Source organism: Muntiacus reevesi, chromosome 17, assembly GCF_963930625.1.
Source record: "Muntiacus reevesi chromosome 17, mMunRee1.1, whole genome shotgun sequence".
Lineage (NCBI taxonomy): Eukaryota > Metazoa > Chordata > Mammalia > Artiodactyla > Cervidae > Muntiacus > Muntiacus reevesi.
Window position 1 is genome coordinate 19,013,514 of NC_089265.1, and position 144,179 is coordinate 19,157,692.

General features: G+C 40.3%; 1 protein-coding gene across 4 annotated transcripts; it reads left to right on the top strand.

The window, feature by feature from the left end:
* The first annotated feature begins 30,748 nt into the window (after positions 1-30,748).
* On the top strand, positions 30,749-110,306 carry ELAVL2 (ELAV like RNA binding protein 2). 4 transcript variants are annotated; one of them, XM_065907839.1, is made up of 7 exons: positions 30,749-30,820; positions 33,571-33,814; positions 66,855-66,958; positions 96,367-96,520; positions 99,692-99,917; positions 106,964-107,002; positions 107,546-110,306. In XM_065907839.1, exons 1-7 carry the CDS (start codon positions 30,749-30,751, stop codon positions 107,871-107,873), a joined length of 1,167 nt encoding a protein of 388 aa, XP_065763911.1. In that variant the 3' UTR covers positions 107,874-110,306. The 4 variants fall into 4 exon arrangements, with proteins under 4 accessions (XP_065763911.1, XP_065763912.1, XP_065763910.1 ...); XM_065907840.1 differs by having other exon boundaries at positions 33,574-33,814; XM_065907838.1 differs by lacking the exon at positions 106,964-107,002.
* Positions 110,307-144,179: the final 33,873 nt, after the last annotated feature.

The window sequence follows — 144,179 nt, forward strand, 5'->3', positions numbered from 1 at the left end:
ATATTCCACAATGTGGTGGGGAAAAATATTGAGATCAAGTCAGTCGGTTAAGCATCCATTTAAGCATTTCCTTCAGTTTATAAGGAGGTGGTGGTGCCACAGAGCAGGTTGTGAAGAGGAGTCAGTATTGAAAACTATCACTTAGCTCTTGGAACTCCTTCCTTGGAGTAAATCAGCTTTCAGGGAGGAGACACATTGGCATTAAATGTCTTATTTTTGTGTAAGCTTTGTAATGAACAAAGGGATGTTTTTTCTTAAATACGTGGAATCTTGATATTTTAAATGCCTTCCTAATACTGGCAATTGGAAATTTCTGCTCTGTGTAAGATGTTCTTTATTTTATACATGTCCCATTCTCTTTGGGGTAATTTTATATGTTGTTAAAGACTATGAACTTTTTATTGTTCTATACTTAAAATTCTGTCTTCTCAGTGTTTTAAGTAGTCACTGGTAGGATAGGATCTTGGACTCTGGGAATCTTTATATAAAATGTAAACAAATAAATTACACACTTAATCACGAGCCTATTACTCTTCTGGTGTATGAAGGTAGGGGCTTAATTTGATTTTCAAGGTGGTTGGGTTTGAAGATACTGCTTAGAAATGTGTTTTAATGTCTAAAGACTGATAGTGTTATTTTATTCCTGTAGTTTATTTTGATAGTTTATTGATAGGTAGGGTGTGTGTGTGTGCGCACATGCGTGTACTTTCTGTGTGTCTAAAAATAAGAGAAAATTTAATTCAAGAGAACTGTTGGCCATTTTAACTTTCAATAAGTATTATTTTTCTAGGAGCTATGTGTACCTACCAGTATACTCCTGACTCCACTTATCATTGTAACAGTAGAAGGTGGAGATTTTAATACTTACTTTGCCTTGTTTTACCTATATTTCATTGGTCAGGGATTGTCCCTGGATTTTTGATAGCAGTGCCAAGTGGTTCATGTGCTGGCACTGAAAAGATTAGGTAGCTTTAACCACATGAGTTTTGAAATGATTTCCCTAAACACTAAGGATTGATTGTACAAGCTTTGTGTAATTTTAATAGCCTGGTTTGACAAATGTATTTCTTTGATCTGAAGAGGATTGGTATTTTGGAAGTCTCAAATTGTAGGAGTTTTTACAACAGAAAGATAGCTTATTAATCTTATTATCTTCTGATTTGAGAAAGGGTGCTGTCTATCCAGTATGGTATGATATATATCTTGTCACCTCTTTAAAAAAGAAAAGTGTTGTCCTCAGGAGCCTTTAAGATCTCTGGCAGGACAGCTTGCCTCTTCTCCTTTGAGAGGCCTGCTGTACATGTCTTGAACAGTCCGTCTGTCTTAGAAAGTGGGTGGTTCTTTCCCCCGTCAGTGGGAAGCTGATGGCCCAGCCCTGGGCACTCGGTGTTCCAGGAAAGGAGGAAGCCTGAAACAGTCCCTGAAGTCTCTGAATGCTATCCTGTCCATTTGCTTCTGATTCTGGAGCCAGACTGTAGATCTGCTTGGTATCATTTCTCTGTCCTTTCACTCCCAGTTAACATGGGAAAGATAGGGTCCTCAGGCAGCTTGAGTGCCCCTGGTGTCTAACGAGGGGCCCCGGAGTGTGGGTACTGCTGACGGTGGGGTGCTTTGATTTGGGATGGAGCAACAGACCTTAGTTTCTTCTGCTTTACGGTTCTTCTCTGGTTAGGTTTCTACATAAAAACTACCACTTACAAGTGAAGTTACTGTTGGGCTCTTAAAAGGGTCTGTATGATGGTGCATGCTAAGTTAACAGGGTAATTTTTAAGGAGAAGGAGGGATTTGAAGGTGCATGAAGTTTTTCTAGTGAGGAGCTTGCGTGTGTGAAAAAGTGGAGAAAATAACAGTTACGAGAGTATGGAAGAGAAGGTCCAGTGAGTGGGACGGAGGCTATTTTGGTGCATGTAAAATTACAAGCCAGGCATTCACTTTGTGTAAATCTTGGTATATTACTGTTTTTATCACGCACATGATAAAAATCAATAAGATATAATAATGTAGGTTATGGAGCTCAGTTATATCCTCAGGAAAAGAGGGTTGATGAGGCCTGGGAAGTTCTTTGAAGAGTCGATAGGGGAAGGGATCATTGAAAATCAGGAAGATCTGACAGAGACTATTGATGAGAATTTTCATTGCTGGCATATAGGTGGAAATGAAACTGGGAAAAAAAAGAGTGGGTTTGAGAGGGGAACTAGTTCAACTTGGAGATCAGGTTCGTGGGTGCCTCATGGTCTCCACAGACCTTATGCGATGCTTACTTGGATGGTAAGATATAGGGGGAGATAAAAGCCTTTGGAAACTTTCTGAATTTAATATGTATGGTCTCACCCATTTCCTGTTTATACGGAGCTGAAATTTTTATGTTGGGAAAGTTAAGCATCATTGACTTTAAGTAGAGCATGTAGTCTCTTTTCAAATGCCTGTTTTCAAGGGCCAGTTAAAACCTCATGGGTTTTCTCCTCCCTACTCCCAAACCAGAAATAGTTGGGATATATCGTTAAATGGATGGACATGATGTGGAATTTGTGATACCACATTTGATTATTTCTCTTCTATTGGTTGGTACTGTCTTTCAGATCCTGTGAAAGACCTTGGCATGATGCCTTGGTAGGGCTAAAAGCCTATTAGAGTAAAAATAAATGGAGCAGCATTTTGGGGCGGAAGGTTTTGCCATAGCCCCTTCTATAATTTTCTTCAGTAACTTCTCTTCCAGCCACCATTAAGAAGGAGGAGGTAGAGCAGAGAGGACAGTGTAATTTGTGACAACAACAACAAAAAAAAGAAATGGGAAAATTGAAGAGAGATTCACAGGATGGTGCCGGCTCATTTTGACCTTGTGCAGGGTTTTTGCATGAGAAATTGGAAGGAAACATTCGGGCAGGTAAGTTGTTATGAAGTTAGAGAGGTCCTTGAATGCAGGCGTGTATGTATGTGATTGATGCTGTTTCAGCAGGTGATAGAGGGAGATGTTCGTGGGAAGTTGAAGTTAGCTGCATTGGGATGAAATACAGGTGATGAGGGGAGACAAAACAGTGAGCAGTATATATGGTGATAAGACTTGCCCTTGCATTTTGGGAATTTGAAGACAGAAGGGTGGATGTCATAGTGAGGGGAAAATTAATGGTTGTAAATTCAAAAGTAAGGAGGTATTGTTTAGTGGAGACATTCAGATGTACACATACATATACACCCACGGTTCAGATGCCAAGAGTCCATAAAGGTTGGGCATCAGCATTAGGAAGAAAAAGATAATGGAGAGGATGAATTAGCTGAGGGGTTGCATCAGTCTACTTGGGCTGCCGTAACAGAATAAATGCCACAAACTGGGTTGCTGAAACTAAAGAAATGTATTTTCTCATATTTTGGGAGGCTAGAAATCCAAGATGAAGGTGATGGCAGGGTTGGTTTCTGGTAAGGCTTTGCTTCTTAGCTTGTAGAGGGCTGTCTTCTGCTGTCCCCTCACACGATGTTAACTTGTGTATGCTGCTGGTGAGTCTTCTTCCTCTTACAGGGGCAGCGGTGCTGTTGGATTGCAGCCCTCCCTTACGACTGCATTAACCTTTATTACCTACACAAGGGCTCTGTCTCTCCATGTGCAGTCACATTGGGGGTCAGGACTTTGACATGAATTTTAGGAGAGAGGGGTAAAGGTATTTAATTCCTCCAAGGATGAAGAGAAATTAGGTTTTTTTTCCCTTGCATTTCTGATCTATACTTTGCTTTTTTTTCATTGCAGTAGAGAAATACTTTCTGATCTTTACAACTAGTCAAGGACATCTTTTCTTGCTCCTACCCAAGGGATTGGGCATTTCCAGTGTGAAGTTTCTCTCCCCTTGCACCCTCTACCGCAGTTTCTGACCAGATTTACCTTTTAAATTTTGTTTTTAACAGTTGATATACAATTGATTTCTTATCTCTTCAACTTTATAGTCTTGACTTCTTACGAAACTGTTTTTAAAGGCATGGTGCTTACGCTTTAAAAGCCACTTAACTAGCACATGTATTTAAAAGAGACACGTTGCTTTTGCCGCAGGTGTCAAGAGAGTCTTGGCGGTGTTTTCCCTGAACGTCTGCTGAAGTGTGTGTGCAGCTCCGAGACCCTCTGGGCCCCCTTCACTTGTGAAACATCAAGAGGTCAAGTGTTTACTGTGGAACTTGTGGTATTTTTGTTGGAAATGTTAAGAGATGTGAGGTTTGGGTGCCTTCTCTTTTGTGTACTCACACAGGGCACACATCTGCAAGTGACAGCTTCTTAGTGAGACACAGGTTTTCAAACTTACAGACAGAATGAGCACCGGAACCCTGTTACAGAACAATAAAATCAAAGCTCCGGAATAAATGACTAGCGCCTTTTTACACGGATAGCTAGCCAGGTGGTGGTTATGGGCTCTGACCTAACCTGACTGTTGCTTTCCTGTCTCTTCAGGGCAACTAGGAGAGGGCCGTACCTTTAACTCCCTCCTCTTGGGGGAACACAGTAAGGTTGCTGGCTTTCTTTGCGCTGAGGTTTATAGGTGTTAGCGAGATTGAGTTGTGACACAGGATGGTGCCTTAGATGGATATCACCCCATTTCCATCAGTCAGGTTTCTAGTGTGGCCTTGTTTTATTTGAAAGTAAACTCTCAGGGCAGCTGATATGCCTGAAATTAATCCTAGGTAGAAAATGCATTCCAAAACCAGAACTCTTGTTGCCTTACCTGTGTAGACACATGTGGGTCTCTGAGAATGTGGGTGCAAATGATTTGGTGAAACTCTCCATTGTCCTTTCATCCAAGCAGGCCTTTCAGTGTCTGTGTTTTTCTCTACTCCTTTCACCACAAAACGTCAATTTCAGGATTCCCTCTCTGATCTCTCCTGGTATTCATTATACCTGTTAGCGCTCTTTTGTTTCCAGTGCAAAACAGGAGAACAGCAGTAGGACTCTTCGCCTCTCTTAGAGTGGTTCTCTAGCCGAAGCATGATTTAGGAGAAAAAGTCTCATTTGCTGAAAGGTCTTTTTCCTTCTTCCAGAAACTACCATTTTATTTGTGTCTTAGAGTTACCCAGGGTGTTACAGTGTTTCTCTGTGAGAACTGGTTTCAGAAATGGGAAATTAATGTAGTAATTACTTCACTCTAGAAACATGCATTCCTTGAGTTGCCCTGTGTCTCTACACTGGAGAGGGTTAAAAGAACACAGCTCTTTAAAAAACACCTTCAAATACCTTTTTAAGAATAATTTTTAAACTATACTTAGTAGACTTGAACAGTAGAAGTTAGCCCTTTTTATATCTATACTCTTTTTTCCTCATGTTGAGTCCTCTCATTTTTAAAAAATTTATTTTTATTTTTAATTGGAGGATAATTATAGTATTGTGTTGGTTTCTGCCATTCAAAAGCATAAATCAGCCATGGGTATACATATGTTCTTTCCTTCTTGAACCTTCTCCTCCCCTCCCCTCCCCTCCCCTCTTATTAAGAATATTTATTTTCTTGGAGAAGGAACCCAAGTTCCTTTCTAGTTACCTATTTAGGTTTCTATCATAATGACCGTGTGTGATAGCTTTTATAATATAACAGATTATTAAAGAAACAATATCTTGCCTTTCAGAGTGTGGGTTTAAAGGTCACTTAGCTAAAGGATTACCCACTAAGTGTAGAAAATCATCTTAAGACATAATAAGGTATATGAAAACAAAAGTTAAATGAGAAATCTTACAGACTACCAAGCTTTATCTTGTATGGGCTATTTTGATTAATAATTGAAAGTTTTAACCAACTCTTATTACTGGATTTGTTTCCTGAATATTTGTCTCTAAGAATCCAGTTGAGGACATACAGAGTATATTTTAATACATAATTTATGCAAAGTTAGTATATCACTTAATATGTAAATTCACTAACCATCTGTAAAATGACAGTCATTTTACAGGTGGTGGGGTACATTCCACCTTACCATTAAGGAAAATTTTCCATATTTAAATGGCTACATCTTAGCTTCCTGGGTATTTGCCTGGACTGATAAAGAGAATAACTGAAAATAGAAAGGAAGCAGGCAGGCCAAGCTTCTATTCTACATTTATAAGTCTTTAAAGTTATCAAGGCCATCTAAAAATGTGTACTGGTAAGAAGGAAAAAAATTGGGGTACTATTTTCTTATACTCCTGGAATATGGCCGCTCCAAGTCTATTTTATTTGGATTATCTTCTCATTTATTCTTTCCAGTAAGTGGACAAGATGACATGATTATTTTCTCCATGTTCTAAATGAGGAAATCGAGGCTTAGATGGTGAATGCTAGAAAAGATCACTGCAGAGCTTGTGGTTACAACCACTGTGCTGCATCTGATTGCTCAGCAAGCCCTGCTCATTATCTGTCCCTTCCTGTACTTTGTATCTCTGCCCATTTACTTTAGATTAGTCAGCTCTTACTTCTTACCTTCCTCACGTTCATAGCCCTTTGTCACATTAGCTGTAAAAATCACCCTGCGCCCCTTTCCTGTTGCAGGCGTCTGAGCACACCTCCCTGGCCTGTCCCTCGCTTGCGCTGTCAGCAGACAGGCTCCCGTCGGCTGCCCGGCCGTGTAGTCACTGCCCTGCGGAGACTCCCTGAGTGACCTCTGGCCTGGCTCTGCCTCCAGCTTCACTGATGCTCACGGTCCTGTGTTCCGCTAAAAGTTGGACGCCTTTCCCTTCTCTGCTTGTTTGAGTCTTACCTGTTCTGCACGTCCCAGCTGCTAGTCCACTTGTTTTATGAAGGTCTTTGCAGTGGCTCTTAACTTTGGCTTCATGTTACAATCAAATGAGGTGCTTTTGAAAGTCCCAGTGTCGTGGGTCCTTATGGGAGAGATTCTTATTTCATTGGTGGAGTGAAGCCAGGCATTGGATGTTTTAACTGCTTTACTGAAGTGGCTCAAAGAGCATGTGCTTTACAGTCTGATAGACCTGGATTTGCAAGTTTTGTAGTTCAGGGCAAGTTAATCTTTTCTAAACCCATTTCCTCATCTGAAAAATAGGGATAAAATGACCTATTTCCTTAGGCTGTTAGGATTGCATGAGGATAGTGCCCCTGAAAAGGATTTTTAGTGCACTGCGTGATACATCCCAAGTTAAACGAACAACCGCCGGTGTCTTTCTCACCCCATCCAGCAGTATTGTCTTCCTTCTCTAAATACCTATACTCTTTGTCACATTTGCCATTTATATATCTGCCTTTCCGCCATGTTCATATTTTTCTTGCCCATTAAAATTTGTTTATGGGTCCAAGGTCGTCCTCAGTGATGTTTTATTCCATTGTGTGCTTAAGTAAAAGCATACCTTTAAACTCTTAAAATATATTGGACATGAGAATCTTTCAAAGAAAAATAGCTACACAGCATCAAAATTCTTTGACTAGAAAAGTAAACTGGGTCATGTGGGTGTCATTTTAAATTTTCACTGGCTTAGATTTTTATTTATTTATTTATTTTTGGCTTAGATTTTTAAAAGGCTTTCTTTTCTTTTCCTCTTGTCACTAAAGGCTGTTACTGAATCCACTGCCAGTTTCCTGCTAATACACTTTTTGAACACTTAACGTCTTACTTTTTTGTCTTAATAGGCTCCCAGTCCTGTCCTTACCTGGAGTTTAAATTTTTTTTCCCCCTAAGCTTCTTAGCTTCAGGGTGACTTTCTGAGTGATATATTCTATCTCTAGTGATAAAGGGGAGATCAACATGAGTTGAAAAGGATAACTGTCTTTCTATTTTTAAAAGATGGGTTTTTATTGAACTGTACTTTTATTTTTTTTGAGAGTCAAAGATTTCTTCAAAACTCCCATTGTTATTTTTCTGATATGTCAGTAGTCAACCTTTGGGTTGTCACCATTTTAGTTGCTCAGAGTCCATGTATATTCCTAAATCATTCATGTTTTATAAATCTCAGTATGAAATAAGCATCCATCTGAGTTCCTTGCCTAAAATAGTCTGAGCTATGTAGTTATGTAGTATATAATAAATTATATCTTTATTTCTTGCATTATTTTTATAAAATTGGTTATCAAGATTTTTAATTTTAATAGTTCACCTTGACTTGCCTTATATATAATGGAAGAGTGTTTTTAAACTACTGTTCTATGTTACTTTATTTTTTTTTTAGTGCACATGATGTGGGCTTTCAAGGCAATTTTTCGGAAGGTGACTTTTCTTCAGTAACAGAGATAAATGCTCTGTTACAGACAAAAATGTTTCTGATGTCCTTGAAAGATTTAGAAATCTCTCAAGTTCAGCTAGCTGAGACAGTGTTCAAGCTAGAGCATAGCATCAGTGAAGACCAGCCAGGCTGTTCTTTGCAGTAGATCAGCCCACATTCTCTTCAGGGTGGCCTTAACTGGTGACCTGCAGGGCACCGAATTCTTACTTAGGTCACTGCTTTCCCTTTGGGGCTGTGAATTAATGTGAAAAGGTGGAGAGAAACCGCCTTTAACAGGGATCCTGTATCTTGCCAGTGCAGAATGCTGTAAACCGATTACTTTTTTCCCGTTATCTCTTCACTTTTAACCTCCTACTCGTCTCAGGCTAAACCTGGTTGCACACTTTAGAAATGTCTGTTTGGAAGTTGACCTGGACTTGAACAGCAGCTAAGCGGCAAAATAGGTCCAAACTTCTGTTTTAGGTCTGGCTGTGCATGTGCTGGGAGTTTTGGGTTAACTAGAGGTGAGACGCTGAGGGGTGAGTTGTAGCAGCTCAATCCAAAGGGCATCTCTCCCCACGTTATTTTTGTTCCTGTGTGATCCTTAAAGTATAATGTCAGAATGGAAAAACAGGTGATTGAAATGTAATGTTTCCTTTTTGACTATATGTGACTTCTAAAGACAGTTGTAATAACTTAAAAGGTTATAAATCCCTTTGTCAAATAGGACACAGAAATTGATCAAAGTTCTCAGTTGGTAATACACTTTCATCTGTGCATGGGCCTTCTTATTTCACTGCTGAATAATACTCAGATGTGTGAATGTAAGCGACCATTTATTTATCTTCATGTCTTCCTGGTTATTTCCTTGAAAAGTACTGGGATTATTTTCATTTTTTTGCTTTAATGAACTTTCCTCTTAGTGGCTCCATTCTCTCTATTCTCTGTAACAGTTGTTTCTCATAAAAAAGAAGTGTGTGGAGGGAAGGGGACTGATCGATTTGCCAACTCTTTTTGCCTGGGAAAGGCTTTGAAACAAATCTGACAGAATCACTATTATCATTTCCTGGATGCTTAGATACCCAAAAGTAGAATGCATATAACTTCAGAAGAGAAAATGAATACATTTCACTTTATGAAAAGCTGGCTCTGTTTTTTGATTTTGTTCTGATGAGGAAAGATGATTCCACAATGACCTGTTAGGTGTGTGGATCGGAGTCTCCTTGTTTTCCCTGCAGATATTAAGCTTTCCTTGTACAGTATCAATTCACTGAACTCTGATTGTCCATATGAGTTTTCTGATAAAAAATCTAATGGCCAGTGCCAAGTAATGACAGTTAAGAGATTACTGTCCCCACTTCTGCCCCTGCCTCGTTCAGGAACAGTCCTTGAGACAATCTCTGGGCTTCATTTCCTTCATTAGAAAGAAAAAAGAAAGGGTTACGCTGAGTGGGTTTCAGGATCTGCCCAGGTCCTTAAGCTTCCATCCTGGTAAAATTCAGTTTACTGGGCTTCTCCATCCAGCATGTGCATGCTTCCCTAGGAAGAGATTGCTCAGGGTGCAGGTTGTATCTTATTCAGCATTCCTTCCATATCCCCAGCACCTGACATGTGGCCTGGCTCCATCCCCTCCCTTCGAAGAGATGAGTATTAATACATCTAAACATGTCCCTTATCTTTAAGGTCTCAGTTTAAATGTCACTTCTCTAGAGACATTTCCTGACCACCCTTCCTATTTTATTTACGTGGATGCTTTTTTTTCCCCTGGGCATAGGTTGCAGTTTTAAACAATAGTTTATCCCTTTTCTTGTTTGATCTCTCTCCCACCAAGTTCCCCAAGTGCCTGTCGTGTGGGCTGTCATAGTAGGCATTTGTTAAATGGCTGAATCCATGCATGTCTCATCCCCTAACACATGACAATGGATAGCTTAGTGCATGTGTCCTTTTTGTTTTCTCAATCTCTCTGATTTTTTTTTTCCTGTCATCAAGAAATAATCCCTGCTCCCCACACATATCAGATTGTGTCCTCTGTTGTGGTTCTTCACTAGACAGAGTGGGAACTGATCTGAGCCATCTGAGCTATCTTGAGTATCCAGCACAGGACGCTGCATGTTACAGGATTTGCATATTAGAATGAATGTGAATGTCTTTGTCCTTCACATATGTTTATTTGAGGCATATCTATTTTTTCTGTGTCCTTTTGGTTGTGACTCAAGCCTCATTCGAAAGCTCCATCTCAAAGGATCCCTGGTGCCTTTTCTTATGTAATAAAACCTCCTGCTTTGCAGGCTGGTTGTAATGCATGGCCACTTGGTAGTTGTCCAGTCCTATGCTGTCAGCAGTGATGTGTATTTCTTCAGTTTCACTTTGGTTTTGCTTGCCGTCATTCCATTTAAGTGCTCCTGGATCGTAAGCGGAGATCTTGCTGTTTTCTATCCTTGGCCCTTTAAGCATTTCCTTTTACGTTCACTTTAGCCATATTCTTTTGAGCAGTAAAGGTTAACGGATGAGGTAAAGATAGTTCTGCCCAATGGGTCCTCTGGGAATGGATGAGGGCATTCTCCAGGGAGTTTGGCTGTCTTTCACAAGTACTGGAATACATTTAGAGGTATTTCCTGGTTTTTGAGGTATGGGTTTGTTGGATGAGGAGAAAATGCATTTACTTCTCTCAAGCCAGATATGTACCAGTTAGTAACTTGGGGGTACTTGGGGACCCAGCTGAGCTGTCAAATGGGAAAGGGGATAAGGGCTCATTGAGCAGCAGAGATGAAAAGCTGGGAGGGAAGAGAAGAGGGTTGGTCAGATAAGTGCAAGACTGTCAAAGAGATTTGGCTCTCTTCCTGCTCTTCTTCCTACCCCACCTCCCCCCCCGCCCCCCCCCACTTCACCCCTTGTTTCAGTGCTCTGGGGTTTCCATCTTCAGTTATGCTTTTCCCTTATGCCTAAATGTTTGTTAGGCTCGTGAGTAGTTTCTTTATCAGTTATTCGGGTAGGATTGCCTCATCAGCAGATTGTACCAGAAAGTATTTGGCCGTGTAAAGTGGTTTTCTTGACGTGGTATGGTACATGCTAAGCATCTTTAGGCTTAATTTTAGTTCATAATTATAGCTCTCTTAAATGGCCTAATCTTTTACATTTTAAAGAATAGTAAGCATTAAACATTAACTACCAGTAACTGTCGATTTGCTAACCATACTAAGACCCTATGTCTCTGCTCAGCTCTGAGCAGATGCCTGCCATGTACTTCAGTTATTAATTATCACAGGATGTCTGCAGTACATGGTCCCTAACTTAGCATCTGAACATCTCCATCAGCTGTTTAGCAGGAAAGTGTTTTAACTCGGTGTGTTTAAGCATTCTTATGTTAAACTTTATTCAGATAGTCTGTTCTGTCTTCTGTTGGTAGTTTAAATATTTGGTACTTGAAACTTACTATACAAGAGTTCCTGGTCTGCTTGCAGGTAGATTTAAGGTAGAAACTGGCCTTTTTCTTTTTTTTTTTTTTTTTTCCTTTTAAGCAAACCCAGCCTGGTCCATATGCAGACCTTTGTTAATTTGAATTTCCCGAGTTACAGTGATTGTGACAGCTTGACCTTAGCACAGATTAGAAGTGGCAGAAAATAGTTCTCTAGAAGGTTAGTGTCTAAAGAGCAATACTCTACATAGTATTTTACAATTTTTATAAACTTTTCTAAAATTTTTATCAAAGAATTTAAAGAACAACCTGTATATAAGTAGGTATTAAAAGTGTGGTGAAAACAATAGAAGAATACATGTTGTGTGCTAAGCCGCTTTCAGTTGTGTCTGATTCTTGGTAGCCCGCCAGGCTCCTCTGACCATGGGATTCTCCAGGCAAGAATACTGGAGTGGGTTGCCATTCCCTTCTCAAGCTGTTGTCTCTGATTACATCAGGTGAGGTGGCAGAGGGGGGTGCTGGTTTTAGAGGAAGATTTGGGAGAGAGATTTAAATTTGAATGTATAAGCTATTCTTTTATCCAGTAACTTATAAAAGCCCTGTTTGCTGGGCATAGTGGGAAAAATCTATAGTTTAAAGATGAGGAAAGTTATTTCCTAAGGTTAAAAATTTTTCAAAGGTCACAAACTATGAAGAAATACTGTTAGGACTTGGCAGCAGCCGGCTGCATTACTTCAAACGGGCTTTTACTTTTATTCTTCACTGTTTCCTTATCCCAATTAGTTGTCTGTTAGACTTGAACCTAGAAATCAGATATATGTTCCCCTAATCAATTCCTAGCCCTCACTTTGTTTGATGGCAAAAACTTAAATTCCAGAGTTCTCTCTAATGCTACGTAGAACCAAGACTTGTCTTTTCTTGACCTTACTTTACCTGGCTATCTCTTAACTCTTCTGAAGAGCTAAACTGAAACTTTTATTTTAATACAAATGAATGCAATTTTTTTCTGATATTTTAGGTCTGGAAAATAATAGCTATACTGGGAGTTACTGTGTTTTATAATTGATTTGAGTACAGACTGATCACTGCACTAATTTCTGTAACGCTGGCCCTTAATGAAGAATATAGTAAGAATCATGGTGGGGGCCAGCATAGCTAATGTGAGCCCAAGGAGTGTAACTCTTGTCTGCAATTGACGTAATCTAGAGTTTAGCTTTTATAAGGTTATATTAAATTGAACAAAAATATAGTGAGTAAGCGACTAGACAAAGACCCATAAGGAGTCAGTATTTAAAAAACTTTGTCAAGTTGGAGGTTATTTAGTACATAGTAAATAATTTTCCCAAGTTTCTTAGGCCGAAAGCATACTTTAAGAGTTAATACCAACCAGGTGCCAAGGGGAGAACATAAATACTTGTTTAAATGTGAGAATTTCAGATTCTGTTCAGTAAGTTCTCCATTGTTTGAATGCTTTCTTGTTTTGAAATCTCATACTGGACTAGTAAACAAATAAATATTTAATGCCAAATGTTGATCTGTTCCCATTTTATGTTTTATAATACAATCCTGGAAAGAAGAGAGTCAACCTAAGTTACACACCTTAGGTTTTGGGGCTTCCCAGGTGGCGCAGTGATAAAGAATCCATCTGCCAGTGCAGGAGATGCAAGAGACACGGGTTCAGTCCTTGGGTTGGGAAGATTCCCTGAAAAAGGAAATGTCAACCTGCTCCAGGATTCCTGCCTGGGAAATCGGTTCTGTTAGACAGGAGCCTGGCAGACTACAGTCCATGGGGTTGTAAAGAGTGGGCATGTGACTGAGCAACTGAACACATACATACACATCTGAGGCTTATCACAGTGGGCACTGTACTTTGCACATTTAGGAATTCATACCTCTTGACCTTATTACAAAGATTGGACTGGAAGTTCATGAGGTTTCTTTTTTTTTTTTTTAAGGCAAGTTACCATGGATTTTGGGGGAAAACAATAGCATTAAAGTAATACTCTGTAACCTTAAATATTGGCAGTTGATAAAGCATGATTTAATGTGTCCTATAAGACCCTCAGGTTTTAGTTCCTCTGGCATTTATAGTGTGGCATTTAGTTAAGGAGAGGAGGTGAAAACTAGTTTTCTCTCTCTCTCTGTCTGAAATTACTGAAACATGCTCGGTTCAGGAGATCTTGGGGGAGACCATTATTAGGTATTGGGTGGTGCTATCTTTTGCTTTGTTCAGTCTTCTATTTCTAGAGTGTTCTTTATTTCTGGAGAATTGGAAAGAATGGTGAGTCAATTACTTAGGATTTTAACTAAATTGTAATTGTTGTGAAATTGCCAAATGGGCCTAGGGACAGTTTTGCAGTTCTTTGAAAACATAGTGGAAACAAAATAGCAGTTTCAGGCCCTAGAAGAATGCATTCAGCCTACCCCCAGCGGTTCATTCCTTCAGCCACCGCCCAAGGGGGGGCATTCACCCCCTGGGAAAGTGGCAAGTCCTAGGCAGGCTTTCTGTAGGCCCTGGATTGCTTTTTTCCCACTGCCTGCCCACTCTGCAGAGTTGAAACAGGTTTTCATGGGAATCTTTTTAGGTAAACTGAAGGCAACGGGGAAAGTGTGAAGTAAGACCTCTTTGCACTTCTGTTCTGTCCCTACCTACCCTCTATTCTGCTTCCAAAATATAAATGGTGGTAAGTCATGAGATAGTGTTTAGAGACGATGACCTTGAAATTTGCTTATATTCTTGCAAGGGCTTCTGGTAAAATGCAAGGTAATTTTTATCTTTTTCTGTGTGGATCACCCCATCTGCCCCACATCCTGGGGATAAAGCAGTTAATATGTCCCTTCCATTCTTTATGGTCTCAAAATATTTAATTAGATCTAACTTTTTCCTTAGTCTCTAGAAAGGACAGGATATACTTAGTTCTGTATGGACAAGATGATTTTCAGTTAGTCCTAATCGGGGAGTATAACATGCCAAAATAAATCTCCTTTTAAGAGTGCTCTGAATGTAAGTGGCAGTCTTAATTAGGATGTATAAATACACAGAATTGGAACCTTTTCTTGGGCTGCGGCAATGTAGAATCTTAGTTCCCCAACCAGGGGTCAAATGCATGCCCCATGCGCTGGAATGCCAGTAAAGCTTCAGTCCTTTTTATGCTTGGTCCTTGGAATATTTCATAGATAATTAGGTCCAAGGTTAAGAATCCTGAGTTTTGAGGAACATGATTTATCAAAAGCAGTTAGGATGAATTCATTCCACTCAGGCCCATCCTTGTTGCATCTCTGTGTAGTACCTACAGTGACATTTCCACACGTTTCATACTAGGGATATTCTTGTCATTTCTGTTCTCCCACCCACTTGCCAATATTCTGGTCTTCTGACCCTCTCTGTCACCATAGTAGAAAAGCTCTGCACCCTTCAGTAAGTTTGACCTTGAAGCTGTGATGTTCCAGCCCTTGCAGGCCAAAGAGAAGAGCTGGTACTGGGAGAGGACAGTGGAGAACATGGTCCATTTGAAGGGCAGCCTGCTGACTCATAGCTCTGTGGGAATATGGCCTCTGTTGCCACCTGTTTATTTTTTTTTTTAAAGAGAAGCTGGGGATCTATTAAATAATGTGAAATTGCTAAAATGGTGAAGTTTTATATGTTGAACACTACTAGTTAAAAAAAAGACATAAACAAAATAACATATATTTGCAGGTTAAGTCCACCCGCTGGTGTTCAGTTGTGACTCTGACCTCAAGATCTTGAGCCTGACTACTTGTTTCCATCTATCTCTTGACTTTCCTCTGAGAGGCATATGCATGATTGTATGTGGTTGTTAATGAATATTTTTTTGGGTCCCTTGCCTAACAACTTTTAGATGTGATCCTATAACCTGTTAATAACTTTGTATATGAATTAACCCTATATTTTTCATTTTATTTACTCTGATCATCTGACTCAGCCAGGTGAGAATTTGCGTAATACCTTAATTAGGAAAATTTTTGTCTGCCTATCTCAGTTTTTCTTCCTGCTGGTCACAAACCACTGTTAGTTATTGTTTGCCATGCCGCTGGTGTATGATGAAATGCAGACCACAAAGAATGTTAAAAGTGCCCTCCCCCCGGCTGTTGTCATTTCTGTTAGCTCTGTTGATTAGATCTTAGTTCATGTGTAGCCAGTTTTGACAGATAAACAAGAGGATTCATTTGTTTGCATTTTGGTCAGTTCCTAATGTAGGAGACCAGTCATTTTTAGTCTCAGCAATCAAGATATGGGTCATTTTCAGTCAGAACAGAGAGTACTACTGGTGAAATTGTGTTGGTGAAATACTGCTGTGTCTTGGCCAGTGATGCATAGTAATTGTTCTTGCTTGACCTGATGGCAGTGAAACTCACTCTAATGAGTGTTCCAGCGCAGGGAAAGTTTTGTCCAGTCTTAATTTACTACTACTGCTTCTACTTCAATGATTCCCTTCCTCTGTCCTTGCTCTTCTTGAAGTATAGAATGAAGAGTATCCTTTTTCCTCAACACACTTCTAAGGCCTGCAGCCTTTTTCATGAATCCTGGCCTTCAGCCTGAGACAGGATGGCTTTAAAAAACATGCTTGAGTATAGAAAATCACATTTTGAAGTCATTCTACTTCCCTTATATTGATGATTCTCAACCAGAGATTGGCAATCAGAATCAAGTTAAGAAACTCTTTAAAATTTGTCTAAGAGTGTACTTGAGTAGATCTCCACTCTATTTACAGAATGAGTGAATTCAAATTTGGGTTTGGGGTTACAGTCTCAAGGATGGTTTGAGGATTTTGTTTGTTTGTTTGGCTTGAGGATTTTGTTTGTTTTTAATCTATCTGTGAATAAAATAGTAGCTGATGGTAAAAAATCTGTTTCCTTTTAGGCTGATCTGAAATAGATTGCAGTCATGATTGCTCTGGACTGGTATGTTACTTGTTACATAGTAGGTACTTTCTGAAAGTCTTGTCTGAGGTAAAATGCTGTGCATTTACTGCCAAGTAATTTAAGTGTTCAGTCTGCTACAGTGAGAAAATTGTTGTAAAGAAACTTGCTCTTTATATGGGATAAAAGTATGACAGGAAGTGGGTACCAGGAAACTCTTAGTGGTCCTAAATCAGGAAAACTTTTCAGCTTGTGCTTCTTTGTAATTTCATATTTTTCTAATGAGGCAGAAATCCAGTTTAATGTTTAATTGGGAAAGCTGTGTATAATCTGCTGTTATCCTTTAGCATTTTAAACACCGGGAAGCAAGATGCTTCATTTCTGCTCAAATATATGTCAGGCTCAGATGTTTAAGTTAGCAGTGGTAGTTTCCATGGCAGCAGTGACTCTGCCCTTTTATCTTTTTCTTAGCACAATATTTAGCATAGGTTGTCCAGAGAGATGATTATTCCTGGCCGTGGGTTCTTAGAGACTTCTTGCGGAGCCTTTGACATCTCTGGGTGAAGGTGTGGTCCAGAGAAGCTCCCCGCGGGGTGGGATGTGAGTCTGTTTTGTGTGCCCTTGTTCTCATAGCATCTTGCGCAGTGTACCTGTCACATCTGGTGAGTAAGGGAGGTTGCTTTTCTGCCCTGGTGGCTTCTGTACTCCCAGCTTCCTGAGACCTTGGCTGGGCTGGAAGAGAGGTATTAGCTCTCGATGTGGTTTTGGTTTTTTACTTTAATGGTGAAGCCTCCTTTTTTTAACTGTGATGTGATGACAATGGACCACTCCTATAGTCCCCTCTCTTCCTTTCTGAGGCTTATGTTGTTTTAACAAAGGCTTGTGGCTAGGAATTTTTTTTTTTTAAAGCTGATTCAACTTGATGCTTGAGCTCATAATAAAAGAATTAGTAGGTGTGTCTGGAAAGGGACGTGTGTGTTTGTTAGTGGTGGGGCATGACTACCTAGAATATGTCTACCTTCCTTCCCCTTCATTGACAACCTGAAGTGACTCTTGCTGCTCCAGATATATAGAGTTGCAATAGAAGGTTTCCTGCTTGGCAGGGACGGTGAAGCTGCATGAAAAAAAAAATCCTGTAAATAAGTGAGAGTTTTTCTTTCCTCATCACCTTGAGTTGCACTTCCTGCATTGATGTGCCTTCTTTCTGGGTCCTGTGCACTTTTATCGCAGAAGAGACTGAGGGTGAGTGTGGGCTGATAGCACAGAGGAGGAGTGGCGGTCTCAGGTCTCAGCTTAGCTGTTCAGAGAAGGCTTCCTGGAGGCATTGTGCCTCCGTTCATGTGCTGAGGATGTTTCCATTCCCAGGAGAAGAAAGGTAGTGAGGCTTGCGGGCGGAGAGAGGAGCGTGAGTAACAGTGGGAAGCAGCCTGGATGTGGGAGGGAGTGCTGGGAGATTGTTAGAGCCTTGTGTGTGACGGGGCATGGCGGGCATGGAGAGGTGGGCATGGCCCTGGAGAGGGAGGTGGGGACCAGCTCAAGTGCCGACGATGCCCCCTCTGCAGCCTGAGATGGTACTTTGTAGGCAACGTGGGGTCACTGTGAAGGCCTGAGAAACAGAAATGGTCCTGGGATGCTGACGGACCATTTGTTAAAACGGATGTTTTTAGGTAGATCATAGTAGCAGTGGAATGGAGGATGGATTGGAGAAGGGACAAGCCTGGAAGCAGAGATCAGGTAGGAGGCTTCAGACACAGTCTCAGCACTGATTACAAATCCTAGTTCTTCTATTTAATACCTGATTAGACTCTTGAAATTCTAAAATCTACTTGTAAATGGAAGCTAATGTATACAGCTCATAGTGCACGAGATGACTAAGTGGGATTTTTGTCTGTAAAATATGTAGCTTCAAGCCTTTCCTGGACTAAGGAATAAATGCTACTTTTCCTTCCTTCCTTTTCCCTATTTCAGTCATCGGATTCACTAAATTCTGCTTCAGGAGGTGGTCAGATCATCTTTCCTGTAGCGAAAGATCCCCAGATCCTTTGGAGGGTTTAAGAGGATGCCTTATTTATTTTTTATTTTAATTAAACATAAAGCCTAGGTTAGGCTTGTGTGTATGCTCACTCAGTTGTGTCCGATTCTTTGCGACCCTATGTACTATAGCTCACTAGATTCCTCTGTCCCTGAGATTCTCCAGGCAAGAATACTGCTTTGCCATTTCCTTCTCCAGGGGAGTCTTCCCGACCCAGGGATCGAACCCAGACCTTTCTGTCTTCTTGCATTGGCAGGCTTAGGAAATATTTAAATTCAGGTCATTTTGAAAATCATAATAGGAGAAAGATGGTGGGAGGCCACAGGGTTGTGTGTGGAAGTATATGGAACACTGATCTGTGAATTGTAGAAATTGTGACAGCATGCAATACAAAACAGTGTGCAGATTATTGATCTAGATTCTAGAGTGCTGTTATGAATGAGGCTCTGTTCCCTTTCTGCCCCGTATTGTAGATAACTCTGAATATAAGGAGAAGATGCTTGTGTCATCCTTGGAATTCTTAGCTGAAGTGAGGTAGCAGTTTCTAATCTTAGATAGTAAAATTCCAAGAGGCTGAGCAGCTGATGAGAAGACTTGAGGAGAGTGGAACCTGTGTACTGCTTTGCGTGTGTGTGTGGGCTGTACTCTTAAGACAAAATAGACAAGGCTGGAATTCCGATGCGGAACGTTTAGGCTATTGGCACTGTATGTACTTATATGTAGTATTTGGAGGTCAGGGGTTGAAAACTGCAGCATTTTAAGTAAAAATTCTAATCCTCCTCAGTCACCATTTGTAACCACGTGCTAAATGTAGTTTAGCGTAGCTTCAGGGGTCTTGCTCAGGAATTGACGGTCATGACTGGGCAGTCTTCACACTGAGCTTTCTGCCCACCCGTGTCCCCTTTTCATGTCAAGAAGCTCCCAGTACAGCTCTGCGCTCTGCTGCCCATTTAGACATGAAAACAAAACAACTGCGCCCTGACCTAAAAGACAGATAAGCAAGTTCTCTGTGCCAGCGCGTTAAGATGCATCTCCCTGTGCCCAGCAATCATGATGGTGGCACGTGAGAATTTGTAAAGTGCATTCACATATTATCTACCTAAATTATATGCATATAATCGAAGCTTTTATAGAAAACAAACCCCTTTACTTCCTCTCCCTCTTACTAGAGTGGAAATAATTCAACAGCTAGATTAAAAAAATTTTTTTTCTTGTTAAAATATAACATTTGATCGCACATGTGCCCCTTTCCCCACTTCAAACCTACAGGAGATGCTTCTCTTCAACTTTGGAACTACGTGTGTACATATGTAAACAGATTCTGTAGTTTATGCTCATTCACTTGCTTCATTGTCCATTTATACAATAGGGGGACTTGCCCCAGTGCACTTTTTGAGATATCTTCAAGCTTTTGTTTGAAATGTGCTTTAGCTTAGTGATAAGATAACTTGTGAAGTGGGAAGTCTGACAGCAGTTGAAGTGACTGTCATTGGCAGGGAACCCAAGCACCTTAACTCCTTTTTGTGCTGGAGAGGTATCCAGGATCTGGGATTTTGTATTTGTGCCCACTGTGGATATAAGCAGGCACGGGCTGAGGTTAAGAAAGACCTAACCTGATCCGTAAGGTAGTGTGCATTAACTATTTTTCGTTTCTTTTTTTTAAACATTAGCGCTTGCTCTTTCTTTTGAATGGGAATTATCACTTGAGTTAGGGCTTCCCTGGTGGCTCAGTGGTAAAGAATTCGCCTGGAGATGCAGGAGACGTGGGTTCCGTCCCCGGGTCAGGAAAATCTCTTGGAGAAGGAAATGGCAACCCCCCGCCAGTATTTGTGTCTGGGAAGTCCCATGGACGAGGATCCTGGGCAGGGGGCATGGGGTTGCAAAAAGAGTTGGACACGACATAGTGACTAAATAACAACATTAATCACTTCAGTTAGGTTCATGTTGTGACGGTAACAGGAGTATGCACCGTGGCCGTGTGAAAAGAGCTTTGAGTCCTTTGTTCTCTTGTGTCTGAAAGTGCGCACTTTCCAACATTTTAACTGTTGATCCCTGCAAAGGGCTGAATCCATCTGCTGAGAATCTTTTTTTATTTTAAATTAAGTTTTATTGGAATATAGTTGCTTTACAATGTTGTGTTAGTTTCTCCTTACAGCCAAGTGAATCAGTTACACGTGTACATGTATCCCCTTTCAGATTTCCTTCCCATTTAGGTCACCACAGATTATTGAGTAGAATTCCCAGTGCTATAGAGTGAAAGGGAAGTCGCTCAGACGTGTCCGACTCTTTTTGACCCCATGGACTGTAGCCTGCGAGGCTCCTCCATCCATGGAATTTTCCAGGCAAGAATACTGCAGTGGGTTGCCATTTCCTCCTCCAGTGCTATGGAGTAGGTTCTCATTAGTTATCTGTTTTGTACATAGTAGTGTATATAAACATTAACTCTTTTGTAGGCAGCAGATTAACCAGAAATTTACTTGTGACCCTCTCCTTTAGGCCCCCTCCCCCAATTGGAATGTCTGGAAGTGAAAATAACACTTCATCTGAATGCAGAGTCTTGCCCCTTCCTGAAATGTAGTAAATAACCAGAGGGTTATGTACTTGTTTTTCCTAGCTGGAATGTAGCTTTTTAAGAAAGCCATCTTTTGAGGAGGGGAAGAGAAGATGGACCAAAGGAAATAAAGTATCTTTCTTAGTGTGAATCATGTTTTTTAAGATGCTCCAACTTTCTGTGCTAAATAATTCACAGTGGTGTTGCTAAATCAAATGTAGCTATCTCTTGGGAGTCTCAGGACTTTAACATCAACTGAAAAGAAAAATACATTTCGTAGGTGAATATCAGTGAAATGCTCCACTTTCCAAGAGAGGAAAGAAGCTGGCCCTCTGTGCTGACCAAGGTCTATGCTCCCACAAATCCTACAGTGGACAGGGGAGAGCCGCTTGGTCTGCGCTCTGCAATGCATTAATGAATTACAAGATTTTATATGTCTAAAGGTAGTATCTAATGTTTTCATTTTCTTTAAATTTCGACAGAAATATTTGTAGCCTCCCAGCATTATGAAGAAAATACGCCTTGTTCTGTTGACATTTTATTTTGTTCACTTTATTTTGGTATAAGCTACTTGGAGTTAAACACTTAACTATAGTTTTTGGTTTTCTGTGTGTACGTTCTGCCAGATGACACTTAAGAGTAAAATAACCTTAGTGGCCAGATGGAGTATTGTGGCCCTTTATAACACTTCTGAGTTAAAAAACAATATTTGTGACTGTAAACCTTCCTTGTCTTTTATATTCCCTTTAAGACTAGGCATACTTGCTCTTTGGGAGCTCGAATATGACAGTATTTTAGTGGCTGTGTCCTACAGAGGAGCTATGTTTTAACCTACCTAATGAAAACACTCAACTACTGGGATTAATTTGAGGATTTCCAATCAGCCTTTCACGATTTGTACAACCCTGAGGGGGTTCCCCTTAGCTGTGACTTTTGCAGAAAAATGTGAAGTTAATCCAATTTCTTTGTTGATTACTATGTTAACTGTCTTAATTTAGCAATTCAAATTTATCTGCCTATACCAAACAAAAACCCTGCTACAAAACTGTGGGAGTAGTTGATTTTCTTTTTACTGTTCATGTCCTATTTTAGGTTCTACAGCCAAATAATAGCGTAGAAATTAATAATGCCCACTGAGGTTGGAATGATTCATCACTAGATGGTAGTGTATTCTAGCCTGTAACCAAGATTAAACTAACCCCTGGCTTAACCTTGACTACTGTGGAGATATGTATGTGTGTGTGTGTGTGTGTGTGTGTGTGTGTATATATATGTATATGACCCTGTTGAAGAATGTAGATTTTAAAGATTAATTACATATCAGAGAAATGTAAGTTATTCATATCACAGAAATGTAAGTTATTCTCATTATTTTCATCTATCATCTACTTTGTTTTACCTTTTGCCGTGAACTTTTGAGGTTTTTTTTTTGAACTCTGAGCCTTAGGGGCTGTCATAGGTTATAAATCAGTTGCTGACATACTATATTGTTGAGAGTTGCATCTTTTGAATGATTATGGTTTTTATAAATTTTTCATTTGCTATTAAATGTTTCACTTGCAGACTTCTTTAAAGACTCCATAGATAAAGTGAATAACTCTTGATTTAATATTTTTAAACTCAAATTTTCAAATACTGGGTTTCTTTAAGGAGATCTGCTCCCAAAGTAAGACACTTTCTATAGAAACTTATCCTTTTCTTAATCATCATCTATTCTTAGTGGCCAGAAAGATGAATTGATTTGAATGTGAGTAGTTAGAATCTAAAGCAGTTTCTTGATAATGGATTTAAATAGTTTGTTGTTGTTCGGTCGCAAAGCCGCGTCCCACTGTTTGCGACTCCATGGACTGCAGCATGCCAGGCTTCCCTGTCCCTCACCATCTCCCGGAGTTTACTCAGACTCCTGTCCATTGAATTGGTGATGCCATCCAGCCATCTCGTCGTCTTTTTACTGATGTAATTAAACTAACACATTGACGACATGCTTCCTGCTGGTTTGTCCACTCCTCCCCTGGTATCACCCTGGTTGGAATCGCTGTCATCCTGCATCTTGGTTACTGCATTTGTTTCTTGGTTGGTCTTTTTGTTTCCAAAGTTGTTGAGCTCTCCCACACAAGCATATCCAGTTTATTTTCACAGTAGCCGCCTTTTGTGCTCAAAACCTTTTCTATGGTTCACTTTCTTGTGGCGGCCTTTGATGAAGTTGAGGATGTACTGCTCCAAAGTATGTTACTTTGGCATATTAAATATCTTAAGCTGAAGGAGTTTGAGAAAATAGCAGAAGTAGAAAGGCCATTCTAACCTCCTCCCTCTCCTTTCTTCTCTGAAATAGGTAGTAAAATTCCCATGTGGAAGGAACCCTCCCTGTAACAAGAGGAAGGAAGACATTCTTAACATCAGTACGTGGACTTGGGGCCTGGAAATCTGAACAAGCATACTTTGTTCAGTTCAGTCCAGTCACTCATTTGTGTCCGACTCTTTGCGACCCCATGAATCGCAGCACGCTTGGCCTCCCTGTCCATCACAAACTCCCGGAGTTTACTTAAACTCATGCCCATCGAGTCGGTGATGCCATCCAGCCATCTCAGCCTCTGTCGTCCCCTTCTCTTCTTGCCCCCAATCCCTCCCAGCATAAGGGTCTTTTCCAGTGAGTCAACTCTTCGCATGAGGTGGCCAAAGTACTGGAGTTTCAGCTTCAGCATCAGTCCTTCCAGTTAACACCCAGGACTGGTCTCCTTTAGGATGAACTGGTTGGATCTCCTTGCAGCCCAAGGGACTCTCAAGAGTCTTCTCCAACACCACAGTTCCAAAGCATCGATTCTTTGGTGCTCGGCTTTCCTCACAGTCCAACTCTCACATCCATACATGACCACTGGAAAAACCATAGCCTTGACCGGACAGACCTTTGTTGGCAAAGTAATGTCTCTGCTTTTTAATATGCTGTCTAGGTTGGTCATAACTTTCCTTCCAAGGAGTAAGTGTTTTTTTAATTTCATGGCTGCAATCACCATCTGCAGTGATTTTGGAGCCCCAAAAAATAAAGTCTGACAGTGTTTCCACTGTTTCCCCATGTATTTCCCATGAAGTTGTGGGACTGGATGCCCTGATTTTAGTTTTCTGAATGTTGAGCTATAAGCCAGCTTTTTCAGTCTCCTCTTTCACTTTCATCAAGAGGCTTTTTAGTTCCTCTTCACTTTCTGCCATAAGGGTGGTGTCATCTGCATATCTGCGCTTATTGATATTTCTCCCAGCAATCTTGATTCCAGCTTGTGCTTCATCCAGCCCAGAGTTTCTCATGATGCACTCTGCATATAAGTTAAATAAGCAGGGTGACAATATACAGCCTTGACGTACTCCTTTCCTATTTGGAACCAGTCTGTTGTTCCATGTCCAATTCTAACTGTTGCTTCCTGACCTGCATACAGGTTTCTCAAGAGGCAGGTCAGATGGTCTGGTATGCCTATATCTTTCAGAATTTTCCACAGTTTATTATGATCCACACAGTCAAAGGCTTATCTTCCTACTTTGGGCTTCCCTGGTAGCTTAGCTGGTAAAGAAGCTGCCTGCAGTGTCGGAGACCCCAGTTTAATGACTGGGTCAGGAAGTCCCCCTGGAGAAGGGATAAGCTACCCACTCCAGTGTTCTTGGTCTTCCCTGGTGGCTCAGCCGGTAAAGAATCTGCCTGCAGTGCGGAGACCTGGGTTCAATACCTGGATCGGGAAGATCCGCTGGAGGAGAGCACGGCGACCCACTCTAGTGTTCTCGCCTGGAGAATCTCCATGGACAGAGAGGAGCCTGGCAGGTCCCAGTCCATGGGGTCGCAAAGAGTCGGACGCGACTGAGCGACTAAGCACAGCACATCTTCCTAATTTCATCCTTAACACTCACTACCCCCAACCCAAACCACCTTTTCTAGCCAATTCTTTACACATCTATTGTTTCTTTATCTAAGAGGGATATAAACTTCTTGCTCAAATTACTTCTCTCTTGTGAAGGCTCCCATGTACATGTATAAATAAATTCAATAAAATTTGTACGCTCTTCTCCTATTAATTTGTCAGTCTGATTTGCAGAGCCAGCCAGCACCCTAAGAGTATTGAAGGAAACGTCTTCCTCCTCTACACCTCGAAGATCCTGTATGTCTGGCTTTCCACCTTTTAGACTCATCTCTCTCTAGCCCCCTTCTGGCTTCACCCTGGCTGGTCTCTGCCTGGTTTGTCTTCTAGATATCCCCATGGGGATGTATATTATTTGCTTATAAATCTGTAACAAACTAACTATGAACTTGGTGCTTAAAACAACCTGTTTTATTAGCTTGCAGTTCTGAAGGGCAGAATCCTGTGATGTGGGTCTCTTGGGCTACCATCAGGGTATTGGCAGGGCTGCATTCCATCTGGAGATGCTGGGGGGAATCTTTCCCCTTGCCTTTTTCAGCTTCTGGAGGCTGCCCACATTCCTAAGTTGATGGCTCCCTTCCATCTTCAAAGCCCGTGACTGTGGGTTGAGTCTTTTTCGGGTTGTATCACTCTGACACCAGCTCTCCAGCCTCCGTTTTCCATTCACGTGGACTCTTCTGATTACCCGGGGCCCAACTGAAAATCCAGGGTAATTTTCCCATCTCAAGGCCATCTGATGAGCAGCCTTAGTTCCGTCTGTATCTTAATTCCCTGTCATGTAGCATAGTCACATATTTCAGAGTTGAGGATGTGGGCATCTAAGGTGAGCTGATATTCTGCCCACCACAGGGGTGCTTACGTCTCTTTGAAATCTTGCCTGAAAGCTCGCCTTCTCACTGAGACCTCCTGTTTAATACTGGAAACTATCCATCCTTCATCTCCACATTCTCAGCCCTCTTACTCAGCTCTACATTTTCTTTTATTCCAAAGCACACTTACTTCCAGCTAATACACAGTTTTATACATGTGTATACCTCCTATTGCAGATGTACACTCCAGGATATTTTTTCATTGCTGTCTCTGAAGCATGTAGGACAGTCCTTAGTTTGTGGGAGTTGTGAACTGATGTTTGTTGAATGAATGGGTGAATGAACAGAGGGTAAACCTTAAGCAAATCTTTTTCACAGGATCTTTGCTTTCGTGTTGCTCAGCATGGAAGCCTGATACGGACCTAGAATGAAGGGAAGGACTTGGGACCGACCCCTAAACTCATACTTTACTCTCTCACCTCAAAGCTTTTAATTCTGCCAGCTCTACAACTACAAAACCTCAGAAATCAGAAAGACTGGCGTCAGAAGGACTCTGTAGGGGCCATAAAGGGCCAAGAGACAGAGAAATGTTCGCATTCGCTGCCAAAGAACATTCTCCCTGTGAGTCCTGCAGCTGTCTGGGGCAGTGTCTCTGGCAGCTCTTGGACCCTTGTTGGCCCCAAGGCCAAAAATCTGAGCTCAACAAGGCTGAAGAATCCATGGAGCTGGAGGCAGCTAAAATGGTATGGGAGTGGGGCGGGGAGTTGACAGGGATTCCAAGATTGAGGATATCCCATGAAGTTTAAAGCTGCAAACCTTTATTCCTTTAGGAACCACACAGCAAAGTGAAGAGGTTTAAAGAAAACAAAGAAATGGCTTATTCTGGTAGCCAACACCTCAGAAGTTGAGTTTGAGTGCTTGGTTGACCCTTCTATTGTTTTAATTCAGCAAAGCTGAAATGTATCCTGAAAATGCTATTTTAGTGATTTGAATGGGAAAGATAAAACATTCTGTAGGTAGGCTAGAGACAGATGACCCACCTTGCTGCTTACCCAGCTCTCGTTTTTAAACTCTCGTTATTCACTTCGCTGATTATTTCGAGAGCTTTAGCTCCTTGCCTTGAGTTCCTCAAAGGAACATGCCTTTTGGCCATGGCTGCTGTCTTTTTTCGTAGTGGGTTCTGCTCTTAAACGTCAAGAGATACTGCTTCCTTGCTCCTTGTGACTTGATCTTTAGAGAGGTTTGGTGTCGTCTGAGGAAAGGCTTTGCATTATACTAATGCTGCCCTGGTTCTGTGTTAGCTGAGGTATTGAGAACCCTCTAGTTGTAAACGAGTATCCAAGGTCACTCCATCCCAGCCAGACCTTTTGAGTATGAGATACTTGTCCTTGCCCCTAGCTATGATTCTTTTTAGAGATCTTACCTTTTATGTTTGTTTGTTATGTTTCTCTGTCAATTAAAAAACCCTTTGAGATCTGTAACTTAATCCCGATGTATTTCTTAAGTACTTTTGAGTTAAAATTTAATTTTTTTTCACATCTACCTGTACTTCTGTTTTTTTTTTTTTTTTTTTAAGTTAGACCCAGGTTCCAGATACCACAGCTTGATGACGCTGTTGCCCAGAGGCTTGGAGCACATTTATACCATGTTTTTGGATTTGTCTTGGTTTTTGGCTTTCTTGTAGTGGTCAGGTAGCCATAGCAGGTTCGTGAAATGACAGTATACAACTGATCACTCAAAAGATAGTTTCCTTTGTTGTGCCATTTAACAAGAATTTAGATTTCAATGGGTGAGGATGGCTGATGGAGTGAGCCAAAAAAATGAAAATATGCTTTCATAATTATCTGTGGTTTGAAATACCTGAAGTGAGATAGAAAAACAAGCTACCAAGTTTGCATACTGTTTAGAGAGGCGATTGCCCCTTCATGCTCGAGTTTTTGTTTTTTTTCCTAAAGGAACTGCTCTTGACCTTAAGTATAATCTTGATTGCTTAGTATGTACAAATTCCAAAGCTGGATATGGAATAGGTGTGACTTGGGGGCCTTCCTGGCAGATGGAACCGTACAGGCAAAGCCAGAAGAATGTATGGTCTTCGGTGTACCGTGACTGCATGAAGGACCAGGAGCAGTTCATATTTTTAGATGCTTGACTAAGTAGCCTGCTGAAAGCAGTTGTCAAGGATCTCGGATGTCTATATGCTCTTAATATTAGCAGTTTGCACTTTATTTGCTAGGCAGCGGAGAACTCTTGGGAGGTTAGGAAAGTCTGTTGAAAGTAGTGTAATGTGTGAGTTAGGATCATGAGGGAAGTTTTGGGAGGCTGTAGTTTGGTGGTCCAGATAAGAAATGAGGGCCCAGATCAGGATGGTGTATGTCTCAGTGGACTGGCTGGTGCACATAGATGGTCCTCACGAGAATTGTGCAGTAGCCTTTTCTGTGTCTTTAAGCCACACAGATCTGATCCGGAATCAAGTGGGTTCTAGGTCTCGGAAACCGTTTTTCCTGTAGCAGACGGTGTACTTAATGAGAATTCTCAGACTTTCTTCATTAGCCGCCTGTCTTGTTTGGTGGCTTTCTGAAGGAAGTTTGAAAATAGGAAAAAAGCTAATTAGTTTTCAGAATTTTTTATTGGGAAGTTTGGAAAATAAGGACTTTGCTTTTTTTCTTCATATAACCAGGAAACTGTTATTCCCAGCTGTGAGCAAACAGTAGCATTGGTTTCCCCAAATCCATTATTGTAAGAAACTTAAGATATTAAAGTATACAGAGGGCCATTTAAGTAAAAACAAGGAGGGGCGGGAATTCCGTTTAAAAAATCTTTTTGGAAATTTGGAAGTAAACTATGAGTGAAAACATAAAGGCCACTTCTTCCGCTGCCCTCCTCCCCGCCCTTTAAAATCCATGTTCCCACCAAGTTGACACCTCATCATTATCTCTCAGAACCAGGGAAAGTTTAGAATAGTCTAGATCGATCTATGCTCAAGTGCCTTTTCATAAATGATTTCATGAAGAATGACGGGAGAAAAAGTAGCCTTAGTTGGCACAATTGATGTCTAAATTAAGAGGGGAACATACATTGAAACACTTTCTTTAAGCTTTAAAATTAATGGTTCTATGTTGCTGGAATATGGCCTTTTATTTTGCTTCCAAAGAGTTTCAGAGCCAGTAGGATCTATAAATAGTGCCCAGCCTGGTTGTCTCTGCTAGACTGAGTAGAGCAGAATTGCCTGTCCTTAAGTGAAGGGGAAGTAGCTTTACATTTTTAGTAACTGAATTGTTGGCCAGCATAAAGGTAAGGGCCATGTGAGCAACTTATTTATAACTTCCTATAAAGGTATGTGTCTGCCTCAAGCAGAGAAACTGTCTGGGGTGCTTGAAATGTAAAAGTGCAGTAGAATCATTTTCCATACACAGCTTTCCTAGCTAGTTGGTGCAATAAAGTGATTGTTCGCCTCCCTGGGGCTTTCAGAAAGAGGGGTGTCAATAGATTAGCTCATTAGTGTCCGCTTCCTGTGGAATGGAAGGGATGAGGCCATTAAATTTGAATCTATGGTTTTCTGTAGTGATGAATGTTTAGATATTAACTCCTCAGGGTATCGAGGACATACATTTAAGCTTGATTTAACCTGTTGGGTGTGGTCCTCCTAACTGTTCTACCCATGTAGTCTAACCACAATTAGATTCTTACCAAAATATTGATACATCATGGCTATGAAAGCATCTTATTTTTTCACAGGTTCAGTTCAACTATAAGTAGTGCCTTTTCTTTTTGTAAAATAAAGAACATACAATCAGACCGAATTCCCTGGTATCAGTGGGAGAAGGGAAGAAGAGTAAAACATTTTTATGGCATCCCATAAAGACTATGCTAAACCCTTTAGGTAGATGCCAGAAAATGGAATCCATTGTCACATGTTATAAATTTCATCACATATGCATCAAGAGTGAATCATGTACAGACAGGTTTAACTCTAAGGATGAAATTTTTATAATCATAAATATACAAGTAAAAGACATTTTCAGCCCTCCTTTGTTGCTTATTTATTTTCATAGACCCGAGTTTTTCTGAATATTATGTTGACCATTTAAAGTAGCTGCATATATGGCTAAAATGTAAACTTTGGTTTCTTTGCCAATTTTGTGACTCTGTTTAGTATTGGAGCAGGTTGTATTAAGTGGTAAATGGCCCATTAACCATACTGGAGTCCTCATAGCAGCACTCATTTCAAATTGTGCTGGCTTTACAATTTACATATTAAAAAACATTCACTTGATTTCATTCAGGGACAAAGCTGACATCCTATATAGACATTACTACAAGCAATCCTGTTTATTGGTCCAGTTATTTCAGTTGAAAGATGCTGGTTTACTGCATCTTAGTATATGTGAACAATTCTCAGCAAAACTCTTAGAGATCCTTTGGCTGTAGTGGCAGAATAACCTCACAGGATTTCAATTCACTTTTAATTTTAAGCTCCAGAATTAAGGATCATTTATAGTATAATGTAACAGTGTGGGCAAATATAGCTTTTCTTAATGCCCTTCTGATATTTGGGGGAAAGAATGTTTTTATGCAAGGCATTCACTAATGAATTACATGACTGCCTTTTCTCACTATAAATATAATTTCATTCACATTTCCTCCCTTCTCCCACATCCTTAAGAGATAGGACAGCATGCAGTGTTTTGCTTCATTTTATTATGGAAAAAAATTTTTTTTAAGTTGTGGTTTAAGGTAGTTCTTTAGGATAGATGCCAAGGTAACTAGTTAATACTGTTTTAAAATCAGGCTCTTAATTAAAAATGCTTAATTTGTGCAAGAAAACTACATGTTAAAATGAATTTGGAAAGATTAGATTGGAATTGCCTCAAATTCAATTAAGCCACACTGCATGGACGTGCTGGGAATATCAATACAATCACTGTAAATTTTGTACAAACTGATTTGTTGCATTATCTTGCTCATCTAACATACGGTACTTTTTGTGTCCATATTGCAGACGGCAACTCCAAACTAACATGGCAGTCAGACTGTGTGATGTGGCTTCTCTGCTTAGAAGTGGTTCGTGGGCAGCAGAGCCTTGGACCGGGGTCTGTGGGATTTTTCTTAAATTCTGTAGGCTACTTTTTTTTAGCATGTTGCAGGAGTGCTGAGGCCATACCAAACACTTGAACTTTTCATTTGGCATACTAATTATCCTTATATTTAACCTATTGTGGTATGGCCATCATTAGGATGTAAAGCACATTGCAATTTTAGTGGTATATGTAGCATCAGAACCTGCTTTTGTATGTAACTTTTATTATCTTAATTAGGATTTAGTGCAGCCTCAAAAGAGTGACAAGCTTTTTTAAAAACAAAAAACAAAAGTTTTGGTATGGTCTGAATACTAAGTTACCGTAATTTTTTTCATTCTGTTTACTATGTATTTTTTTGGTTACTAAATTTTGAAGTTATTTACAATTCCTGATGCTTAAAAAAATGTCAAAATTGTAAATCTGGCTGAAAATTATTTGCCCAGTAACTGTTGAAAGAGTTTGCATTCTGTGAACAGTTGTGTTGAGCCTATCAATGGAATATGCATTATTTGTAAAATATAGCACATTAGTATCATTTTATTCTGAGCAGATGGTCCTATAGCTGAGAGATGCTGTAATTTTCAGCGCACACAGCCTACTGCAGCTGTTCACTTGAATGTTGGCTTAGGAGCTCATTCTTGCCACCTGAACATGGAAATAAATGTGCAATTAAGTGAGGAGTGTTTGTTGTCCTTGCTAAATCCTGCTAATTTCAGTCAGTGAACACTTTATATTTCAAATGCCATCCCAGTGAGCTTTAGTCCGAACCTCGTATTTGGGTCTCATGTAGTCTCCACGTATACCCTAAGTTTTTGATTAGTGATTTGTTTCAATTGGCCTTGGCCACTCTCATCTTGCAGATCATTGTTTTCCTGACTGCTGGACAAAGGTTAATCTCACGTGCATTTTCCTGTGGAAAGAGTGACCCTGGGCTAATATTCTATAAACTGGAACGGTTATGCTTTATTAGCAAATCTGAAACCTCCTGTTGCAGTTTCAGATAAATTGGTTAATTATAATAAAATGCATATCTTGAATTGCTTCCGGTTTTTTTTCCAATACAGATTTCCAAAGGTTTTATTTCTCTTCACCTCTGAAAATGCATACTTAAGAGAGGTATTTTGTAGCTTGCAGAGTAAACAACCCATTTCTTTTGAAAAGGAAATGAAGTTTTGGAAGGGGTTATAGCTGGTTTGCTATTTCATAGATAGGCTGGATTTTTGTCTCCTGTTTTTCACCCTGACAGCACGGCTCTTGTCCAGTCTGACCAGTCTCAATCTGCCCTGTGCTGCCACCTTTTATAAACGTCTCTTGGCAGTAGAGTTCTTCCTGTTTGCTTATCCATGGTTGTGCTGTTTTATTTTTCTTAGGCAATATGCTTTTTAAAAGACATTTTCCCCCTCCCTTCTTGTAATAGCCTTTTCCTCTACTTTGCTTTTTTTTTTTTTTTAATTTTTAAAATTTTACCTCAAATTCTTTGCCTTTTGTATGTTAAACTTTCCCTAAAACTAGCATCCTGTCAATTCAGGATTGTCAGTTTTGTAGTTCTTTGTGGAGCTGAAAGATGGATGGAATATGAAGGATAATCCTTTCAACCATGCTTGGATTTTTGGATTCCCCCACAATATTGGGTTCTAAAGTAGAGAGTTTTTGGAAGATAGTTTTAGAGAATTTGGGGCTGTGGTTTGTAACTCGTTCAAAGAGCATAGAATTGGTTTTTAGGAAACTAGATCTAAATTTGCTTAGTAAGTGATTTTAAAAGTAGCCTGAAAAGTTTGAGGCCATTTTCCCCAACTCTACTGTTTATTCTGTATTTGGAGTTTATAGATACCTTATCACTTGCAATTTCAACAGGTTTAGGTGCTCAAATGAAAATTCCTTGGGCTGGTCTGTTTGCAAAAATTGACATATTTGCATTGTTGTTTTGGTGAACTGGGTAGGTTTTTTTTGTTTTGTTTTTTTCCTTTAAAGTCAGAGTCAAGGCAGAATGTCACTTGGAATTGTTTGGGGATTTTATTTTGATGCTGTAGATCAACTACCTTGTTGGTGATCTTCAGCTGTCAAGGTTGACAAGAATGGCTTGTTAGATTCACAGGGTCCACTAAGTACTCAGTTTATTCCCCAAGTTATCCTGCAAACCCTAACATAAGACATTTCCTATTTTCTTATTTCTTAGAGGTATAAGATACTGTCAATTAAAAAGATTTTCAATATGTAACCAAAACAGTACATGTTGACAAATTTCTAATTTTTCAAAGTACTCTTGCTCCTTGATTTTAATTAATGGATGTCTGTCAGTTTTAGAATAAACTCCTAGGCTAACTAAATATCTCTGCAAAGTTAGGGTTCTTTTTTTTTTTTCTTTTGTTTCTGGTAGCATGTTAAACACTTATTTTCTGGTATTTTTAGTCAGAATTTAATTCTGTGCCCTAAATTCTGTGCTACTAAATTTCCTCAACTCTGTGGACACAGCAGGTGAGTAAGGATTGTGAATAGATCCAGAATGGGGTTCTAGAGAATGTTAAAGATGTAAATTGTGCTTTCGTGCATGTATGGAATATGTATGTGAAAAATACAGCTGTGATCTTAAGTTGAATAGCTTAATGTGAAGTAAAAGTTAGCATAGGTGTTGTACTTTTTGAAGCTTTGTTGTAATTTCAGCAGGACGACTTGTGTTTAGTGACAAGTGTTTAAATTTTTGGATGGAATCTAATAGTTTGTGAAATATGAATTCTGACATTTCTTATTTTCTCTGTTTTTAGCAGGTAATTGCTGCCATGGAAACACAACTGTCTAATGGGCCAACTTGCAATAACACAGCCAATGGTCCAACCACCATAAACAACAACTGCTCGTCACCAGTTGACTCTGGGAACACAGAGGACAGCAAGACCAACTTAATAGTCAACTATCTTCCTCAGAACATGACACAGGAGGAACTTAAGAGTCTTTTCGGGAGCATCGGAGAGATCGAGTCCTGTAAACTTGTGAGAGACAAAATAACAGGTATGCAGTTTTAGATAAGGTTCCTCACATGTAAATGATTATGTTTCAAGGTGTGAGACTATAAGTTTGCTGCCTATAAATCATTCAGTGCTAGAATTTTACACATCTAGATTTTCTCTCTCTGTTATTTAGCTACATCAGCAGTATGAACCTTTAAGTTTTGGAGAGTTTTAAGCTTTCCTTTCAAAGCATAAAGTATTTTTTATGAGCAGTATATATTTAACTGGACTTTTATATAATCTGAACTATACAATAACATCTTTGAAATTGTTTCAAAGTTGTACGTGTATTCGGAGCAGCAAGCATCATGTTAACCTTTAGTTTTGAGCTTGCATTAGTTTTGAGCTTGCATGGTTTAACATTTCAACAATGAAATGAGGGGAGAAATTGTGTTTAGCAGAGGAAAATGACCTTAAAATGTCCTTTTCCTTAAGTCCCTGTAGTTTTGCTTATATATGACCAAGTAAATGGTAATACTGACATTGTCAGTGTATAAATATTTGTATAGATACAATTTGAGTATGGCAATATCTTAGCTTCTGTCTGTTAACAAGAAAGGAAAAAGTGGTATCTGAGTGCTCCTCTTAAAAGATAAGAATGAGAGGATGAGTAATTTGGCTTTTAATAATGGCACATTTTGAATATTAGGTAGTGGAAAATCTCTTTAGTATTTTGGAGGATTTCACTAAACTTTTAGAATAAAGCAAAACCTGAGTAAGTGTTCTTGGCCATAGAAGGGTTGATACAGGAGTTGTTTGCAGACACTGAAAATGGATGAAGTGTGGACAGTCTCTGTAGCTTTTTCATGTTATTGTTAAATATGAGTAGTGCATATCAAATAGTTTATCACCAGAATATTAAACTAAATATTTGAAGTAAGTAAGCAGTTTGAGAAGTTGGACCAAGAATTTGAACTTTGACTGATCATGTGACCTTGGACAAGTCAGCTGTTGGCTTCAGCTTCGGGTTTCCTTGGTAAAATGAATCAGAAGGCAGAGGAAGGGGTCCCTAGCTAATTTCTGGAGTCAACTGTGGCTTTTTATGGGATAATACCTTTAACTGTTCTTTTATCGAGAGAAAAGGGCTTATTGTCTCCAAAGTGACTTGGAGCTCTTAACCTGGGCTTGGCCTTGTGGTCGTATTTACTCGAGATGCAGATTGAGGTTCACAGAAAGAATTTATTCATTAAAATCAAGTGAAAACTACGTAAGACTTGTTTATCATCAATCCATAATTATATTTTAACTAATTATGTTACTTAGATGTTCACCATGATAATCAGGAAGGTTTGTTTTTTGTTTTTGAATATTAGTAAAAAAAAATGGATAATATTTTTCCATTCTCCCCCCCTCCAAATTAGTGTGAGCAGTATACATAAAATTTGTTTAAAAAAAAAAAAAGTTGTTGAAAAGTTGGGAAAGATAGAGAACAAAGACTTTTTATTAGCATGTGTCTGTCCTGATACTGAATTTTATGTTTTTAGCAAAACAGCATCTTTTTATGTGTGCATTTTGTAGCCTCTTTGACATAAATGTGATAAATGGTGTTAGGGTTTTGATATAAATGATGAGGGTTCTGGTTTGACTGCTTAGTTATCTTATTTAAAAATGATGCTTGAATTAGTTGTAAAGGTCACATTTTTTGTTACGATAGATGAAAGCAGTAAACAAATCATACATCCAGTCATTCAGTCATGCATTGAATTAAGCATTTTCCCACAGGAAACATCTCACAGATCTTCATCTCTTACCTCTGGTCAGTCTTGAATTATCTTACTCTCTGTTAACCTTTACTAGAGCTGTTATGTGGCAAATTGGATAAATTTGATTTCTTTGTCTTCATTCCCTTAGCTTCTCTGGCTTTACGTGGAGGATGGTGGTAATAGAACCAGAGTGCATGGGTAATACGGAGTAGTACATGGTTAGATACTTGGGTGCTGCCAAAGCGTGTTAATATTTGTTGTTCATTTCTTTCACTCCCCCACTCCTTGGTCTTTTCATGGACAGCAGGATAATGAAGGTTTCCATCCTAGTAAAATTTCTGTTTAAAATCTCTCATAAGCAAACCAAGTACTCAAGAAAATGAATAGTAAGCACCAAACATTGAAAGTTGTTTTTACTAAACTTAGTTCCATGAGATTTAGTCATAAATACTCCTCAAAACAAGTGTTCCACTAACAGACAAGTTCGAGAAAAACTCCACTCCACAGTTTACCACTTAAGAACCATACTGCAGATCATTAACATATTAAAAACTATGTTAAAATCCTGCAGTAAAGAAATCAGTTTGATTTATAGTTCCGCCCATCTTATTTAATCATATGAACTCTGGGGAGGGGGTGCTCTCTCCACGACCCTAGATTTCCATTGAACGTGTTACTTTGGAAGTCATTTGCTAACTAGTTATCAGACAATCTGTAATTCTGCCATAAAACCTGTTCACATCAATAAAATATGAACATGTTTCATGAGGTGAACATCCATGATAATGAACTATAAATTAAAAGGTTGAGTAGACATGTTAGAATACTAAGGACCTCATCTATTAACCCTGTTTTGATTTGGACCACTAACATCTTATTCTTGGTATGGGTTAAATAAGCGTTCAGAAGGTTCTGACTCCTTTAGCGTCAAACAGTTACCTTAGATTTTTTTTGTTGTTGTGTTACTCTGAGTTTCTTAGTAAATACTGTATTGAACAAAGTAGTCTAGTACATAGATTTCTGAAACTGGGTTTAGAATTGTTACACTTGGCAAAGTGGGCATATTTTCTGAAGAAGCTACTTATTAACATATCTCTGAAAGGTTTTGAAAGAATCTGTGGGGATTTGAACCCCACTCTGGTATTTAGCATTAGTCGTCCTGAGCAGTTTTTCAGTATATGCTTTATACAGTCGGGGCAGAGTTTTTCAGTCACCCTAATTATCCTCTTAGTCTTATTTCCTGGGGGAGCTAGTGGGCCAGCTCCTGCTATCTGATTTTGTAGGAGCATTTAATTGATTGTGTTATAAGAAAACTGGGATCACTCTGTGTGAAGAAAATTTAAATTCTGCCCCCCCTCCCACTTTTCACTTTTATTAAGTCTTTATTTAAATAATGCTAAAATTAGGAAACTATATCTTAAGTACAAAATACCTAGTTAGGAAAGTATGTGCCTCTTTCCTAAGTCCTAAAAGTATACAATTTTTAGGTTGTGTCAGTGTTTGCAAATTAATCCACTATTTTGATACGAAGATTAGGGAACTACATCACAAAACATCTTCAGTTTCAAATACAGTAATCTTCTCACTAGTCGAAATTCTATTTATCATTTTGTTTGCTGGACTCTTGCTTTGGGCTCATGCCAGCTTTATGCTTCCCCTGTTTCCTATCTATAGGTATTAATTATGAGAAGCTTCTGTTGTTTGTACAGCCTAGCTGACGTCGGTCGGTCCCTCTGAGTTCTCAAATGCACTTCAGAGTCCTTGACACCTGCTGATGCTGCATTCTAGAGGAGTGAAATGGATTTTATGATGCAAGGAATGAATAACAGAGCATTAGAGTTGGAAAAACCCTTGAGGTGACCTTAGTCAACTCCCTCATTGACCAGAGATGAGAGGCCTAGGTTTGCTGACATGTTGAGTTCAAGATACACGTCTATAAGTGGCAGAGTGGGGACCCTATTTCTGGCTTTTTCATTCTTTCCGAGCATGTTTCCTTCTTGCCTTTTTGTTGGAGGGCCAGAACTCACTCTTCAAAAGCTAGCACAGGGCCAGCAGTTGAATTTCTTTTGAGACATATAACTTTTCCAGGATCACACAGGGGCATCATCTGGTGAGTGGTGAGTCTTCCACAAGAGGAGAATGGAAGATTTTTGAGGGTCAAGGACTGAGGGATACATAAAACTAACACGATCATCCATGCTTCTCTAGAAACATTATAATCCCTGATTGTCAGTTTAGGTAATCTATCCCAGTGACTACACGATCCAAGTCTGGCTGCACATCTTTACCTGAGGGAATTTTTAAGAATAAAGACTTCGGAGGCCTTGAAAATCTGTTGTCAAGAAGGATCTCTCAGTGATTTGATGGGGGAGTCAGTTTGGTATTTAAAGTCTGGTCAGTAGAATACGTGCATTGGAATCACTTGGGATGACTGTCAGAAACGCAAGTTCCAGGGCCCTGCCCAGACCTTCCTTGGGCATCAGTCTGTTCAGGGAGGGCCTGGAATGTGGGAATTACCTGGGAGTTACAGACTTCTTTTTCCTGAACATTTTGCAGGAGATGATAGAGCCAGGGATTTCCAGGTCTGTCTTAATTCTGGCTGGAAGTGGGTGGGCCAGGTGGGTGTAACTGCAGTGCCAGCTGTGTGGCAGAGTTAAGTTTCTGGTGCTGTTCCCTCTCCAGCTTTTGATCTCTTGGGTTTCAGGGCTAGAAACATTGAGTGTAGACGTCACTGGGCTGTGTCTTTTCTGAATACCCGACCTGTCCCTAGAAGAGTGTGTGTGTGTGGGTGGGTATGTATGTGTGCACGTGTGTGTAAGTGTGTAATCAGTTTTTAAAACTCCGGGGTAGTTTGTTCTATGGCTGTTAACTTTTCCTTCCAAAAGAGAAGATAAGAGAATTATAGTTGAAGACCTCAGGAAATGAGTGTTGCTCTTTCACATCTTAATGTGATAGCTTCACTCTTACCCTAGGAATTGTTGAGGGGGGTACTGTGCTGACCCCACAAGCTGCCAATTAGAAGCTTTCAGACAAAAGGAAAAAACAAAGGCCAAAACAGACATAAAGAAATACAAATTACAGGGGCCCAGAAGAGGGGCTTTGCAGATGTAGATTATCTATGGACAGGCAGTGCCTTGGTTGGGAACACAGACCTCTTCCCCCCGCCTTCCTGAAATCCCATGTGGTGAGGTCTCATATAAAACATGAGGGATCTTAGCTAGGTTTAACTTATGTCTCTGTTGCTTCCTGAGAACTTGAAAGTTAGTTTTTAATGCTGGTTTATTTTATGAGGATAATATGATTTTCAAACTTTATTTTGACAGCATGGTATTTCCCCCTCTTTTTAAAAGCAATCTTAGCTCCTCAGGATTGAAAGAGATAAGTGGTATTTTATTAGCCTAATGCATACCTTCAAATTTAATAGCTATTTTTTTTTAACTGTGATGAAGTCAGTCACAGTGAGCCCAAGGCTGTGATGAACATTAATTTGAAAAAGTGGTTTTGTGCATCAGTTGCAATCTTTAAGTCAGTTGATAGTTGTAGGTATTTATAATATCAAGAGATTAAGAATCCTGATTCTTGCAGACAAGTGGTTGAAAAGGGCAGGATGGTTGAGTGGGTTGGTGGGTGATGATAGTTTAATAAATACCTCATTTTTGCTGACTCTGGGTGTATTTAGTTAGAAATTTGGCACAAAGGCTGGGCGTATGCCCAGGTGTTCACAGAACAGGAAAACTTGGCAGCACAGGGTAAATGCTTTGCTGCCGAGTATATTAACTGTGGAATATAATACATTTGAATGTGTCCATCTTTAGATTTTAGTGGCTAAATTTATATAAAATGAAATTCATATAAAATAAGATGAAATTTATTTTTTCATGGTTATTGAAGAAACTATCAATATGGTATTGAAGAAACCATTTATCAGTATATCTTAAAATTACTTTTCTGTGTACCCTTGTTTCTTCCAAAGGTCATGACTAATCAGTCATTTCAAAAATCTGATGTTACAAATTGAGCTTTTTATAAAGTTTTAGGGAAAACTATAAAATTTATGCTTTGTTTTTTCCACTCAGACCTTTAACTTGGTGTTTTATAGAATAATTTTCAAAGTGTCAGTATTGATTATAGGATTTAAGAAACTAAATACATTGGTTTTTAAAATTTTTTCATTTTAATTTTTTATTCATTGTCAGTGAGAAAAAACTTTCCCTGTGCCCTCTTAATTTGCAAGCCCCCAATTACTGAACCTAACAAAAGACAGGTTACACAGTGTTACATGTCCACTGTATCTCAGTAAAATCAGGGAGAAAAGGGCTTACCAGGAGATGTGGCAGTACTGTTTTTACTAATATTTCACATGCATTGGGAGTTCACAGAAAAGAAATGAAACAAAGAAGTGGCTAGTCTCTGGGGCTTGTATACCATTTTAATAAAGCAGAGGGGATTTGGGTTCTGAGGGTGGATAAACTGCAGCGAGTGACCAAGAAAATATATAGGGGGAAACTAATGGAAGACGAGAACGATTTTAGCAGGGTTTATTTATGCAGCTTCATCTTCGTGCTGGTTCTCCATCTTCATTGGTAAGAGTGGCTCTCCTTTTCCTGACAGAGGAGAGGGGAACGCTTTCACAAGGGACGTTTATAACCTGTTTTTAGGCGGAAAAAGCTAGGGCAGAGAAGAGTACTCTTCTGCATCTGTTGATTCTTAATTGCCTTTAACTCAAAATAATCCTTGTGCCTCTAAGTGCCATAGTTTGGGATGGGGGGACAGGGCCTATTCTGACTCTCTTCACTGTGAAATAAGTTTAACTCTCAGTTAGCAAACTGAAACAGAGTTTCTTCTGATTGTTGTTGTTGTTAGTTGCTAAGTCATGTTGAATCTTTGCGATGCCAGGCTTCCCTGGCCTTCACTATCTCTTGGAGTTTGTTCAAACTCATGTCCATGGAGTTGGTGATGCCATCCAGCCATCTCATCCCCTGTCACCCCCTTCTCCTTCTGCCTTCAGTCTTTCCCAGCATCAGGGTCTTTTCCAATTCTGGCGTGTGGGGACAGGACATATTCTAACTCTCTTGTTTATGAAATAAGACTCTTAGCAAACAGAAACAAAAGTTCCTTCTTCTGATAGTCTGTGGTAATGAAACCTTTAAATGACTAGTTTCTGAAAGGAAAAACATCTATTGTGAGGATATGGACAAATTTGAAAGAGAACCATTCTCAATTAATTTGTAAATTATCTGTATTTTTGTTTCTCTCTTTTCTTGATGGTGATCTTTGTATTGCTTTGTTTTATTGCATGAGAAAAAAAAAACGCAGTGTATTGTAGCTCCCCAGAACAGGACACCTGGTTTCCCAGCAGCTTTCGAGGTGCTTCCCTGGTGGCTCAGATGGTGAAGTCTGTCTGCACTCTCAGAGACCCGGGTTTGATCCTCAGGTCAGGAAGATTCTCTGGAGAAGGAAATGGCAACCCACTCCAGTATCATTTCCTGGAAAATCCCATGGACAGAGGAGCCTGGTGGGCTAACAGTCCGTGGGATCACAAAGAGTCAGACACAATTGAGTGATGAACACTTTCCCTTCCTATCACTTTACTGTGAACGTGAGATTGAACCTGTTGGTTAAATGAAGGTGAGTTTTGACTTTGTATTTTTTTAGTCCTTATGGCCCCTGGGACTTCTAGAATGACCATACCTGTTTTGCCAGTAGATTTGGAACACAGTGTTTTAATGCCCTTGACTTTTTCCCTTAGTTTGATAGAAAATACAAACTTTGTTAATGTATTCAAATTTAAGGATACAGTTAAAATTCTTCTGTGAGGATTTCTCCTGTTAAATTATAGCAAGATATGAACGGGCCTGAGTGTTCTTCAGACCTTTCCTTGGTGTTTCTTCTAGTTTTTGTCTACTTGTACTTTGGAAAATGTATACATACACGCATGTGTACATCAAGTGATGTAAAGTAGAAACCATTTTCAGTTTTATTACTTAGTAGCTGTCATCATAATGATGGAAAATGTAGATGAGAAAAAAGATGGTGAAGTAAACGGGAGAACATGTAGAACAAATTCTGATCCAGGAATCCTTCCTCTTTTTTAATATATATAATGTTAAAATCCTGTTTCCCAGGTATGCAGTTGATTTATTGATCTGTTTTTCTTTTGATGGTTTTTTTTTCCTGTTTTACTGCCTTATCTATTGCACCTGCCCTTGCTTTTTTAACTTTCTAAATTATGAGTACATCAAAGTGTTTTTATTTTGCACCTGTTGGAGCATTTTAAGTGTTTCTTGAACAGAATAGTTGATCATTGAAACTAAAGCTGTGCTTCAGAATACACTTCGTTCTTTTGTGCTTGTTTTAAGTTGCCTGACTTTCATTTGAGTCCACCGCTGCTACTGAATTTTGAGAGCTGAGAAAACCATGAGTGTCTTTTTACAGCTAAAAGTGCTAACTTAAAAAAATATTTTCTGGCATTTTACTTGTGAGCATCTTTTGATCTGTCGGGCCTGTGCAGTGGCTCGGTTAGCATGTTTTACTTAAAAAAATAATAATTTTTCGGCTGTGCTGCATAGCTTGCAGGATCTTAGTTCCCTGACAGGGGTTGAACCTGGGCTGTGGCAGTGAAAGCCTCCTAACCACTGGACTGTCAGGGAATTGCTTAGCATGTTTTACTTACTAATGTATCTGGTTTTGCTTCTTAAAGTACCAGAATGTCAATATTTTGACATCATTGGATATCCCTTTATGGCTGATGGTATCTTCATACATTTTTTGAGGAACTTCAAGCTGCATTGGCAGCTCCTCCCAAGTATTGTGAAGAGATGGAGTCTCATTTAAAACTACCTTTTTTGTGATTTAACTACCCAGTAATCTCTTCTATCACCTTAGGTAATTGACGGGTGATAATGGAGGCCACGGTCTAGGACCTGCCGTCCTCCCGGTTGGAGAACCTTTGCCCCTTGCAGAGGGTCTTAGGCAGAGCCTCCCTTGTCCAGTGCAGTCCTGTGACTCAGCCTGGACCAGCCCCCAGCCAGAGCACAGAGTAAGTCTGTTCAGCCGGAAGAACCACTAGGGCTTTCCTGTCTTTCAGATCAGCTGTGATCCACTCCTAGCATGCTGTGCCCATGCGGACGAAGATCATTTCTTTGGCATCCAAACAGTAAAAGTTGAATATGGTGCCCTGAAGTCCAGAGCACCTGGGGTGGGCTGCATGCAAGGAGGGGAGACAGCCATCTCAAGCTCTTAGGGCTCAGGAGACTGCTTGGCCACTTCAAAAGAAGAGGGGAGAAGGGGGGTTTTAGTTTAAACTCTGTTGTTAAGCATTCCTTCCCATCTTTCCATGTGAAATGGACTTTGAATGCAGTGGTAATAGGATTTACCAAACCCCTGTGTATACCAGGGTTGTTATTAGCTTAACTTGGGATCAAGTTGTTGGGATTAACAAAGAAATGAGACAAAATGCGTGCTATCTTCAACTCCCCTGCTAGGGAGATGGGCTAAGGAGCACAGGTTTTCGAGGTTTTAGCCTAGAAAGAACAGACTAGCCATTTCCTTGTATTGTAGCATTGTTTGTGTTATTTGACTCTGAACTTGTTTCTTCCAGTAAAGTGCTTAGCACATAAGGACACTCTTTCTCTCTCTCCCCAGCCCCTTATTCATTCAGTTAGAAGACAGTTGCAGATGTTGTTTTCCTCCAGGCAAACTGATTGAAAAAAGAAAAATCAAATAAATTGGTTGTCTTAGAGTTCTTAGATTTTTCTCATGATGTGGAAAGTTTGCAAAACATTTTCTCTTCTTTGCTTTCTAGATGACTTGACCAACAGAATTGATTTTCTAGGGATGGGACAAAGTGGGACTAGGAGGTACAAGTTGGGACTTGGGAGCCCAGAAAGATGATTAATGATACTACACCAGCCTCTGTGAGCTGGAGCACTGGAGTGTAGAGTTATTGCTCTGTGTGGTATTGTGTAACTGTTATTCAGAATGAATTAGCTTGACTTAAAATGTGAAGGTACTCAGCCAAGCTTCCCTAGTGGACTGTTAACTGGCCTGGAAGGTCAGGTGGTTGTTAAATTGAGCCATGAGGTATCAGATAGATGAAAACTAACTGAGGCTTATTTTCACTGTTACTGATAGCTTCTTCCTTAAGATTAATACCCCTTTAATGTAAATCATAAATACCAGTACTATATATTCTGATTTCATCAAGTAAGATTTTGAAGAAGAGAAATGAAGAGATCTGTGTGTTTGGATGTTAAGAAGCCCAGTGTTCCTGTAGTGTTTGGAGATCAGAGGACTTAGGGGAAAAAAAAAATTGCTGTCCCTTGGTTTTCTTTTGTTGAAATATTCATTGAAAATGTTTAAAGCATTGCCTTATTCAGTCATCACAGACTTTACAGATTCCAGTTTGTGTAAACGGGGCGGTGGGGGTGGGGGGGTGGGTGGCAGTTTCCATGAGGGCATGGTTAACTTAGCAGATGCAATTTTACATCTTGTTTTCCTTTTTTTGTTAAATCCTTATGCATATTGTGAATTAGAGTTTATTTTTAGCTCTTAATGAGTTCTTTCCTGATCATTGTACTTTTTGTTGAAACTGTTTTCTACATAATGCTTTGATTTTGAAGAGGGAGTTGATATGGCTCACAAGTCCTGTATCTATCCCCAGCCTCCACTCCAGCTCAACTAGAATTTGTATTTTTTCATTTGCAGTAATAGATCTGGTTGTCTATTACTTTGTAGAGAAAATGTGGTGATGCCCTTGACTCTTCACCACCTGTTTGACCTTTGCGATTTATCCTAAGAAGGATTTAAAGGAGACATAACTGTTTGTAAACAGGTAAACCAGAATTATTTCATTGTATTCAAGATCACTGAAGCCTGAGGGAGCAGTTTTATTTCTTCATATTTTGATGCTTTACATTCAGTCTTAAGGAAGTCACTGGGTCATTAACACAGTAGCTTCCAGGATACTGTGTTCTGAATCCTTCTTCCTGATCCTGGTACTTGTCTCTGAGAGCTTTTTTCATATCAGTAAAATGAATTACAGTTTGCTTTCAGTCCACTTTAATAAAATGTACCTGAATCGACTGCTTATGGTTTGTCAAATCAGTTGACTTCTCTCCTCCTGTAAAATAAAGGTGCTTTCCTAAATGATCTGAAGTCTTATCTAGCCCTAGATGTCTGTGACCTTTCTCCTTTGTGAACATAACTGCTAAGTTAACTCTTCAGCATAGTGCCAAGGGATTCTGACATGTATGGTGCAGAATCATTCTGCTTCTCAGGCAGAATGATTTGGGATCTAAAGTTAAGCTCAAGATATTTAACTAGGGTTTTTTGTTGTTTTTTTTTTTTAAACTCTTAGTATTCCTGGGCATTTATTTCAGGGGTCAATTCCCTTCTTTCATTTTATAATCAGATTAAAATACAGAATTGTCAATATTGATTTGTTACTGTGTTTTTTGTTAACGCATTTCTTTTTGTAAGTGCTGGAAATTGAAAGCCTTTGCAGAAAGGCATGATGGCGTATCATTTTTCAACGCAGTAATGTCCTCCAATTCCATATTTGGGGACATTAAAAACAGACCTAATGAGCTCTTAAAAGTCAAAATGTGAAATCTTCTGAGCTTAGGTTCCCTGATCTTACTAGAGATTTTAGTTCTCTGAGTGTTTATTGAAAACAACATATGTGGACGTAGCTATCGGGGAAGGAGGGCATCTAATATTCTTTGCTGGTTTCTAGGGCTGGACAGAGACTTTTTGAGAGTCCCTCTCCCTTTTTGGTAGGGCAGTGGTAAGATGCTGCCAGTGAGCTTAATTTAGTGTATACAGTTCTTAGGTAATTTTGGTTAGGTGAAAACAAATGTCTAAGAGGGAGGGGTGAGGCTTATCTGCTTCTTCAGACTAAATTCTGCCAAAAGTACGGGCATCAAGCTAGCCCGCTGTAATTGACTGATAAATTACTTTGCAAGCTTTATGGAAGTCCTAGTTCTCTGTTCTTTTTTGAGGTACTTCAAACACCTTTTATGAAATGTTCACTGTGACTGACAGCGTTCCAGGGGTGGGGATCTGTGCCCTCTGTTTGCATCATGCAAAAAGAAATCCTTTTGAACAAAGGCTGAACCCAGACTTTGTCATGTTCAGGTTCTGTCCGTAAGTGTACAAGTGAAAGACCCCTTGGATTCTTGTGTCCTGTCGATAGAAGGCTGGGTAGTGTCTCTAAACTAGTTTAACACATCTTGAATACCTTTAATTTTACTAATGAAACCACCATTTCTAATGCTCAGTACACCAATTAACAAATAAGTAGCTTAAGCAACAAAAGCGCTTTTTGACATTCATTATAGTAATTAGCAGAGAATTGGTTGTTGACTTAGATACAGATGGTAGATAGTCTTGTAACTAGGCACTTTTGGAGATTTGTCCTTACTTGTGTTATGACGAACATGAATAACATCACATTGATTCATGACAAATTAAAGAAAAATTTAACTGTGGTAAAATCTACACACCATAAAGTTGACCATGTTGACCATTTTAAGTGTATATGTGGCATTAAATATATTCACAGTGTTATGCAGCCATCACCACTATTTCTAGAACTGGTTCATCATTCCAACCTGAAACTCTGTGCCCATTCAACATAACTCCACATGCTATTTCCCTTAGCTCTTGGCAACCACCGTTGTACTTTTTATCCCTATGAATTTGTCTGTTCTGGATAAAACAGTGAAGTAGTTCGGTATTTGTTATACCAAGGTTTTCCAGGTGGTGAATCGGTAAAGAATCTGTCTACCAGTGCAGGAGACACAAGAGACACAGGTGTGATTTCTGGGTCGGGAAGATCCCCTGGAGAGGGAAATGGCAACCCCCTCCAGTATTCTTCCTGGAGAATCCATGGACAGAGGAGCCTGGCGGGCTGCAGTGTGTGGGGGTCACAGAGTCAGACACAACTTCTCACACTGAGCAGGACCTTATGCCCAAGTTTTTTTTTGTCATGCCATGCAGCATGTGGGATCTGACTTCCCTGACCAGGGATCAAACCCCTGCCCCTTGCGTTGGAAGTTCAGCATGTTAACCACTGCACCTGCAAGAAAGTCCCCGAGAGTGTCTTAAAAGTAAATTGTAGCAGTTGTTTTAAGAGATGCTAAGTTTTTGTCTGGGGCCATGGGCTTTTCTGCGTATTTTTATTTCCTTTTATTTCAGTGTGCCTTCAGGAACCAACCCCTCCTTTTGAAATATTTTCTTGTTTTCAAACTTGGTTCTTGCCACTTTCCCCGTAAAAGGAATATCCAAGAAGAAAAGAGTGAATTTGTACACTATTTCAGCAGATTGCCTGCTCCTTGCAGGGACTTCATCTCGCCTGTTTGCAGTGGTCCAGCCTGGTTCGGGCTTGTTTTCTTCTTTGGAAGTTGCCTCCAAGCTCCATGGCGTATGGGCTGGCCCCCTGGAGGAAGGCGTGGTGGCGCACGCAGTAGATTCAGGGAACAGAACCAAGCAGCTTTGCACCCCAGCAGTCCTCTGTGCCTTCACACTCGTCCCCCTCCCCTTCTCCTGGAGAGGCATGCCATCCAGGGACAGCCGCTTGTGCAGGGTCCTGGGACACAGGGCAGTGGCCTCAGGCTTCTTTCTCTTTACCTTGCTTCATCCCTTCTGCTGAGAACCTGAAGGCAGTTTGGCAGAAAGCTGTTGCTCACTAGAAGGAGCCAATGAGAAAAAAGTAGAATTTCTCTTCTATAGTTTTAGCTTTACCTTCTGTTTTTCCTCCTTCTCTAGCATTCCTTATGCCCATCCCATCCCCCCTCCCCTAAAAAACAAGGAAACACGCACACACCAAAAAAATGAAGAAAGAAAAAAAGATCCAGCGAGGGAGATCCCTTTTTAGACCACTGGAACAATTGCTATAGTAAAGGAAGCCTTAAGCATCTTCCCACTGCACCTTTGGGAGACAGATGCTCATGTAGGTTGAATGTAGAGGCAGGTGGTCTGTGGTCTGTTTCTGCCTTTACATTATTTCAGATTCTGTGTTACTGAGTAGAGCAGTCTTCCTTTAAAATTTTAGGTCCCATTTCTTGGCCTCTTGCCTTCTCTCTTGGCATCTGCCAAATGCCTGCTTGGCTACAGGAACATCATTCCACACTTGTTGACTGTATTTATTTTCAAATGCTGGCTATTGACAACTTAAGAGCAATTGCACCAGTTGAGAGTTGGAAGAAAGCCTGTGGTGGAGGTGTTAATAAAATAATTTAATAAAATAATTTTTTAAAGGTAATCCTTCTTATGGTTTAAGGTCTTAATTCCAGCTTCATACACACTTCTCCGCACTGTGTTCTCTGTGGGGAGCTTCCGAAGGTGTCTTTTTGCCATAGGGGAGAGTGACTTCTGGAGCTGGAAGGTCTTGTCAGCTGTTGGTGGTGAGGGTGGCTCACATTAGCAGCTTTTCTTAACTGAGAACGTTGGCGCACTGGAGAACATCTGCCAGGCTTGAGTACTTGATTTCAAAGTGGTGGCTGTGTCTCTTAAGAGATCCTGAGTCACAGCATACCCTGCTAATCTAACTTCTTACATTATCGGCACCTTATTTTTCAGGTGAGTTAGAGTTGGAGGGAACTGGTCATAGTTTGCAGAGGGGAATGAAGAATGCTCTAAACAGTGACTTGTTTTTGAGCTAGGATTTAGCAGCAGTTCTTCCTGTGTACTCCACATCAGGAGTGTGATTTGGAGAAGGTCTGGCCCACTAGTGAGTTGTTGATTATTCCATTTGATGGTTGAATCTTTGATGCAGTCTTTTTATTGAACAGAAATGAGAGAGGTGTTTCTTTTCAGTTTGTATGGAGAAATCTATAAGACCCTTCATGTATCCGAGAGGTTGCCTCACTTCATTATGACCATTGCTTATTGAGATAATCTCTTTCCTCTCTCTGTCCCTATCTTAAGTATAGGCAAGGGGCCAGTATGGGGCCCAAGTAAGATCAGTTAGGTATTTTCTCCCAGAACCTCAAGGAAGTGATGGAAGGATGAGATGGTGATGGTGGCCCATCTCATTAGACACGCTGTCTGTCTGACCTCTGGGATGATGGCTCTTTTCACTGCTTAGCCCACTGGAGCCTGGTTCCTGGCTCCTCTTGATTCTAAAAATTTCTGTACCTCTTCCAATAAATTCCCTTTTGCTAGTTAGCTGAAGTCAGTTTACTTCTAGAACTCTAGTGAAACAATTTTTGCTTAATTCACATTTCTGTCTCTGTGTGTCAAAATTTACTTTTCAATACACCTAATAGTAAGTTTACCGATTTTTTTGGAGGGGTGGAGTTGGTACCACTTGACTCAGTAACTTTTATAATTGCTTAGAAGTTCTTGTTTTGAGCTTGTCATCTTTCCACAGAGGGCTCTCAGAAAAGGTGCAGTTTCTGGCCTCACTTTCTAGGTAAAACCTCATTTAGGCCAGAACGTTTTCCATTAGGAAGTTATTTGAATCAGAATGGGAGATTGAGCCCTTTTCTGGCTCAGGCCATAAGACATTTCCAGTTAGTTGGATACCTTTCATAGCTGTATTATTCTAACCTGAACTTTCAGTTCTTTAACATAGCATATGTGTTCAACTAGATTCTCTAAAGCATTTGTGATGTGGAAGAAATTAAGCTGCAGTCTAGAGTCTTCAGACTGCTTCATGGAGACAAAGGTGTTGTGATTTATTATTTTGGTTTGTTCGGAACAGCTTTTAACCTTTGAGTCTGAAGTTTGTTTAAGGACTATTTTTCACTTCCAAAAAAAACCAATTACCCCTTTTTGTATAGTACCCTGCATTGCCAGTAATCCTCTAGGCTTTGCATCCTGACCATTTTCCGGGGTCACAGGTTTCCCTCCTTTGAACCTGTTAAATTTGTCATGTCTGTAATAGATGAACTGCCCAAGAGAACTGCTTACTCACCCTGAGACTTAGCTTTGAGGAAAACAAAGGCTATCGGTAAAGATGTTTGTCTCTGTTTTGCAAGGTATGTATGAATGTGTATTTTATAAAGTCATTTGTACCTGTCTTTCAGATAGTTGACTCATATTTGATCCACGTTGTTGTCATTGGAGGGAAACCAAAGTTCAAGTATAATTATGCAAAAACCATAGGTGCAGTGAAACTAATTAATAATATGCTTTCCTAAGTAACATCTTGGGACTTCTCTCCCATTTCATTATGTTTTTGTGGTCAGCCTTTTTCTCCTTGAGCGTAGCCAAGAACTCCCTGAAGAATGGCTGAGATGACCAGTAGTAATGGCATTCTTAGTGATGACTCAGTTGATCTTTCTGGGTGTTTCTTCTCTGGCTTTTAATCTTCAGAGGTCAGTACTGTTTGGTGGCTGCTGTTGTTTATAGCAACTGATGAGAGGCATAGGCCTTATAGAAAAACAAGCTTGCTTGTGAATGACCTCCACTTATTCCCTCTGCTTATCTAGTCATCATTTAATTAAAACCCATTGGTGTCTAGTCATGTGGGAACATAGGTCGGTATTACATTTCTGTGTTCCATGGGGTCAGTGGTATACATTGTCAGTATCAATTTTTTTTTTTTTAACAGCTTTCAGTTCCCTTTGAAAAGATCAAGCTCTAGTTTTTAATCTTTATTTTAGTATATTTCTAACTAATCATTGATGCAGAATCATAACTCTTGTTTGAAATAATATCCAATCAATTTTATGTCCTTACCTTGCAGCCTCTTAGGATATTTATGTAAGCTTAAAGGATTAGAATGGGATATCTGTTCAAGTAGCTTTAAGTAAAAACACAGCATGAAGGTGAGAAGAAGGATGGCTTGGCCAGGATATTACCAGGTTTTAGGAAATGATACAGAAAATCTTTGAATAACACCTTAATTAGGCTGTAGATTCTGCACTCTGAAAACAAAAATCCTGTGGGAATTGTTAAAGTTTAACTTAGCTCTTGGTCCCTTGATTCAAATTGCCTTAGAAATTTTGCTTCTCTTTTTTTTTTTCCCCTTAAATCTTAGATGAAAATGATAGAAAATTAAAATGAAAGAACACCATAGCTTTGTAAAGAATGATGAAATCGAGGGGTGAGGTATCAGTCAAGATTGGGGAGTAATTATATCTTATGGTAAGATTTAAAATTTGACCAAGGACAATTATTTGATGAATTTGATAACTAACATAGTTATCACTAGGATTAACCTTTAGTTTTTTATTTCTGGATATTTCTCAACCAGGAGTCTTGAATTGCTAGGGAAGAGAAGAAATTATGGGTTAATTTCCATGTTTTAACAGTAGAAGGGCTATAATTAAGATAGCCAAGTAACATAGAATAGTTAATTGAATTTTTAAATTATATGTTTAATGTAATCTTTCATATGCTGGAGGCTTATGAAAAATAATTTGCCTTGGTTTCTTGCTTCAAAAGAATACTGTTTAGAACTAATCAGTCTTTATCTGAATTTTAAGAAAATCTCAGAGGTATCTGAGGTTTTTACACACACGCAAGTCACAACTCTAAGATGATGAAGCTTTTTAAACCATAAAACAAGTTCCACTTCCTTTATTCTTGGATGTAACATTTTAGGGAGGAGCAGAGGATCAAGACTCCAGATAAAGTACAGAAGGCTTTTGGGTTAAGGAGATGTGTTGCAATTCAGAGTATATATGTGTGGTTTCTTGCTTAAAGATTGGTAATTTAGGTATATATGGACTACCTTAATAAAGTTAGTATTTACTAAGAGAACTAGAATGAGCATTATTTTTGGAAATAGGGCTTAACTAGTCAGTGTTCTAGCAGCATACATAAAGTCTTCCAATTTTTCCCCCAAATAAAGAAGATCGGTTTGTAATATGTAATTGTTTAGTGCCCTGCTCATTTATAAATAGCAAGTAAGAAATTGTCAGCAACAAAATAGGAAAACACCTGGACACTGAGGGCTATTGAATAGTGGAATAAGGTAAGGACTTGTGTTTGGTGAGATGTTCATTTAAGTGTTGTACTTGTCATCGAATACCTAGTGTTTTGTGTAACATTCCCCAGCATAAGATGCTCCTTTAATGAAAGTGGCTTACTCTACTGCACAGGCCTGAAATTATTTGTGAAACTTAACTTGACAAGAGCAAGGTAGATGGTAGAGTCATAGGGGTGAGCTTTTAGTCTGGCTTTTGTCACTGATGAGGTATCATTTAATGGATCTAGGTCTTAGATGTAGCAGGAGAACATAAACACCTTGGCCCCGTTTCTTTAGGGGACAGTTCAGTTCAGTCGCTCAGTTGTTTCTGACTCTGCGACCCCATGGACTGCAGCACGCCAGGCCTCCCGTCCATCACCAACTCCCAGAGTTTATCAAACTCAATTGAATTGGTGATGCCATCCAACCATCTAATCCTCTGTCGCCCCCCTTCTCCCCCTTCCTTCAGTCTTTCCCAGCATCAAGGTTTTTTCAGGTGGCCAAAGTATTAGAATTTCAGCTTCAGCATCAGTCCTTCCAATGAACACCCAGGACTGATCTCCTTTAGGATGGACTGGTTGGATCTCCTTGCAGTCCAAGGGACTCTCAAGAGTCTTTTCCAACACCACAGTTCAAAAGCATCAATTCTTTGGTTCTCAGCTTTAGTCCAACTCTCACATGCATACGTGACTACTGGAAAAACCATAGCTTTGACTAGATGTACCTTTGTTGGCAAAGTAACGTCTCTGCTTTTTAATATGCTGTCTAGATTGCTCATAACTTTCTTTCCAAGGAGCAAGCATCTTTTAATTTCATGGCTGCAGTTACCATCTGCAGTGATTTTGGAGCCCCCCAAAATATAAGTCTGTCACTGTTTCTATTGTTTCCCCATCTATTTGCCATGAGGTAATGGGATCAGATGCCATGATCTTAGTTTTCTGAATGTTGAGCTTTAAGCCAACTTTTTAACTCTCCTCTTTCACTTTCATCAAGAGGCTCTTTGGTTCTTCTTCACTTTCTGCCATAAGGGTGGTGTCATCCATATATCTGAGGTTATTGATATTTCTCCTGGCAATCTTGATTCCAGTTTGTGCTTCATCCAGTCTAGCATTTCTCATGATGTACTCCGCATATAACTTAAATAAGCAGAGTGACAAAACAGAGCCTTGTCATACTCCTTTCCTGTTTTGGAACCAGTCTGTTGTTCCATGTCCAGTTCTAACTGTTGCTTCTTGACCTGCTTACAGGTTTCTCAGGAAGCAGGTCAGGTGGTCTGGTATTCCTGTCTCTTTTAAGAATTTTCCTCAGTTTGTTGTGATCCACACAGTCAAAGGCTTTGGCTTAGTCAATAAATACCTACAAAGACCTTTAGGGACACTTGGTGGCAAAAAGATGGGTTTGTATGAATGTGAGCTCTTTTGTTAACTGTCTTTGCCCAGTTCTTGAAATGTGTTTGTAGAGTTGCCGTGAATTTTGTAATATGGCCCCCAATAACCTAGCAGCTCTGTCTGTAGATGTTACTTCTGCGTCAGATGGTCCTTTGTACTAATCTCTTGCCATGAAAATGCAGCACCTTCCCCAGGAGTGAGCCTCATATGTGAGAATAAGCAAGTAGTCAAGTAATTTGAGTAATAGAGGATGAGGGAAGACATTTTAGAAATTCCTAAGATGAAGTAAAGTTGAGGTACTGTTCTTGAATAAAATTTCTTACCTGTACCCTGCTTATAGATAGATTCATGGGTACATGAGGCCACAAAATAATCATAAGTTAAATTGTTTTTGTGTTTAGGTTTTCCCTGTCTGACAGGGATAATGTACCCAAGAGTTAGCCGCAGTGGTGTATGAAGTTGTAGGCTGTATATTGACTATTTCATTTTTACTATACTTTTAATCAGTGGTAACAGACAAAACCCCCACCTCTCTAGGTCCGTGCGATGGTGCGTTTGCTGAGACTCTGATGTGGACAGGTCCATAACACCTTGGTGTGCTGGGTGAATCATTGTCAAGGCTATATCTTCTAAGCATTTTTGTCCTTGTGGTTATGTGAATTTTTAATTTAGAAGATTACAGGGCCTATTAATACATTTTTCAACTTGTAAGCTAGATGATTAGCTTAAAAAATCACGTGGATGTGATATGAAGGTGGCAGCTGCAGGAGCTAACCCATTTTGTATCTCCCTCTAGAAACCATCTGTTAATTGGTAGTGAGATTGCGCGGGGTCTCTGAGTGGTTTGCGGTAGCGTAGCTGTCCCTTACCACGAAACACAATGGATATTTATTTCTGCCAGGGCACCTCTTTGACTTAATTATAGCCGTGGCTCCCATTGGACCTGCAGCCTTTACAACTTTTACCATGTCCTGCTCAAGTTCCTCTATAGATTTTGTTCCACTGGGATTCTTTCCTCTTTACTGCTTCAGAGAGGGCCCTTTTAAAGTCCTTGAAGCTGTATCTGCAGTATTTAAATAGGTTTCCTTTATAGTCAGCATTTATACCCTAACCTGCCTAAACACAATTGGTCTGTTTGGGGATTTCTCCTAAGTATAAAAATCAGTGCTTTCGTGTGACTATTTTAAATTGAGGGGGAGGAAAAAAAAAACACAAACCACACTCCTCATATGGTCTTGGAAATGGAACTGACTTTCTTTATTAAATATAGACTAAACAAAATGTCCTGAACAAAAAGAAGGAAAATCATATGTTATTTATACCTAAATCTTTGTGCAGATTGGGGACAATGGATGTCCTTTGGAATTTTACTTCCTTTGTTGTTGCTAAAAATATCACTGATTTCATTCTGGTCTGTCTTTTTAAAATAAAATGAACTAAACTGGAGAACTGTCCCCAGAAGGAAGCCTTGTTACTTGTGTGAAAGTGAACGCGTTAGTTGCTCAGTCCTGTCCGACTCTCTACGACCCCATGAACTGTACCCCGCCAAACTCCTCTGTCTATGAGATTGTCCAGAGAAGAATACTGGAGTGGGTTGCCATTCCCTTCTCCAAGGGAGCTTCCTGACCCAAGGATGGAACTTTTTCAGGTCTCCCGCATTGCAGACAGATTCTTCACTGCCTGAGCCACCAGGGACGGTGGCTCCTTTAGAGGATACTTTATCTGTGATGCAGAAAAGAAGGTGAAACGTTACTGCTTTTACTTCATTTGAAACTTGTTGTTGTTGTTGTTGTTTGTTGGCCACGCCATGTGGCGCATGAAATCTTAGTTCACTGACGCAGGGGTTGAACCCATGCTCCCTGAATTGGGAACGTAGAATCTTACCACTGGGCCATCAGGGAAGTCCCGAACCTTTTCTTCACTTGGTGATATGATGCTCTCCAGTTCTCCTCTAAGTGACCCAGCCTTCCTCTCTCCCTCCCTTTCTTTTTTGACTTGGTATCACCATATTGTATGAAAAAGGACTTAGGTCCATGTGTGAATTCAGAAGTCCTGTATCACTTTGTCATTGCTCCCCAAAATGTTAAAGTTTGTTAACACGCTGTGCCCACTTAGGGGAGTTATTAACACTGTCACTCATAGTAATGGCCTAACTGGGTGTGGGAGAGGATTCAGATAGAAGTGTTTTTTATAGCTTCGTAAAAGAGATCTCGGAAAATCATAAGCCTTCCTTAGGGCAGTCATCTTGAGTTTTGTTCTTTTTTGACTGGGGGGTTATCCTGTTAGATACTTGTGCGTGTGCTCGTTCACTTCACTGACTCTTTGTGACCCCATGGACTACAGCCCGCCAGGCTCCTCTGTCCATGAGGTTATCCTGGCAAGAATACTGGAGCGGGTTGCCATTTCCTTCTCCAGGGGATCTTCCTGACCCAGGGGTCAAACCCACCTGTCTTGCATTGGAAGGCAGATTCTTTACCACTGAGCCAGCTGGGATACATAGTGAATGGGTATTTGAGAAGTTGTTGTATGGGTGTTCTGCATTAATGTCAGAGTATTAACCTAAGATTCTAAAGGTTCCTTGTGTCTTATTACGATGATGAAGGTAAGAAGTTATCACCAAGGGGCTTGAGGGTGGTTGCCTTTGATACCCATCGTGGCCCTTGATCTGAAAGGCCCTCTGGAGGGAAAATAGTACTTGTTCTGAAAGTTCAGTTTTGGGTAAAAGGCCACTTGGATTGAATTAATTGTCCTCCTTTTCAGACAAGAATGTACTTGACAGAGGCTCAGTCAATGGTAGCAGAAGCAAAAGTTTTTGTAGAATAGACAAATTAGGAATAGAAGACTTGGGCTGGAATTTGTCCAGATGAGAAGTGAGCCTTTTAGGATTGAGGCGATTTGTAGGGACTTGTGAAAGATATTATGGGTTTTTAGCCTCTCATTTTTGCCTCTTTAGAGATCTCTGGAACCTTTTAGAAAGGAATCTGGGGTCAGGTCCCCGTTCTGGGTTGTCACAGCTTCTTGCCCAGTGTTCTCCTTGCTCTTTGGTCTGCATCTCCTCTTGACTGTTCAGGCCACCAGGGTGAGCTGCCTCGGATCCCCTCGTGTGTTTCACGGTCACTCGCTGCTTGGCGCATCCTGCAATGTGACCTCTGCAGAGCTTCGCGTGGGGAGCCCTGCTCTCAGCGCCCGCTTCTCCCCTCTGCCCAGACCATGTGTGTTCAGTCTCACCAGCTCCTCCATCCTTCTCTACCCGTTAGCTCTTCTCCATATGCCTGTTTGCACGGTTGCTCTGTCAAGAAACTTCTGAATTTCATCTCTTCTATTTCAAATTACTAAATAAAGCCTTCTCTTCAGGTTCTTCCTGGTTAAGCATGAAATGCCAGTGATTAAATATAGGTGTTCTGTGTTTATTAAGTACCGTTTCTCTTGTTTCTTCCTTGCATCTCTCTTGTTTATCATCTTGCTTTAAATTTTTGAGCTAAGATCTTAGAGGGCAGACCATGTGGTATTGATCCCACCTGCTTTTCTACAGCTAGAAAACCATGTTAGGCGTGTGAAAGCATTTTAATGCAATCTGCTGACGAGGGAAGCGTCATGTGTGGGAGACGAATTTGGCAGTAGCAAACATGTTTGGCTTTAGCCATAAGAATTGCTTTCTGAGTTTCTGGAAAAGAAGTATGTAAATCAAGTCCTGTTTTAAATGAATATTTTTATAATGTGGAGATCTCTAGTCTGTTTTGTAGTGATGGATTTGTTTTGAAGGTTGAAGTGGTTTGTGCACCTGTGGGGTGATGAACCTTTTTTTTTTTTATTTTCCCCCTTGTGTATCTATTGTCTTGATGGATTGAGAAAGAATGGTAACATTCCAGTGAGTCAAAACATGACAAAGAACAAGAAAAACAATGCAGGTGTATTTGGAGACTATAAATATCCTGGTTGAAAAGTTGTGTACTTTGGATGCACAGGAGTCTGCCTCAAAATAATTCCCAAGCTTGGCCAAAGGCAGTGAAATGTATGCTGAAAAGACTGGGCTTGGATAAGTTAATTCTAGTTTCAAAAAGTAGCTTCCATTCACCCAGCTACCTCTGTGCCTTTGAGCAAGTTAGTTAATATACTAGGACCTCCATGTTTTTATCTGTAAAATGGGTACACATGTATCTATACAGAGCTTTGTTTTGAGAATTAAGTATGACGGCTATATGTTAATACAAGTCTCAAAAGTTGCTTGATAGCAGTCGATAATTAGGTAGTGGTACTACCTAAAAGTGGTACATTTGCTTCCAGACACCTAGATAAAAGCACTTATGGTAAGTGGGAACAGACTTTGACCCCAGGCTTACCAGACTTTCCCAATTGGAAGGTCTTGGCTGGTGAGCCTTGGACTTTTGGGTGAGTGTGAGATTTTTTTATTTTCAATCATGTGGACCTGGTAGGATTTGCATGTTTCCCATTCTTTTGGACAAAACACCACAGAGCTCTCTATAGTGGTCTGTGAGACTCTCATACAGTTTCAGACAGGGTACTGGGCTAGTTACAGTGTTTAGGGCCTTAAAATAGTTCTGTTGTAATACCTGAATAAAACAAATGTCGTCCAAAGAGAGAAACACATTAAGAAACTGAGCTGCTTTTCGACGGACAGCGTACTGCCCTCCGTGTGTGCAGAGACGGACGCCAGCTGGTAGTGCAGGCAACAGCAGATGCCCTCTTCACTGCTGCACTTGTTAACTGGTTCTCGTTTCCCTCTTTACCATTATCTCATTTTGAGGAATATAACTCCCTGGCCCTCACCTCGAATCATAGTTATTTGAAGAACTCCTCTGCTCTTCACGTAACCACAAGATAAGGCGGATTACACAGCCCCTTTGTGTGTGTGTGTGTGGCAGGGGAGAGTTAATTATAATTAACAGAGAAATGAGACTATTGGAGCAGACTCAGATCTTAACTTATGAGTTGATTTTGTCTTAGCTCAGGGTATGTTAATATCCTAACTTTTTTTGAACTGTAGGGTCTGACTTTCTGGCCAACTAACAGTTTCTTGGCTTTTGTTCTCACCATGGAGATAGCTCCAGCATTTGAGGGTAGACCTGCTGATTTTTCTTTAAGAGCTACTATGTAAATCAGTGAGTAATGAGAACTGGGCTTTTTTTTTTTTTTTTTTAAAAAAAAACATGGTCTTGAGATGCTGTAATATCTTAACTTTTTCTCAAGCTGGAGAACCTGGTCCAAGTTAAAATATTCCCCTAAGATGTGTGGACTAGAGGAACTAGTTTATTTTCCCACTTTAAATAAAGATCATATTTCCTAATCTTCCTGGTCTTGGAAGCAAGACATCTTAGTATCCATGTGCACTACTTGAGAATTTAGAGGATTTAATATGCTGTACTCAGAAGCCTAAGACTGGATTATGTGGGAGTTCTTAATGTTGCCTGAAATGGTGATATATTAAGAACCCACAGTTTTGCTGACTTAAGCAAGGTCACACTGCGTTGCCAGCAGATTCATAATTACTGGGACTGGAACTATAGGAAAATGGAGCTTTACCAGTTGTATAACCAGAGGACAGACACGGCCATTAAAATTAACTCAGTGGGAAAACACTGGTGCTGAGGCTCCCTCTCAAATTAGGCTGCTTAAGTAGTATTTACCAAACGATGACCGTTTACAACTTTGACTTCAGCAGAAAAGGTATGATTTAAACTCTTCTGTATTATCGCAGTATATCTGTGAAGTCCTGAAAACCATTTTAAATTTGGGCACTTAAGTCTTGGGCCAGCTTTATTAGCATTTGAGTGGAAGACGAGTCTTCAAGTGAGCCATCTGTTTTCTGTTTTATGTGAGTGTCTAGGTTGAATTCTCCACCCTGGTGATAATCCCTGGTAATATCCTTTGGGAAACTGGTAAAGATGCTCCGAGCTTTCAAAGGAGTCTGGCTTGGTCTGTAGTCATATAGGATCACACCAGTTCTCTGCCTCATAGTTTGATCTTTCCCATTAGAGGGTGGTCAGGAGGGAGGACCTGTTCAATTTGACCTGAGTTAGTTGAATGTTTAAATGGAAGGACTTCCTGCGTCTGGCATGCTGCATCTGAGGAGGCTCGGGCTAAGTCAGGAATTAAAGTTTGGGGAGAAGTGTGATTAGAGAAGATTGCATTCCTCTGTTCTCTAGGCTTCTCTCAAAGCTTTCCCCTGGCGTGTCGTCCGCATGTGGTCCCATTCACAGGAGATCTGAGCCTTTGTAAAGTCTGGAGCACCGTGTTTTGATGCCGGAGTTGCGGGGCACAGCCTGTCTGAACAGACACAGGACCAGTGCCCAAGAGCAGGACGTCCCTCTGAAGCAGCGCAGCACATTTGTAGCTTTACTGTGTGCGGGGGAGGAGGGAAGGGCGATGTTAGCTGTTAGAATGAGGGGAAGGGGTTCGGTCTGTCTTTAAAAGTGAAAATTGTCCCCCTTGAAGTGAAAACTTGTTTTCCTAAATATCATTTTTTGTTGTTGTTTGTTTGTTAAGGGATTAAAGGATGCAGCTTTGTATAGGGACCATGTTTAGAGACAGTGAATCTTCTCAATTTGCCTTTTTTTTTTTTAAGTGTTACATTATTAGACCTCAGCTTGCAAATACTCTTGCTTGTCAGAGAGGACCATAGTGACCTGTTTCTGCTTCCTGGGGCATTTAGAAAAGAGTCATTCTGCTTTTTTCTTTTTTTATTTCATAAAACATTACTGCTGCTCTAAATAAAATAATAGATACACATCAATCAGCATAGTCACCTTTTATTGTTGATTCAACTACTAGGTTTTTACAGAATTCACTCTGCATTTTATTTGACTTGTACATGAATAGTCTCAGCAGACTTAATTATATTAGTGAAAAAGCACTTTCAACAAAATTATATGCTGACATCCCATAATTCATACTTACCGATTTGTGAAACAGATTTATGTAAATCTATCAAATTACTCTAGGTGACATTTTTTTTAAGTTGAGATTTCATTTAAATAGTATTTGTAGAAAATTTTCATATGAAAAGTTTTACATGAACTGTTTGAAAAGGAATGTATCTCACATCACTCCCTTAGAAAGACAGAATTCTGTCACATTTGAGCATCTTGTCTCCTTTTGTTCTGTAACCATCTGGTGTGATGTAGGGACATAGATGGGGAGCATGTTTATAAGGGCATCTCTCTTCTCAACCATAAGTTCCTGGAAGGCAGACGGCTGTTTCTTCATTTGTTCATCTTTTTTTTTTTCCTCCCGTTAGCTTGTTTGTTCATTCATTGTTTCAGTGAGCATGTTAATAATCTATGCTGGGGTCTTCTGTGTCAGGGTCTATGCTCAGCTTGCCCTTGCTCAACAGTCTAAGCGATGAGAATGTGCAAATTGACTCAGTATCCATATGTAGTAAGATAAAGGTGGATAATACAAGGGCTGCGGAAGGACTAGGAAAGGGCACTGAACAGTGAGCACTGGGAGTGAAACAAATTACAACAGGAAAAGGTCTTAGAGAAAGCCTTAGAGCTGTGCTCCCCAACCTTTTTGACACTAGGGACTGGTTTTATGGAAGACCGTTCTTCCATGGACCTGGATGAGGGCGCTAGTTTTGGGATAATTCAAGTACATTACATTTATTGTGCCTTTTGGAGAGTTGGACCATAAAGAAAACTGGGGGCCAAAGAATTGATGCTTCTGAACTGTGGCGTTGGGGAAGACTCTTGAGAGTCCCTTGGACTGCAAGGAAATCCAACCAGTCCATCCTAAAGGAAATCAATCCTGAATAGTCATTGGAAGGACTGGTGCTGAAGCTGAAGCTCCAGTACTTTGGCCACCTGATGTGAAGAGCTGACTCATTAGAAAAGACCATGATGCTGGGAAAGGTTGAAGGCAGGAGGAGAAGGGGATGACAGAGGATGATATGGTTAGATGGCATCACCAACTTGGTGGACATGAGTTTTGAGTAAGCTCCAGGAGTTGGTGATGTACAGGGAAGCCTGGCATGCTGCACTCCATGGGGTTGCAAAGAGTTGGACATGACTTAGTGACCAAACTGAAACTTAATTTCTATTATCATTACATGAACTCTACCTCAGATCGTCAGGCATTAGATCCCAGAGGATTCTGTGTATTCTGGGCACAGGGAACTGAATATGAATTTCAGGGTATACATACTTGTAGGAGTCCTAGGAGTAAGCAAGAAGCTGATGATGACCTTGGAAACCAGATTATGATTGGGATTTTCTTCTAGAAAGACTGGTTTTGGAGTTAACAGGAGTCTAGGGAAGGGATGATGGTTAGGACACTGTAGCAATAATCCAAGTTAGAATAATATGTGAACTGAACTGAACTGAAGACGCTCAGTCGTGTCCAACCAGGCTCCTCCGTCCATGGGATTCACCAGGCAAGAATACTGGAGTGGGTTGCCATTTTCTTCTCCAGGGGATCTTCCCAACCCAGGGACCGAACCCAGGTCTCCCGCATTGTAGGCAGACAGTTTAACCTCTGAGCCACCTGTACTAATGCCTGGGGGGCGGAGGGTTGCAGGGGTGGGGCAGAGTTATCTGGTAGAACAAACAGGATGTTCTACCCCAGTGTAGAATGTGCACTGAAATGACTGCTTACACAGCCTCCCTAATAAGACTGTGAGCTGCTTGCTTCAGGTCTTGGATCAAATGTTACGTCCAGGCCGGGGCCCGCTCTCACCGTTATATTTAGGTCAGCGGCCCTGACCCCGCACCCCCAGCTCTCCACTCTTGCTTCTTTTTTTCTCTTCGTCCCTTATTTTCTTGCAGTATAGACTGTAGAGCTTGTGCTTTTGTTGTCTCCTAACCAGAATATAAATTGTATGAAGAGGAACTTTGTGTCTCTGCTGTATTCTCCAGGATTAGCAAAAAGTAGCTTTTCTAAAATCACCGAACAAATGAATGGTGAATGTTGGTGAAAAATATGTAGGCTGACTTTTTAAATACAGAACTTTATTTTTCACAATTCCATGTTGAGAAGGATCTCACTTAATATTGGTTGGATAAAATTAAATTAATGTACCAGGTTTGTAATCAAGAATTATGGTGATCTGTTGCCTTTACCTTTAAACCTGAGGGGGTAATTTGATATTCGGAACATTGGTAGCTATTTGAAATAGAAAAGACTAAATAAAGTGACCTTTGAATTAAATGGGTTCAGAAGATTGTGTGTTTTTAATTAAAATGTGCAATTAAATTTTTAATTAAAGCGTGCTATTAATAGCAATGTAGGTGGCAAGGGAACGGCTGCTGCTTTGAGTTATGCACAGTTTGGGGTAAATTGGAGTTTACCGTGTTTCCCCCTAGCACTTCGTCACTGAACGGATTCTCTGCCTGTTTTCCTCTTCCTGCTCTGACCCCCGGGCAGCTGCCTGAGCCTCAGCCGAATTCAGAGACCCTGGGAGTGTCTCAGCTCTGCGCTTCAGGTCACTTGACCATGGTTCTAAGCAGCCTGTTTACAGCTGTTCTCCTTATGCCGAGGAGCAGTTCATAAGGGATTTTTCTGTCCTTTGTGACGAAGCCATCCTTCTCTGTGGCATGTGTTTAGGTTAAAAGGAAGGGTGCGAAACGAAAGCCATTCACGTTCACACGCTACACAGAATGCCATGTGCTGAAGTGCAGTGTTGACCTGGAGTTTTCAGTACCTGCTTGAAGCCATAGGCCTGTGACTGTTCAGAAGGCTTCCTCTGTAGTGACGTTCTAGAATCCCTGCCACGGCTGTTAGGACCAAGGCTAAGATAAATGGTTTCAAAATCTCTTAAGGATCATGGGGCCACAGGTAGCTTGTGAGGACTAGTGGAGTTGACCTTATTCTTGATGTTCAGCTACCAGAGGAACTTTTTGACTTCTAAAGACAGGATTTATTGGTCTTGAAGGCTTTTTTGGGGGGGGGGGGGGGTAAGCCTTGGCTTTGTTATTTTGTTTAGAATTTCTTTTGATCATGGTGGTTTCCATAATTGTTATACTTGGAATTTAAATGTAGAGCTTTATAAGTTTTTTAAAGAAGTGATTTTTGGTTTTGAGATTGTCAATATGCACATTCTAAATTCAGAATGACTTGAAAAATAGACTTGGAGGATCTGGATAAATGATGCTTGGTTTCCAAGTCTTCCTTGGTAGTTTATGACTGTTACTAGCTGATGCATACAAAAGTGGGAGAAAGTGGTTCTAAATATTTTGTTCTTGATGTTTGACTTCCTTCTGCTTTTATTTTTTAAAAATCTGCACTCATAATAACCTGAAACAGGCACTATATAAACAAGGTGACTTTACACTGTCATAGGAATAGCAGCATAAAAATTCATATATACTGAAATTGATACTTGCACAAGAAGTACTGGAATTTAAGACAGTAGGCAACTGTCTCGAAACAACTCTTTTTTGGTAGAGCTTTGTTAGAAAATGCGTGGTTACATTATATTTCAAGCATACTGAAGATGGTCCAGGTTCATATATAAACTAGTCGTGAATTGAGAGAAGAACATAGTGTTTGAGATTCTTGGATTCAGGTTCTGATGACTGCTTTCTGCTTGTTTTTTTTTTTTTTTTCCCTCCTTGATTTGAGGATACTGATCGACCTTACCCATCTTCAGATACCATTACTTCCTTCCAGAAGAAGAATGAATATCTCACAAGATCAATGTGAGGCTAAAATTAAACCCTAAAACACCGCACAGCTGAAAAATGAGAATGGGGAGAGTCTTGCCTATCTTTGTATCATTTGTGATGCCTTTATATATTTTAAGCATTCAGTACATGTTTGCTGACTTGATTAGCTCACTTGAAAATGAAAATCTGTGAAGTTACTAACTCCCTTACAGTTCCAGTGCCAACATGTTAGTGCATCTACTGCAGTGGATTTAGGAATGAAGCCGTTTAGCAGCAATTATCTCCCTTCATATTATTTTGCTTAGGGTAGTGATAACATTTTGCTTACCTTAAATCCTAATTGATGAGTGTTGCTCTTCCGAAAACTACTGCTAAACAAGGTAGAAACTTTGTGTCAGAGAGCTCGTTTAAGGATAAACATTGTTTGAGTGTACTCTGTTTCCAGTAGTTGAAATTTGGTTGACTCATCATTAGAGCTAGCCATGGCTGCTTGAGGGAGTCAGATCAAAGACTCATTCAATGGCTGGATCATCTGATGGTGACGTGGATGACATAAAAAAGTGTTAGTCACTCAATTGTGCCTAACTCTTTGCAATCCCATGGACTGTATGTAGCCTGCCAGGTTCCTCTGTCAATGGAATTTCCCTGGCAAGAATACTGGAGTTGGTTGCCATTCCCTTCTTCAAGGGATCTTCCCAACCCAGGTCTCCTGCATTGCAGGCACATTCTTTACTGTCTTAGCCACCAGGGAAGTCCATTGATGACATTGCCTTTGGTTAAATGAATAACAACCACTGGGCTTCTCATTCGTGCATTTAGCAGACTTTTTGAGTGCCCCCAGTGTGTTAGGAGTAAGAGCCTAGAGGAAGGGCAGGAGATGGCTAAGCAGACAGGATTTTGACTTTACCCAGCAACACAACTCCAGCAGGCCCCTACTGTGCCAGAGTGACTTCAGTAGGCAATAAACTGTTCCTCTGAAGTGATGGATAACTTGAAGAATTTAGAAGAAAGACATCTACTAATATTTTTTAAATGCATCTGTCAAAAGGCAGGCAGTCTTCATTGCAGAGTCACTTCATACCCAGACCATCAGCATCTAGCCCTTCTTAGGGCTCCCAGAATCCTTATTTGCAGTCTCAGATTCTCTCTCACTATTAAAACTGTGATTTTTCAGCCTTGACTACATGTGTTAGAGTCACTAGGATTTAAGAAACCTGGTTTGTAATAAACCAATTAAAAAAAAAATTGGGGGAAAGGGACGCAGACATTAATTTCTGTTTTTGTTTTTTAAGCTCTGTGGATGATTCCAGTGTACCAAGATTGAGAAAGGACTTTGATTAGAAGCTGGTAAAATATAAGTGTTAGTGTGGTGCCAGTAGATAGGAGAAATGGACTCAGTGCTTGTAGTTGATAATTTGGTTTATTTTGTTACAGAGTAGCAGCGTGGAAAACCACGCAGTGTTCACTTTGCCTTTCCTTCCCCTGTTATTTTGATAGCATCTCATCTGGTTTAATTTTAAGTGAATGTGTGTAAACTCCTTAACATGTAGTAGACGTGTTATTTTTCCTTTATTTTTTTCACTGGAGTGGTCTATCTCCATTGATAGTGAAAAGTTCTCATCACTGACTCAGCAGTCTCATTGGGTAGGAATTATCCTCGTTCTAGAAATAAGAAGGTTAATGACTCAGAGAGGTTAAGTTGTCTCTTCAAAGTCACACAGCTGGTAAACAGTGGAGCCGGAATTAGAACTTATCTGTGTGTATCTCCTAGCCCATATTCTTGCCATCATAAACTGATTCCTTGAGCAGATTTTTTAATGTTCAGCCAGTTTGAATAGTGCTCAGTGAGAACAGAACCGCAGCACATTTCATAAGAGGCCACTGTGCATGCAGTAGACACATGGTAAATGTCAAATTGGAAAAAAGCTGAATGCTTAAAACTACAGTGATTCACATGCAACTTTTAAAAATCAGACCTTTGAGTAAAACACAATTTCTGTGAGTAGTGTGAGGAAAAAAATTAATGAACTGAGTTTTAGATCTCCCCTCACCCCCTTTTATAAAAATAGGAAAAAATGCGGTTTGATTAAAGAGTATAAGTTAGCAGTGATTATCCCCTCAAAATGATAGTGGTCCTCAAAATATAATCACAAGTTTTCATGGTTTTTAGGCATTATATTTAGTTTTTCTCTCTCCCTCTCTCTCTTTATATACGTGTGAGGAACCACGTTAGGAAAACCAGAGTGAGCTTTCTTAAATACCTGTATTCATAAATACTTAGACCTAAGGTACCACTTAAAAGAAAAAATATTCTCTCCCTTTGCTATGAAATTGATCCAAAAATGGTAGTTTATAGAAAGCATTTGGACCGTTACTGGGAATCTTCCAGGAAACCCTCAATTGGTTTGGTTTGACTTTTAGTAGACTAAACCTTTAAACGTCCATTTTTGTCACCACCTTTTTAGTATTTTTCGTCTTGTCAAACTGAGAAACTTTCTTTTAGTTGAAAAATGGAGACCTTTAGGGTTGACTTTACTTGTCTGTGCCTTCCATTGATTGCAATCTCTTGTTATTTCCTGTTCCCTGAGAGTCGGGACACATCAGTGAGCCGAGGACGAGAGAGGTCTCAGATGATGGATAAAAGCAGCGACAGGCTCATTTAGAAGCAACTCTTATTCCCAAATTTTTCTGTTACTTTTTAATTTTTTTTTTCTTTCTTTTCCACATATTCTTATGGGTTTGTTTGTCTTCAGCCATAAATCTTTGTATTCATATTTCCTTTTATTCCTTAGCTAGGTTTTCAGACCCCTTTAGTAAATTGGATTTAGTTTATTTGAATAAGCTCTCCTCTAAAATAAATGTACTTAGGCGCACACACACACATAGATTACATGTATACATACACATACGCATGATTCTCTGCTAGTTTCGACTCTGAAATAATTGTACGTGGTAAAGGCTGTAAATTTATCAGGGTGATGTGTACAGAACACCGACAGATTCTTGGTTGATGCTTTTCACTTTGCAGTTTGATGTGTAAGGAAGCTGAGGCTGAACAAGTCGTGCCCGGGCAGCCCACACAGCGGCTCCATGGAGACTTGCAGCGCGGTCGCCTTGCTGCTGGGCGCTGGGGCTCAGGCAGGGCGCGTGCGGTGGATGGAGCACTGGGGATGTGTGTTTTTTAAACAGCACAGCTTGCTGTGTTCTAACTGATGTTTAAACTTGAAGCTGAAACAGACAGGAGATGAAAAAGGCCACGTGTGTGTTTCTAGAATTAATGTAGACTTCTTTTTACTCCTGAGAAAATCTGCTGGCATTAATGACAAGACTTTATGCTAGAACGAACGTGGATGTCTATCATCAGCGGTGGAGAACTAACGTATGCCTCTCTCCCCTTCCCTTTCATTAGGGCAGAGCTTGGGATATGGCTTTGTGAACTACATTGACCCTAAGGATGCAGAGAAAGCTATCAACACCCTGAATGGATTGAGACTTCAAACCAAAACAATAAAAGTATGTTTACATTTTTTTAAATATCTACTCACAGAACAGAGGTTGAAGAAAATTAAGGTCTCTTTGTAGTTCTTTCCTTTATTGGTTTTGTGCCCATATAGACACTTCTCTGGGAGGCATAGCAGAGTGTTTTGGTTCGTTGCCTGCTGGGGGGAACTTAATTCATGAGTACTGCATGTGTGTGCTGTCCTTAATCCTTTAGTCATGTCCGACTCTCCGTGACCCCATGAGCAGTAGTCCACCAGACTCCTCTGTCCATGGGATTCTCCAGGCAAGAATACTGGAGTGGGTTGCCATTTCCTTCTCCAACTACATGTATTGCATTGGGCGAAAAGTTCTTTTGACTTTTTCCATTATAATTTACAGAAACCCCCCAATGAACTTTTTGGCCAACCCAGTAATTAGTTGTGTATTAACAAAGGGACAGGGCAGCAACTTTCTTAGATAAGTATGTTATGAAACTTACTGAATTAAATTTCCATCCTTTATAGAGAATTACTTGCCTCTAACTTGAAAAAACTGTATCTGTTTCTTCTAGCACAGGGATCTACAGTTTTGTTCTGTAAAGGGCCAGGCAATAAATATGTTAGCTTTGCAGGCCGTTATCAAATGTAAAAATCGTTTTTAGTTCTCAGGTCACAGAAAAGCAGGTCCTTGAGCTATTATTTGGCTCTAGTCTAGCAGACTCAGCTTACTTTGAGGAGACTGACTAGGAGAGTGTATATGCCACCCAGGTTATTTTTTTTTCTGTTATAGTTGTCTTTTCATGACAAACAGTAAATAACTTTATGGATGTTTTCCCTGCCTTTTTGAATATTTGAAATTCTGATGTAAATTCTCTCTGGATAAGAAGTTAATACAGTTTGCTGTGTAGATCTCTTTCCCTTTAGAAGATAAAAGGGATGTTGCCTCTGGCAAACGCTTAGTACACGTGCCATCAATTTTCCCTCTTCTGCCCAGTTCAGACATTCTCGATCAATCATGGCAGCCTTTCTCACTGAGTCTGGATGTGGCTTCCAGATATTTGTCAAAATAGTGCTCCAGACAACCTCTATCAATTGACTGAAGTTGGAACCTATTTTCCACCCTTGATTTAAGAAGTCAGCTCAGACCATAGCCTGGAGTGGTGAGGGGAAGTTAGTCAAGGCTGACTGTGGTATCCATCTTGCTTAGAGGCTTGTCTAGGAGGTTTCTGCTCATTTTTTCAGGTATCTGGAAATGCAGTGTCATCTTTGTGTTTAAAAGTTGCTTCTCTCAGAGTTGTCAGTTAAGGTAATTCATTAACCTGGGATAGTTTTGACATCTCATTCTTTGTATTTATTGGCTTGGAGGAAAGATACCTCCCACCTCTGCCTCATCTAAAGGAAATTGTATGCAGTGACCCCCAAATATACATGGATGTAAGATGTCTGAGATTCTACATGCTTCTTGCTCCAGAAAATGTGCTAAGTACGAAATGTCTAATTACTAGATTTCTAGTATATTCTAAGTTCACAAAGGACTTGTTTGTTTTGACCTTGGTTTGCAATCTGGAGTGTTATTTCTAATTGTCTACTCTTCTTTGCCTACTGTTTGTGTTACAGAGATGAACCTTTTAATAGTATTTCTAAGTGTAATAATCAAGTATCTTTAAAAAGATGTCCGGCGTCCAGTTACCTTTTCCTGTTGTTTTGCAAACACTCTGTCCTACTGCAGATTTTTGTGAGGCACCCCAGTGTCTGTTGACTTCAGGATTGTTGCTCACGAATCGTGGTTAAAAAAATTGAATATTGATGGTTGGATTGTCACGCCCTTTTCTCCATTCCAGGAATAAGCACCATCGTTTCACTCTAGTGGGTCAGTGCTTTTGCTGTACATCAGTTCTTTTTGCAGTAAGGTCCACACGAAGGTAGAAATGCAGGAGAAATGGGTCTCCATGGAAGAAATGTCCATGGCCTGCAGAGAGCCCACTGGAGACAGCTGCTTCCTCATTGTCTGTCACCCGGCCTTCTCCTCAGGGCCCAGCTGCTCAGGCAGAATGCATGCAAGAAAGGACAGTCATGCCTTGTGGCTTTTTCAGCATGACCTCTGCCCCTTCTCTTCAGATTTTCTGGGATGGGGGTGGGCGTGGCCGGTAAGCAGCAGGCTACTTCTTTCCCACCCCTCTCATTTGGTTCCGACAGAAATATCAGATAGCAGCTGGTATCCTCAGTTTGGCCCCGATTTGTCTGAGGCAAAGCAGACCATTTCCCAAAACCACATAGCACCATTTTTGTCTATCTGTTCTTTCTGGTTTTTTCAGTTAGATGTGTTGTGTGTTCTCATGCAACATCTGAACCAGGTTTTTCCTGGTGTTCACTGCTTTCATAGAGTTTAGAAGCTGTATTTAAGCCTTTCTGTTTCCTATTCTGTGAATCAGTTTCTTTTTGCTTTCTGCAGTCCATCCTGGTGGAGGCTCTGAAGCTAATCTTATAAAAACACCACTTTCCTCATATTGCTTCTCACTCAAAATTCTCTTCCATTCCCCTACTGTTTTACCATATCATTTGGCTTAACTTTGGAGTGACCCAGCATTATCACTGATTACTGTTCTCCACGGTGGTCAGACTGGCTCTTCCATGGCAAGCTCATCTTATTCACAACCTCTGCACATACGCTTTTATGGCTCCCCTGGCATATTCTTTCTCACTCAGTTTAATAGTGGCCATCCCATCTTTTGGAGTCCATCTGAAGTTCTTCTTGCTGCTGCCTTTCTGGGTTTTTCTGACTCAGGTTGGGTCTCTCCCTTCTTTTGAAATAGTCCATGAGGTATCACAGAAGTTTGGAGATTGAAGGGGACCCGTATATAATTCAGACTTAAGCATTAACCTCTACCCGCAGTAAAAAAGTTGAAACTTAAGTGGCCGTCACAGAGTTTAGCTTAGACCAGGCGGTTGAAGTCAGAGCTGTGACTCAAATCTTTGTCTTTTGATATCTACACTAAGACTGTTACCATGACACCATATTTTCCTTTAGAAAGCTGCAGTAGATTAATTAATATATATGTCATTTATAAGTATACAAGTATTGGTGCACTCCTTGAGCACAGGTTTCTGTCATGTCTTCCGAGCCACCTATGCATTTGGTAGAATTTCTATTTATTGGAATATTGAAACAGTGAATCAAGCTCTGTGAAAGATGGTTTATTTAGCAGTTTTTCCTGGGGCTTCCTAGTAGCATTAGCCCAGTAGGGTTTTGTGTAATAGATGGATGGTATGTTGAATAGATGGCAAATATTCACTATTTCTGTAATGAGTGAAGCAGAGTCCCATAGGCACTGAGAAATTGGAAGCAGTTATTCCCAGACTTGGTTGCAAAATCACAAGGAGGATGAGTTAGAAATACAGATTCTGGGACCCACTTCAGATCTACTCAATCAGTGTAGGAATCTGTTTTTTTGTTTTGCAGTTAATTTGTGACAGTGAATCTAAGACCTGACAAGACCTAACATTTAGGAACCGTCAAAATGTATATGGGTTTTCTAAATACTTGGTACTTTTCCATGCATAGTTCCATTTGATTTCATCTTTTTACCTTGATAATCTTGTGTAATGCTCTTAACTGGAATATTAATCGTGGTTTTATTTTAATGACAATTCAGCATTTGGAGTAAAAAGTTCATACTATCTTCACTTTTTAAAAGGTGTGACTTAGAAATTAGAAAAACTTAATAAATTGACCTTATGTTAGAGATTTGTTATGTACAGCGGCATTTATAGGTTAAAGATTCAAGGTGGCAATTCTCTTAAGGTTCACTTTTTTTTCCTGGTTGAGTTAATGTCCCAGAAGCTTACATTGCTGGTGATAAGAGGCAATCATGATGAGTAAAGCCTGCCCGTGTTATCCCTAATAATGAGCTGGTAAGTAAAGTGTGGATATTACAAGATGTTTTTAGCTTTTGATACTAGGCAGGGTAGTAAAAAGAGAGTATATGCACAATTCTTTCCACTCCTAAGGGAAAATGAATTTTTTTGCCTAGGTTAATGGTATCAGGCCTAGATTCATGCTGAGCAGGGTAAAATCACTCATTTCTGAAAATACTTAGAGTTTTCCCCCCACATCAAGTACTGTGAATAAGAGAATATCCCATATACAGTAAAATCTATATCTTGACTCGCAGCTTCTCCCCCTTCTACAGTGGGCCTAGGAAGTTTTATTCCACGAAGTGGCTTTACTTTATTTCATAGTATTAGGAGCTGTTGGGCTTCCCAGGTGACTCTGGTAAAGAATCCCCCTGCCAGTGCAGGAGTTGCAGGTTCCATCCTTGGGTTGGGAAGATCCCTTGGAGGAGGAAATGGCAACCCACTCTAGTATTCTTGGCTGGGAATTCCCATGGACGGAGGAGCCTGGTTGACTAAAGTCCACAGGGTCGCAAAAGAGTCAGACGCAACTTAGTGACTAAACAACAACAGCAAGGAGCTGTTATCCCAAGGAATAGAGAACTTTTCATCTTTATTGATAGGTTCCTTTGTGACTCAGCTGTTAAAGATTCTGCCTGCAATGTGGGAGATCTGCTTTTGATCCCTGGGTTGGGAAGATCCCCTGGAGAAGGAAACGGCTACTCACTCTAGTATTCTGACCTGGAGAATTCCATGGACTGTATATGTATAGTCCGTGAGGTTGCAAAGAGTCGGACATGACTGAGTGATTTTCACTTTCCCTCTCACCCCTAGAAATCCACGTCTTTTCTCTCAGAGCAGGAAAAACCCTGTCTGGAAATGCTACTAGCATAGAAAAACTGCCTAAAATTGATTTTGATTGAATCAATTTTTCTTAATCATTCAGACATAAGTCAGATTAAACCTTACCTTTGCTTAAAAATTACTAATTGACATACATTAATGTGGAAATTCTCATTAAAATAATTAAACTGCCATTTCTGTCTATATGAAAAAACTTAACAATAGGAATATTAATTAGAAATAGTAATGTCTATTCTGTAAAGTGTTCAGTTTAATAGAGAGCAATTAAGTAAAGCTTAATACACCTTTTTTCCTGAGCTACTGTATTGCTTATAATTTTTGTTAAATTTATACCTTTTCTACCTATAGCTTATCTTTTTCTCAATTAGTAAATGTCATGTTTGTCGACTGTTTTTCTGCTTAGCATGAACTGTATCCTTAATATAGGAAGAATCTATGCATTTCTAAAGTTTTACCCTCTCTGATACTGTTTAAGTGATTTAACTGGCTGTGTAAGCTTGGATGGACTTGATCTTTTAACCATTTTAAGTTTCTATTTATATCTGTAAAATCTTTAAAAATAATGGATCAGCTTATCACTGAGTCTGTTTTATTACCTGAGTCTCTTAACTTTCTGTAGTGTTCCAGATTCTTTTCTAAGAAAAGGTGTAACTGTTTAATGAACTCATGGCTATCACAGAGGATGGTGGGGTTGAGAATGCATTTAGAGTGAAGTGCAGCACCCTGTCCTGAGGAGGTAACACTTAACTCTTTACGCTGTTGAACCTTAGCAGCCACAGTAAAATTTGTACTGGAAAACTTGTCTGTCTCAACCCCCGGTTCAGGATTATCTGGGATGGGATTGGTTTTTGTCTGTCATTCTAAGTTGTCACTTTATAAAATTTAATTTTGAACCTGAGGATATATCTTGTGGCTGCTGCATAAATCATCTCCTCACTCATTAGTGGAGGAAAGGACATGGAAACAGGAGCGGGAGTGAAGCTGGACTGGAGGCTTGCCTCTTGTTGGGTTCTCTGTTGAAAGTTTCTGCAGTACCGTTCTGGGGCATGAGTTTTATAACAGCAGGAAAGCTGAGAGTTCATACTTCTGCTGGGAAGTTTGCAAGTGGATGTTAGGGAAATCACATATAATTAGCTGGAGTAGAAAGCAGGGTGGAGAGTGGTGTGGAAATGAGCCTGAGAGCAGTTGGGGATCTGAAAAGCTACGTGTGCTGTGCTGAGTGAGGAGCTGTGGTTTTATACGATAAGTGAGGGAGGACCACTGAAGAGTTTTGAGCAAAACAGTGACAGGATTGGACTTGGATGTTTCTTAGGAGGGGAAAATCTGCCTTGGATTTAAACTCCACATCCCTCTGAGCATCTCAAGCCACCTATGGCTCTTGTGGCTTATTTACGTTGTTGGCATTTCTCATGAAGGTACAAAGTGTAAATGCTTACAGAAGAAGTGTGGACTTCACAAATTTATAAGACATCTTCTGTAAAGTACCTGTCAGTTCAACAAGAGTATAGATCATCATTTGCCTTTTATCTTGACCAGACTGGGAAATTCTGAAAGTAATAGTCTGAAGGACAGACCTCACAGTAACTGACAACTTTTGAGATGTTATCCTAAATTTATTATTTATCTGATCAGGTCTCTGTGGAGAGACAAATGGAAACTTTGAGTAAATGATTTCTATGCCCTTTTTAAGAAAATGAGATTGGGTGTAAGTTTTTCTAATTTCATTTTTAACCCATGATCTGTAACTTTCTAGAGCCAAATTCTAAGTGTATTACTACATGTGATTATCAGACACTCTTCAGTGCATTTGAATAAACCTCACATCTATATTGAATCCAATTTACATAGTCCTTATATGAAATGAAGAATAATAGATTTTTTTTGCGTAATATGTTTTTTGTGAAATGTTTTATTTTCAACTTTGATTTTTTTTTTTTTTTTTAAACATAAAAATCTCCAGAGGTTGTTACTTACCTATGGGACCTGGCAGGGTCCAGAACTGGTCCTGACTTCAGGCCTGTTGTGTTATTTCTGCTCCTTCTAAGCTTTGTCCATAGTGGGAATTAGACATTTGAAAGTTCCCAGGGGGAATACCTTGGCATTCTCTGAACAGCTTCTCTGTAGAAGGGACTTCTGCACGGTTGCTGACGCAAAGGCTAGGACTGTACAGAGGGAAGGTTGAAGAGGAGGAGGGTTTCTGGGGCATGTCCTAGCCCGCCTCCTGTCCATCCCTGCTTGTGAATCGCAGAGGGTGGCGGTGGGAGGGAGTCTTAGCAGCTGACCTAACCCATCTTCCTCGGGAGGGATTTTGTAGATCATTTTATTACGCAAGCGTGGCCCTACATTTCCTGCCTATTTCATACATGCACACCAGCAGAGGCGTTTCTAATGCAAGCACTTCCCTGCTTAACTTTCCTGGTGCTCTTTAAGGGTAGGGCAGGGCCTGTTGTCGTTCATGCATAACCCAGACATAGTACCTGCTCAGCTTGGTGGCTTCAGCCTGTTGTCCTGAACCGACTGGAGAAGTTAGGTAGGTGCGCCGCCTTCCCGCAGAGCCTCAGTTCCTTGCTGTGTCCGCTTTCGTGTAGTGTTTTCATAGGACCTTTATTCTTCTATTTGTCTGGATTCATGCCAAAACAGTAATAGTTTCTTGTAGCCCTTTGGCCAGTGAAATGAAGTGCAGGTTAAGGGGCTTGTTCAGAAGTAATATAGCTAATAATAATACTGCTGGGACCAGGAATGGGCCATGTTGGCTGATGCCGGCACCTTTAACGGTTTTCTTTCCATTTGACGTTACCGATATTCAGATATCTATACCACTGTAAGCAAATCGAATAGTCTCTTGAAGACCTTGATTTGGGGCTCTTAGTACCCTGAGGTTTTCTGAAGCAGCTTATTAGGTGCAGGGGAGTGGAGCAGTGCCTGGTGATGGAAGAACTCTGTTGTCTTTTAGGCTGAGCACTGGAGATAGCCAGACCTCCCGTTTGAGAAGAAAACTGGTATCCGGAAGTCCTGTTTAGCAGATAGGTGAATTAACATTTCAATGGTAATTGGACAGTAAAAGGATTATTCTAGTAACTTTCTCAACCTCTGTTTTGTAGGAGACCATTCATACTTCCAGAATGCTTTCCTGGCAGGTTCCTTTGAGTCCTAGATGCTAGTTTAAAAATCACAGCAAAGCGCATTTCTCTCTCTCTAAATTTGTGTGGACTCTTTAGAAAAGCATGTGTGGTCCATTTTCTTCTGCTCCTACCTCTGCCAGGTTTTCCTTTAGCATCAGTTCTCAGCCACGAGTACTGCATCAGAATTCCTGGTGGAATTTTTGCTTCAGAAAGTTTCTTGGCATGCTATTTATGAACAAGCAAGAGAGGCGGCTGTGTTTTGAAAACAATACAGGAAATCTGTTCCTTACTGTGCCCTGCCCCCCTTCTTTAAAGAGCTCGTTAGAATGCTGCATTAGGACATAGAGCCCCAAGTCCCAGATCCGTGTTCTGCTCTTATCTGTTGGTCTAGTTTCCTCAGCTGTAAAATGGTAGAGATGGTACCAGGTTACTCAGTTCCTGCGAAACATTTGGCCTGAGATCTAGAGGTAGAAAATACTTGTGTTGGCCTGTTATTTTCGGAAACAGAAGATCAAGAATATTTCATTGTTTTTTAGTTTGCATTTTCTATGTTCAAGTGATATTTTTAGAAGTCTAGTTGGGAGGAATTAAAAAGCTAGTTTTATTCTGAAGAAAGTAGTCACAGTGTTTAATTCTTTAATTTTATTGGATATTTTAAATATGGGTCTAGTTGCTTGAGTTATAGAGAAGTGGATTGTGAACAAAAATAAATCATGCTAATAGGCTTTCTTTTGGGTCATTAGTACCAGGTTACCTCCTCCCAGGGGAGAGAGAACTTTAATCCTTCCTGCACAGGTTCTGGGCTTGCTAATGAGTCTTGAAATGACCCTTAGGTGAGCTGCAGGAAGGACAAGCAGAGCATCTGCCTGGCCCTGGAAACTGATCATTCAGAAAATGCTTTAGTTTCCCCAGAGTGATTCTTTAGAAGTCTGGCCATTTCTGCTTGCTTCTCCCAAACAACACTGTTCACATTCCTCGAAAGATTCTGGAGTCATATAGAATCAAGCCCGGCAGCCTTTTCCAGAGATTGGCCATACTGTGGGCTCCCCAACTCAATGGAGCCATACATAGTGGGTCTACTTCTTGGAAATAACCTTTGGGTGGGTTTTATGGACTTTGTTTTACTTTTGCATTTTTGTATTTGCTGGTGATTTATAGTCACATATGCTTTCAAGATACCTGGGAATTTGTCTTATTCAGAAATTAATGCTGGTAGATGGGAAAGAAGAGGGCTTGACATCTATAATTTTTATGAACTCCTCAGGAAATCCAAAAATACACCCCAGAGTTTGAGGATTACCTGTTTGAAATCCCTCGACATAAGGGACTGCTAAAATTTTAATGTTCATCAGAATCACTGTGGTGCGGTGGTTAATAAAATGCAGATTTCTGGACCCTAGTCAAGACTTACTGAATATGATTACTTACAGAGTGAGGCCGAGAAAGTTGTAGTTTAATAGCCACCACAGGTGATTCTTAACATGTGGTGGTCTAACCTGAGGACCATTGTTTAGTGGTTTACACTTGGACCGCTTTCTGGTGCTTGTTTTAAAACATGTAAGTAAGATTTTCATTTTGGGGTCTTGTGATTAATGGGTGTAATTGTAATGAATATAATGCCCTATCTACCCTCCCCCTTCGTCTCTCTCACATACGTGTGCTCATGCACACGTTTTCAGAGCATTTGCATGTCATTAAGTACTTCTCGCGCTACAAGTACTTAAACATCATGTAGTATTTGATTCTGAGAGTGGGGCATTTGCAGCATGGTTCTTCTGGGGCCCATTCATTTAAAATGGCTATTTCATAGTGTAGAGATTGGGAGTTGAATTTTATGATCCCAGATGGTTGTGAATCCTTAGATTATGGAAGTTGCTTTTGTAGTACAATTAAAGTTGGTCTCGTTTTTATAAGTGCCTCGCCACACTCCTGACACACCCTCCCTGGTATCTGGATATTTGACCTTTCCAGGCAGGGTCTAAATAAATGGAAATGTGTGCTCTTATAAAGGACTCTTCCACACAGTGTGTTAAAAATATTTAAAGAAAAAAATTTACAGTATGCTACTTTAATTTATAAACGTTTTGACCTATAAAACTGTATTTTGTCTCAAAGCCGGGGGAAAGAGGTGTGCACGTACTGTTGCCTAAAGGCTTAGTATGTGTCTGTTCTGCTCAAATTTGCAAAAAGGGTTAATAAGTACTTGTCACCAACTTGCAGGATTTTCCTTCATGTTCTTCATTAACCAGTGTTCTTGGGGGAATTGCGAAATATGCATTGTCTGCAAACTACTCTGAAGCACAAAGTCAAATGAACTGTGAAGGTGAGGGCTAAAAACACCGCTCTCACCTTTGTACTTGATTCTTTGAGTATTAGAGAACACTGATCTGCTCGGTGGCAAAGGGGGTACTGCTGGCGGTTTAATTACGGCCAGTGAGTGTTATTGACGCTATCAATCAGTGGGACCCAGGGAAAGGGCACGGCGCCAGGCTGTTCTGTGCTCCCAGCAGTGTCATTAAATGCCAAAGGACTGGATTCTCAAGGTAAAGGGAGGTGCTTCCGCACATCTGAAGGAGGAGTTCACTTTGTCTTGCAACAGAGGTAAAGGTGGCTGCTGCTGCTAAGTCACTTCAGTCCGACTCTGTGCGACCCCACAGACGGCAGCCCACCAGGCTCCTCCGCCCCTGGGATTCTCCAGGCAAGAACACTGGAGTGGGTTGCCATTTCCTTCTCCAATGCATGAAAGTGAAAAGTGAAAGTGAAGTCGCTCAGTCGTGTCCGACTCTCAGCGACCCCATGGACTGCAGCCTACCAGGCTCCTCCGTCCATGGGATTTTCCAGGCAGGAGTACTGGGGTGGGTGCCAACGGTGGCTAGCCCTCCTTTTGGCCGCCTTTACATTTCCGGAGGAGTTCTGTGAATGCAGTGGTATGGTCTCTTCTTTGTGTACGGTTAAGGTTGTTGGTGTTTTCCTTAAAGATCCTCTCTCTTTTCAGATCTGCACAACTGTCATTTAAAAGACTGTAGGAATACAGTAATTACTCTCTGTTAAAAGCTGTTTTGGGGGGAATATGTAGCCCAGGTGTCTAATAGATATTTGGAGAATGAGAGATGGTCTTTGAATGAGACTATTAGTCCTGCAAATCAGTTCATTTAAAAAAGCTTTCCCCATGATGATTCTCTAATGTCTAATCATGTTGAGAGAGAAATATCTTGGTTGGTTTGAACTTATAAAGCATTCAGTAATATTTCAGAGGTCATTCCTTTAAAATCATCTATTGAGCACAGTTTTCATAGTTGTATAACTTAGGTCAGGTCTACATCATCTATGTAGGTGAAACTTTATTTGGCTATAGGGAAGGCTTATAACAACGTTTCTATTATCCTTTTATCATATATTTCCTACATATACACACATATGTGTATGTCTGACACACAAATCTCCATCTAGGCCTATTTGAGAGAGAGGAAATGCCATAGCTAATCCAAAATGTTTTCTGTTACTGCCTCTTTTTTTTTTTTTTTAATTGATGTATAGCTTGTAATGATGAAGGGTTACCAAAGACAATTTACCCTTGAAAGAGATTGGATTTCTGATTTTTTTTCCAAAAGATAATGCATACACATACACGCTAAATCTATGACAAATGGGTCAAATCAGGCCCCAGAACAAGTCTTAGCTATTGTAATGTACTTGTAATACAGGTTTGGGTTGTAGGTTATTTGTATTTCTCACAGGTGTTTGAGGGGGATTGTTGAATTATCTTCTCCTTTGTTTAGAACAGCAAGATTGTTAGAATTTTTTCTTCAGAAGTTTGAGGAGGAATTTTTTTTTAATATACGTTAAGCGTTTACTAAAACGGCCTCATTGCATTATATAGAGCCATAACAAGACCGGTGGTCAGCCTCACAAGCTTGTAGGGAAGGTCATATGCTTTAAAACTCTATGTTCATCATACATGTGCTTTTCCCCCTCTTCTCCCCCGCCACCAAGGGCAAAGGTATTATCATAATGTTAAAATAATTACTTGCAAATTGTTTTAAGACTGTATAATCATGATTATGCAGCCTTGGATAGGGGATATCGGTGAGTAATTAAATTCTGGGGCCATTCTGAGTGGCTGGTATGTCCAAGTAAGCTTTGCTAAATGTTGAAGCAGTGCTAAAATACAACACGATACAGCCTTGTCCTTGACATCCGTGTGTAGTAGGGGAGACAGCACGCACTTTATGTGACCATCATGTGGATGTACGGTGAGTGAATGCAGAATGTAGTGGCAAAAGGATATGTCACTGGCTGCTGAGAGGCCTCTGAAATGGTTTCAGAGGTGATAGGGTTCTACAAAATAGGATTATCAGGCAGAGAAAGAAGAATGGTATTACACATGAAGGGATGTCTGATCCAGAGGCACAGGGGCCATTGTGTGACATGGACCTTTCTGGAGGAAGGTACATCTGAAAATGATAAAGTGTGCTTATTCTATCAAAGTGATTCTACAAAAATGATTGGTAAAAAAAATTTAATCCAACCTAGCGCCATATTTTACATTTATTCTTTGTTGTTGTGTTTTTTTTTTTTTTTTTTTTTTTAGTGAAGACTTAATTTATAAGGAACTATAGAAATGAATTTGGGCAGATTAATTCATTTGTTTGTAGACACGTTATCTGCCTTGTTTTGAAAAGATCCACTGTGGCCTATGAGACTAATTTAAAATATTTACAAATGGTACTGAGAAGAAATTTCTCTTTGGAGTATTTAGTATCTACACAGAGATAGGATCATTATATTTTCATTCCAGTAGGTATACATAAGCAAAAGAAGACTTAGATATCTGAGCTAAAATTGTAGTGAAGTAGTTTTCTCTTCTAGTTATAGAACAAAGAAAACTTATTGTAGATGGTTTTCTTTTTTTTATTGCCACACTTATTTTTGACTGTTCTGCTCACCCAACTTATTATCTCAATATTATATATGTGTGTGACATACATGTGTATTTCTGTAGCTCGTTGAAGTGAAGTCGCTCAGTCGTGTCCGACTCTCTGAGACCCCATGGACTGTAGCCTACCAGGCTACCCCATGGGGGTAGTCCATGGGGCTTTCCAGGCAAAGGTTCTGGAGTGGGTTGCCGTTTCCTTCTCCAGGGAATCTTCCCAACCCAGGGATCAAACCCAGGTCTACCCGCATTGTGGGCAGACGCTTTACCATCTGAGCCATTAGGGAAGCTTTAGTAGCCCGTTACTCCCTTTTTATAAAAGCTTGACTGTGACATTTAAGGCTGTAGAATTACTATTCCAGTGTTGTCATTGTCCTATAGAAATTTTTATCCTTTCATATATGGCTTCTTCTTCCTCCAAGATTCTAGTCTGATTCTTTCCCTGCCTATACTACTTAATATACCATTGTCATTACTTCCTAAGTTTTATTTGGCTAATAAAGCATTTATTTTTCACTGCATTTTATCTTTCTCTCCTATTTGGTGGTCTGCTTTCTGAGAACAGGTAGTCTGTCTTCAGAGCACCTCATGGAATGCTTGTGCTTTTGTTTATAATTTCTGAATGAGGAAGTTTCTAGCTATTGACTCAGAAGAAAGAGTGGAGACCTGCTCAGTGTACTCAAAGACAGGAAAATTCAAACTATAAGCGAAATTAAAAGTGAACCTCTCTCTTCCTGTTAGGTGTTCTGATTCAATGAAGATGTCGTAAAATGATTAAGGGATTTACCAACTCTTTTTCCTTTTCTACAATAAATGAAGATTTAACTGCTATTTTTCATGTGAGATTTTCTACATAATGTCCATGAGTCTGTGTCTTTGTCTATCATCTGTGTCTCTTTTGTAGATTCCTTTTTCCTCTCTCAAATCTTAGATGGAGTATGTGAAAGCCCTAGAATATTTAACCTACCGAAATTGACTTGCTGAGGACCTTTTTCTTTTCCCACACTTTACCACCCAGTAAAAAATAGCTTAGTTTTTCTTCTTAAACAGTGCCACTTTACTTATATCAGCTGTAGTGTGTAGTCCCTTCTTTAGGTTTAACTTTCTAACTCAGCTTTTTAATCCGTCAACAATGTCTTAGACATACTAGATGGTCAGATACTACATAAATCATATTTAAAGTTTATTTTTGAAGGTAAAGCTGTGACAGGTGACCTGATAGTATGGTTTTTGTTGGAGATTGCATCTGATCATGTATCAGAATCTTGAAAGAACCCTTTAAGAAGCTTCTACTGCAAAATAACTTTCTAAGAATTGGAAGAGTACAACTATTTTTCTATAAGCCAGTTTAACGTTTCCAGTGAAGTACAAAATGCTAGATTGTTTGGACAAGCATCGTACCTTCTAGTCATCTTGCCTGAGAGGTACTTCAGAAATAACCTTTGCAGGAGGCCGTGGAATGGATTCACTCAGCAGATACTGGCATGCTTACTTGGTGGGTGGGGCATCCATATATACAGACATATAGTCAATCCTGTGGTTCACATCTGCAGATATGGAGGGCTGACTATGTTGTTTGTACTACACTATTTTATATGAGGACTGTGAGCATCTGTGGATCTTGGTATCCATAGGGACTCCATGGATACTGAGATGACTGTAAATATAAGAATAAGTTTCAACCCTCTAGGAGCTTAACGCCTAATACTAGAAAAGTTTTGTAAGTGCATTACAGCACTCCCAGTCACTTGGGGGCAGTGAGCAGGGAGGCTATGAGACAGTCTTCTGCGCTGGCCCTGATGAAGAAGCCCATGCACAGCTGAGTATTGAGTCTTAAGTACTGAGATTTCCCTGCTCTAAATCTCCCCAGTGTCCTTGTAGTATATTTAGTGAAAGTGTCTAATGTAAAAACTTGACATTATTACCTGCTACTGTAGCATTCTTAGTGTTTTCTCACTAAGATTCACATGGTGTGAATTCTCATGGTGTCATTGGGCACTGGGCTTGCATGGTGACTTGTAACCATCCCATATTCAGAAGCAGACATGGAACCTATTCTAACCTGATGTTAGGCTGATTTCATGAAGATCATTTATTGTGTCTGCTGTTGACTCCCCCAGAAGAACCCCTTTTCTCATTTGGCATTTCACATTAAGCTCTAAGAGAGCCCTGAGGATGGAGTCAGAAAGTGGGAGGATTTGATAACGTGGCACTTTGTTGGAGAAATTGAGTTAGCCTTTCTTATCAGCCCATTTAAAGGTGCTGGATGGGAATTCCCTGGTGGTGTAGAGGCTAAGACTCACTCTTTCACTGCCGAGACCCCAGGTTTGATCTCCTCCCCACTGGTCTGGGAACTAAGATGGTCCCACAAACCTAGAGGTGTGTTCAGGGAAAGAAAGGATGCTCTGTGTTGAGCCTCAAGGTGCAACAGTCGGATGGCCTTTCCATCAGGGTTGGTTTCAGCCAGGCTTCAGGCTTTCCAAACCTACTCATTTGTTGCTCTCTTGTAAAATACTTGTATCATTTTGTGATGTTGTAACTACAAATTTTATTGTAACGATACGAATTTTGGTAATAACTGCAATAGATTTGGAATAAGGCTTACTTTATCATTGAACAGGTTTTCTGTTAACTTAATCTTTGAACTGTTTTTCTGTTAAAGTACATCTGCTCTGTGCGAAAACTCTCTCTGTCATCTTCTCTGATCTCAGAGGTAATGGTATTATTTGAGTTTTTTTCTTCCATAAATTGGGGCCTCTGAAAATAGTAGCAAATTAATACTCTTGTTAAGAGAATCAACCAAATTAATAAGTGTAACATGCCCAGCACAATGCTTGGTACATGGTAAGCACTTAAACACTAGGAACTATCATCATCTGTATTGTTACATGATTTTACACATATGAAATCATTATATTATGATTAAAGTATTATTATTATTCTCTAGTTCTGTACTGTTAATTTTATTGTTTCATGTAATCTATGTAAGGTCACTGTGAGGTAAGAACTATCATTAACCTCAAATTACAAATGAAGACTAGAGGCTTCAAAGAACCTAAGGAAATATTCCCAAGTTATATAAATGGTAAATCACAGAGCCCGGACCTGAACTTAGCTTGTGAGACCCCCATGCCCTATGTTTTTGCTGCTTCGTGGCTCTGGACAGTTAGTTCTAGCACCAGCACCGATTGCAGGGCGCTGGCTGTTCAAAATATGCTCTCTTGTGGTCTGAATTTCACCAGTAATAGTATGTTCTCTTCTTCCTTTGTAAGTTTTTTGACCAGGTACTAAATTAACTCATGTTTGTCTCAGTTAACACCTTGTTCGTGTTACTTGACATTTCTAAAGATTTTGTGGCCAAATGAACACAGGCTCATTTCTCATTTTTAATACTAAAAGTAAAGGCATCTACTTTCTTAACCACTATTGAAGGTATTCTTCGGTGGTTACAGTTGAAACTCTATTTTTTTTCCCATGCCACTTTAGTATAATCACTTGCAAAAATTTTAATGGGCTCAGTGGAGGTATGGGGTTAGAAATGGAATATGGAACATTTTGATTGGCAGATTGTGGCTTAGACCTTGGAATGACTCAGTCACCACCTCTGCAGTAGTGGACATTATTTAACCACACACTCCCATTCACATGCCGTATCTACTCCCGTTGCTCTACTTGTGCTTTATTTTTTGTTAAATTCTTTTCATGCAAAGATCTTGAGGAATTTGAAAGGCATTTGTGACCTCTCCAAGTTGCATTTCAAGAACATCTTTACCATAGACTTGCTGTTGGTCTTTACCAGGCCGAGAGTCCTTGCTGAACCAACTGTGTACTACAGCCAAAATAGAAGAAATAAAAGAACAGATACTGGCCAACTATGATGGTTTAATAAAAAAATATAAAGGTATCTATGATGACCTCATTATGGACCTTCAGGTCCTCATTTATGGACCTTTCATGGATGAAACTGTTTTGGGTAACATTTAATAAACTCTGCTCAAAGTTATTTTTCTGAAGGTGTTTTAAGATGTGTGAAAGGGGAACTCTAATCTGTCAAGTCCTCTGTTTGTGATTAGTTACTTAATAACAAATTTTATAACTAGTACACTTTTGTTTTTCTGAGACTCTTTGATAGTTTTAGTGTTGTTTTTTAATAATCCCATGCATAATGACTTTTTCTTACAGCATTAGTGATTCTTTGTTCTTCAGTTGTTCAGTTGTGTCTGACTCTTTGTGACCCCATAGACTGGAGCACACCAGGCTTCCTGGTCCTTCACCACCTCCTGGAGTTTGCTCAGATTCCTGTCCATTGCGTCAGTTTTACCATCCAACCATCTCATCCTCTGTTGTGCCATTCTCCTCCTGCCCTCAATGATTCTTAGCTGATTCTTAAGTGATTCTTAGCTACATCTTTAAGTTAGATACAAAAATTAGCTGGCTTGGATTTTATTTAGTGATGCTGCACTAAAACTTGGAAATAATGTGAAGCTGAGACAGTCTCTCTAGGGTAAAATAGCCAGTTGCTATTTTTACTTTATTTTTAATGGTATAAAATTAAAAAAAAGAGACAAAGCATTAGTCTCAGGAATTATAATTTAATATTTTTCTCTCTCCAACTTGCTTCACCCATGTTAGATTTTCCTCAAATATCTCCTAAATAATTCTCAAGCACTGTTAATAGAAGAAATACAGTAAGTGTTCTAAGAGAAAGACTCTTTTGATATATTTCAGGTTTTCCTTATACATGTATAAGAAAAAATTTAGCAAAGTTAATGTTCTTCTTGCATGTCTTGTCTAGTATCTCCATATTAAATATCTGATCATTTCTGTAGAAATTTGCATGATTGTGTGTTGCAACCAGTGGCTTAATAGAGAACCCCTGGAAGAAGAGTCAAAACTCCAGAATTCTACACTCTTTTGTTCTGTCTTTGGACATGTCACTTCACTTTTGTGAAATCTTTTTTTTTCTTTCTTTCTTTCTAAATACAAAGATATTGGACCAAATGAGGTCTATATTTTTGTTCTAAAGTGAAAATATCCTCATCTCTGCTACATAGTACTGTATTTAAGAATTTATTGTTTCTAAGGATTTGAATCCTCAGTATAAACAATGAAACTTCATCTTTTTTTTAAATGTTCAATGGAATCTGTGGTATGATGCTGTGAAAGTGCTGCACTCAATATGCCAGCAAATTTAGAAAACTCAGCAGTGGCCACAGAACTGGAAAAGGTCAGTTTTCATTCCAATTCCAAAGAAAAGCAATGCCAAAGAATGTTTAAACCTACCACACAATTTCAGTCATCTCACACTCTAGTAAAGTAATGCTCAAAATTCTCCACGCCAGGCGGCAACAGTATGTGAACCATGAACTTCCAGATGTTCAAGCTGGATTTAGAAAAGGTAGAGGAACCAGAGATCAAATTACCAACATCTGATGGATCATCGAAAAAGCAAGAGAGTTCCAAAAAAATACCTGCTTCAGCTTTATTGTGTGAAGCTTTATTGTCAAAGCTTTTGACTGTGTGGACCAGAACAAACTGTGGAAAATTTTTAAAGAGATGGGAATACCAGACCACCTGACCTGCCTTCTGAGAAATCTGTATACAGGTCAGGAAGCAACAGTTAGAACTGGATATGAAACAGCAGGCTGGTTCCAAATAGGAAAAGGAGTACATCAAGGCTGTGTATTGTCACCCTGTTTATTTAATTTATATGCAGAGTACATCATGAGAAGCGCTGGGCTTGAGGAAACATAAGCTGGAATCAAGATTGCCGGGAGAAATATCAATAACCTCAGATATGCAGATGACACCACCCTTATGGCAGAAAGTGAAGAAGAACTAAAGAGCTTCTTGATGAAAGTGAAAGAGGAGAGTGAAAAAGTTGGCTTAAAACTCAACATTGAGAAAACTAAGATCATGGCATCTGGTTCCATCACTTCATGGCAAATAGATGGGGAAACAATTTAAGCAGGGACTTTAGTTTTGGGGGCTCCAAAACCACTGCAGATGGTGACTGCAGCCATGAAATTAAAAGACGCTTGCTCCTTGGATGAAAAGTCATGACCAGCCTAGACAGCATATTAAAAAGCAGAGACATTACTTTGCCGACAACGATCCATCTAGTGAAAGCTATGGTTTTTCCTTCAGTCATGTGTGAATGTGAGAGGTGGACTATAAAGAAAGCTGAGCACCAAAGAATTGATGCTTTTGAACTGTGGTGTTGGAGAAGACTCTTGAGAATTCCTTGCACTGAACTAGGATCCAGCCAGTCCATCATAAAGGGAATTGGTTCTGAATATTCATCGGAAGTGTTGGATAGTTAGAATAGGAACAGGAGTCCAGAATGGCTGTGGCTAAAAGACAAGGGAAAAACCCACGAAGATAGAATAAAGGAAGTTCTGAGGACTGGAGTTGAGGACCTCAGGTAGAACATACAGCACTCCTGGCTAGCACAATTTACATAGGGCAGGCCCAGGGGAAGGAAAAAACACATAAAGAGGAGCCAAGGGGCTGAGGGGTCTCGCTCTCCCGCACGCACACATGCTCTGTGTCTGTCTTTCTCTCTCTGTTCTCTTCACGCCTTTTGGGTTGCATGCCCTCACGCCTTCAGGATGTATTTTCCTTTATTTTCTAAATAAAACTGCTCTGTCCGAGAACTATTAACACGGGCTGTCCGAGAGCTCTGACACGCTGAGGACTTTAATGTCCATCACTTCAAATCTTTGTTGTGATGAGACAGAACCGAGGAGACTACACTCCGTTAACAGAAGGACTGATGATGAAGCTGACACTCCAATATTTTGGCCACCGCATGCGAAGAACTGACTCATTGGAAAAGACCCTGATGCTGGGAAAGATTGAAGGCAGGAGGAGAAGGGGACGAAGAGGATGAGATGGTTGGATGGCATCACTGACTCAATGGACATGAGTTCGAGTAAACTCCGGGAGTTGGCGATGGACATGGAGGCCTGGTGTGCTGCAGTCCTTGGGGCCACAAAGAGTCAGACATGACTGAGCAACAGAACTAGAATAGTCTAGTATATGCACAAAGTACCATAACATAGGATTCTTGTTATGTTAGCAGATTATGGCCTTTTCTAACTTTGTAGACAAGATTTCAAAAATTAAGCATCCTCAGTAAATTTGTGAAGATCATTTGTCCTCATTATAGTGAATGTGTGGTATGTGCTGGAGTGTACAGCCAAGATAAAGACAAGGTGTCATATTTCAAGGAATTGAGCTAGTCGCAAGACATGGTAACAGAGGAGTAGGTCTTGGTTTCCTCAGTATTTAGGAGAACGAGGCTTATACTACAGTGTGGGCACAGGTGAGAGGTAACCAGCTCGTGCTGGAGTGGAGGGGATGGCTGAGAGCTGATTTTCAGGCCCAGGTGACGCCCGTGCAGTGTCTGAAGTGAGGAGAAGTTAGATGAGTGGAAAGAGCGGTTTACCTTAGTGCAGGGCCGTGAGAGTGGAAAGCTTTGGGAAACTGTTGAAGGTTGTGTGTGTTCATATAGAATGGGTAGTCAGCACCCTGAGCATGAAAGGTTGTTGTTGAGCCACAAGAGACGCCAGGATTCTTATCCTCAGGAGGAGAGGAATTCAATCCAAGGCCAGTGAGGAGGCTTGATCACTCAGAGCTTTTGTGTAATAAACAAAGTGAAGTCACTCAGTTGTGTCTGACTCTTTGCGACCCCGTGGACTTTAGTCTACTAGGCTCCTCCATCCATGGGATTTTCCAGGCAAGAATACTGGAGTGGGTTGCCATTTCCTTCCCCAAGAGATCTTCCCATCCCAGGGATTGAACCCTGGTCTCCTGCATTATAGGCAGACGCTGAAGTTTCATTAAAGTGTAAAAGAGATGGAGACAGCTTCTGACATAGACATCAGAAGGGGGCAGAGAGAGTGCCCCCTTGCTAGTCTTTAGCAGGGTGTTATGTAGCTATTAGCGGTCTGCTGATTAGAGAAAGGGAATGTCTCAAAACTCAAGAGACTGGCACCAGGCCCCTCACCCACAACATGCGTTTTGAGACAACATTGGCACCAGGTGTGCTATCCAGGGCCATAAAATGATTGGCATGAATCTTAAAGAAAGGCAGGTTTCCAAGTAAATACAGAGTTTTCATTAACATAGATTAGGAGACCAGTGTTACCAGTAAAACATACTGGTTTGTCAAGTGGGTTCTGAGTCATAGGTGGAACAAACTTGAAGATCGAGTCTAGTCTAGTTCATTAACATAGCTTAAGACAGAGATTTCTGTAAGAAAAACACACTGGTTAGCTCAAGGTTTGAGAAAAGTTAAGTTCAGGTAGAACCAGGTGTTCTGTCATGGCAACACAGAAATTTAAAAGAAACCCCCTTTTAAATTTGTATAGAGAAGGGGAAGAAAAAAACAACGCTAGTACTTTCTTTCCTCCTGCCACTTGAGAGAGATTAAAACTGTCTGACACTTGCAGCGTATTTCCTCCATTTGGAGACCCCTGACCTTCCTGCTTGTTAGCCTCTCAAGCATAAACAACTAAGAAACTTGAAATTAGTCTTAAAGCATTATGGAATCCCTCAGATGAATAACCTGATCAGATATATTTTGTGGTATATCTGAACGTCTCTTTTGAATCAAAACAATCTTACATAGACTAAAGCATTCAAACAACCCAGTGTTCAATAAAATTTGAGGTTCTGTGTGTTTTCCACTGTTGAGATATTCTACATTCTGTGTCTTGGAATACCTTTTAGAGGCAGCTGCTCTAATCCCTAATACCTTTGCTAAGCCTTCCTGTTACGTGTGATTATTCCTTTTAGCTCTCACTCCTTCACTAGGGCTAATCTTTAATTTCTTATGAGCTTGTTTCTGTATGCTTTGTTCTTTCTCAAGTTTACTCATTTGCAACCCTGTGTGAAACATGCTTGCTCTTACGCCAAACGTAATCTTGGACTGATATGTGTATGTCGTGGTGTGTGTTTGAGACCTGTTCCTGGTAGGGTTTTGCATTTAGAAGTAGATCAAAGGACACTCTTTCCTTCTTGGTGGATTTTGAGGTCTACGGCCTGAATTGCGGTTAGACGTTAGTGTCTGTCTCTGTGCTTCTGGGCTCTCTTGGTGGGTCGAGTGTAGCCCCCTGTCTGTAAAGCCTTGATGCTTTCACAAGACCTTTGCTGCTTCTCTGCCAGAGCTGGAGCTAATTTTTATTTAGCGATACTGTCATTTTTCTCAGTCCCATCAAGGCTCCATTTTTTGATATGAACAGCAATTAATTCTCAGTTTAAGTAGGCGTAACTGTGACCTTGTCCACTCCTTTCAGCTGCAGAATGGAGCTTCCAAAAAAAAGTCTGAAGTGGCCTGTGTCTCATTTTTTTTTTTCAGGTTTAGTGTTTATAGTCCTGGGTCAGTAATTGACAAGTGATAGAAGTTGTTTATTGGTGATCTTGCCAGTGGGAGATTTTTCAGATGTCCTGAATTTAATAAAGAAGAGATTGCTTTGTTCATTTATAGTCCTTATCAGTTTAATCCGTTGGTATTAATGTCCACTGTCACTGATCTTTCTGTTGGTGAAGTGGAGAGAATTGAGAGCAGTTGTACTTTTGGACAGAAGCGTTTAGACATACTCCTGTTAAAGTGATGTACAGGGATTTTAAACTTTATTATGTACATGTAATAAAGTACCAGTTCTTGTCCACATTTTCATTTCTCTTAGTTCTGTGTATTTTTATTAACTTGTGTTTTGACAGCCCATTCATAGTATATGTGTTACTTGTCCTTGAATGTTTAATGTATGATTAGTTTTGTTTGCTGATGAAGATGGCTCAGATGATAAAGAATCTGCTTGCAGTGCAGGAGACCCAGGTTCAATCTCTGAGTTGGCAAGGTCCCCTGGAGAAGGGAATGGCTACCCACTCCAGTACTCTTGCCTGGAAAATCCCATTGACAGAGGAGCCTGGCAGGCTGCAGTCCATGGGGTCGCAAAGAGTCTGACGTGATTGAGTGACTGTGCATGCTGATGAAGAAATGAGTTTTTAATTACAAGGAATATGCTGTGTCTCAAACTATTCCGTTTTCAGGACCTGATTACTTTGATAAATCTATTTTTATCTCTAATTTGTCCAGTCAGGTCTCTTTTGTGAAGAACAGCGTGAGAAGCCATTGACTAGAGCATTTATTGCCTGGTACTTCTGTCTCCCTTCCTTTCCCTTCAAGTAATTTCAGCATTGCTTGTCTTTGTTTATAATATCACTTGTACACTTGTGAGGAATTCCAGAATAAACCTGAGATATGAAATGCTATCTTTGGAGTAGATTGGTGTTCAGTGTTGTACTTTCCGTATCATCTTTAAATATTTAAATTGCAGACTCTCTGGCTGCCTCTTAAATTAAGTCCTTCACTTAGTGGTTTTGACATTTCATAACCTTGCTCCTCAGGCATTAAATATTCACCTGTTTAAATGGCAGTGAAATGTAAAACCCCAAACCTATCTCTTAATCCAGTGATTGCAGATTGGGGAACACCTTGCATTTGGTGAAGCAAGAAGCTGTTTTGACCCTCCTGGAACATATGCTGGAGGTTCATCCTATTGAAGTATTTCTAATAAATAGCCATAAAACAAAACCATCTCACCGGTCTTCTCCATGGAGTGTTATTTTAGTCTTGAAGAACCACAAAGTCAGACTTAACAACTTGAAGTTTCAGATAGCCCTAGAGTCATTCTCTAGGTAAAAATTAAAGCAGGGCACCAGTTTGAGCTCCAAATTTATAGAAAAATCAGAATCAAGAATTGCTGATTGAAAAAAAGAATTGCTGATAATTGTTGGATAGAAAAGTTGGTCTAGAAACTGATTTGAATCTCCAGAGTACAAGTTTTTACCCCATTCATTGCAACTCTTCTTCCTCAGTTCAGTCGCTCAGTCGTGTCCAACTGCGACCCCATAGACTGCAGCACTCCAGGCCTCCCTGTCGGTCACCAACTCCCAGAGTTTACCCAAACTCATGTCCATTGAGTCAGTGATGCCATCCAACCATCTCATCCTCTGTTGTCCCCTTCTCCTCCTGCCTTCAATCTTTCCCAGAATTGGAGTCTTTTCAGATGAGTCAGTTCTTCGCATGAGGTGGCCAAAATATTGGAGTTTCAGCTTCATCATCAGTCTTCCAATGAATGTTCAGAACCAGTGTCCTTTAGGATGGACTAGTTGGCTCTCCTTCCTGTCTAAGGAACTCTCAAGAGTCTCTTCCAACACCACATTTCAGAAGTATCAATTGTTCCGCGCTCAACTTTCATTATAGTCCAATTCTTACATCCATACATGACCACCGGAAAAACCATAGCTTTGACTAGATGGACCTTTGTCGGCAAAGTAATGTCTCTGTTTTTTAATATGCTGTCTAGGTTGGTCATAACTTTCCTTTCAAGAAGTATCTTTTAATTTCATGGCTGCAATTCCCATCTGCAGTGATTTTGGAGCCCAAAAAATAAAGTCTGTCACCGTTTGCACTGTTTCCCCATCTATTTGCCATGAAGTGATGAGACCAGATGCCATGATCTTAGTTTTCTGAATGTTGAGTTTTAAGCCAACTTTTTCTCTCTCCTCTTTCACTTTTATCAAGAGGCCCTTTAGTTCTTCTTCACTTTCTGTCGTAAGAGTGGTGTCATCTGCATATCTGAGGTTATTGTTATTTCTCTCGACAATCTTGATTCCAGCTTGTGCTTCCTCCAGCCCGGCGTTTCTCATGACGTACTCTGCATATAAGTTAAATAAGCAGGGTGACAATATACAGCCTTGACATACTCCTTTCCCGGTTTAGGACCAGTCTGTTTTTCCATATCTGGTTCTAACCATTGCTTCCTGACCTGCATACAGATTTCTCAGGAGGCAAGTCAGGTGGTCTGGTATTCCCATCTCTTTAAAAATTTTCCATAGTTTGTTGTGATCCACAGCAGTCAAAGGCTTTGGCATAGTCAATAAAGCTGAAGTAGATATTTTTTTGGAACTCTCTTTCTTTTTCGATGATCCAACAGATGTTGGTAATTTGATTTCTGGTTCCTCTACCTTTTCTAAATCTAGCTTGAACATCTAGAAGTTCATGGTTCACGTACTGTTGAAGCCTGGCTTGGAGAATTTTGAGCATTACTTTACTAGTGTGTGAGATGAGTGCAATTGTGCAGTAGTTTGAACATTCTTTGGCATTGCCTTTCTTTGGGATTGGAATGAAAACTGACCTTTTCCAGTCCTGTGGCCACTGCTGAGTTTTCCAAATTTGCTGGCATGTTGAGTGCAGCACTTTCACAGCATCATACCTTGGTCTAAATGCATTTTCTATTTCTAATCCTTTGAGGTGGAAGAAGAGGAAGAAATATTTTCCCTTTCCTGGAATGGAGGATTTTGCTGATAGGAGAATCCTCCGTAAAGCATGGGAAGGGGTTTATTTTAAATCAAAGGAAATAGTAAGCCTGTTTGTTTATCAAATAAAGGGGAGAGGTAGCACATTGGTTTGGGAGCAGAGCTGTTGCTTTTCCTTCATCTTTATTTCTTGAAAGTGGGTGGGGGTGGGGTAGTGGTACATGGCTCATTTGATGGCATTCAAAAAAATTAGAAAGTAATAAAACCCATTTCAGAATCCTAATTATGTATGGATATTTTGCCAGTTAATTATAATTAGTGGCCACTCATCCTTTCTTGGGAAAAATTGCTGTAGAAAAATATTAATGAAAAAATGAAATAAAATAACTTTTGACATAACTGTAATTTGTGTGCCGTCTTTTTCTGCTGTCTGTCCTCAGTTTCACTGTGTATATATTTAAGAAACAGTTTAGATTCATTTAATTTTTCAAATTTTCAGGACAAATGCACTGATAAGCTGGTTACTATTATGTGGTATCATAGCAAGAAAACTGGACAAGGAGATTGGGACAAGGGGTTCAGTTCAGTTCAGTCACTCAGTTGTGTCCGACTCTTTGCGACCCCACGGACTGCAACACACCCAGCCTCCCTGTCCATCACCAACTCCCGGAGTTTACTCAAACTCATGTCCATAGAGTCGGTGATGCCATCCAACCATCTCATCCTCTGTCATCCCCTTCTCCTCCCGCCTTCAATCTTTCCCAGCATCAGGGTCTCTTCACATGAGTCAGTTCTTCACATCAGGTGGTCAAAGTATTGGAGTTTCAGCTTCATCATCAGTCCTTTCAATGAATATTTAGGACTGATTTCCTTTAGGATTGACTCCTTGCTGTACAAGAGACTCTTCAAGAGTCTTCTCCAACACCACAGTTCAAAAGCACCAATTCTTCGGTGCTCACCTTTCTTTATAGTCCAACTCCACATCCATACATGACTACAGGAAAAACCATAGCTTTGACTAGATGGACCTTTGTTAGTAAAGTAATGTCTCTGCTTTTTAATATGCTATCTGTGTTGGTCATAACTTTTCTTCCAGGGAGCAAGTGTCTTTTGATTTCATGGCTGCAGTCACCATGCAGTATGAGAAGGCAAAGAGATAGGACAGTGTAAGATGAACTCCCCGGGCAAGGGTTTAGAAGATCAGAATTTTAATCCGGAGTTCAACACCTGTGTATAGCATTAGCAGTGTTACTTACCTTTTCTGTATCTGTTTCCCCAACTATAAGATACTGATAGATGCCCTCCCTACCTCACAGGGTTGTTGTGAGGCACAAAATACTGTATCTGAAAATGCTTTGCAAATGGTGAAGTCCCATAAGCCCCTAAAGCGTAAGTTAAATGGAAATACTGTTGCCACCATGAGTTTCTGTATGATCGAGTCACCCGTGTCCTGCCTGTGGTGATAGGAACCAATTCTTTGGCAAAGTCAGTGAAAAACAGTGTTGAGATGGTTTTTTATTGAGAGTTGGAGCCTTATTAGTGTAGCTGTATTCTGAAAATGCACTTGGATAATCAGGTAAGACATACATAAATGATTGTAATGAAGGAGGAAGCTTATACTTTAAGGTCTTCAGAAAGAGGAGGCAGAACATGCCATGCAGGGTCACATGGGCAGGCCCCAGAGATGGCCAGGAGGCAGAGGGGAGAGGACAGAGCGTGACCTGCAGCCTTTTTGGGGTCCTGGTGGAAAGCTAAAGACAAGGCAGGACAGGTAGACTGGGTGGGTTTAGCATTGGAGAATTTGAGTAGTTCTGGATGGCTCTGGGCTCTAGGGGTGGTAGGGCTTCCCTCGTGGCTCAAACGGAAAGGAATCCAGCTGCAGTGCAGAAAACCAGGGTTCCATCCCTGTGTCTGGAAGATCCCCTGGAGAAGGGAATGGCCACCCACTCCAGGATTCTGGGAGATCCCATGGACAGGGTGGCCTGGCAGGCTGCTCTCCACAGGGTTACAAAGAGTGGGACAGGACTGAGGGACGAACACTTTGACTTTCCACTTGATTGTCTGGTACCTGGCCCTAGGCTGATTCAGAGTGGGAGGAATATTGGCTTGGTCTTAGGATTTGATAAAGGAGGTGGGCTGTGGCCTCTGGTTTGTATATCAAAGGTCCCTCCCAGGGGAGTTGTTTGCTCTTTAGAATTAACTATTCCTGGGAAGGGAGGTCTTTCCTGGATCAAGGCCATAAATGCCAGAGCATTGAGAATACAGAGGGTAAGAAAATATAGTCAGTATATGTTGGAGTTAAAGTAGCAGTGTGAACTGAAGACCAGACAATGAAAGGGAAAAAAAAAAAAAGTAGATAACATAACTGACCCAAGTATGTTTTCAAAGCTTTTACATAAGCACTAAATATAAACCCGTTTTCCTAAATATATTTTAGGATAACTTTTAAAACACTCCACCCACACTCCTCTGAAATGCTCAAAGCAGTGAATGTCACTGCATGAGTAAATTATTATGGAGCACAGTAAGGGACTCAGGTTACCCTCAACTTTAATGGTCTAGGTCTTTACCTGCATTCTTAGATGTATTTAGAGGTGAATATTTATAGTATAGTCACCTGGGTTTGTAGGCTCTGTGCTAACAGAATTTTATGTGGATTAGAGATTATTTGATTATTTACAGCATGCCCCCATTTGTCAGACCATTGACAGAAATGGTTGAATCCCTGAGTCGGACATGACTAAGTGACTAACACTGATTCTCCCAAGGAATGATATAGATTACCTATGGTGATCATTTGTATAGTGGGGCTCCCCTGGTGACCAAGACGGTAAAGAAGTGTAATACATGTGCTCAGTAGTGTCTTGAGTCTATGCGACCCCATGGACTGTAGCCTCCCAGACTCCTTTGTCCGTGGAATTCTCCAGGCAAGAATACTGAAGTAGGTAGCCATTCCCTCGTTCCCTTCTCCAGGGGATCTTCCTGACCCAGGGATTGAACCCGAGTTTCCTGCATTGCAGGCGAATTTTTTTACCGTCTAAGTCACCATGAAAGCCCAAAAAAAGGTGGATACTAATGGTTATAATCAACAGGCAGAAGTTGACCTGTCATGGTACTCCACCAAATGAAACCCAGAGCTAAACTCATTTGGCCCTTTTTGTCAGTGGTCTGGCAAATGGGGTATGCTGTAAAGTCTCTGTCCTTGTAGGTAGTCTAGAAGAGCTTACTATTAACCTAAAGGAAATGGGGTCAGAATAGCACAAGAGACTCAGAGCTGACTTAAAATTGGCAAAGAGATGTAATAGGCAAAGAGGTATTGATCACAATTTGGCAAGATCTAAGTGACTTGATGAACACTTCCTTGACTGCTCTGTGATTTGTGAACTGTTGTGGATCCACAGCAGATTGTGGGACCAGTGGGGTACTCGATTGACTTTACTCAGCAGATATTCTAGCACATGCGATGTGCCAAGTTGATGAGGATGCAGTGATGAGAGGCGCAGCTCTAACTCCTTCGCTCCTGGCGTATATGTAAGGTGTGCTGACGATACATACACATGGACTAATTCTGTCTTCATCTTGGTAGAAGTTTAGATACTCTATCTCAAAGGTGGGAAGCCTTTTGAAAGGGCATGTGAAGTCAATAAATCAATAGATGGACTTAAGACCTTTTTAATCAAGATTAAAGAGATTTGTGGACAAGACAATAGACAAGGATGACAGGAGATACAGTCCATTCATACATCTGAGGATTTAAGGATGATAGCTATTTTTTTTATCATGATAATCTGCTTCAAGATGTTTATTTACAATGTGTTTATTAAATAATACAGGGTTTAATTGAAATTGCTAAATAATTTCAGAAAACGGAATATTTAAATTCTTTAGAAAGTGTGTACGTACCATCCCCAACCCCGGCTGAAATGGGAGGCCCAAAAACGGGTCACACAAGTTTGTCAGATGAATTTAGAATCCTTAAGCTTGACTATTCAGTTGATCCTAAATCCCTAGTTTAGGAGATTGGCCCCCTGGAGGACAACTTATTACCAGGAGTCCTACTCTGCTCTGCTGGCCAGCTTTGAGCATTTACAAACCTGGGGTAGATATGCTCTTCTCTTTGCCCAGGGGAATGGTGTTTCTCACTTGTCAAGAGTTTCTCCAGAAAGGAGTGAAACAGTTCATACTGGACATGCTTGAATGTTTTGTTGTATGCTCCTTATAGAAAAGCTAACTTGAGGCAGTTTTCGAATTTCGGAAGGAAGGTCACTGAGTGTGCATGTACATTTCGCTACTCTTTTCCAGGTTTCCTATGCTCGCCCAAGTTCAGCTTCCATCAGAGATGCTAATTTATACGTCAGTGGACTTCCAAAAACAATGACCCAGAAAGAGTTGGAGCAACTTTTTTCACAATATGGACGCATTATTACTTCTCGTATTCTTGTTGACCAGGTCACTGGTAAGTAGGCAGCCTCTGCTCTCTGACTGGCAGATGGTGAAATAGTCTGCCTTCTCATACTCAAGTCTTGCTTCTAAAATACATCGAAGGTATATATATATGGGCCAGAAAATACAATTTTCTGCTAGGATTGTTCATAGAGATGCATGGGTAAGCATAGATAGTGTAGTGAGCAAGCTTGAGTCATTTCCTCCCCAAAGGTGCAGGTTTGGAGCCTGTTTTGTGGTTTATAATAATTATTGCATATAAGTTATTGCAAATAATTATTACAAATTAATAATTTTCATTTCTAAGCTGCTGCATGAAAAAAGCTCCCAACCTACTTATGAAGCATTAAGTAACAGGCTTGCTGTTTGTGAAAAACATAGTTTAATGCTGCTAACTCTCCAAGGGAGAATTACGCTACATCTACACTAGTAATTGCTGCTAAGACTTTTTCAGGTCCATGCTGTGTTGCATAGGTATGCATAAGAATTTGAAATTTTAAGTGTTAGAAATTGATTTTAATCTCATATTACTTTTAAACCAAAATAAGACCAATATGTTTATTAAAAATTTTGTGTTGAAGGGAGCTCTTCTACTAAAGTTTTCACTTAAAGAAAAACTAGCAATAGAGATTTGATTATGGATCTTAAAAATAAAGTAGAGGCACATTTTTCTATTATAAAAGCAGTATTCTTTCTAAAACATATTGAAATTAAGGAAGCATGCTAAAGAGGGGGAAAAAAATCACCTGTAGTGCCATATACTAAAGCAGGCACTTTAAGATTTTGTGAGTAGTTTTTTTTTTTTTAAAAGAAAATAGGTTTTTCTCTTTTCTGTATGATTCTTCTTTTGCTCTTCCCTCCTTCACTATCCCTGTTGTCCTTCTCTCTCCTTTTCTGTCTCTCATAATTAGAGTACCAGTGGAAATAGTTGTGCATTATAATGTGTGATTATATTTTTTAAGAAATGATGGACCACAGAATACAATCAGGCCAGTTTTTTTAATTCTTCAAGTGATGATCAATTTAGTTGATCTGAATTTAATCAGAAGCATCCTTTGTTATGTTCCTCTGTGCTGTTCATTAGCTTCTTATAGAGTCTGAACTCCGTACTTCTGAGTTCTGAGTATAGTGGTATCTACCATCATCCATATGCTTGGGAGTGGGGCCTGTAGATTTTACTGTATGGAGGGTATATAAAAATGTGGTCTTCTAAGCTATGTTTCATGATTTTCATACATTCTATCATGGTGTATTATACACACAGATGGCAAATGGGGTTGAATAGAAGTCCAGGCCTAACAATGCAAATAAATTTGTTTAGAGCAAAATAAAAGGGCCTTTTGTTTTGTTTGTATTCATGCTTTTTAATTCATTCATTCTCAGTGAGGACTTAAATCAAAAGTCAGTTTCACCTGTGATGCAGAAAGCCATTTCTCAGCTGCAGGTCCATCCCGAGGGTGTGGGCTCACAGGAAGACTACCCGGCCACCTCCTGATTGAGTCAGTGTTTCTCAAGTGTGGTTTTGCACCTGCAGCAAAGCACCCTCCTGGAACATTGTTAGAAATGCAGGCTTGGGCCCCCAGATCTAGTGAATAAAACTCTTAGAGTGGGCATTATACCAAGCCCTTTGGGCTGTTCTGATGCATGCTCAGGTTTGAGGACCATAAGTTTAGGTGACTCATCCTAAACTGAGGCTGTTTCACTGCTCATCTAAGGCTTTCCTTATGGAATAATCAAGTTTTAGGCGTTGTTCATGCTTAACAGATAATGGAAAGGATAGATTTGGTGTCATTTCACCATTTCATCTTTACACTTAAGGCTTTCAGTATGAAATTGTCCACTTTTCCTAAAATGAAAAAATCCTGCAATTTTGTTACGTGTTCTACAGCCATCAGGTGTTAATAATGTGCATGCAGCAGGTAGAGCTTAAAAATAGGGAAGGTGAAGTGATGGGGCTGAGATAAGTGCATATGGGGGAAAAAATGCCTTACCTACCTTAAAATAAAAATCTGAGACTTTTGACTTACGCAGTATTGATTATAAAGCAAGCAGACCTTTATTCTTTTTTAAAGTTCCTATAAATCATAATGGTCTAATGCTTTTTCTTAACCTTTCTTTCTTAATTGCTTCTCACTCTTCCTCAGTCACATTCTCTGAATCATCTAGGCTTTTCCTGCTGCTAGTCCCAAGTCAGTACTGCTGCTACTGATTTGTTTTGCCAGGAAAGTCTTTCCTACAACTGCTGATCCCATGATGGCCAGCTCTGACCACCCCAAATAGTCTGTTAAGCTAATTAAATGGAATGAGTTGGGTTTCTTGCTGCCATTTCTCAAAAGCTGGGCAGGTACTTGGCCATCCTTCTGCTTCCCCCCTTCTCGTCTCTCAAGGTGGGGAGAGCGTGAGCCAGGGAATAGCATTCTGTAGTCAGAAGTAATGCTTTTAAAGAAAGCTTTGAAGCTTTACTTCTGTCCTGTTTATTTTTACTCTTACCTCCTCTTTTCACTCTTTTACTCCCATATAATATTATTTCTCTAATAAAGAAGAGTCAGTTAAAAGCAGTGGGGGAGCTTCAGAGAACCAGAAAAATCTCTTCAGGCATTTCTCTCAAAGGGTTGGTAGTCTGTATAATTAAGTAGAATTTTATTATTTAAAAGTGTAGCTGAAATATGTTTTTCTACCCCTGTGCATATATTTTTAGCATAGCTTTTTAGCATTTTTAGCAAAGGCTTGGTTCTTTTCTCCTTGTTACAAGAGAAAGCTCTCTTCTGCCCTCCTTTTCTGAACTGTTTGTCCAGTGGCATAATTTGAAAAGTACAAGTCAGTCATACGGTTGACATTATTAAAAAATGCACGAGAGGGAGAGAAGAAGGTGGGGAAAGAAACGTGGACATACTTGTGCGCTTTCTTCTTCTTCCTGGCTTACTGGTAGCATGTGGTAATGGACTTTAAAGTGCATTAATTTATTTAATGCATTTCATGTATTTAAAAAATACAAAATTGTAATGCTAGACTGGATTGCTACTAAGTAAAGGTGAAGCTTTTCTCCTGGTGTGATTTTTGTGGCAGATGTTACATGTGGGTGAAAACATGTTCTTGAGAAGGGAAAATTAATGTATCCTTTCTTCTCTCCCTCCTGTCTCCTTCCACTCCCTCTTTCCCAAATCCTTACCCACATCTACCTTAGGCATATCAAGGGGTGTAGGGTTTATTCGATTTGACAAGCGGATTGAGGCAGAAGAAGCTATCAAAGGCCTAAATGGCCAGAAACCTCCTGGTGCCACAGAGCCAATCACTGTGAAGTTCGCTAATAATCCAAGCCAAAAAACCAATCAGGCCATCCTTTCCCAGCTGTACCAGTCTCCAAACAGAAGGTATCCAGGCCCGCTAGCTCAGCAGGCACAGCGCTTTAGGTAAGTCCAGTCTACTTCTCACGGCCAGCTGCTCACACCAGCGCGCTCAGGGTCGCTGTCCAGCACTTGTGTTATAAGAGAGGACCTCTGGCTTGCTCTCATGGTCGTTGTTTTCTTTCTTTTTCTTACAGACACAGGGAAAGCCTACTCGGGGTTTAGTGTCTTGTGGATTATCCGAGGTGGGGACGAAAGTACAGTAACCTGCGGCAGGCAGTGGTTCTCAGTCGGAGCTAGTTTTGCTCCTCTGGGGGCGCTGACAGTGTCTGGAGACACTGATGGTTGGCATCAGTTGGATGGGGATGACTGGCATCTCGTGGGTGGAGGCCACGGATGCCGCCCATCATCCTGCAGTGTACAGTAAAGCCCCCCTACACCAGAGGACTATCTGGTCCCAAACGTCAGTGGTGCCGAGGCGGAGAGACCATGACCTGCAGAATAGTGGGGGTCTTCGTAACTGTTTTCATTGCTTCTGATTTCCCTCTTTTAGTTTTTTACTTGAGAAGGTTTTTTCCTCGTGTTTTAATTTTTTAGGTCAAGCTCTTTCAATTACTTGGTTTTATTATACATGCACAACTAAGGATATATAACTTATGTGATTACATTATGTTTTTATAAATATATCCATCTTCCCTCTTTAAGTTTTTAATCTTTGCAGTTTAGAGGTTGGCAAATCCCTGTAAAGGCCCAGATAGTAAATATTTTAGGCTTTGTGGCCACAGTATCTGATGCATGTCTTTTTAAAAAAATAAAACAACTCTTTAAAAATGTAAAAACCATTCTTAGCTCTTGGGCTATAGAGAAACAGATGGCAGTCTGGATTTGGCCTGTGGGTGGTAGTTTTCTAACCTTTATAGTCCATGGAATGACCATGCATTTTTAGCCCAGAGAAGATACTCTATCTCATAGACAGGTTAAATATTCTAAGTTTTCAAATTTTATTCTAATACTGGGGCACCAACCAAATTTAGTCATTAAAAAAAAAAAAATCCTTAATCTGCATGTGAGGAGAATGGTGACTTCTAGATATGAAACAGAGCACAGATACATAAGTAGCTTTTATTTTCTGGAACATTTTTAAGATCCTTTTTTGGCCATATGGTATACTGCAGCCATAATGCCATCTAACTTCCATGCTAGTATTTTTTTTTGTTCTGTTCTTTATCAGAAGTGCATTGTTTCCTTGCTGGGGCATAATAGTTAATTACCAAAAATATAATCACAAATTTAACTTAATAAACAAAGATTTACATTTTCTAGCTTATATCACGTGCATTTTTTTTTCTTTCTTTTTCTTTTTGCTCGGGTATTTAGAATGCTGAAGAGAATAAAGATAAAAATCAGTCAGATGTCTTCTTTAAACCTCAGTATGTCACCTGAGGTGTGAAAGGGAAGTTTTCTGTAAACATCATGTTCAGTTCTTACTTGAGGTGGCTTTTGTCTTGGGAGGAAAAGTTGTACTTTTCATCTGGAGGCTTCATCTGGAACTGGATGACTTGGTATCCGGCTGACTGAGCCTGGCGATCACTTCACTCTGCTTCAACTTTGCATGGTTAAAAGGCATTGGCAGAAAGGAAACAGCGCCACTTTTGTCTGTGTGGTTGGTAGTAGTGATTGGGCTGGAGGAAGAGCTGGGTGGAGCCGCCCTTGTGGAGAAAGAAATTTCGCAAAGTCATTTCATAGCTCTGCTTGTAGGTTTCTTCTGTGGCATCTTAAGTGAGTCAACTTTTTTTTTTAATTTAGCACAGACATGAATGAAGGAATTTTAGAGATTTTTCTTCGGCAGGCTATCCAATTAACCCCAGAGCTCTTTGAGGCCCAGTAAAGAATTTTTGATCTTAGGTACAAGAGAGTTCTTTGAAACTTACTGGTTGATTTTAACACTGAAAATACCACATGATTGATGTTAGAAGAAAGCTCCATGGGTTTAAATTGTTATTTTTGGTGTTTCCTAATTTAAGCTCTGGTTTTTGTTTTATTGTAGTTATTGAGTAAAACTATGCTCTTAAAGTCAAGATTGAATTCTGAGAAAGGCTGGGCAAGAGGACTGAAATGATAGTATCTTCAGGAGAATGCCCGATTATTGAAATGGCAAGGCTTGTAGGTGATTCAGATATTAGGTTGTCTAACTATTTTATCTGTTCTCAATTTGATCTTTCCCCCTCCATACATGTTATGTGTTGTTTTTTTTTTTTAATTAAAAAATGTTTTATATTGGATAAAGCTTTACAGGTTGTTCTGATAGATTTAATATTTAAAAAAAATATTGCCCACTCTGTGCTTTTATCATTTAGTTCCATCTGTAATTAATGTAGAGATTCTTCCTTTCCTTGTCTCCTATTAAAAACTAATTTTGACAAAAGGGAATAAGAGTTGTCTGTAAATTTTAAGGGAAACTTGGTTTCAGAAAATGGGAAAGATGTTTATTGTCCTTTCAGATTCCTGACTCTTGTCTCTGTCACCTCACTTCCCATTCTTCTCATATCCATCTTCAGATAATAAATTATGAACTAGTCTTTGAGCTCAGTGAAGGCGTTTGGTCTAGATTCAGTGTGAGAGGAAATTGAGAGCTTCTATTCCTAGGGTTCAAGTTTAGCTTGATGTGTGTTTGGCTGTTTCTTTAATATCTCTGAACCTGGTCTGTTATTACCTTGATTTTTTTTTCCCCTTCCTCTATTGAATTAAGGTCGAATCTTCTTCTTTCATCTCATAAACACCCTTGAATGAAGGACCGGCTTGCTTTGTTGGTATGTTGCTCTACTGTAATTCAGGCCTAGTTCATTACTTAGATCTTTTGTTCCTCGTGTCTGTGTTTTAATGCTCTTAGCCGTGGGTTTGTCACCTTCTTGCCAACACTTAGAAAATTTTGCTCTGTGTTTTTATGTTATCATAGTATCTCAGTAGTTGAGAGAGATTGGAGAATACAAGTTCTAAATATTAATAGTCAGGGATGTTTTTTAATATTTATGAAATGTACCATATCTTTTAAGGCAAAAAAATTAAAATTTATATAGTAAGGGTTAAGTTTAAAAGTGGACTTATGGTATTTATGGCTCAGTCAACCTGTATGAATAATTAGAAAATTATTTTAACATGAGCACTGCTGATCTAATATGCTTACCTAATTGACTGCAGTTTTCAGAATAAGACCAGCCTTATTTATTTGGATGGCTACTGTGAGTCCCTTAAGTATATTCCGGGGATATGGTATCTGAATTAAACTCCCAGCCAAAGTTTTTTTCATCTCTCTTCTTGTGGAGCAGCCTTAATTTTATTAAATGTGATCTAGTCTAATGGCCTGTGTGCCTGCTTCTAGAAGCCTTTATGCATTTTTAAAGGATTTTCTAAGTCAGCACTTGCGATTCATTTAAGGCATGTGCTGCTTGCACTATCACAGCTTCTTTGGGGGAAAAACTGGTATCAGTCCTCCTGAATAATTTTTTCTCTTTTGGAGGAATTAGATAAGGACATGAATTGATGATCTTTTTGTGGGTTAACTTCAAAGCAGTCTTGGTTGGTGATCTTTAGAGAGGTTTTGAGAGCCACTACTTGTAGAGTTCAGAGTTTTATTTTCTTAACCCATTAACAATCTGTTTATATTTTTTTGTTTCTGACTTGAACTGACATTTCCCTTTACCTGCATGTAGACCCTAGCATAGTCTGTCAGCTGAATTTCTTGGAAACTAGGCACATATCTTCTTTTTATTCTCTACTTATAAATATATAGCTTTGAAATGGGAGTATGTTTCTATTCAAAATATTGCCCACATATAGTCTGATACGTCATAAACTATACGCACATGGGGGCTTGTGCTAGTACATTCATTAATTCATAAACATTAATCAAACATAAACAATAAAGATAAGGATGAAATAAACAATGTATCAGTGTTTTGCTAATTATCATGTTGACTCATTTTCCACATATGCAATTAGTAAATATTAAATAATACACCTTTGAAGCAAGAGTCATAGAATTATGATCTTGATCATTTAACATTTCTTGACTGACTTCATGTGAGACATGTTTGATTATTTTGTCTAACCTCAGTGTAGCTTATCCTAGGAGCAGGAGAAATAATCAGCTCTCCCTTTTCTTATTTACTCCAACTTTCCTTACAAGTGTCACCCTCACTCAGATTATGACAGTGATGATGATATTGATATTTGCAGGAATCTCTTAATCTACCTCTTCTTTGAGGGTTGTTGTAGTTACAGCAGTGTTTCCCAGTCTAACCCTTCAAATCCACTTAGCGTGTTATTTGTGAGTGGATTGTGTCCACACTGCAGAACAGGTGGTTGTGTCCCTGCCCCTTTGAGGACCGCCAAGTTGTCCCTCAGGAGAGTATGTGATGCCTGGGACTGATGAGGCTGTTGGGTGCAGTGTGTTGGTTCAGTAGGAATAAAGATTATTTTAAGATGAAGAGTGTATTTTTAACGGACTCTTTAATGTGTATTGGCCACACTGCTGTTCATCATCAGGCACATTCCCCTGGGTCATTCCGGAGGCCACTAACTTCGTCTCCCTTAAAAATTGATTTCAGTCATTAAAAGAGCATATATACAAAAGGCGGCTGTCTCTGAACTCTGGACAGACCCAGGAGAAACAGATAATTCTGGAGAGCGATAGTGGCCCTTGTGTCTCAGCTAACCACCTGGTTGATGGTTTTCTAGCTGCTGCAGGACTCGGGGTGCCTGCGGGCCCAGTGGAGCTCACAGGGCCTTCTTCCAGCCCCCGGGGTGCTGCTGAGATCAGGGAAAGCCGCCAGGTCCAGCTGCGTGCAGGCAGGGCCTTTCAGCATTGCTGGGGTTCTGATTCTTAGGTGTGGTACTCCTCCCAGCTCTCCTTGTTGATGGGAGAGGAGGGAGGGGGGTCAAGAAGAGCAACGGGGAGAGAGAGAGTTAAGGAACTTGCCTTGAATTCCACAGGACTGATTTTTTCCTAAAATGGATATTGAGCAAAGATATCGGTGGTCAGGATCATGGTGTCATATAGGGTTTCACAGGCAGGGAAAATATGAGGCCCATTGAGAGAGTCCTCAGAGATCCTAGTATAGAAGTCTCCTGCCTGGAGAATCCTGGCGTGGAGAGTGACAAATGAGATCTCTCCCTTTAATGTATGGAATTCACTTCTAGGGCAGTTTTGGTTTCTGCCCTGTCTTGAAAGTACTGAAAACTCACTTGGGAGTTTCCTGTCTCTGGACTTTGGGCCGGTGTCGTAGCTGGTGGTGACAGAGTGTGCACGTTAATGTGCAGAGAGGACGTGACTCGGCTTTGGTGTCTCTGCTTCTGGGTCGTTGAGTGCTTTGGAAAGAGACTGCAGTAAGCTGTTCCATTCTACAGGCGTCACATGCCAAATGCACTCTCTATTGGTCATTCCAGCATTTTTATTAAATTATCTGTGTCATTACTTTATGGTTGGTGATTTTGTTTGCATCTCTATTTCTGGTATTTGTGGCCTTTATTTTGGAGTACAAAGGTGTGGCATCTTTGACCAAGCACAACCCTCCCACCCTCCCACCTCTTTTCCCTTGCATGTGCAGACAGGTCCCCCCGGCCTGCCTTCCTAATAGTTCTTACTCTGGATTACATAATTAAGGATGCTGTTAGCAGCCTCATTGCTTTTATTCAGTCAACAGATACTGATGGTAAACCTGCCGTGACCCAGGCTGTGCTCCATGCTTAGTAATGAACGTGTCGCTGCTCCTGAGAGGGTGGGGGGAGAAGGTACACACGCCACCCGGTGCTCCTGTCATTGAGGTCTGTTCCTCTCTCTTATTAAAGGTATTTTGCATTACGTCAGCTTGATTCTTTTCAGTTTTGCAAAACACTCAGATGTGCAGAAATAATTGGGAATAGGAACATGAGATTCTTGGTCTACTTTTGAAAGAGCAGAAGGAGGAGTCTTGGGGTGTCTATAAAACTAGGAGGAGCTGTTTCCTCCTCTGTGCTCTAGCCTCACTTGATGCTACAGGTTAGATAATAAGGTTGAAACATTTTTCAAACTAAGCAGTTCATAGGTGTTAAAAGAAGAAATTGTTCCTCAACACAGGCACTTACTTGGGGAGTGTTGAACATGATGGCATCGAACATTGTGACTTGTTAAGTTACGGTTACTCCTCCACACACGTCGTTGATTGGTAAACATTGTGGAAATAGAGAACGTCAGAATGGTCTCTTTGATAAAGCAAGAAGAATCAGGTCCTATAACATCAGTTTAATTTTTGAGACAGGAAAAGGGTAGAGAGTTTTAAAAGAGTGCCCACCCACTGCCATCTACTACTTTTAAAAAAAACATTGTAAGAGAAGGTCAAGTTAGTCTGTTTCTATCTACCTGGTCTCTTACACCTTGAGTCGCAGCACTGAACTTCTTGTAGAACAATCAAACATCAGGCTGGGATCTGATCCTTGCTTTATTGCTCAGTGAGTCTGTAGTCTTACGTTCTGTGGACTTAGCATATTGAGAAATGGGAGGTTTGGCTGAGGTTGTGTATAAGATTCTTTTTATCTGTACTAGTTACACTTTGATTTTTAGAAATGAAAGTCCTTTGTATTTGGAAGGTTGAAGGGATATTATGAAATTCTGTGTAAACTGCAGAATTTGAGTATCAATGCCACTGCTTTCTAAACCCTTTGGCCTTGGGCGAGCCCCTTAATCTGAGTGCCTCATGGTCCTCAGGAACCAACAGCTGTGAAAACTAACAGTAACAAAGACTGTAGGTGTATGTGGGATGCTTAGAACTTGGCTGCAAAGGTGAGAACCCAAATGGTAACTATTTTGCAGCCCCCACATTTCCTCTCAAAAGGGTTTTCTGAGATGACCACCAGTGATTTCCCTGCATTGCACTGACCTAGAGATTGAAAGAGCTACTGTCATATGGCAGTGGTCCCCATTTGCTCAGAAATGTAAGAAGACCCACTATTTTGAGACTTCACATACAGTTAACATATAAACACCCCCCTTGGAAGATGGCAGTAACGAGCCCAGCTTTCTTGGACATCAAGGGGAAAAGTTAAAAACTGAAGTTTGCTGAATGTGTGTTTTGCAGGTTGGACAATCTGCTCAATATGGCTTATGGAGTAAAGAGGTAATGATAGAGGTTCATGATACTCATAATCCCCTCCCATAATTGATTAGTTTCTTTGATTTGGGGAGTGACAGCCATCATAAGTTTGTGTTGGGCTTTCTTTTGCATGTACAACCTAATGAAAAGCTGTTTCTTGAAGCACGGTTGACTCAAAGAGTATTTTTATACCACTTGATGCCACCTGGTGTTTAAAAACCTCATTATTTGTTTTCTGTTGCATTGCAGCGTTACAGCATGTTTATGTCTGTGTTGGTCCTTCCTGCTCCCAATCCGCTTAAGTTGGTGAAACCAGTTCCAAATATATTTCTTTTTCTCTTGTGGATAGTATTATTCAATACAGCATATAATGGCCATTTCATGACTTACTAGTATCATGATAGTGTAGCATGCTGCTGCAAGCCACACATGGGCTTTGGTTGAAACATCAGATAGTTGTGTGTATCTGTTGAGGGGAGGGGAGTTGGGAAAAGAAACAAACCCATCGCTGTAACCAGCCTCTGTTTCTGCTTTGTGTGTGTGTGTGTTTCCTGTTTTGTTCACTAGGTTTTCTCCAATGACCATTGATGGCATGACCAGTTTGGCTGGAATTAACATCCCTGGGCACCCAGGGACAGGATGGTGTATTTTTGTGTACAACCTGGCTCCTGATGCAGATGAGAGTATCCTGTGGCAAATGTTTGGGCCTTTTGGAGCTGTCACCAACGTGAAGGTCATCCGTGACTTTAACACCAATAAATGCAAAGGTTTTGGATTTGTGACTATGACAAACTATGATGAGGCTGCCATGGCGATAGCTAGCCTCAATGGATACCGTCTGGGAGACAGAGTACTGCAGGTCTCCTTTAAGACAAACAAAACGCACAAAGCCTAATGAGCTCTTGTCCTCAGTCCATTTATATATGAAAATTATACAACAAAGGCAAGTTAAGAGAAACTTTATACATTAGTAAATGTCTTTGTAAGTCAGTGTTGAGATGGGGATAAAACGACTACTTAGCATCCTAAGAAATATGTGAGATTTTTTATTGCTAGTATTTGAATTAAAACTTCTTAAAATATCTTTTATGTTTGAATATGGACAAGAGGTACAGGGTTTTTACCTGTCACATTGCATTTTATTGCCTTCTTTGAAGAAGGTGGACCTTTTAAAGTGTTTCAGCTAAGGGAAGACATTTCTTTTCTTTTTACATAACTGCCTTGAACCTGTGAGTAAATATTGAGGCTTTGTGTTGTAATTCTTCAGTTGGTTGTGTCCTTTCCCCCCCTTTTTTTCTTTTTCTGATTAGCTTTGTGTTTGGTTTACATTTAAAGCATTGCTGTTATGTCTAAGAAAAGTATTTTGAAGTTTACATTTTTATTTATGAAGTTAAAAACAGTATTTATTTTGTAATTATGATTTGGGTTGGGGAAGGGGGGGCTACATTATAAACGCTTATTGTAAGAATACTGGAGAACTTTTCGTAAAGCAGTACCTTGCCAAAGAGATAAGAGCCTCTTTGATGTGGGTTTAAAAAAAGCATCTATTTTTATAAAAAAGAAAATTTGGAGAAACTTTTTACTGGTCCTGGAACAAATATTTTGACTTGAATACTTTGAGAAATCTCTTCATATGACACCTAGTGAGCTTTTAAAATTTACCAGGAAATTTGCAGTGGTTGGAAAATTTAGAAAGATTTATGATGTAGAAAATACTTTTGAGATCTTTGTATGAAAGGAGTAGAATCAACGGGGGAAACACTGCTGGTTTCATTTTTGTAATCACCAGTGTAGCGTCTGATCATCCTGGTTATTACCTGATAGGTGGCTCACATTGATTTGTGATTTTGAAACAAATAAAAAAAATTTACAAAAGAATATATAAGAGCAGGCAAGAAATTTAAATTACCAAGAGATGGGGGAAAAAAAATCTGTTCTTCCTAAAGAAATCCCTTCAGATAGAGCTCATGGTGTTTAGTGATGTACTTGCAGTATTGTTTGAAGAATTGTTTTGTCTTAAGGAAAAAAAGATGTTGCACATGATTTGTACTGCAGCAAATCGGCAAAAGTGATCTGAGTTGGATATATTTGAAGGTATTTTGAAAGTTACGTTCAAGGCTAACACCTGAGCTTTGTGTAATGTAAATAAGACCTTGTGTTTATGAACCTTTCAGCTAATTTGATTTTTTTTTCCCTTACATGCCAAGTGATGTTCAGGTTTTAAATGTTTTTGTATCAGTTTTTTTCCTTTGTAAATGGCATTAACATTGTTACTTGAGGTCTTGCTTAATCACTTTTGTTGTCCTGAGGACTTGAATTTACAGTGCATCAGATTTGTTGCTAATTTTGTCTGTAGATAGTCTAGCTTCTGCTGTTTATGGTGATGCTACATTTTCGTTTATAAATATGTTTGTGGTAAAAAAAAAATGAGTATAACCATAGGTTTTGAACAAATTTCCTTACATTTTTCATACAAAAATCATAAATATCTGTATGCTATTGAAATTTAACTTTGTATGATGCTTAAACCACTATTTGGGGAAATAATAAAATAAGTCTTTACCATGTATGAAAGAAATTTTAAAAAATACAAAATATTTTCTGATTAGCATCTAGCTTATAATAAATTTTCAAAAAAGCTGAAGGCAAAAATGCCTTCATCAGGATGCACTGAGAACTATATAGTTACGTCCTGCTTTTTGTATAAACTGAGATGCTCACACGCTTCCCCTTAGAACAGGCAACGTGCTATGCATAACATAGTTGTACATTATCTTTGCAGTTGCGTTGTTTTATTTTTTATTATTTAAAATTGTAGTTATAAAATTTTTCAGTATAGTACAGTACATATACTGTGAGGCGCGTGCTAAAGTGAATAAGCGAGTTTTCATGCTGACCCACTCAATGCTATTCAGAAATCAATTGGCTTAGCACTTTCTCATATCCTTAGGTGCATTTAGATTGTCAGAGTTAACCTGCGTTTAAAAAAAAAAAAAAACTAAAAAACGAAATACATGTATATACTTAAAAAAAAAAAATAAGGTTTCCCCTCCTGGGAAAACAGCAGCTACATGCTTCTTTCCTATACTACTGTAGCAAACCAAGGCATTGATGAGAGGGCATGCAAATTGTGCTTCACTTCAGTGTTTATCAGAGCACTTAATAAAATGTAAGGCTGGTATTTATTTGAAGTTGTACAGTATGACTTAATTCACATCTGTTGGAATAGAAAATATATTCTGTTGAGTATTTAAGAGGCTGTACATGTTTTCTTTTGTGTTTGGATTCTTTGTACTTTTTCATGTTCAGTACATCAATAAACAAAGTTGAAGGGAAAGAACAGTGTGGTGAGTAGGTCTTTATACATTTTTGGGGGCTCCTATGCTCAGTCTAATAAACTTGCTCTCTTGAGCTAAAAGAGGTTACCTCAGAGCTCTCATTGAAAGCAGTGTTATTGAACAGATTCCAAAAAGCATGTTACGTGAAATAGAACATGCAAAAATTTTTCTCTCAATGACAGCTTCCTATTATTTTTCAAATATTACTTCATGAGTAATTCTTATAAGGATATATGCTTTCTTTGGCTAGTTGTAAAGTAATTGGATGCTGACATAGTTCTATACCTCCAACTTAATAACCCATCAACTTTAAAAAAAAAAGAATGGAAATTGTCCTAACACATTTACTTGAGCTAAAGAACACCAGATAGAAGGAAGGTAACTTCCTCTGCTGCCACTGACAAGATTTAATTCACCCACAGCATCAGCTGTTGTTGAGTGAAACTTACTTTTGTTGCTAGTGCCAGATTGTCAGACTCATCTGTAAAATCAGAGAAACTCCCATTTCCATTAGGTTAGGTTGATGTATGTAGTACATGTGTGCTTATCATGAACTCTGCCGGCGTGGCTTCACGTATACATTCAACAGTAGTAACACATCCTTAAGAGATTCCTGGAGGAAGAAGAAAGGTGTCTTGCTTATCTTTTATATAAAGACTCTACTTCTGTAGAAGTTAAGAAATACGTTAACGAAGTACTTTTTTTCTTTTTTTTAACCAAAGTGTACTAAATGGCTTCTTATAATTTGATTTTATCTGTCAGCTTTTTTAGTAAAAAGCCAGTCTAAAAGTAATTGTCCTGAATTCACAACTTGGTCGTCAAGAGCTTAGCTGAGTGACAAGACAATTCCTTTTCTTCCAACATGCAATTAATCTCAAATCTCCATACTCCCTTTTTTATTATATGAATTTAATACTCTAATTTTGTGATGTTGGAACAGCCTCCCCTCACCTCTCTCCTCTTGCATGGGTATCAGTATTTTGACTGGTTTGCATGTCAGCAGTTCTTTTATATTTGAACAGATGGGGGAAGATTCTCAGTATAAGTTTTGTGACTACTTGGTGTGCCTGAGGAAAAATATTTTTTTCTTAGAATCTCCTCTCACCTTCTGCTTTCAAATCATCTAGGGTGTCATAATCCAGTGTTAGAGTAGCTGATACAAATTTTTAATCTTACCATCATTTTACATTATTCTGATTTGAGGAAATGTATTAGCAATTTAACCTTACTGTTTTAAAAAAATAGATTGCAAGTGTCCTAGCCTTACTTTTTAAGCTGTTCAAAATGTAGTACAAACTTGTAACTTCTACTGAAAGGATTGCCTAGAAATACAATGCATACACGTTAATAATATGTTGAAATTTTAATATAGTTCCAGAACAATATGTGTATGCCTTGTAGGCAGAGGATACAAAAAGAGAGAAACAGTGATTTTGATCCTGTTTGCCTCTGTTACCATAGAGGATCCTCAAATGGTAGAAGAAGAGAAAAATATTGCTAAAATTATAACAATTTATTATTGCTGTGAAGAGCATTGGTAGCCTCAGTTATTTTAGCAAGTGGTTCATTTTTTTTTTTCTTTACTGTTTTTTATATTCTTTCTCTGAAGACTTCCAAAACTGGTCTCCACTCCACTAAAGTTGAAAGGATAAAACATCTACACTATTAATGTAGATAGCCTGTTGGTGTGGGATTGCTGAAATGAACCCTTCCAGTGGTCTGGTTCATAGAAGTAAACAGAAGTATTTTTTGGTTGCTCAGCACAGGTTTATTGATTGTCTGCATACTTATGCTGTGTACTGGGTCTGTAAAAAGGAGCAATACATGGCTCTTAACTTTCTTGGAAACTGTCACTTAGAGATGAGAACAGACAGGCCACCCTGACGTGGCTACAGTGTCATAAGAGCCATGGCAGACAAGAGGCAGGCATCCAGCTAACTTGCCGGAGCTGCTACAAACCCCTTTACAACTCAGAAGAGTGGATCTGCTCTGTCCTTCTCGTAGATCCTGCTTTTCCTTCTTTGGATTGGTTAACTCACGTGTGTAAATTTCAGCCCAACATCAGCATCATTTAGTTTACTAAATGAGATGTTCTCCTATCCGGGAAGTTGTCCATTTCCTTTCTGAAGCAAAATGAAAGTTATAATATACAATAAAGACACTGCCTATATGAATAGTTGGATTGATCGAGGAATTGACTGGAATGTCTTGCTCTCTCTAAACATGTATGGAGTGACAATTTGCACAGCATTCATATAGTAAAATACCTTGAATATTAAAAGTGTGCTGACTAGCATTACTCTGCTTTGAAGACATATCACAATCTTAGGGTCTCAAACTCATTGTTACTACTACTGCTTTTAGTTTAAAAAATTAAATTTAGATTAAGATTAGGAAATACTCATGAATGTTACATTTTCAAATACCATCTAGGCATCAAGCGTGAACCCATTTGGAAGACAGGCTTCCCCCTTACACAGCCTGTCTTGTTCTCCTGAAGATTTGTCCACATCCTCAAGTAACTACACAGTACAAAGAAAGTCAAGAATGCTGTGGACAGAGTACATTAAAAAGAAAAGGAGGACGGGTGTGACGTGTGTGTGTGTGTGTGTGTGTGTTGATGTGTGTTGGGGGAGGATAGTTAGTGGGGTGGGAGTGGGCTTCCACACAGAAATGTGCTGCATCATTAAGTGGGATTTGGAAGAGAATGGGCAAGGGAATTCACAAAGAGAACACTAACCAAAGACATGTAGGTGAGCTTCTGTCTACGTGTGACATTTTCTCAGCTTCCCTGATAGATCAGTTGATAAAGAATCTGCCTGCAATGCAGGAGACCCGGGTTCAACTCCTGGTCGGGAAGATCCACTAGAGAAGGGATAGGCTACCCACTCCAGTATTCCTGGGCTTCCCTTGTGGCTCAGCTGGTAAGGAATCTGCCTGCTTATATGGGAGACCTGGTTTCGATCTCTGGGTTGGGAAGATCTGCTGGAGAAGGGAAAGGCTACCCACTCCAGTATTCTGGCCTAGAGAATTGCATGGACTCTGTAGTCCATGGAGTCCCAAAGAAAGGACTCTGCTGAGCAACTTTCACTTCACAAGTTATATTTAATACAGACCTATGAGCTTATTATACATTTTTGTGTCCACGACTAGTTAAATCTCATTAGAAATTAGAGTCCGTAGATGAAATACAAACTATGTAAACATCGAAATTTTGTTCTTATTACTTTGCCCATTTCTACTGTAACATTGAAAATATTTTCTGTGATTATATGTGAGTTTTGGAGTTGCGTAGAACTAGCTAGTAAGGATATTGACTTCGATTAAAAGAAGGCATTTATATTTGGAGCATGTTGTTCAGTGTATGCAAAAAAGACCAAAAGAAGCTAAATATCCCCAGTATTAGAACTGGACCAATCTCTTTCTCTTAGTGTATCCTCTTCAAACTCACTAATTTAAGATGATAAAGTGATCTTTCTTTAGTATTTACACTGTTTCTAATGCCATAGTGCCTGGTTCACTTTAAAAATTTGGATTTGTAGTTATTACTTTTCTTACCTATCAGGTATCACCTTTGTGGAAGGTGAGGGGAAAGCTATAAAATCCAAATGTTTCTCAGATGTTTCCAAGATGAGGTTTCAGTTTGACAACCTTTTACCTGTCTGTTGTTCTGATAGCTCAGTTAACACTCAGACCTTGCATTTCAATGAAGGACTGAAGGAAAGGGAGGCAGCCCATTTATGTAGCCCTTCCAGAGAAGGGCTTTATGTGTCTGTCTGGCCTGAAGGGCCCTTGGATCCGCAGATTGTCTATAGCTCGGTGCTGTCTCTAACTCTGATTTTTATTGTGCACCCCTTCTGAGAATCCTTGTCCAGATTTGGAGGCAGTCAGCTCTACTGTGGCCCTTCTTGAAGAAGTGAAGACACTGGCAGCGGTCTTCAGGCTGACCTACCCTGCGGAATGAAGCACGGCAGGCGAGGTAGCTCAGTTCTCTGGATTGGGCTGGATTGTGCAAAGGTGTGGCAGCTTGCTGAGAATGGGGGAAGGCGGCTTCCACCCACAAATGCGAGTGGCCAGACATCCAGGAGATACACAGCTTTCATCTCAGACCCAGATGCACCATACTGAGCACCACTGTGAAAGTGCCTGAGCACCTTACGTTTACAGGCATATACTAATAAGTCTTTTCTCAGAGTGTAACTTTTGTCAAGTTGCAAGGAGTAATAATTATAAGAAATAATGCAGATTTCCACACCAAAAAAAATCCCACAAAAACCTACTTATCAAAAAGGATAAGTAGCTATTGCAATATATGTTGAAGCAGCAGTTGCAGTTGTTACTGTATTACTTAAATATCTCCAGCAGAATTGCATCTCTTGAGAATGGCTGCTGCTGTATTCTCCATATGAGTCCAAGTATATGGTGAGAGAACCTCCTGCTTTTCAGCAGTTTCTCTTTTGAGAAGTACCTGTTTACGCCCATACATCACATAAGGAGAGCCTCTTTGCTTCTTCAAGTCAATTGCACCTTATGTTTTCTGTCCAAAGATTAAATGGCCTGAGTACCAGATGAATAGGCAGACTCTCTGTCTTTGCTAAATACAGGGTGGTGAGAACTTCTTAGAAGTTTATCTGAAACTTACCCTGATACTGGTGAGTTGGTTTTTTATGTGATGGTGGTGTTAAGTTGTGCTTCTCAAACTTTTTCATGTTCTGGGCTGTAGTCCTGAGAAGATCAGTCTCTCTACATGCCCTTGATCCTTCTATGTTGCACACTACGGCACACAGGTTGGGGAATTATCTTTTAAATAACGTTGTTTTGGTTTTTTTTTAAACTTCCTTTCTGGTAATTCTTTCATTAAATGTACATTGAACTTCTGCTCTATACAAGTTGACTTGCTGCTTCAGGACTGAAGATTTCATTTATGTCTATCTTCAGTCTGATTTTGAGCTGGAGGACACCTCAGGCATCCTTAATTCTCACCTCACCTTAATTCTTCAGATGTCAATCAGACCCAGAGAAGGTAAGGTTCTCTAAAGTTCTTCTGCTAACATGAGATGTGGCACTTGAACCCAGTCCTCCTCACTCTTGAAATCTGCCCTTTGCTGTCATTCAGGTACTAAAACTCACACTGCATTAACTTTCATAACCTGTGTCCTTTTGTGCAATCAGATTTCGTGATTTGCAGGATTTGACTATTTAGAAGTCGGATACAGGTAAGAGTATTTTTTGTTTTATTATGGTGCATTCAATATAATTTAGTCTTGTGGATAATTTTAACCACTAAAATATGATCACTATAGAAAATTTATAAAGTACAAAAAGCAGCAAGTCAAAAATTATTCAGTTCTTTCCTGAAAAAGATCTTTTTTCCCCTCTGATACTTTTCTTTTTGAAGTTATAATTGTATATCTCATCTTCATAAAGATTTTAAACTTTCAGATTTTAAAAGTTTGGTTTTTTCTTGATAAAACTGTTTTACTTTCTGATTTTGTTCATGAGCATTGGAAAAAATTTTTCAACAGGCACAAGATAATCCATTTTGATTTTAGTTTAAGATAAGGGACATGAAAGCTACTATTTGGTTTTGATTGTATTGATTACTACTGACATGTCAGGGAGGTTTATAAAAATCAAGGATTCTGTATGGTTTCCCATTACAACTCCCATTACAACCTCATTCTTCCGGGTTTTCGTAAACACTGAAGACCAACTGAAGTATAGAAACTGGGGCGATACCTCCAAGTCTCAGTGTGGGGAGGTGCCTAAATACCTGCTTGCCACTATTTATGGTGTGCAGTTTGATTGCAAACTTCCGCTAAGCAACAGGGCCCTGGGTGGAAAGTGGGGAGACGTGTGAAGCTACTTTTTCTCCCTCTAGACGGGGACACACAGATTCCCTAGCATACTGATAAGTCAGCTGGTTCTGTCCTTTCTTTCTTTAGAAGAAGACAGTGCTCCCTTCATGAATAGGGGCTTGGAGGAGAGGAGGATGATGAAGTCGGTTGTGGGTGAGTAATTTCTCCTCCTTCCATGGGTCTCTGATTGCAGGGATCTTCTTTTCTGCAAGGGTCTGGGTATACACCAGCTCCTTATTGCATGTGCCGGGAGAAATAGCTGATAGAAGAAGAGCACTTGTGGAAGGATGGAGGAGGCGGAAAAATGCTTGTTAGAGTGCACCTGGATGTGCCGTGACGTCAGAGGCGGACCCTAAATGGCTCTCCAGCAAGTACGACAGCCTTTTTTCACCCCTTTCTTAACAATGAGATGTAGATTGGGCTTGTTCTCTATTCAAGCATCCTTATGAGTAAATGTCTATTTTTACGGTAGAGCTGCACTTTAAAAATAGCTCCAATCAGTGCGACTCTTTTCCCCCATATGTTAAAAAGTTATATATGAGTTAAAATATCTCAGATTGCTTAAATTCTTCCAGACACAAGGCACTTTTCCTTTTTTCTTTCCTTGGGGGGAGAAGTGGAGGGTGACAGGGGAGGATGAAATACAAAGTAAGGACTTTCTGGGCCTCCTCAACCCTGTGTTTGTTCTTTGAGACTTTTTCAACCAGTCGCAAGGCTTTTAAACCAAGATTTGAGATTTCTGACTGTTAAAAAATTCATTAATATTTGGCGGGTTACAGTCTTCTTCCTGGAGCGATTGTTTATTTTTGTTGCTGAGAGCAATTAGCTAGAACAGTCACAGTTGCAGCTGTTAGATACTCCAGGCTCCAGCAGAGATCACAAAAGGCTTTCTGCACATTTAGAGTCTGTATTTGAACTGTTTTTAATGGATGATTCTTCTGGAGTATACTGTGCTAGCAAACTCGATTGGGTGATCCTGAGACAAGTCAAATGACAATGGGATCCTGAGCCTGCTGTGTTGCTTAGAGTCACCTAGGCCCCTTGCTTTGTAGAAGCCCGAGTAACTGTGGCTGCTGCCTGTGGCAGGAACCTGTCCCGTTCCTGTCTGTCTCTATCTTTATCGTGCACACCTCAGTATGACTTGTCTCCAAAGGCTGTGCCCAAAACACAGTGTTTTCTCAGGAATTTGTCCTGGGGTGTTTATTCCTTGTTTGTTGCTCTTAACTTTTTGAGGCTTTTGTGATATAGTCTGCCTTTGTGAATGTGAGAAGAGTCACGAGCATAATCTGGTGTCCATTGACATAACATCTTTAGGAAAGACTAGCTTCCTAGAAAATCTTGGCTCCAGTTGAATGCCTGACACTTCAGAAACAGCAACCCAAATGAAGGGATTGTTTCTCTATTTTTATAATGTCTGTACTTTTGCCTTTGCATATAGTTTCGATGGAAAAGTCTTTGTCCGTATTTAATAGTCATACAGCTTTAAGGTTCATAGTATGCTTTTTCTGATATGAATATCAGTAGCGTGTGAGGCAGGGAATGCTGTGTTTTGTTACTTTATGGAAGAGTAAGTAGTCTCACAGGTTGGTGGATAGCCAACAACCTGTTTGGTTTTCTGTACTGTGGCCATTTACTTTGTGTAAGTAAAAAATATGTATTTTGCATATTTCACTGCTCGTGTACAGAGCTAAAGCAGGTTGATGCACTTAGCTTTATTTGAATGGCTGCTAGAGAATTACCCCTGGAGAATTGCTCTAAGTTCAAGGCTGGAGTGAGAACTCAGTAAAGTAGGGTAGCATCAGGATTATGTTACTTCATCTTTATTTCGGGGAAATTATTTGGGAATCTTGGAGAGGCTTGATAATCGCATTACAAGTAGGAATCCAAAATGTACAGTGAAAGTGTATTTCCTGCTAGCTAGCATAAATTAAGTTAGCAGTCATTACATTTTGATGAGATTTAGTTCTTATATGAAGATATTTTTAGAACAGCCTTTCAAATGGCAGTCGATTGACCAGATGGCAGTTTGCTTGATTAGCCAGCGTGGATCCGTTACTAAGTCAGATAGGTTGTTTTCTTTAATCATGCCCCCTTCCAATAAAAATTTTATATACTTAGATATGAACACTCCTGAGAAATCTGTATGCAGGTCAAGAAGAAACAGAGCTGGACATCAACAACAGACTGGTTCCAAATAGAAAAAGGAGTACGTCAAGGCTGTATATTGTCACCCTGCTTATTTAACTTATATGCAGAGAACATCATGAGAAATGCTAGGCTGGATGAAGCACAAACTGGAAGAATCAAGATTGCTGGGAGAAATACCAGTAACCTCAGATACGCAGATGACACCACCCTTATGGCAGAAAGTGAAGAACTAAAAGAGCCTCTTGATGAAAGTGAAAGAAGGGAGTGAAAAAGTTGGCTTAAAACTCAACATTCAGAAAACTAAGATCTTGGCATCCAGTCCCATCACTTCATGGCAAATAGATGGGGAAACAATGGAAATGGTGACAGACTATTGGGGCTCCAAAACCACTGCAGATGGTGACTACAGCCATGAAATTAAAAGATGCTTGGTCTTTGGAATAAAAGTTATGAGCAACCTAGACAGCATATTAAAAAGCAGAGACATTACTTTGCTAACAAAGGTCCGTCTAGTCATAGCTATGGTTTTTCCAGTGGTCACGTATGGATGTGAGAGTTGGACTGTAAAGAAAGCTGAGCACCGAAGAATTGATGCTTTTGAACTGTGGTGTTGGAGAAGGCTCTTGAGAGTCCCTTGGACTGCAAGGAGATCTAACCAGTCAATCCTAAAGGAAATCAGTCCTAAATAGTCATCGAAAGGACTGATGCTGAAGCTGAAACTCCAGTATTTTGGCCACCTGATGCGAAGAACCGACTCATTTAAGATGACCCTGATGCTGGGAAAGATGGGAGGCGGGAGGAGAAGGGTATGACAGAGGATGAGATGGTTGGATGGCATCACTGACTTGATGGATATGAGTTTGAGTAAGCTCCGGGAGTTGGTGATGGACAGGGAAGCCTGGCGTGCTGCAGTCCATGGGGTCACAAAGAGTCGGACACGACTGAGCAACTGAATTGAACACTGATGAGTAAAAGTTCAGTAATTTTAATGAAATTTTTCTGTAAATATTTTCTCTCTCTCACAGCCTAAATGATACTATAGTCTCCTGAAATATCATGATTTGAATTGAAAACATAAAAATTTCAAGCAGAATGCAAGACACTCGTCTCTCTTCCCTTCTGAAGATTGCATAATTGTAGTAATATGAATTACTGATGATTTTCTTGTTTCTTCAAACTTTTAAGAATAACTCGTGTTTTTAATGGGCTTTCCAGGTGGCTGAGTCGTTAAGAATCTTACCTACCAATGCAGGAGATGAGGGTGCGAGGAGGAAATGGCAGCCCACTCCAGTATTCTTGCCTGGGAAATCCTATAGACAAAGGAGCCTGGAGGACTACAGTCCATGGGGTCAAGAGTCAGACAAGACTTATCATGACTGTGCATGCACAGTGTTTTAAATGTTGGAAACCTAGGCAGTATCTACTAGGACACCACAAACATTAGAGTTAACTCTTAAGTATGTTTGAAAGCAATGTGGCAACATCATCTTGGATAAATTAATTAAGGACTCAGGGTTGATGCAGATCAATGAGAAGGATGTGGAAAGGCAAGGAGAAATAATTTGGCCAGAACATGTGAACGAAAGAGTGAGGGCATCTCTGTGATGCTCTCCTTTCCATCACAGTGAATGGAAACCTGGGGTGAGGTCACTGATAAATCAGTGAGAACCCCATTAGGAAGATTTCTGGACAGAACTTTGGACAGTGATCCTGAGATTTTGAAGACTGGAGGCTCTATTAGCCTTCAAAGTACAAAGCATCAGAAACACAAAAGTAGTTTGTGTTTCTTAGGTATGCATGATACTCCCCTTTGAAGCTTATTAATACAGATGCTTGACGCTCACCTCAGATGCTAATTCGGGGGCTCTAGAGCGAGTCCCAGATAGGTTTCCAAATGGAGGAGGGTCTTCAGCCAAGGTAAAGACCTTCTGGTCTAGTGTGTACCAGAATGAGTTATTGAGAGTATAGGAATTCCAAGTGTTCCTACTCTGCCTATTCTTCCTTCTGTGAAGTATTCTTTTTGTTTTTCAGGAAGCCCTTGGCTGGCTATTCCTAGCCCAGTTTTCACATAGAAAACTGAATGAGATTTTGGGTCAAGCAACATGCTATATGTAATATGTCAGTAACATCACAGGAGAGGTTCGCTAATGATCCCTACTTTACAGAAGGATAAAGTGGAACTTAAAGAGGTTGAGCACCTTGTCCAAGAACCTCAGCTGGACAGTTGTTGAGCTGGAGCTGCGGCTCGCTGTCTGCCTTCAGAGCTGTGGTCTTAATGACAGTCCCTGCAGTGGTTACCAGTGGGCAGTCATGGTGGAAATACTTGATTTTACTCTAATATGAGCTAGTTTAGTTTTACTGCTACAAGTACATCCCCTCTTGGAAAAGAGTCTAGCTGTTTGTTGTTGTTGTGTGTGAAGTTTATAATATAAAGACATGTTTGTTTTGTGTTTTAGCTCACTTTTGAGGCTGGGAAATTCCTTAGGGTAGGATCTGTGATTCAGCTCGGCGTTTCATTTCCCATATGTCCACTATGGTGCCTTGTGCTTGCATCGTGAGTGCTCGAAGGGGTGGGGAATACCTGAAACGGAAAAATGAAGTTTGAGGAGCTGCTACCTGCTCAGAATTCGGGCTGGTGTGAGACCTGGTGTATCCTTAATGTTTATTTTCTCCTTTGGAAAATTAGTGCTGATAGTATTCTATGTTTCTTGAACATTTCAGGTGTGTTTTCTTGTTTTGCAGATGAATCAAGGTTGAAAATATACCAAATTGTAAAATGATGACCCCAGGAAAAGTATGGAAAAGGAATTACTGTGCTCTGGGAGAAAGTACAAGTCTGTACACCAGGGACTTTTGCTATACATTCTGGTTTCTATTCTCCTTGGGTAAAAAAGTCTTCTAGGTGAATGTGAGGAACATGATCAGTTAATTTATTTTGTCTTGGACAGTGCTTAAGATGGTCCCATGTCTGAATAGTGTGTAAGACAGAAATATAAAGGAAAGTTGAAATGTCTTGGTTCTGTTGCTCAGGAGTCCAAGGTAACCGAGTATTTTGTGTACATTTTAAAATAAAAGATATCACAGTTCTTCATTTATTTATATATTTATTTTTGGCCATGCCACATGGCATATAGGATCTTACTTCCCTCACCAGGAAGCGAACCTGCACCCCCTGCATTGGAAGCTTGGAGTCTTAACCACTGGACCTCCAGGAAAGCTCCTCTTTCGTTTTTTAGGAGAGGTATTATGGTATTAATAGGAAGAAAGTAACTATACTCTTTGGATTTACTCTGAGCGATACAATGTCCTTGCTTAAAGTTTATAGTTTGACTAATGCCATCCCTTGAACAAATCCAAAACTTTCTTAGTGAAAGTCATACAAGAGTATCAGGATGTTAAGTATAGTGTATTAGTTCAGGCTGCTGTATCTGAATGCTATAGGCTGGAGGCTTACAAACAACAGAAATTTCCCATCATTGTAGAGGCTGGATGTCTGAGGTCAGGGGAATCAGTATGGTAAGGCTCTGGTGAGGGTCCTCCTGCAGCTTACAAACTGCCAGATGGTCCCTCTGACCTTACAGGGTGGAAATAGCACGTCAGAACTCTGCCACTCCAGTATTCTTGCTTGGAGAATCCCATGGGCGGAGGAGCCTGGTAAGCTGCAATCCATAGGTTCACACAGAGTCAGACACCACTGAAGTGACTTAGTATGCATAAAGTAATTTGCTTCTGCTAATCCCAAGTGATGAGATTTTCATATATGAATTTTGGTGGGGACACATTCAGTACACAACATTTAGTGTGGAGTTCTAAGGTATATATAGGCAGACATCTCTCTGATTCATCCTGAGACTCTCATCATATAAAACTGTTCTTGTTGTGATGGTTTTCTTGTATTGACCCAGTCATAAGGCGAGGCATGTCACATGAGTTAATTGTTAATTTTCATGATGCTGCTGAAAAGGTACATAATATTATTCCCATTTTACACAGAGAGGAAAATTTGAGACTTTGAGAGACCTCTAATGGAATAAAAATGTTTCAGCTTCTTTCATCATTGCTAAGTAAAATGGAAAAGAGAGATCTCCATTTCCAGGTAGGCTGATGATAAATGGTATATTTGATAACTAAAGCATGGTCAGGGGAAACATTTGGGGACTGGAACTCGGGTTACTCTCTTTGTGTCTTGTACATTCAAGACACAAAATCCCCTTTGAGAGATCAAAAAGTTTTGCAGGCTTTAGCGGAACCTAGTTCACATTAAATCTTTATTTTTCTGACTTAAGAGACAAGAGAGCATTTGTTCTTTTGGTGGTAAGGTACTCATTTATCTTATTGCTTTCTTATCTCAGTAATAGTTGTGACCATTTCTTTTTTTACTGGTCATGCATGTTACTGTCCCTGTAAGAAGTATGTAAGACTCTGGATCAGTTGTTATAGGTGCCTTCGTTTGGCAGGTGAGAAAGTCAGGTAAAGGAGAAGCAGTTGACTAGATTAATGTACATTCTCTGTGTAATTAGAATTGCAAACCCTCAGGTACGAGGCTGTGATTTAGAAACAACAGTGTCATATGACGTGGTACCTGGAAACACATTCGGCAGGAGCACTCACTGTCTAGACTGAAGTGTATACAAATAGAAGGTATGGGCTTTTCTAAAATAAAATGCACAATATTTCAGGGAGTGGTCCTCTTACCTACCATTATTACCTCTTCTTGTTCAACATCATGCCATCCTGGTTCCCAGACTAGGTGGCCAATATATTATTACAGTACACAGAATAAGAATATTGGACTCTGTCCTCTAAGATCTTGCTCTTCCAATGTTAATATATATGGTCATTGACAGCTCCTGGGAACTGGTTAGAATGCAGACTCGGTATATTTTCAACCCCCAACCTGCTCAACTATCATCTGTATTTTAGCAGAATTCCTGGGTTGATCCAAGTGCATTTTCAAGTTTAAGATGCAGTGCTCCTAAGTCAGTTTCTCAAACCTGATCATGCTAGAGATTGACCTGAGAGCTCGTTAAAACACAGATTCCTGAGCCCACAGATTAACTTGGTAGGTTTGGGGTGCACACATTGAAAATTGTTCTGTCCTTGGACACTTGTGGCATTACTTGGATGATTCCTGGTGCTAGCACATTCCAGGTATTATTATCATTTGGGTGGTTGAACTCAGTGACCGTAAGATACTGCGCAGCCAGTCATGGGAAATTTTACCAAGGGCTGAAGATGGAGTCCATACCAGTGCCACATTTATTTATTGAAAAGTTACCCTGCAGAGGACAAAGGTTGATGGAAAACTGTTCTGTGGCCACTAGGAGAAGAGAAAATCTATTTCTCTATATAAAGATAAATAGAACAAGAGAATAACGTCCAAACAGTTCCCAGTAAACCATTTATTGGGTTGACCAGAAGCACTGCCCTCTTTGTCCATCAAAGAGGAAATCTTGCACTTCTCAGCTTTTCTAAGAGTCCACTTCCTTCTAAGAATTCTGATTGCTTCCCTTGCCAAGTATAGCAAACACAGATCAGATAGGAATAGCTGACGTGGCCATCCTGCGTCCCCTTTTATATTGACCTAGGGAAGTTCTTGTGAAACGAAGGGTTGGCCTCCTACTACTTTGCTTTAAGGCATTTTTTAATGTGTTTTTCCGTTGAGAGAAAGGTACCTTTGAGGACTAAGCAATTCTTGATCCAAGGAGTCAGAAAGTGCTGAACCCTACCCACCCTTGTATGTCACCTAAGTCTGCAGGGAAGCAGATACGGGATCCATTTTTCTCTTTTTTAGTGAAGTATGATTGATTTACAGTGTTGTGGTTCTGGTGTACAGCAAGATGTTTCAGTTATACACATGTATTTAGATATTTTTTCAGATTCTTTTCCATTATTTTTATTGCAAGAAATTGAAGTATTCTTAGAGCTTTCGTGTACTCTTGTTTGTATCATGAAGTTTTAAAACAGTAGATGCATTGGAAAATTCACACACATCCCAAAAATATTTTTTTCTTGAGAACTTTTTTCTCTGCAGCGTTTAAACTATTGTTTATCTTCTGTAGTTGACGTTAAATATTTGATGTGTCTTCAAGGAAAAAAAGTTGTTTCACTGCTTGTGGCGGGTGTGATATTCAGCAAAGTGCTTAAGTTTGAAAGTAAAGCTTTGGGTATGTGAGGTTTTATTCACTTGCCCTTAGTTTTTAACTGATTCCTTTAATTATACTAAGTTACTTATTCATAGATATATAAAGAAACTATTGAAGGGTAAAATTCCTATATGACAGATGTCAGGATTTTAAAACCCTGTAAGTTTCTTTGGCTTCAACTTTCTTTGCTTTTGAAACAGTAAGAGTTGAAAACATTGGATGGATATTTTCTAAAGAATACATTCTAGGAAAAAATGAGTTTAGCATTCGTTTTAGACATGGCATGTATATTTACCTACTATATTACATCATATATAACATATATATGAGATATCTCATATATATATTTCTCATACATATTATATATATATATATATATGTATATATATATAATATATATGAAGTGTGCTAAATCACTTCAGTCATGTCTGACTCTTTGCGACCCAATGGACTGTAGCCCACCAGGCTCCTCTGTCCATGGGATTCTCCAAGCAACAGTACTGGAGTGGCTTGCCATTTCCTTCTCCAGGGGATATATATACTATATATATATATATATATATATAGTATATCTCATATATACTATTATGTTACAGAAAGTTGATAAAATAAGCATAGAAGTTTTATTTGAGACCTCAAGATTAGAAGAAAACCAATGTTTAATGGAGTAGTGACTGTCAGCCTAGCACTGTGTAATGCACCTCACAGTTTTGTCAAGTGAGTTATGTGTTGTTACAGTTGAGGAATCAGAGGCTTAAATCAGTTACCTGATTTATCTGCAGAGCTGAAATTTACATTTGATTTTGAATGTAAATTCTGGAGCCCATTCTCAACACGTGCCTTACTTTATTGAAAGCTGCGTAAAAAAGATTTGATTCCATGTAGTCATTATAAAAGACAAATCTAATGTCTAAACCTAAGGATTTGAAAGTTTTAAGTATGTATTTTAATTTGATCCTCAATGTGTTGTGACTAGACAGGGCAAGTGCTAATGTGCTCATTTACAGGTAGGAGGGGGGATGGATGGATAAGGATCTGAAACTTAGAGGTTGAAGGACTTGCTGAATTGAGCAAGGCTAGTGATTAATCAGACCCTCTTGTTGACTCAAGACCTTTCTTGGGTCACCTCATGTGGTTTCTCCCGCCTGTCCTCCTGTTTGCTAAAAGTGTATTTCAAAGAGGCTGGAGGTGTTGTTAAAGCAGAGTGTCTCAGGATTGTAACATCTCATAAAAAGGCTTGTGAAACACCCCTTTCCTTCCATGCCCTCCCCATCCCAGCATCCTTTGTAAATTGATTCTAGCAGGAAGCTGTGTGCTGCCAGGAATCAGCTGAATGAAATGCGTTAGTATTGTGATCTGTTCTAATTGTATTTAAATACTCATGTCGTTAAGAGCCTAATTTTCTTAGGAAAAAGTTTTTCAGTGTCCTAAAAAATGGTCTATCCAGTGATTGATGACACGTACCATAAAAGTTTGTTGATCTTTTGGCTTCTGTTCACATCATTAGTTTTTATTTGCAAGAAAAGGAGGTTTTACTCACTGTAGGAACATTTTTAGCCTCTTTGCTTCTTGGGAGACATTTGGAGTTTGAAGGTAGTGCCCAGTGTGACCATTTGGGACTTTGGTTGGGAATGTGGCAGGGGTGGGTTTTAATTCCTGTGGGGTGACTTCCCTTTTGCTCTGACCTGTCAGGTCCATGTGTCTGACTCTATCTAGTCACGCGTGGGGATCTTTCTGTCTGGTGAGCCCCAGCTTAGGAAGTGACTTGTCGACCCTGCCCCAAGAGCCTGCCTGGGAGGTTTGGCAGACCCTCGTGTTCCTACTGTGAATCCCGCAGGCTTGTGCGGGACGACAGATGGTTGAGGGAAACTCAGAGCCACCCCTCCACGTCATGATGAGAAAGGACCAGCCTCCTGGTAAGTGGAAATGAGAACCCACGCACCTTTTAATTCTGGTTAACAGGACATTGAAACAGACACAAAGGGAAGAGGGGAGGAAGACCTTTCCAAAGTTACCAGCCTGTCTTTGTCGGTGCTTCTTGCACTTACCAGTCGAAAATTCCTCATCTATATATTGCTTTACCTGTATAATCAGCACACTGTACTGACCATATAGTGTACACTGTATGGTGCATATATAGTACACTGTATCCATACAGTGGTACGCTATAGACTACTGGGACTGAGGAATTATCTTTTTGTTCCCTTTTTGGATATAGATAATCGCTGTAAATGCCGAAAATGTGAGGCAGGATCCAAATGGGGTCCTGTCGGAGCAGCCATGGGGCTCGCTGTGCCCTCAGCCCCTCCCCTGTGACTCGTCTGAGGCCTCCGCAGCCGCTGCTGTGGCCTCCGCGCATCAGACCTCTCGCACGTGACTGAGGGACGCGGGCTTTGGCTAGCCAGGGAGTGGCGTGGGCGTCCTTACAGAGCGGACACGCGTTAGTGCAAGGCAGAGAAGCGGGCTGGCAGGGTGGCTGAGTCCCCAGTCATCATGGACTCAAGGGGGAAGACTCTTGAGCTTTTGCTGCCTAGTTGCTTTGGCTACAAAGCGTGTCGTTGGACTCTTGTAGCATTTCTGTCTTCCTCACTACCAGCATATCCTTACGATGAGACTCCTTGATTGAAGCCAGCCTCTGCATGAAGCCTGTCCACAGCCTGGCTTCAGTGCCGTCTCTGCCCGTTCCTAGCTGATGACTTCCTGGCTGCTTACCCTCTGTGAGCGTCGGTTTTCTCACTGTACAGTGAGATAACAATACCTGCCTCAGAATATTGGAAGGATAAATACGTAACAGATGTGCCCCGTAAGCTTCTGCCATTATGGTTATTGCTGTCTGTTGTCATTGTTATTGCTCAGAGGAGACCATATGAACGTACTTCCGTTTCCTAAGAGGATACAAAATCCCAAGGTTATCGTTGTCCGGATCTGACCACTGGCGTGGTTGATTGTGTTGGGGTCTTGTAGCAGTGAAGGTAAATTATACAAGGCTTTCCTTTCCTTTCCCTAAGCCCCTTAGAATTCTGTCAGCCTGATCTTTGTCCACAAACCTGAGGGTTTTTTTTCTGTTGTTCTTATTTGAGAGAGAAATATCTAGTGTACAAAGGGGGCCCCAAATGCCATGAGTCTCAGGCTACTGAAGGGTTATCATGCCAGGATAAAATCATACGGTGCACTTTAAATGTGTCTCTCCTGACCAGTTATTAAAAAGAAAGAATTTTAAAAACATTGCTGTGTATGTCCCCAGACAACTGTTGTTCACTGAAATACACAAACATACCACAGTCTTTTGACGAGGTCCCTCCTCCTCCGATGACCAAGGCTCTCTAGGTTCTACTATGCTGGCAGCTGGACCAGGAGAAGGAGTTGCAGAGATAGCCTTTTATCTCTGAACTGTTCACCTTCGGCTCAGTGCCCAACTGCTTGTGTACAGGAAACAGAAATAAAAAGTAATTATTAAAGAGAACTCCCCCACTGTCAGTGCTGTGACCTCCTTCTCTGGCAGTCAGCTTTTAAAACAAGCATCTTAATATTTCAGCAGATGGTGCTAAGGTTTGTTAAAGCAGCCTACAGTATTCCCACTTCATTGCCACATTTCTGGATTCTTTGTAATTAGCTCACGACATGGGTGAAAGTGAGCTCAGAATGTAACCCAAACCCGTGGAGCTTGGAGAAAGAGAAGCATTTGGTGAGAGGAGCTGGATTCTTCCTTTGCTTCAGGGACTTGCCCAGAGGTGAGCTCTTTGAGATTAACGGCAGCTGGAAGTCACTGCAGCTGCTGAGTCTGTCCTGGCTACCCTCTTCCTTCCAGATATGATTCAGGTATTGATTTTCATGTATAGAAGCCCTTTGTCACTTTCATCCCCAGCCTGGTTTCCTGAAGTGGACCCTTGCTCCTCTGTTTATTATTTATTCCTTGTCTCTGTTCCTGCGTTTTGTCCATGTGTCTAGAGATCTCATGTAGAAGGTGTTAACAGTTTTAGAAAAACACTGAGTTAGATTTTGTAAACAAAGAGTGTGTTGTTAAGAAAATCTTGTTAGACTGAGTTTAAGCGCTTTACCGCATGAGGATGGGTGATTGTATCTCACTAATGTTAGAGCAGTCCTGAATATTCATTGGAAGGACTGGTGCTGAAGCTGAAATTCCAATACTTTGGCCACCTGATGTGAAGAGCTGACTCATTTGAAAAGACCCTGATGCTGGGAAAAATTGAGGGCAGGAGGAGAAGGAGACAACAGAGGATGAGATGGTTGGATGGCATCACCGACTCAATGACGGGTTTGGGTGAACTCCGGGAGTGGGTGATGGACAGGGAGGCCTGGCGTGCTGCGGTTCATGGGGTCGCAAAGAGTCGGACACAACTGAGCGACTGAACTGAACTGAACAGGTGCTTACACTGTCTTTGTCAAAGGAGCTCTTTATTTCACTACCCACTCTGCCTAGATAATGCTGGGCAGGTAACTATTTCTTGATGAGTGTATGTGACATAGCATCGTCTGCAGGAGCTGCTGGTTAGGAATGATGTCACACCCTTACGAGGTAATGTTGGAGCGCTGTGTCAGACTCTCAAGTAGCCTCACAGAGGGTTTTTGAACCAAAGCATATGAAAGGTTGGGAGTTTCAGTTTTGCTCATGATAAGAATAGTGAAAGTAGAATACCATCTTTTCTACTGAGAATTTGCCTTTGTCTCCCAAGTGTTTGGCTTAAAAGACAGTCAAGAAAGAAATCTTCCCCTTGTACTTCTTCCCTAGCCTGCTTGTGTTTCTGTTTGTAACAAACACTGCTCTTAGCAGGAATTTTGCTCAGTAATGATTCTTAAACTGATAGGAAGTACTTAAGTACATATGAAGAACTTACTATGAAGCAGACACTGTTACCTATTTATGTGCATTTTCATTCAGTTCTTCTAGAGAAAACTCCACAGGTAAATTGGTTATTATTTTGTTTCATAGAGGAGGACCCTAAGATTATTCAAGTAGTAAATGGTAGAGTTGGGACTTGAACTTAAGTCCATCAGACTTCAAAAGCCTGTCAACTGAGACTGGCTGGGAAGAATTCATTTTGAGTTGCTGTCCTTAATGCTCTTGTTTCTTCTTTGTCAGCTCTTAATTTTATCTCTTCCTCACTTAGAGACAAAACAGACACAACGTATACACTACACTGTGGAGTAGAATTAGGAAGGAAATGGGGGAAAACTTCAGTTTTCCTGGGATAATTAACTTAGCAGATGTGTGGTTTGTTACTCTGTAGAACAACAAGGTCAGCAGCAAAAGTGAGCTGGGGCAGTGAAGGAGAGGAATGGCATTGCTGTTTGAGGGGAGAGCTGCTGGTAGCAGATCTGACAGTAAATATTGCTGCTCCTGCTTTCTGCACATGGCACAAATATCTGGGTGTTACTTTCCTCCCCGGGGAGATAATTGATTGTAAGAAGAGTGAACAAATTCTTTGAAATGGGACCTCTAGATGAGTATTAGCTGTTCTTGTTGTCTTCATCCTTATCATCCTCTTCTGCCCTTACAATTTTTTGAGATATCTTGTCTCAGGGGGCAGTGTTGAAATGCATCACTAACATTTTGACAGAGAGCAAGTACCTGAGATTCTAGCCTTGGTTCCTAGGGTTTCCCTCCTGAATGCTAAACCGATTCAAAAAGCAAAGGTACTCCTGAGGAATCCTCTTTGGCCAGATGGATCAGGGATACATTTCCAAAATTAGTGCTGCATGGAGAATTCTCTCATGGACTAATTCTTCTCCCCTCTCTGAGGACCATCTGTCTCACGGGCAGAAGAAAAATAGGCATGTGTTCAGCTCTGCAGGGTTGCCACCTGGACCTGTTCCTGCAGTGCTTCCAAGTGGAGGGTTGGGCTGTCTTTGGGCCAACCCAAAGCCTCAAGTTCTGGTTCTTGAGTGAGGAATTACGGAATGAGGACAAAATAATTTTGATCCAGAACCTAGTTTTATAGAGCAAGGATCCATCACTCTAGACCACGGGTGAACAGATTTTTTTCCATAAAGAGCCGGGTAATGTGGCTTTGCAGACCAACTCAATAGATAAGAGTTTGAGCAAACTCTGGGAGATACTGAAAGACAGGGAAGCCTGGCATGCTGCAGTTCATGGGGGTGCAAAGAGTCAGACACAACTTAGCACCTAAACAACAACAACAATCTCTTGTCACAGCTATTTAACTTTTCCTTTGTAGTGCAAAAGCAGCCACGGATAATTCCTAAGAGAATAATCCTGGCTGCGTCCCAGTAAAACTTTTTTTTTTATGGGTTTGATCTGTCTTTAATAGAAACAGTGTATACAGTAAAACTTTATTTACAAAAAGAAACAGCCATCCAGAATTGGCATGCAGGCGGTAGTTTGTTGACCCTGTTCTAGACTACAAGAATTCAGTGTACAAGGGGATATTTTCCCATTAGAGGATTTGGATCCATGCAGTGTAGTTGTCAAGGCTGATGTTGAGAAATGTAGACTTCTGGATTTGTAGTTTTTTTAAAGGCAATTTTGCCTTCCACTTCTGCGGCGTTCAGTGTTTAGTCACAGTTCTGATTATTTGAAAGTAATTTCATCATCAGCATAAGATGACACCGGGAGGATTCAGCACTGATGTTGGACTCCCAGAAGGACACCAGATGCTTTGGAATGTCAGTCTGAACACATCCACTTAGACATGCTGCTTCTAAACTGAGTGTGACCAGCTCGATCCTGGATGTCGTGAGCTATATTGAATAAAGTCAATCATGTTGAATAGACTGTTCCTTTCCTTCTAGTTTTTGCTTCCATATGGGTTGGAGTTCTTTATCACGAAGCTGTAACTTCCTTCTAAAGATGCTGTGGGTGTGCAGCTCATCACAATTACGGTGATGGATTTGGGCCCAGTAACTGTGTTCCCTTCCTCACTTTGGCTCTGAAAGGATGCATTGAAGACAGAAAGCTGCAGATGTGAGCCACCAAAATAAACGCGCCTGTGACAAAGCCGATGCTTCCTGTTTCTTGGTTGGGCTTAAATTCTTTACATCCAGACTGATGGTTAACTATCTAGGCAAGTGAATTAGAAATTGTTTACAAGCTAGAATGTGAATACCAGTCAAATATTCCCACATTATTTTGTATCATTTCCTTTCTCTTCATTCTCCAAGGGGAGGGATGGTAATTGTGCCCATCTGAACGTTCTACTTTTACTGCCCGATTTAAAGAGATAAAGCCTCGTTCGACATGTACAGTGTTTGCTCTTTTATTTGTGATCAGGATTATGTAGTAGGGAGAGATACTAACCTCTTTACTAGATGATTGAAAGGCAGTATTTAAGCATTTGTTTTAAGACTTAGTTTTCTTTGACTGGGTGAGTCAAACAACTGGGTAATGACATATCTCACATAAATTAAATATCTCATTCTTGGAAACACATGGAAACCTCAAGTGCACATAGTAGACCTTATGTACCTGAACTTGTTTTTACAAGGAAAATTCACTGTCAAAACAACAGAAGAATGAATGAGAAATGAAGAAAATAAGGAATTGTAGTGAGACAGAGGGATGAAGACCGGTGTATATTTTCTCCCGTCTTAGTCCAGTGGACTAGAAGCTTCTAGGCACCATTAACTCATGTTAATGGAGTTTATATAGTAGGGTGATGTGAATATATAGGGGTTTTTTTTCCTTTAGTATTTTCCTCAGACTTGGAGGAAGAGTTGTGAAAGATGAGTGAAGTAAATAATACACACATATCAGCAAATACAGTAGTATTGACTTTACATAGAAAACGGTTCACTTTTTCATGCGTGAGATTGCAGGGATTTAATGAAATCTCTCACAGCTTCTCAAGATAATGAGTGAGAAAGACAGAAGGAAACATGCAGGCCAGAATATGAGGGTGCTGGAGAGGAGCGGAGAAGCTCCTCGCTGAGGCTTGCAGAGACCGATCAGTCTTCCTGGTAGAAGTACTGTACAAGCTGAGCCACTGAAAGGCGAGGGGAGTTAGCTGGGCTCAAGGAGAAAGCAGGGAGGCGCCTGCCTTGTACAGAGCCTGGCCTGTTCAAAGGTAAGATAGAATATATGTGAGTTTAGGGACTTTGCAGTAGTCCATTTTAACTAGACTATAGGGACTTGGGAGAGGAGGGTAGGTGAGAGGCAAGTCTTGCAGATAAAAACAGGGGCCTGATCTTTTCAGGGAGCGGGGTATTTATTTATTTTGGCCTCATCAAGTCATAGTTGTGGTCCGTGAGTTCTTCGTTGTTTCCCTCTGGCTTCTCTCTCATGGATAGGCTCAGTAGTTGCAGAATGCCACATGTGGGCTCTTTGTTTCCTGACCAGAGGTTGAACCCACATTCTCTGTGTTGGAAGGCAGATTCTTAATCACGGGGCCATCAAGGAAGTTCCAGGGGCCAGATCTTGATAAATTTTATAAGCCATGTTAAAAAGATGAAGATTGTTTGTTTGTTTGTTTTTAACTCCTGCAGGACAAGTGAAGAGTTTTAAGCAGGGAAGTGATTCAGTTATATTTGATCACTGTGGAAAATATGGATGAAGCAAGCGTTGGGAGGAAGATAAGATTGGAAGCAAGGTGATTGATTAAACCGTTCCTATGAAGCAAATGAGAGATGGTGGTATCCATTTCTGAAATCTCCAGGAATCAGTGGCTGTAGAATCATTTGAAAAATAATATTCAAGATCAGAGTAAGGTAAAGATAGGAGTTTTGATTGATGGTGAGATATCTAACAATTTTGCTATATATTCAGTGGCTCATTTATTGACATGGAAAGCAGGGGTATTCAGACAGGTTTGGAAAGGGAGCAGGTGAGTTAATGATGTATTATCGAAGCCATTAACAGCTGCTTGGAAAGAGCCCTAAACTGAACAGGTGTAAGAGAGCATCAAGAAATAGAGCAAGAAATGAGGCTTGGGACCAGGTTGGGGGCTGCAGTGGTCTGTGAATCCTCTGTATGAAGCCAGATTTGCGGGTAAGGAATTTGTTGTTGTTGTTGAATAACTAAGTTGTGTCCAACTCTTGACAGCCCCATGGACTGCAGCATGCCAGCCATCCCTGTCTGTCCCTCACTGTCTTCTGGAGTTTGCTCCAGTTCATGTCCATGCAGTCAGTGATGCCATCCAGCCATCTCATCTTCTGTTGCCCCCTTCTCCTGCCTTCAATCTTTGCCAGCATCAGGGTTTTTTCCAATGAGTCAGCTCTTCGCATCAGGTGACCAAAGTATTGGAGCTTCAGCTTCAACAGCAGTTCATTCAATGAATATTCAGGGTTGATTTCCTTTAGGATTGACTGGTTTGATCTCCTTGCTGTCCATGGGACTCTCAAGAGCCTTCTCCAACACCACAGTTCAAAAGCATCAGTTCTTCAGCACTCAGCCTTCTTTATGGTCCAACTCTCACATCCATATGTGACTGCTGGAAAAATTACAGCTTTGACTAGACAGACCTTTGCCTGCAGCTTTTTAATATGCTGTTTAGGTTTGTCATAGCTTTTCTTCCAAGGAACAAACATATTTTAATTTCATGGCAGCAGATAAGAAATGGTGACAGAATTTGAGCTGTATTTGAATGAAAACTCAAGGGAGGTGGAAAAGAACTAGGAGACTAAGTGGCCTTTGCTTTAGGCCAGGTAAGAGAAAGAGACAGTGTCTGTGGAAATGGAAGAAGAGGCTTAGAACAAAGCACCAGGGTGGATGATGGAACATGGTTGTGATAGAGGGGAGTTCACCAGAACTCTGGAGCAGATCTCCTTTGCACAATGGCCCAGTCCTTTCCCAGTCTCACCTTATACCTCCTTTCTCAAGACCGGGAGCTGACTGTGGCTTGGATCATGAACTCCTTATTGCCAAATTGAGACTGAAATTGAAGAAAGTGGAGAAAACCACTAGACCATTCAGGTATGACCTAAATCAAATCCCTTATGACTATACAGTGGAAGTGAGAAATAGATTTAAGGGACTAAATCTGATAGAGTGCCCGATGAACCAAGGATGGTGGTTCATGACACTGTACAGGAGACAGGAATCAAGACCATCCCCAAGAAAAAGAAATGTAAAAAAAGCAAAATGGCTGTCTGAGGAGGCCTTACAAATAGCTGTGAAAAGACAGGAAGTGAAAAGCAAAGGAGAAAAGGAAAGATATACGCATTTGAATGTAGAGTTCCAAAGAATAGCAAGGAAAGAGATAAGAAAGCCTTCCTCAGCAATTGATGCAAAGAAATAGACGAAAACAATAGAATGGGAAAGACTAGATATCTCTTCAATAAAATTAGAGATACCAAGGGAACTTCACATGCAGAGGTGGGCTCAATAAAGGACAGAAATGGTATGGACCTAACAGAAGCAGAAGATATTAAGAGGTGGCAAGAATACACAGAAGAACTGTACAAAAACAATCTTCACGACCCAGATAATCACGATGGTGTGATCATTCACCTAGAGCCAGACATCCTGGAGTGTGAAATCAAGTGGGCCTTAGGAAGCATCACTACGAACAAAGCTAGTGGAGGAGATGGAATTCCAGTTGAGCTATTTCAAATCCTGAAAGATGACGCTGTGAAAGTGCTGCACTCAATATGCCAGCAAATTTAGAAAACTCAACAGTGGCCACAGGACTGGAAAAGGTCAGTTTTCATTCCAGTCCCAAAGAAAGGCAATGCCAAAGAATGCTCAAACTACTGCACAATTGCACTTATCTCACACGCTAGTAAAGTAATGCTTAAATTCTCCAAGCCAGTCTTCAGCAATACGTGAACCGTGAACTTCCAGATGTTCAAGCTGGTTTTAGAAAAGGCAGAGGAACCAGAGATCAAATTGCCAACATCCGCTGGATCATCAAAAAAGCAAGAGAGTTCCAGAAAAACATCTATTTCTGCTTTATTGACTATACCAAAGCCTTTGACAGTGTGGATCACAGCAAACTGTGGAATATTCTGAAAGAGATGGGAACACCAGACCACCTGGCCTGCCTCTTGAGAAACCTATATGCAGGTCAGCAAGCAACAGTTAGAACTGGACAAGGAACACCAGACTGGTTCCAAATAGGAAAAGTAGTACAAGGCTGTATATTGTCACCCTGCTTGTTTAACTTATATGCAGAAAATCATGCAGAAAACATCATGAGAAACGCTGGGCTGGAGGAAGCACAAACTAGATTGCTGGGAGAAATATCAATAGCGTCAGATATGCAGATGACACCACCCTTATGGCTGAAAGTGAAGAAGAACTAAAGAGCCTCTTGATGAATGTGAAAGAGGAGAGTGAAAAAGTTGGCTTAACGCTCAACAATTAAGAAAACTTAAGATCATGGCATCCAGTCCCATCACTTCATGGCAAATAGATGGGGAAACAGTTGCTGATTTTGTTTTTCTGGGCTCCAAAATCACTGCAGATGGTGATTGCAGCCATGAAATTAAAAGATGCTTACTCTTTGGAAGGAAAGTTATGACCAACCGAGATAGCATATTAAAAAGCAGAGACATTACTTTGCTAACAAAGGTCTGTCTGGTCAAGGCTATGGTTTTTCCAGTGTTCATGTATGACTGTGAGAGTTGGACTATGAAGAAAGCTGAGCACCGAAGAATTGATGCTTTTGAACTGTGGTGTTGGAGAAGACTCTTGAGAGTCCCTTGGACTACAAGGAGATCACACCAGCCCATCCCAAAGGAGATCAGACCTGGATGTTCATTTGAAGGATTGATATTGAAGCTGAAACTCCAATCCTTTGGCCACCTGATGTGAAGAGCTGACTCATTTGAAAAGACCCTGATGCTGGGAAAGATTCAGGGCAGGAGGAGATGGGGAAGACAGAGAATGAGATGGTTGAATGGCATCACTGACTCGATAGACATGGGTTTGGTTGGACTCTGGGATTTGGTGATGGACAGGGAGGCCTGGCGTGCTGTGGTTCATGGGGTCGCAAAGAGTCAGACACAACTGAGCGACTGAACTGAATTGACCTTATCCTTATGTTCTTTTGCCAACCTGGATAGTTTGCAGTTTCATGAATATGTGAGCTTCATTTTTTGTATTTTCTCCCTATATTTTCCTTTACCTTAAATGCCCTTGTCCCAGTTAATCAAATACCAATGAGCCTGGAAGAAAGAAAAAAAAAGGAAACTTTTTCCTCTTCGTAAGCTTCACTTCAAAAGCCACCTTCCCACATCTTGTGCCCTTAGCCTGAAATCTCTTGTAGGGTATCTTCATAGCTGGTTCTCACTTCTGGCTCCACTAAGCTTTAACCTCACTGACAGCGTATGTCTTGATTTTCTCAGGTCTATTTCCCTTCTTCTGTACCTGGTACTTTCTCAGTAAAGATTTACTCATGCTTACTAGAGTCCAACAGACTGGAATCAGATCTGCACTGTAGCACTTACTGGTTCTGTTACCTGGAGTAATTTATTTCATCCTTTGAGCCTCAGCGACTTCTTGTGTAAAACAGATGTGTTACGAAGGGTAAGTTAGGTCACACAAATCCTGTACTTAGTGTGACGTTTGGTACTTGACAGCTGCCGTTATTGAGTGCTACTGGTAATGGCCATGTGGATATTGGTTTATGGGGGGCACGTCACATAATGATTTCTTGTAACTAAAAGAGGACACCTGTACTAATGGATGCCCCAAGGTATACGAATGAGGGTATGTATGTCCAAATGATGGATTCTGGTCATTTTCCTGTACTTTTAGAAGAACTAGCAGATACCTGACATGTAACCAATAGAAGTCTTGTGGAAAGTAAATCTGCAGCATACATAAATAAACAAATCTGCGGAAACCCATTCTGTTTTATTTTGGATTAAAGCATATCCAAAAAGGTCCCCCAGACTCCCCCCACCCACCTTTTAATCTACTAAATTGTATCGATTTGATTCCATATGACAAAGGGCCTGATGCCTCCCTCCCAATTTGGAATGTCAGGAATACTCAGGGAACTTTATGGCACTGTCCTAGATAAGTAATATGCCTAAAAATTTTGTCAGTCTGATCATGAAAGGGCTCATCTGAATTTAAGTAACGTTTAAGAGCTGTTATTCACATTTATACATGGCAATGCCGATTCTTAAAGGTTTGTTTTTTTTTTTAAGATTTTATTTTATGTTTTCTTCATTGCATGAATTCTCTTTTGCTGTACTTGAGTAACTAATAAATTGGCTGTTTTAGGCTTTGCATTACAAAAGCCTGTTTTCCTCAATTCAGGCAATAGACAGGGCAGATTCCTATGGGCTGTCTCTTTCCCATCCTCCCCATGGACTTTTCTGTTTGGCTCACTGTCTGTAGATACTCTCCATATCCTGAAAGTTTGGTTTCCAACATAATTATCTTGAAGTGAAATCTGTTTGTGTTTTTCATCCATCTAGGCAGTTTCCCATTATAATACAGCTTTCACAGTTGAGTACTACTGATCTCTTGTGTTGTTGAAAACGGTTGGTGATTAAAATCACCCTTTTTGCAAGCGCTACCCACGGCTGCTCTCCACAGAGAATAATAAACTACTACACGGAAATATTAAGATAGCACTTGAGTACTAGAATTTTAACCACTTCATGTGGCTGAGGCACCAGGGCCTTTTCAGCCTCAAAATTGGTAACGGGCCTAACTTAACTGGGTGCTCCCCAGGGGCCCAGGCCACCTCCTACAGTGCAGTGTGAAACTTAACTGTAATTTGTTGTGACTGATCCCTAATGCAAGTGTTAACAGTGGCTAGTTGCCATGAGTAGGGAAGTGAGAGTACGTGTTGTTTATCCAGACAAGAAGTGATACCAAAATGAAACAGGAGGTGTGATTCTAATTTGCACCTCCATTTCGTTTGCCTGGAGAAACTACATTTCTTTGTCATTATTTCTGAATATATATAGTGACAGGGGAAGGCTTACCAAATGCACTGCTAACAGATGTGGCAGTCACACTGTGCAGCCCCTCGTTTTGTTCATTCATACTTTCTTCAAACCATTGTGTGTTTTGGAGAAGGGGCTTGTACCAGTATTGCCCCAAATCTCAGCCAAGTGGGAAATATGAGTAATAATGCCAGGGAGCATTTTGAAGCACTTTCCACCATCCTGTACTTTTCTGTATTATGACACTCATGTGTTAGATTGTTTGTGCAAAATATGCTCCTAGAAAATGGGAAATAGTGAAGAGTGTATATGTTTGATAGAAATGATAGTAGAATATTCCTGACACTTTTAAGTGACCAGTTTCAGAAATTGCCAAAGTTTGTGCCATAGAATGCTAGCCCTATAGAACATGACGCTGTATGAAGAAGATTCAGTGGTAAAACATTAAAGATTTAGAACACCCATCTAAATATTAAAGACTGGGACATTTGGCGGAGGAGCATCCCAGTTAACTTCTGTTTCACTCTGAATGTCTTGTACTTATTTGCTCAGAGAAAACTTGTTATGCCCTACTTAATAAATTATACTTTTGAAAATGCCAGCCTGTTCTGATTGTCAGGATAGATAGACATTTTTGTCACATGAACCAGCTTTTGTAACCCTGCGTTCTTTGACAGACTAGTAGTAGTGAGTTCAGGAGTTGATGCAACGTACAGCAGTTTTTCAATAAGAATATTCATGACCAAAAAAAAAGAATATTTGTGACATTGCCATTATTATTATTATTATTACTGCTGCAGTTCACTTTAAACAGCTCTGTCCTAAAGAAAACCAAAGTGTAAGTTCAGGGAATAAAGACAGTTGGAATCATGCTGTGATACCGTTGTATTTCTCCCTCATGCAGTTGAGGAGAGAGGGACAAGTCCTTCGAGAAGGCTAATCTTAGCAGCTGTGGGAGGATTCCTGAGCCGAATGCCGAGGAATGCTTTTACCCTGTAGCCGTACTTATTAGAAAGCCTTGTTGGAGGTTTTCAGGCAAATGGAGACTTTCCTTCATTTCTAGCTCTTACCCGTGTATTGTGGAAATAAAGCTTTAGGAGGTGTATGATCGATTAATGCCCTCCTTCCCTTTGTGACTTTCAGCAATAGCTCACAAATACATACTCTGAGTCAAATAAAGAAGTATTGTATAAAAAGAACTTCAATACAAACTGAACCATATTGCCTTGTAAAAATGCAGGGCTGGAAAATGTCATTCTGTTGAATCAAAAGCAGCTCCAGCTTCACTGGCCAGCCCTTGATCACTTTAGAGTGTGACCCACATAATTGGTTTTCCTACTGTCATATGACAGACATAGCACCCCAACATTTTATCAGAGAGCTGGAAAATAAACACTTGCACGACAATGTCTGGAGCTAGGAAAACAATGCTTGCAATTTTGCCCTCGTTGCTGTTTTGAAGTTTGCACCTCAAGGTGCTGCTTTGTGAAGAAAATTAAAGTCAAAGGGAAAGTGCCCAGGTCTAAGTTAACCATTCGATCCAGGATCCTTTTCAAGAGATCTCAGGGAAGCATTGCCAATGATACTCCCGTTTGCCTATGTGAGTAGAAGGTTGGGCAAGTATAAAAATAAATGCCTGGTTTTCCCCAAACTTAGACTCTGCAGCATGAAATTCACACTGGAAACGTGAAAGGATTAAGCCTCTTTCCGTAGAGCAGGTAGAGGGATCTTCCTACTTAGAAGGAAAATTGTTGTACAGGAAATGGACACATTTCACAGTCCAGTGCCATCCATATTCTCCATTAAAGAATGAGGTGAGCAGGGTTCTATCCCAGGCACACACAGGCCTGAAGATCTTTTAGGGTCTGAATTTCCCTCGATAGAGGCAGTTCTAGCAAAGGAAGATTTCCCAGGGCCCGGATCCCTGAGTTGCTGGCAGGTTTCAGATAACTGTGTCTGGCCTTATTGGGGAACTCTCGGGTGGAGGGAGACAAACTCGCATAACTAGGGCTGGCAGGTTATTTTGTCTTCAATTAAGTTGTAGCATGCCCTGAGATCAGATTGTTCTATTAAATTAAAGATGTTCTTTCTCTTGCCGTTTGTGAAGTAGGAGAGAGGCTCAGGACCAGAGCGGTTAGAAGCTTGTCAGCTTCATCACTAACCAACCACAAACAAATCAGTACGTAGGCAACCTGCTTTCACTCTGCTTTCTGCTCACTGTTGCAGTTTGAGCTCTCCTCACAGGCCACGGTGAGGACTAGGAAGCAAGCACTGACTGGGTGGAACCTGCCCAAAGTAGCTCTAAGTCATAGGGTGAAATGATTTTTGCTAGTAGAAGATGATGTAAAGCCAGTGGGCGCTCAAATTCTCCTTTTCAAGGCAGAGATGCTATTCCTGGGCTGTGTGCACTGCTGAAGGTCTGGGTAGCTTGTTTCTTGTTCCCAGCACCTGGCAAGTATGTAAGAGATTGCTGAATGAATCAACTTATCTACTTGATTTCCTCATTCTCTTGGTGGCTCCTCCTGATCAGATTGGCAGGGGAGAAAAAAGAAAGGGTATAAGTTTGGGACATGATTCTTGTCCTGCCCTTGGACTGGACTTCAGATCTTCAGATTCCTCAGCCTTCATAATCCTGCCAGTCAGTGTAGGTTCTGTTTCTCTGGAGACCCCTGCCTAACACAGAGGGCACTCTGCCGTCCTGAGTCTGCTGATCTGAATGTTAATCTCATCCCCCAAACACCCGCACTGACCCCCAGGATGCTATTTGACCAGTTGTGGGGGTAGGGTACCCTATGGCCCAGTCAAGTTGACACATAAAACTTGAACATCACACTGGGTCATGAACTAGGAGAGGAGTACACATAAAGTTTGGAGAGAAAGAAAGGCATGGGTTCATGCAAGGTTTATTCTGAAAGTACTGGGGAGACTGTTGAAGGTGCTTGTTATACAGGGAGTGTATGTAATACACGCATCTCTTTTCCAAGCCCATCACTCACGTTTCAAGCTTGGGTGGAGGTAGCTTTGAAGGTATGAGGCGGGATGATGGGAGGTGGAGACACTTGGACTTAGTGGAGAAATATTTGGATGGGTTGAGTTTGGGGAAGGAAAGGGTCAGTCACGTGTGACTGACTAGAACGGCAGAGTTGAGTAGCTCCAGTCGAGGCCATGGCCTGCAAAACCTGAACTATATATGGTCGGGCCTCTTACAGAGTTTGCTGATCCCATGCTAGCGGTCTCTGGAAAACCATGGCAGCATTCATCTGGCCATCTTACCTAACCCTGAGACACCTCTTGGCAGGAGCATTGTCAGAGATGTGAATTTTTCTGTCTTCGCTGTCTGTGGACTGAAGAAAGCCAGCCTTAAAGGGAAGGGGCACTTTGTTGGGCAGTGTTAGTGCCATGACCTACTCCAGCAGCCAATTAAAGCAGCTTCCGAAATTGAGGAGAGTATAGAGGTGGTGACCAAGGGTCGTAAGCACAGCTGCCTCTGTCCTGGTAGAGACCGGCCAGCCAGGGTTCCAGGAACAACAAACCGGAGGGTGTTGGCCGCCCTGATGGTGGAGGGAGTAGGTGTCAGATGTGAGGGAGAAAAGGTGCCTGACCTTTTCATTTTGAAATTCTGCAGAGATTATCTTCCGGTCCATGCAGCTATCGGCCCCCTGCGAGATGAAGTTGTGTTAGGCGTCCAGCTTTTGCCTCCATACAGGACTGGAGGTCATTCTATCGGTTGCCTTTTGCTGGGACCGAGTTTTATACCAATATAAGGCCCTCAGCAGGGATCTTGCAGAGCCTCTTGTCAAGATAAGAGCAGAACCCACCCCCACCTGCTTTTCAGATACAAAGGGCAGTATTCCTGAGTCCCTTGGGGATGGGCACTGCACCTGTGTGGTACATATCCTTTCACAGGAATGAGTTTGATGAAGTTTTCTTCATTTGGGGGGAAATAACTGAACCTTTGTGGTTGGGACACAGTTTCCTAAAACTAGCATGGCTCAAAATTGCCCTTATCAGAGTATGTTTCTATGAATCTGAGCGTGACTTCATGATTTGCCACCACAGAAGCACAGAATGGCTTTTTGTTTTGTGGGGGAGGGGTCCTTGCCCTAATTTTTTCTAAGGCTCCAGGGGTTTGAAGGGAGTTTGCAAGGCTGTTTCCTTGTCTGTGAAGAGGCCCAACTCAGGGCCACAGGCCACTTCATGAGGCCGTTGGCGGGCTGTCCACACTGCCTTTGTGCTCTCTGCACAGTAATTTGAGAAGCACTTTTCTGGGCTCCACGTGTGCAAGCTCTGCTGGTGAATTTTTAGTGACACGAGAGAGAAATGGCGTCATACCTTTAGAAGGCTGAGAGTGTCTAAACAGGACCCAGGCTTAACCCTGAAGCCAGAGAAGGGAGGCTTCCCTATACAGGTCTTGAGGCTGGTCGGGGCGGCAGAAGAGTCTCAGACTTGGTGAAATTGACAACACAGTGCCACGTAAATACTCCTCAGTAAAGAGTATTTATTTTTCTGAGCTCCAAAATCACTGCAGATGGTGACTGCAGCCATGAAGTTAAAAGATGCTTACTCCTTGGAAGGAAAGTTATGACCAACCTAGATAGCATATTAAAAAGCAGAGACATTACTTTGCCAACAAAGGTCCATCTGGTCAAGGCTATGGTTTTTCCAGTGGTCATGTATGGATGCTGTGAAGAAAACTGAGCACCGAAAAATTGATGCTTTTGAACTGTGGTGTTGGAGAAGACTCTTGAGAGTCCCTTGGACTGCAAGGAGATCCAACTAGTCCATCCTGAAGAAGATAAGTCCTAGATGTTCATTGGAAAAACTGATGCTGAAGCTGAAACTCCAGTACTTTGGCCACCTCATGCGAAGAGTTGACTCATTGGAAAAGACCCTGATGCTGGAAGGGATTGGGGGCAGGAGGAGAAGGGGATGACAGAGGATGAGATGGCTGGATGGCATCACCGACTCGATGGGCATGAGTTTGAGTAAACTCCGAGAGTTTGTGATGGACAGGGAGGCCTGGCGTGCTGCGATTCATGGGGTCGCAAAGAGTCGGACATGACTGAGTGACTGAACTGAACTGAAAGAGTATTTAGTCTTCCTTTCTCATCTTCGTTTAACTTCCTGTTTCTATCTTCTCAACCTCATGTTCCATCTTGCCTTTGCTTATACTTCCTGGAGAAGTCTGAAAAGAATACTGAACAGGAAGCATTCTTTAAAAAAAAAAAAAATTCTGCTGTTCCAGCATTATTTTTTCATACTATGCTAATCATTTCTGAATACGTTGTACAGATGGTAGGTTGTATTTTTGCGGAGGGTTTTTTTTTCAAGCCAAGTTCATAGACATGATCTTGAATTTGTAATGCTGTATTCCTAAGTGTCTTTTTTGGCTGTCAAAGTAGTGCTGTCTTTAAAAAGTACAATGTAGATACTCTGGGTAATGCTGATTATATCTGCTTGCTTTATAAAAAAAAAAAAAAAAGTCTTTTTCCCTTATTGTAAAAGAAACATTTATTATAGAAAATTGGGAAAAGGGGAGAAGTAAACAGAGGGATGATGAATGGGTTTAAGTATCACCCACCAAAAGAACCTCTTTCTTATCCTCCCATCCCACCCCCCTTTTTTTTTTGGCGATACGATGAGCAACATAATACAGATTCATTCAGTTCTATCTTAACTATATGTGTCAGATATGCCTGGAACAAAATACCTGGCTTGGAGAACAGATTAATTGAACAAAACAGCTGGCTTGGAGAACGATTAATTGTATGCAGTTTGGATGATAGAAATAATATGGGTTTTAGAGACATAGAGATCTGGATTTGAATTCAAGAATTGGAGTTAATGTGTTCTTGGGAAATCACTTGCCTGCATTTTAACTGTAAATTAG

Excerpts from the sequence above, each read along its gene's own strand:
- ELAVL2 (XM_065907839.1), top strand. The coding sequence starts at position 30,749 with ATGGCAGTCAGACTGTGTGATGTGGCTTCTCTGCTTAGAAGTGGTTCG. Across the intron at positions 96,521-99,691 it reads TCTTGTTGACCAGGTCACTG|GCATATCAAGGGGTGTAGGG; the intron begins GTAAGTAGGCAG and ends CATCTACCTTAG. Across the intron at positions 99,918-106,963 it reads CAGCAGGCACAGCGCTTTAG|GTTGGACAATCTGCTCAATA; the intron begins GTAAGTCCAGTC and ends TGTGTTTTGCAG.